At 38.4% G+C, this 144,179-nt stretch overlaps 1 pseudogene; it reads left to right on the top strand.

The window, feature by feature from the left end:
- Positions 1 to 27,869: 27,869 nt before the first annotated feature.
- Positions 27,870 to 134,254, top strand: LOC149260945 (COP9 signalosome complex subunit 5 pseudogene; annotated as a pseudogene).
- The last annotated feature ends 9,925 nt before the right edge of the window (positions 134,255 to 144,179 follow it).

The following is a 144,179-nucleotide window of genomic DNA, read 5'->3' as shown; positions in this document are numbered from 1 at the left end:
TTTCCATGATCACCCATCTCAATCCGCATCTAGAGATCCTTCTCCTCCAAGGTACTGAAAATATTCTTGTCACCTGACATATGGAATGAAGCTCCACTGTCTAGGTACCACACACATCCCACCATGGATGAAACCATGCATGCAATAAGCAAGAAATCCAGCTTAAACTGTGAGGCCAGTGCCTCACCATCAGATCCCTTCGAGGAACCCTTCTTGGATTTCTTCTATGGACAATTCGTAGCATAATGGTCCATTTCATGACAATGAAAGTATCACACTTTCAATTTGTCAATCTTCTTCCCACCATGGGAAGAAATGGATTTGGGATGGGATGCCTTCCCTCTCCCTTTCCTCACCTTACTCTCTAAGGCTAGATTTTCCTCATCATCTTGCTTCGATGAGGATCCATCTCTGGTGCTTCTTCTTATTTCCTCCTGCATTAGCTCCAACCAAATTCATTCCCAATCTGGTAGTTTTTCTCTTCCATTAACTGAGTCTCAATAGCTATGCCAGCTCTTAGGAAGATCGAGGAGTTCAAGACTCACCATGTCATCATCAACGGTCATGATCCCTACACTTCCAAGCTCATCCCTGCAGGTGGTGAGCTTGTTCAGATATGTAGAGGTCGTGTCACCCTTTTCACACTTGATTTTCTGAAGCTTTTCTTTTAGCACCAGCTTCCTTTGATCACTGCTATTCTGATATAGATCTTTCAATGTTTTCCACATCAAAAAAGGTGTCTCCTTCCCATGGAGGCTCGAGACAATGTCGTCTTGAACTCCCTCTAGGAGGATTCTCCTTGCTCTAGCCACACATTTCTTCCATTCCGCCAATTGAGTAGCATCAGTCGGCTTGGGGAATTCTTGATCAATGAAGTCCTTTAGACCATTATCCTCTAATACTACTTCCATGCGATCCTTCCAGGCTATATAATTCGAGTTTCCATCAAGGGCATACTCGAGTCTTAAACCGCTGAACGCCATTGGTGAAATTGAGATGTGATAAGAACTCGATTTCTATATTCAGGAACAACAAACTTCGAACTTCTCCCTTCTTGTATACGATTCTCTCCTTTTATCACCTTTGCTCTGATACCATGTAGAAATTCCCACTGTAAATCAACAAATTATGCAATAGACTAAAGCAAAATACAAGATCTACTTCTACAACAAACTTTGCGGAAGCTTAATTGAATTGAGTAAGATTAATGAGAACACATATAACTGAGAATGAGAAATCAATCACACATAATACAAAAGAAATAACTCGGGGAAAGCCTCAGCCTAAAACCCCAATCTCTGTATTATCATACAAGTGGAAATCTTGTTCATGTTACAAAAAGAATTAGCTGTCAAGCTATCCTGATCTCTCTACAATCAAACAATACAAATCATAGACTGAATAGACATTGTATATGTCCTCCTCAAGCCCTCCAGGCCTCCTATTTCCTTGCACAATTTTTCTTAGGGTCCAGTGATTCCACATGTGTGAATTGGCCTCATCACACTCACAAAACCTGAAGAAGTAACTGCACAATCCTCAAGGAAAGAATTCCTTCTACATGCAAGAGATATTCACAATGGAATATTCTAGCAACTGATGATACATTATCCCTCCATCTGATCTCAACTGGGTCTCTTTATAAACTGACATGCATGAGTTATTTATGAGAGAATATTTAGTTATCTGAAGTGCAACAGTTACATGCATGCATGCATTAACTAACTGAACTCACAATTAATTCAACAAACTATTTGAATTAATCTAACTGGACTTGACTCAGTTAATTGAGCCAACTAATTACAACTCATCCTTATCTCTTTAACTGATGGATAAATTCCTCAATTAATGGAGAAACTATTACATGTCCCCTCATAGACTTCATGTTTGATTTTATACAACTAATTAACTCACGGTGAATTAATTAATTATTTTACAAACAACTGCTAAGATCAAATTCAAATTTTTACTTCTTTATTTTAGTTCAGGGACTAACTAAAATAGGAAGGTATCCTGAAATGCTACAAATTTAGCACTTCTATATTTAGCATTTCTTGTTGTTATTTTCAACACTTTTTTTATTTGGTTTTTGTATCTTTTAAGGGTTTAATTTGTCATGCCAATAAGGCCCTTTTGGGTCCACATTTGACTAACTCATTTGACTAAGTAATTGTTGAAAACATGAAACTCGTCTCTTTTAATGCTTTGTTAGGACCTAGCAGGTTGAGCAATATCTTGTTATTCTAGGTGCCCCTCGATAGCCTGGGATTACCCATCCCTAAGGCAAGTTGGGGAGTGGTTGGGGATCGTAGGGTGCCTCCATTGTCCTTAACTCTACCCCAACCAAAATCAAATGTCCCTGATTCATCTCAAAGTACCTTAGGATACAAGAACCTTGGTTGCAGGTTCCTTCACTTTATAGGAGTTATTACCACTCTTATTGTATCTACTAAAAATTTTCATCAATCATCCTCCTAGCTCATAGAGCATTGCCTTCCTGGAGTATGCTTTCTAGAGTTAATTTCTCTTGAAGATTCAATTTTGAACCAATGATGTGTCATTAGGTGAACTTGAGAAGCTTTAGTTTATGTGTTAGCTATCTCAAAACTAGGATCCCTATTTCCTATTAGTTTTTGTAGCATCGGATGTGTTATAGCCACAAAATTTGGTGGAGAGGCTAGAATACATGAGATATCCAAAATCGAGAAATTGTTTATGGAAATTCCACATAGAGATGACTTAATTAGATTATTAACCAATTTTTTAATGTTTCCTAAGTTTAAACTTAGGAAAATTGATTAATTAATCAAAATTAATTAAGTCAAGGTGAGAATTCTCTAGAAAATCACATGAATCGATCCAGAAATGATTTGAACCATTGATGAAGATTTAATCTTGGTCATTAGATTCCTAAGAGAAAGATATAACAAGGGATCGATGTGGTAATAGAGAAGACACTAGAGATACTTGGAGAATTTGATTTTCTAGAGTAGCAGCAGTCAATTTCCAGGGATTTTGAGCTTTAGTGAGGAAGTAGAGACAATAAGGGGTAGGGATAGCGAGGTTGGAGGAATTTTTCTAGATCCAGTGAGTACATTTGGAAATAGGCCGAGATTTCTCTATGAGGTTGCACAAAGGTAGTGGAAAGACTCAAGAATTCAGTTTGATTTGTAGAAGAGGGTAGAAGTTTTCAATTCTAGAGGTCAGGAAGGAGTCCCAAAGTGTCAAAGAGACATTTTCCCAGCTAGCAGTAGGTTGGACGACTAGACTCGCAGTTATTTCAGGAAGAAGTTACAGTAGGCAGCATTAGGTTGACACAGAGCCTACGCAGGCCCAGTTGGATGGCTTGGTTTTTAGAAGCAGTTTAGTGCCATAATTACCTGAAGAGAGTGTAGTTTCCCTATACTATTTTAACTAGTATTTTTCTCTACAATATTGCTAGATTTCGGCATCCATATTATTGTACTCATAATTTCTCACTGTTGCATAATAATAAAAACGCTCAGTGGTTGCACTAGTTTCCCAAGTTGGGTTTTCCTGAGGAAAATTGTCCAAAAATAATTGTGTCATTTTTATTTTGTGTGTGCTAGAATTTTCTCAATTTCCAGCACTATTATTTCTGCAATATTTTATTTGTGAAGGTTGCATTGTGATTTATTTGATATTTGTCATAACAAATAAATTGTTAAAATACTTAACAAAGAGAAAAATAAATTCCATTTGCTGCAATAGGATTTTAGATTTGAAATTTTCACATGGTATCAGAGCATGATTGATTAGTTGGGAAACTCAGAAGTAGAGAAAATAATTTCACTGCGCAGAGGGAGCAACAGGCCAAAATTCTTAGAGGCAGCACAATGCTCAAACAGGTAGGCTGAATTGTTGGGGTGAAATTTGATTTTCGGTTGCAGGGTTGCAGAAAAATTGAGTAGCCCGAGATAGTGATTCTAGTAGATAGAGGGATCAACCAAAAACTCAAACTTTGCTAAGCATATTTCTGGTTGGATGCAAAAGGTTTTGCAACAATTTTTAGTTGCAAAATCAATGTCGGGTGGAAGAGAAAAACACACGCAGAGAGGGAAAAGTTCTATCAGGGGATCTCGAAATTAAGATATCTAATTCTTTTAGTTGCAAATTGGCATTAGTTGTAAGCATATATTATCACTCCATAAGGGAGTATAAGTGGCAGAAGAAACAACTGAGTAGCAGGGAAGAGGGATATTTTCGGGTTTATTTTCTCCAGTTTTGAGTTTCCTAGATTATGCAGCTTTATAGGTATGACTGTACTAGATTTCCAGGGGAGTCTGTGCGAGTTATCCAAAATGCAGATCTGGGTAGCAGATCAAATTCTAGTTGCTTGAGACACATGCTAGAGGAAGTGCGAGTTGTCTTGTGCAAGTTGAAAAGAAAAGAAAGGTCCTAGCGAGGGATAAGGATCAAAAGGAGATAGTGGGGCACCAAATCTAGTAGGAGAAGGAGTATGAGACTTTAGTGTGCCAGTGGGGCAGGGTCCATTGGAGAGTCCACCTCATGGATCATTACCTGGCTATGTGGGGGCCATAGTATTTTGTAGCAGGATGGATTAATGGAAGTTGATGCAGTAATTACCAGAGTGACAATTGCAGACTAGTAACAGTCATATGTTGAGGAGCACAGTGCAGTGTTGATAGCAGAGTAGGTGGCTCAGTGCAGAGTTAGCAACAATGCAAATTATTCAGTGACAGTGCAGAGGCTAGTAGCAGTCCGAGACTCAGGAGATAAGTGCATCATACTAAACATAGTTGATTCATTATTTTGGATGGTTCTCATTTGTAGTATTTGTAGTTTTAGTAGAAACATATGAGAGGGAGTTGCAATGTTGGTAGCAGTATGGCAGTGCCAAAAGCAACACAAATGCAACATTAGAGTTGCGTAGTGGTTGGTGGGCTGTATCACAAGACATCAACAATGTGATAGGAGGTGATACAGAGGTAGGGTGTTGTGGTAGGATGTGCAACACTAAAGAGAACAGAGTCCTCACTAAGAGGGAGTGTTATTTTTTGTAGGATCATAAGTGTTCTAGCCAAAAAATTTGGTGGAGAGACTAGAATACATGCGATCTACAAAACCCAAAAATCATTTCTAGACATTCCACCTAAATATGAATTAATTAGATTATTAAGTAATTTTTAAATTTTTCCTAAGTTTAAAGTTAGGAAAACTGGTTAATTAATCAAAGTTAATTAATTCAAGGTGAGAATTCTCTAGAAACTCACAAGGATTGATCTAGAAATGATTTGAGCCATCGATTAAGATTTAATATTTGTTGTTGGAGTCCTAACATGAAAATATAAGAAGGGATCGATGTGTTTATGGAGAATACACAAGAGATACTTGGAGAGTTAGATTTTCCAAAGTAGTAGCAGTTAGTTATCGGAGAGTTTGAGCTTTAGTGAGGAAGTAGAGGCAGTGAGGGGCAGGGACAGTGAGGCTGGAGGAATTTTTCCAGATCCAACGAGTACATTTGCAGAGAGTCTGAGATTTCTCTAGGAGGCTGCATAGAGGTAGCGTAGAGCCTCAAGAAGGTAGTTTAACTTGCTGAAGAGGGAAGATATTTTTAGTTCCAGAGGTCGAGAAGGAGTCCCAGAGTGCCGAAGAGACATTTTCCCAGCCAGCAGTAGGAAGGATGACTAGACTAGCAGTCAATTTGGGTAGTAGTTGCAGCAAGTAGCATCAGGTTGACGCAGAGTGTGCATAGGCCCAGTTGGATGAATTTCTTTTGAGAAGCAGTTCAGTGCCAAAATTACCAAGAGTGAGGGCAATTCCCCTCTAGTATTTTTTCCAGTATTTTTCTTTGCAGGATTTCTAGATTTCAGCATCCAGATTATTGTATTCAAAATTTCTCACTGTTTCATAATAATAAAAACCCTTATTTTTCAGGGACAATTGTCCAAAAATAACCGTCATTTTTATTATGTGTGTACTAGAATTTTCTTAGTTTCCAACGCTATTATTTCCGTAGTATTTTATTTGTGAAGGTTGCAGTGTGATTTATTTGATATTTTTCATAGCAGATAAATTGTTAAAATAATTAGCAATTAGAAAAATAAATTCCAGTTGCTACAATAGGATTTTAGTTTTGAAATTTTCACATTTCCTTGCATGAATTTTGGGGAGAGATCCTTGATAATATCTTGCCATATGTAATGCACTACTTGTACAAAAAAACAATGTAAGAATTACCATACTAATTGAGCAGCTTACTTAAATTCATAATTTAAAATTTAAAATATAAAAAATACACACTAACAAGGACAAAAATATATGCTTTAGGAATGACATTATTGGTGAGCCCTTAAAGTACTCATTGTAAAGGCCTATCATGCCCCTTTACCTAGGTTTTTTCACATGCTTGGGAAATTCTACCCTCTAGTCTTGTTGTTCCCTTTGTTGTTATTCATCGTCATGATGCTCTTTGAATTCTTTCATAATGGTCCAAGCCATGTATATAATGAAGTATACCTAATGGTAGAAATCTATTGGTTCTTCCATTCCTTTACATTCCCATTGTTTTCTTTTTTATTAAAGTTTAATTTTGGCTAGAGCAGTGGGTTGAACTTTATTCCATCCCATCTTGTACAAAATTTGTACCAATTTTTTATATAGTGTTTTACTAGATATAATATCTTTTAGATTACTAGGGGAATAAGGTTCTTGAACTTGAAGGCTATAAGTGAAATGTCTCCATCTTCTTTGGAAATCTAGGTTGGTCTCATCTATTAGTAGCCTAATTATATCCTTTATATGTATAAAACATATTTTCCTTCTCCAAATGGGAGCCACTACTTGATCAAAAGAACAAATATCATGAGTTTCAAAGGTTGTCTCTGATTTGGGGGGGGGTCATATCTTACCCATAGGGAGCTAAATATTTATTCTTCCCTATACTTATTTATTTCGTCAATCCTTAATTCTTCTTGCATTATCTATTTGGATAGGGCCAACACTTTTTCCTTTCCTCGGTCCTTTATTCTTAAAATTGTATCCATAAGGGAAGGGTTATCCACTACACATGTTCCATGTAAGGGTTGGTGTCATAAGTGTGTGGATGAGTAAGGATGAAGCTTTGAAGGTAAAATTCACATAGCCTTTATTTTTCCTCCACAATACTGTTATGATATGTTTGTATTAATGCTTATGGTATTTGAATAATAAGCCTTCCCTATTATGATAGGATGGAAATTTGGTTCTTGCACCATTATTCTTTGAGGAACAAGGAATAGGTCTTCATAGGTGACTTATATTCTATCGTTTCAATATCTATGATCCATTGTCCCTTGGTATGTTTCCAATGATCTAGTTCTATTATCTCTAATAACTACTTCTCTTTTATCCTCCTTTGATTCCTCCCTAAGTGTTTGATTGTCATTAAGGACTTGTTATTTTCTTCCCTGTTCTTCCAATGTCAAAGCCACCATATATTCTCTTAATTGTTTTTGTTGTTACTATAGCTTCATATAATCAACCATACCTTTGTATATGGCTAAAATTGTCCACTTATGTTCTTTAATTAAAGCTTTATTAAGTTCCAACAAAGTGTGGATTTGAAGAAATTCTAGATCAATTTTACATGGGCTTGGAATACTTATTGTTACCATTTGATCTTGGCCTATCTACGGAATTTGTTTTGGATAAGGTACTTCCTAATTTGTTGTAGGTTCTTATATAATGTGTGTGAATCCTTAATATGTACCATCGTAGTGGAGGGTGTCACTATTTCCTACATATTCCTTGGTAATTAGTCATCTTTATTTTGTATATTTGGGGACCCAACCATAAGTTCTATTTGTCTTTAGAGATGTCCTTAATGTGATCAAGGTGGTAGCTAAATACTTTTTCAAAGGCTCTATTCAATTTTTGTTCTTTTTGAATTTTACTTAGAGGGTTGTAATATTTTCAGTTTTTCCTTTCCTATTTCTATGAAATCTTTTCCTCTCATAGCCTCTTGGTTTTCTAGGAAGGTCTTATTTTCCATGTCCCTAACAATCCATGGGAATTTGTGTTGTATATTGTCTAGTGCATGGTAGACTATTAGCTAGATGATTCCATTTTGATATATATATTTTTAATTTATTTTATTTTATTTAATTAATTAATTTTATTTTATTTTTATTTATTTATTATTATTATTTTTTTTCCCTTTATTTTTGTACTCATCAAATTCAATGATTGCATATAAAATATGGTACATTGAGAGTTTCAGCAAGATCTAGGTGGGATTGGTCCCTTAGCTTGTATAGAAGCCTAAAATGATGGACATGTACCACACTGAATGTACCCTCACATAAAATATACTCTATAATATGGTAATCCACTTCATTCAACGGGGATGATCAACTATTCCGTTTTACCCCATTATTATCTTCAAGGTAGTCCTCATATTCAAGGAATAAATTGTTATTGGCAAGAGTGGCCTCTTTCTTCTTCACTTTTCCCAATGCATATCGACTATGATTTTATACACTCTGATGATAATTTCTTCATTCACAAATATTTATAGCTCTATGACAACAATGACATACTCTATAGGTTCATGAAAAATTCTTTGACCACCTCATCATTATATCCCCTCCACTTACTGAAGTAGTCACTATCTAATGGCATCTTTCAAAAATATCAACCACCTATGGGATATAGTAAACACTAGAAGGGATTGTAGGCTCCATATTATTAAACATTTCTCCTAATTCTAGAAATCTATATATTATTCTATTATATAGGAATGTTACAGTGACAAGTTATCCTATAGATGACTATAATGGAGATTTTTCTTCAAATGATTGATTTTAATTATAGACTGTTGGAAATAATACTGAGAGGGGGGGGGGGGGGTGTGAATCAGTATTATCAGATCAATCAAACTTTTAAATTTCATACTCAGAAACATATACGCTACTTCAATTAAGTGAACCCGCGTGTACACGCTACTGTGTCTAATGAAACTCGCGTATATCCAGAGATCTTATAATTCAGTTAGCTTAATCTTCAGTAAATGCATCAAATCATTATTAAGCATATTAACAGTAAACAGGTGCAGAATAATAGAACAGAACACCACACAAGAGCCACACACATGAACACAAAGATATAAGGTGGAAACCCAATGTGGGTGAAAACCACCTGCTGCAAGTCATCTCAATCTTCTTCTTAATAAGAAAATCCTTTTACAATATTTGTACTGGTGCAGTCTTATACCAGTACGGGAGCTACAACCCCCTTTGCTCTTGTACTAGCCGATCCATTTACTAGTACGCAGGCTGCTACCTGCTACAATGCTCCAAAGATCTCCTTTAGCTTTTGTACTAGCTTAGATACTAGTACGTAGGTGCTTGCCTACAATATTCTCACCTCCAGGTACCACGTTTCATCAATTTTCAGACTGGATACACTGAAGCACAACACATAATCTGTAAGGCCACTTTTCATCCAATTTTCATACTGGACCCATAACTATCATTGAAGCTCAAAACAATCATCAAACCCTGAATCACTGAAACCCTGTTAACAACAGTTACCATAACACAGAGCAGACACAGAACTCTGTAATAACCATCAGATCCATCTGCAACTTAATGTATACGCTACTTCGATGAATCAAACCCATGTGTATACGCACTTTTGCCAAAGACAACCCGCGTACAGAACTAAAAATAATTTCTCATAACTTGCAGCTGTACTAGACATCAGTCATACTCATAACACTTATAGAACAATACATGCGTCAGTATGTAGATCTAGAATAAGCATCATAAAGATAGTTCATTTCAAACCATTTGATCCCGATCTCTCCTTAGATCTTGTTCTCCATCAACCGGTGAGATCTCTCCTTAGCTCAGATCAAGCAATGCATCATCAATCCATAACCCTGCATACTAGATCTAATGCTTCATCAGATATTCAAGACATTTCAGATACACTTGCCTAATGATTTCCTTCTCCTTATATAGCCTTAGGCCTTGTTCAATACCAAAGGCCAAAACCATAGAGATCCAATACCATCAACTTCAAAACTAGGGATCAACACGTCCGTCGAGACACCAAGGTCCAAAACCATAGGCACAACTTCCAAGGACTAACCGCCATGGACCAAAGGTACGTTTTCTCATACACGCGCTTTTACTGAAGCCAACCTACATGTACACGCGACTTGGGCTTAACGAACCTGCGTGTATGAACTTTCTCTTCTTCTTATAGTCTGATCATCAATTCCTTGCTGCTGTCCTTCTACACTAAGATTTCTCATCAGTGTGGTTTGCCATCAAGGACAACACTTGTCTCATAATGCCAACAATCTCCCCCTTTGGACTTGATGGCAAAGCTAACTTGTCACACTTAGAACTATCATCTGATTCCTTTGAGTTGTCCTCCATCAGTCACATCTGATATCTCTTCTGAAGATTCATCCAGTTATACATAAGTGAGATATTCTTCTATGAGAGGGTTGCCATCAAGTACAACACATGCATCATAATGCCAACAATCTCCCCCTTTGGACTTGATGGCAACAACACCAAATCACTCTCCCCCTTTGACATCAAGGGCAAAGGGTGGACCAAGATATTCTCTTCCTTTGCTGAATCATTCCACTGTCCATACTCCCCCTGAGTACCTGCTGAAATCTCTGAATAATCTCCCCCTTTGTATATGCCAAGGTGTACCAATCTGTCCATGCTCCCTCTGAGTACATGCTGAATCTCTGTACCGCTGAAGTGTGCTGTTCATGCTCTTCCTGACTGTAGGCAAGATCTGCAAAAGATGTTCTTCAAGAAGAACATGACTCTATACATCATAAAAGACCTTCCTATCATCAAAGACTCATACATACATCCATCTCTCAACTAAGTGAGGATATACAAAAATTGACTCATCCACCCAACCAAGTGGGGATACAGCAAAAGTTTACATATGACAACCAATCATATTGCATCAATCATCCCAGGCATAGTGGGGAAACCAAAATAGGCCGTTACATGACCTTGACACCATGAAAGAGATACCATAAAAGAGATATATGACATAGAGACAAAATATCTAAAGTAAGACTTATGAATGTCACCAATAGCATCTCATAATCACCATTCAGATCAGCAACCAAGAGATCCTTCTGTTCTCCTTTCGCCTTTGTTCCACCTGAATCAACAACAATGTGAACTAGAACCAAAGGCTTTAAGATAATGCCAACAATGCATCATTGGAAGATTATCTGCTCCCCCTGAACCTGTGCCAGATAGTCTCTGTCAGACCCATATCAGAATCTTCATTCTGGGTTTGACCCACTGATTTCCTTCAAATTATCATATACGTGTCTGTATCCACATAAAAAGGCGTATATACGCGGATAGGCCTTATGAAACTCGCGTACAACCATTTTCACATCAACAACCTGTAAATGTCCTACAGCAAGGTATGTCTGAACATAGATGTCAACTTCTCCTTTTAAACATCATCATGAAATCATTCTCATTACATGTGAAACTACCATAGCCATTACATCAACGTCAAGATCTTCATGATCCAAGTATCATTACTTGGGAACATCTGCATCAATCAACATATGTAAGTATCAACCTATCATCATATGAACTCATCACCATGTCTCCAACAAAGCAACTTGAGTAGTCATCCATGTATCAGCACTATGTATCTTGAGCTCAAGCTCATTTGACAAAACTTCTTGATATCATCAACAGCAACAATCCTTATTCACAAGAGTGCCTGCATCATAACTGTATGGTCTTTATGCATATGACAACAACAGTATATAAGTGACTCATCATCAAGAGAGGAAGATGTGTATTCAAGCTTTGTACTTCTCCTTGTCCTTATGAAGATTACCATGTAAGCACCATATATGCATCATCAAAGAATCAATCATAAATCTGATCTGAACATCTTCTATGTAACTTCAAGAATCATATGAGAGTTTATCATAGACAACTCACAACCACATCATAGCAAGATATATCATTTAGCCATATAAGAATCATCACCAAGGATTATTAACCATAATGCCAACAATGAATTACTAAAGGCATATGCTCCCCCTCAACCAGTGCCATCTGTTAGATCTGATCATGCATATATCAGCAATAAGCATCAAAACATCATCATCCTCAAGTTAGGATCAAAAACACTTCTAGACATCATACAAGTAACAAAACATTTCCACACATCCTTAGCAGACTGTGACCAATAGAGCAAATAATAGACTGAATCATATCAGATCCTTTTTTTGATCCTGTCCCCACTGCTTTTCCTCAGACTGACATATACGCGACTTTGCAGTGTCTAACTCGCGTATATACGCGACTTCCCTTTAAGGAACTTGCGTATGAGATTCAGGACACTGAAGGTTTACACTTTCAGCTCCCCCTGAGTCTGATATATCTGTGCTGTGTTGTGTCTCAGTACATTGTGCTGACTGTACTTCATTCTTCCTCCATATCTTCAAGTGTGATGTGGTTTTCTCCTTTTGGTGTGATGTCCATCCTTTGTTCCTGCATTCCTTTGCTATATGTCCAAGCTTGTTACATGCATAACATCTAACATGTTTCATGTTCCTCCTGTAGCAATCAGCAGCTTTGTGACCAAACATATTGCAAGAGAAACAATATCCATTAAAGTACCTTGAATGTGATGATCTTTTAACATGATGGTCTTGAACCCTTCTTCTTCTACATCTAGCTGCAACATGTCCAAGATTATGACATACATAACATTCAACATTATTCATAGGAGGAGTAAAAGATTTTCTTTGAGGAGTCTTTTTCCTTGTTTGTTGATGGGATTGACCTTTCATCTCCTTGTTGATCATTTTGGTTTTCTCTTTAGAGTTTCTTGCCTCACCTTGTGAACTAGATTCACCTTCAACAGATTCATGGAAACCAAGACCAGTCTTTATAGCAGGGGACCTTTGACTACTAAGAATATCATCCAATACTTTAGAGCTATCTTGAAATCGTAAAAGCTTATCCTTTTCTTCTAGTGTACCTTTCAAGATATTTACCTCAACCTGAAGCTGTTCTTCCTTTTCAAGAGATTTCTTTTTCAAAACTTCTTTAGCTTTCCTTCCTTCTTCCATTTGTTCCCTTAGTTTGAGAATTTCTTTTTCTTGTTCTTCATACAGATCCTGCTGCATTTGACGAACTCGGAAGGCACATTCCAGTTGAGATTTTAAGCTGGTGACTTCGTTTTCTTGTTTTGCAACAGCTTGGAGTAGATCTGTATTCTGCTTCTTTGATTCTTCAAGATCTCCTTTTAGTGAGAGGATTGTAGCTTCAAGATTTTCATAGTAGCTGGATCTATCTTTGAGTTTCTTGATGGTTGTGCTTCTTTCGTTGACTTCTTTTCTTAATGATGTCACTTCATGCTGCAATTTTTGACATTGGTCTTCCTTGTCCTTGAGTAGCTTTCTTACCTTGTTTCCTTCTTCTAGTTGGGCCTTTAGTTTGGTAACTTCTTCTTTGAAAGCACATTCCCTTTTGTTCAATAGATCTTGTTGATCTTTAACTTTGTCTGCAAGCCTTCTAAATACTGCCTCTATTTGACACTTTTCTTGCTCACCCATACAAGCATGTTCAGTAGTTTCACTATCACTTCCATCTCTTTCACAAGGAAATATAGCTGGAACATCAGAGGATAACACATTCATACCTGATAATGATTCTGAATCCGATTCTGAATCTGAAGAGCTTCTTATACCTAATCCCCAATCGACTCTCCCACTGTCATAGATCTTCTGAGATGTCTTCTTCTTCTTATGAGCTTTCTTCTTAAGCTTCTTTCCCATTGTTCCACGAATCTCCTTCAAGCGATCAAGCTTCTACCAAAGGACCTGCTCTGATACCAATTGTTGGAAATAATACTGAGAGGGGGGGGGGGGGTTGAATCAGTATTATCAGATCAATCAAACTTTTAAATTTCATACTCAGAAACATATACGCTACTTCAATTAAGTGAACCCGCGTGTACACGCTACTGTGTCTAATGAAACTCGCGTATATCCAGAGATCTTATAATTCAGTTAGCTTAATCTTCAGTAAATGCATCAAATCATTATTAAGCATATTAACAGTAAACAGGTGCAGAATAACAGAACAGAACACCACACAAGAGCCACACACATGAACACAAAGATATAAGGTGGAAACCCAATGTGGGTGAAAACCACCTGCTACAAGTCATCTCAATCTTCTTCTTAATAAGAAAATCCTTTTACAATATTTGTACTGGTGCAGTCTTATACCAGTACGGGAGCTACAACCCCCTTTGCTCTTGTACTAGCCGATCCATTTACTAGTACGCAGGCTGCTACCTGCTACAATGCTCCAAAGATCTCCTTTAGCTTTTGTACTAGCTTAGATACTAGTACGTAGGTGCTTGCCTACAATATTCTCACCTCCAGGTACCACGTTTCATCAATTTTCAGACTGGATACACTGAAGCACAACACATAATCTGTAAGGCCACTTTTCATCCAATTTTCATACTGGACCCATAACTATCATTGAAGCTCAAAACAATCATCAAACCCTGAATCACTGAAACCCTGTTAACAACAGTTACCATAACACAGAGCAGACACAGAACTCTGTAATAACCATCAGATCCATCTGCAACTTAATGTATACGCTACTTCGATGAATCAAACCCGCGTGTATACGCGCTTTTGCCAAATACAACCCGCGTACAGATCTAAAAATAATTTCTCATAACTTGCAGCTGTACTAGACATCAATCATACTCATAACACTTATAGAACAATACATGCGTCAGTATGTAGATCTAGAATAAGCATCATAAAGATAGTTCATTTCAAACCATTTGATCCCGATCTCTCCTTAGATCTTGTTCTCCATCAACCGGTGAGATCTCTCCTTAGCTCAGATCAAGCAATGCATCATCAATCCATAACCCTGCATACTAGATCTAATGCTTCATCGGATATTCAAGACATTTCAGATACACTTGCCTAATGATTTCCTTCTCCTTATATAGCCTTAGGCCTTGTTCAATACCAAAGGCCAAAACCATAGAGATCCAATACCATCAACTTCAAAACTAGGGATCAACACGTCCGTCGAGACACCAAGGTCCAAAACCATAGGCACAACTTCCAAGGACTAACCGCCATGGACCAAAGGTATGTTTTCTCATACACGTGCTTTTACTGAAGCCAACCTGCGTGTACACGCGACTTGGGCTTAATGAACCTGCGTGTATGAACTTTCTCTTCTTCTTATAGTCTGATCATCAATTCCTTGCTGCTGTCCTTCTGCACTAAGATTTCTCATCAGTGTGGTTTGCCATCAAGGACAACACTTGTCTCATAATGCCAACATAGACATCAATAGTTTCTTTCAAAACTTTTATAGGGGATGAAAGAAAAAAGTTAATATAATTGAAGGGTTTTATCATCTAAAAGGATGGTTTAATCAAAAGAATGTAAATGCTATCTTATTGTAACATAACCTTTTGATTATATACCCTCTAGAAATTCTAGAAAGTAATATAATGCAAATCCTTTGATATAAATTCCTTGTACAAATCAATATAGATGACAAGTAGATACATAGGAAATTCAAGTTTAGTTTGAAAAAAGAGAACAACTTTTTCCCTATCAATGCCTTACAATGCTTTATGTGCCACTATTGGTTTGGTAATGATAATGTAGCACTTGATTCCTATAGAAGAGGGAAGAAGAATACTGGACATTCTCTTGCAAGCCAAAATACATTTGAGGAAGCCTATTTGGATTGAGGCTTGATTTTTCTAGATGGATCCATTCAAATTTTCTAATTAGAGTGTTAATACTAGTGTGCACAATCTCATGATCATTGTGTGAATCCAATGGCCTATTACGATGAAGGTCCCTATCATGACCTATCCTACTTTTATTTTCATGTCCCTCTATTGATATCATTGGTTGAAGTTGTGGATCCTTATTGATTTCAATCCCATGGAATTTTTTCTAACAATGTGGCTAGCAACATACTTTAGTAATAATGAGTTGATTTCTATTTATTCTTACTACCATCTTTTCTTATTTTATGTTTTGATTAGGGACTAGGGTTCTAGTTATGGCAGTGAGGTATTTCCTGCCTCTGTTTCATTCCTTGGTGTTTCTATCTAGGTCAAAAAGGACCCTAAAGAAGCAGCGAAGCTTCTATATTTCAGTCTTTATCTCAAGAAGAAGCAAAAATCAATCAAAGAAGGGCATTTGATCTTGCAACATATTGTGAAGAGAGTCATAGTAAAAGTAGGGGCCAAGCGCAACACGCATCTTTAGGTCAACAAAGTTTAAACCCTAATCTTGTAGCAAACCCTAATTCACAATAGAAGGGAATCAACGAAATTATAAGGGATTCTTCATCTCTGATAGAAGAGAGAGTTAAAGAGTTTAAGTAGACAAATCCAGGAAGAGATTCAGGTTATTGCGAGACTCAAATCAATACAAAATATAATACTAATATGCTACGAGAACAGGGTTTCCATATCAAATCTCAGGTTTGAAATTGTGATTTTCATCTGCAATTTTCGGGTTGAGTTCAAGCATGGTGCACACCAAAATTTCTTTATTGATTTACCTTTAAATAGGAAGTCAAACTAATGTATGAGTCCATGGTTGAATAGCATTATTCTAGGTCTAGTATGTGAATTGTGAACATTACTTTCATCTTGATTATCCGTTGTCATAAGAAAGTACCAAGGATCTATTGGATTGATATTGTGCATTGTACTAGATTGGAAATCATTATTCTACTTGTGATTCTAGATATCATTTGGAATAAGGATTATTAAAATGCATTATGGAGAATTGTTATTGTAGCATTATTTGTTCATTACAAATATTCAAATTGTTTTCAATCCCTAAGAGCTCTCTGAAAACCCTAGCCCTTTTTCTGAAGAAAAAAATAAGATAGAAACTAGGGAAAAATTTTATTCTCTTGTTACAACTAAGCCTATCAAAGGTTAGAGTTGGGCTATTGAATGATTGTGAGTCAAGAAACAAAAGTAGTGAATGAAAATATAACTCTAAAGGAACATCAATCCTATTACAATTTTTTTAGTCTTAGTGGCCATGGGTTTCAATCTCCAAGTGGCAAGGTTTTGATCTCCAAGTGGTTTGGTCCGTTTGGCGTGCATATTTTCTAACCTTGGTATGTCTGGTAATAGAGCGATTGAGGGGTTTGGTATGAATGGTGCCCTTGTTTTCATAGTTTCGGTACTTGTCACAGTAAACAAGAATGACACCCCCATCTTCTTGGTTCTAGTGCTTGTTGTCGTGCTAAACAAGAATGATGGAAGGAGATATTGAAGTGGACTCAGATTTTCCAATTGTAATGGCTCAACTCTAGTTATTATGGCTTAATTATAGTTATTATGGCTCAATTCTAGTTATAATGGCTCAATTATATGTTATTTAATATTATTTATATATATGTTTTTTTTAAAACATATATATAAATAATATTAAATAATGTATATAACATAAAATATATCCCCCGGATGCAGGTGACTGAAGCGGCATTCAACTTGACAGGACTGGGGTGGGGCGAGGCAGCTCGACACCTGCCCACCCAGTACGAGGTGTTAAATGTTGGTGATAGGATTAACGCCTGGCATGCGTGCAAGCAGGTTTATTACATCCACCCGTCAGGTGATTCGGGCTCATTCTCTCTGCCCACTGCAACAGATCCTCCCTCCACACGCTACTACTTGCAAGAGATGACGACGATCATCAATGCAGCAGTTATGAATGTTGTTTTTCGTGACAGGTTTGGCAAGCTTAAGGAGTGGCACTGCCTTGCGTTGAAGCTCAAACCTTGCGATTTGTTTGTTTGGGCTCATCCCATCGCCTCTGTTCGAACTTCGGTTCTTTCAGAGTTCTCTGAGCCTTTGAAAAGGAAGCTCTATTTGGCCTTCCAAAGGCAGCTCCTTTGGCTCATATCTTTCCATGGGAGGGCTCTAGGTCTAAGTCTGAAGATTCTCGGGTTGATTTATTATCTTGTTTTCTCTGTCCTGGCCGCCGGTTCTTGTGGAATGTGCCTGAGTAATCCTTTTACAGTTTTCGTCCCCCTGTTCTACTATTTTGTCTTCTGCCCGGTCTTTAAGTTGGGAGGGAGGGAGACTGGTCTAGGCAATTTAAAGGCAGCCCGCAGGCTCCTGATTGTATCTGGAATTCTAAGGCATTCTCCTGGGTCTCCGCGTAATTGTTGTTCTGAGCACCAGTCGGACTGCAACCTTCCCATTACCCCTTCTTCAATGGCTCGTCTTCGTCAGAGAATGGGGTGCCGTAGAGGACAACCCCGGCGTGCTCCAACTGGTTCTTCATTGGACTCGCTAACCCCCACCAGTGAACTTTTCACTGGTTGTTATCCTGGAACCCGAAGTGGGTGCGGGAGACATCAAGCTTCTAGCCAATCATGAGCCTCCATCCTCGACAAGCTCAGCCATTTTCACTTTCAACATCTCTCTGCATCGGCCCCAGATAACTGCCCACATTTCCGTGTTCTTCTATGAGACAACTCAGTTGGAAGGTTCAGATTCTCATCTGGGTGGCTCAAGAGCAGTTGTTGGTCCTTCCTTTATGATTCAACTCGGAATTGGAGTGGTGCCGTAGCATGTTTAGGAAGCCCCAGGATGTAGCACTCAGGATGCTGAGATGGTGCCAGCGGATCCCGGACCCTCCAATCAGATCGCCGCTCCTGTTGATGATGTGCCAGATTTCGGTTGGTGCCAAATCGTGGAAGAACCGCCTGCTGACTAGTCTGTTCTCGCTGACGTGGGTTTGTCTTTTTGGTTTTGTAATGGTTTATTTCGGGCATGTCTACTATAGTACTGTTGTAAAAAGGCGATGGTCTGCCTATGTTTTTGCTGTTTGGGTTCATGTGGTTCTCCAGAAAAGCTTCATCCCGATCCCCTGCGTGGGTTCTGCTATTGGTTCCATATCTGCTTTCTTGGGAATTTTGGCTCTTTTCAGAGCAATGCACTGACTTCGGTCCTTATGTAAATATTTTTCCTCTTTTTTAATAGAATTAACCTTACTCAAAAAAAAACATACAATATATCTATTTATATAAAATATATATGATATATTTATATTTATATATATGGTATATAAGTATATTTATATAAAAAAAATATGTGAAAAAACATATTTACAATCGTCGTCGCAATTTTGACAATAGATGTTGTTCATCTCAATTGCAACAATAAATGGGTTCATTGAACTTCTGATGAAATACGTATTTCTTCTCAAGTGCGATGCACTAAATAAAATATGTCACAATTACGACACATGAAAAATATGTCGTCGTAATTGCGATGAACACACACCAAAACTAAAAAATATGACGTTTTCCTTTACCTTTGCGACAATATGGGCTAGGTAATTAGACTACATCATCACAATTTAGTGCTATATGTATTAGCGTTAATAGGATCCAACTGGTTATTTATCAACCTATAACTTGAAAGGAGACTACAATTCCCTAAAACATACAAGACATAATACATTGTTTTACCTGGTCTATAGCTCTGCATACCTCCATCTTTGTCTTTTCTTCTCCTCCTCCTCAAATATGCTTCACATCAGTTCTATATGTGTGTCAGGTAACTAATGAACAATACATCAATCAAATCTCACATTCTATAACTCTCTAACCATTCATCCTTTCCAAAAGCTCATATTTTTATAAATAACTTTGATGGTTGTTAGTATTCCATACAAGAATATGAAGTGAAAATACTTGTCTCTTAGAATTCCACTCATTCATTTCACACCTTTTCATATTTTGAATATTAAAATAAATAAATGCTTCATAAAATATTATTTTCAATCACCTGTAATGATTAGATCGGAAATCATAGCAACCATAGCCTTTGCAACATACATTAGTAATACATCAACAACTATAACACATCACAACATAACATACATAACAACATTATTCATGCATTTTCCTTTGTCTTTTCCTTATACCTTTTCCTTTTCTTTGCATCATGTATTTTCCTACAACCTTCTGTCATTAGCAATCAACAAGCATATGTAACCAACAAGGATGTGTAACATAAGAACTCCAAGACAACCATGCCATCAATGACACCCTTTTCCATCCTACTTTGTTGCTCCTTTTCCATAACAATATATGCAACATCATCAACATGCAATCAACTCAACATGCAATAACAACATATGAAAGCAAGCTCTAACAAGTTGTTCTCCTTCACCTCCAAAGCATAACAATACCTGCATCAACACAAGCATGGCATCAATAATACATGTTCAATTGTGCATACAATATACTTTGTTTCTCCTTTACCCTGATTTCAGCAAGAAACACATCTTTATCAACATCACCTTCTCACACACATATGGTGACCACACTTGTTGTTTCTCCTTTGTTGCTCCTTTTCCTTAAATCACAATAATTCCTTGCATTCACATTGCCTTGCATTGCATCTCTGCAACACCTTTTTCACCATATTCAACATAGCCTCCACAACATAAGTGTCAATGCCTTGCACCCAAGCATACCTTACTGCTACTCCTTTACCGTCAATGACAACAAGGGAGTTTGTGCTTCCTTTTAGTTGGTGTTGATAAACAACGAGTTGGTGCTTCCTTCAGGTTAGTGCCTATAAAAATCAACAAATTGGTGCTTGTAGAGATAAAGGAGGTTGAAGCCTTTAGTAGGTTTTAGCCTACAAAAAATGATATAATATGAATTTCTACCTTTAATTTGCATCATAATTAAAAAGAGATACGGTTTTCCCAGTTGGGTTCCATGTTAATACCTTATGTCCATATTTTATGAGATTGGTGTGATATTTCTTATTATTGTGTTGCTAAGTATTTTTACTCTCGACAAGGAATTTTTGAAGTTGTTAAAATATGGATTCACCCCACTCTTAGAATTTTCCTAGTTTCTAACAATTGATATCAAAGCCAAGTTCCATAAAAAATAATCTAATAACTAGAAGGAAGTTTATGGACAATGCTTAACTATGATGGAGGACACACGAACAAGGCTCCTATGTTCACTGAAACAAACTATACATTCTGGAAGGTAAGAACGAAGACTTAATTGCAATCTCTTGGTAAATGTGTTTGGGATAAAATACAAGATGGATATGTAAAGCCACCAGTTATAATTACTAGAGATGATAAGCTTGAATTCACTTGTAATGATAAGACAATGAATTCACTCCTTGTTGGACTGCCTAAATTGGAATTGGTCGAAGTCATGGATTGTACCACTGCCAAGGCAATATGGGACAAAATGAGCAATTGCAACTGCTATGAAGGGAATAGTAAATTAAATAAGGATAAAGCTTAAGGCTAAAAAATGCAGTTTGAATCCCTAAAGATGCATGGGGATGAGTAAGTAACTAAATTAATTCTTCGAGTGTATAAAATTTGTTAATACAATATGATTAATTGATGAAAAACCAGATGAGTCAGTTGTAGTTAAAAAAGTGTTAAGGTCACTCGAAAGATTTAATCCCAAGGTATCAATTATTGAGGAAATGGCCAATCTCAACACTCTAATGTCGAATCAATTGCATGGAACATTCACTGGCTATGAAATGAGAATTGAAAAAAGGAAGACTACAGCAAGAGAGGAAACCTTAAAAGTAGACAAAAATCCCAAAGAAGATCAAGATGATTCATGCTATGAATTAGAGGAAGAGGAGGAAAATTTTGTGAAAAAATTGAAAAGAGGACTAGGTAAATACAAAATTTTCCTTTCAAGTGTTTCAATTATGGTAAAGTAGGTAATTATACTTCTAAGTGTCCACAAAATAAAAATATATATACATACATAATCAAAAACTCTACTTAATCAAAATAAAAACAAGAATGAACATGAACAAAAGGATAAATATAGAAAAATACAAAAGGATATAAAGATCATAAAGAAAAGTCTCTATACTCAAGGTGATAGCAGTTCCTTAGAAGATGAAGATGAAAAATCCTTTGATGAGGATAAGGGATTAAGGACGTACAAAAGAGTTCGTGCTCATGGATTTACATATTTTAGAAGAAGCACATTTAGATTCTGATGAAGAAGTGGTTGAAGTCTCCTTGGAAGGTGACCTAATTAATTCATTAGAATAAATTCAAAGGCTAATGAAGAAGAGTAATATATAAAAAGATTTGTTGGAAATCTTTGAAAAAGAAAAGGTTAACTCTAAAAAGTCGGCACCTCTACTTCTGAAAATTGAGGAAGCAAAGAAAATTGAAGATACTTTGCTACAACATTTGAAATAAAAATACGAGGCATGTGAAAAGACCGAGGAGGAGGTTTTCACCCTTAGAAAAGAATTAGACAAGACTAAGGCACAGTGCAGTCTAAAGAATTTTTTTATCAAGGGGAATAGTAAATTGGAGGAAATTTTGAAGTTCAAAGGTCCCCTCATATCAAAATTTGTTTGGACTATGAAGGAGGGTCAAGTTCAACATCACTTAAAGGAAAGGAACCGATCAACTTTGTTGAAGCCGTCAAGGGACCATATTGTGGTACAAATAAATAACCTGAGCACAAATAAAAGGATTAGAAAATAAAAAAAGAGAATAACAAGATGAATATCAATGCAAATAAAAAGGAGCAACAATTAAAATCAAGGAATAACCATAGAGTTAAAAAAAAATGTTGTGCCTCCAAGGATAAGACAATAAAATTTAGTTGGAAATTTGCTCCTAGGTATGAAAATATGCAAATAAAAAATCAAAGAAATATACTATATTAATAAAATAACAAATTTTCCATATTAAAGAGAAATATACCCTAGAACAACAATATGTTTTCTCTTTTGGTGGATAAGTTGAGATTATGTAACTTTCATAATTCTGGGCATAAGGGAGTTGAATGTAGAATTAGAATATTAAGACTAGATACTAAGAATAAGAAAGAAAAAGGAAAAAGGAAAACCCAAGGTATGGCAACTTAAAAAGGAAGAAAGCAGTGAAAATTGTGGCATTGTGTTGTATGCACAAAATCAAGGAATACATTGGTATATATACAATGGGTCTTCAAAGCATGTGCAAGGTGATAAGAATAAATTTATATCACTAAAGGAAGACAACAAAGATAGTGTCACTTTTGGAAATGATGCTCCAAGTAAAATAATGGGAAAAGTCATAGCCGACTTGGTAAATGGAAAAGGGGAAGCCAAGAATGTGATTTTTGTGGAAGGACTCAAGCAAAACTTGTTGAGTGTAAGCCAAATGTGCAACTAGGGATATTATATCCTTTTCTAGTCCAAATATTGTGAAATAAAGACAACATACACAAGTGAAATAGAGGCCAAAGCTACAAGAATAGACAACAATGTATACATCTTGAATGAATACAATGATAAATTTTGTTTTTAAAAGTGTGATGAAAGTTGGTTATGGAAAAAAGGGCTAGACACCTCAACTTTGATCAGATTGTGAAGCTAGGAAAAAATCAAGCTATATGGGACTTGCCAAAGATATCTAAACTAGAAAACACAATTTGCAAGTCATGCTAGAATGGTAAGAAAATATGTGTTCCCTTTAAGAGCAAAGAAAACTCGTCCACCAAGCCATTACAACTAGTTCACATGGATATATGTGGTCCTACAAGAACTCAGACTCCAAATGGTAAGCTATATTTTATGTTGATTATTATAGCAATCTTACTTGGGTGGCATTCTTAAGAGAAAATTTAGAAGTTTTTGAAAAGTTTAAAGTCGTTAAAGCTATGGTTGAAAATGAAACCAACTGCAAAATAAAGTTTATAAGATATTAAAATGGTGGACAATTTACCTCTATATAATTTGATGTTTATTGTAAGGAGAATGGAATAAAAAGTCAATTCACCATTTCAAATACTCCATAGTAGAATGGTGTAGCTGAAAGGGCCAATAGGTCAATACAACATTTGTTAAGAGCAATGATGGATGAGAGAAAGATTATGCAAAGGTTTTGGGTTGAATCTATTCATATAGCAGTTTTTATTTTAAATAAAGCTCACTTTGGTGCAGTGATAAGACTCCCTATGAACTGTGGTATGGAAAGCCAACAATATTCAAGCACTTGAAAGTCTTTGGAAATATGTGCTACATTAAAATTAATGATGAGAAGATTGGTGAGTTTGATGCTAGAGTATATGAAAATATATTTCTTGGGAAATTAAATAATATAAAGGGTTATAGGTGTTAAGATAAAAATGGAAGAAAATAGTTAATAGAATTAATGTCAAAGTGGACGAGTCTATTCCACTCAAGGACCAACAAAAATTGACTTTCTTGAATGGTGAGCTTCAAGAAGAGTTTTACGTTGATAAACCTAAAATTTTTCAGTTGTAAGGAAATTCTGATGATATATATGTTCAGTATGTGTTATATTCTTTACACAAATAGCAGTATGTGTTATTACATTGTGTCAGGCATAAAGGGAATTTCCACGCTATTGGGAGGTTTTCGAGGGGGGCAGGGTGGCATGGGGTTTAGGGTAGCACCCCGAAAATAATAAAAAAGTAAAAATAAAAAAAATTAAAATAAATAAATAATATATATATATATATATATATATATATATATATATATATATATATATATATATATGAAGACCCAAGGATAGTGGGCAAATGTATACATGGTTTTGCTTATGGTTTTAGGCATGAGGATTTTTCCCACGGTATTTTGTAGATCTGATCAAGGGAACTACAGTTATGTTTTATTTCAGGGTTAATGGATTGGGGGTTTATGAATGCTTTAGCATGTATATAATGTATTGTAACATTGAAAGGAATGTAATGAGAAATAAATATGGTTTTCTTGGTTTTGGGTTCCAAGAGAAAAATATTTGTGTATATTTTTTGTTCTCACCATTGTAAATGTTTCTGTTTTTAAGAATTTGTTTGCAGGTAATTGATATAGAGGTTTAAATCCTTAAGTATATAGGTTGAAAAATGCAGTATATGGCCTTAAACAAGCACCTATGGCTTGGTATTCCAAACTAGATAAATATCTACTACAATGTGGATTCAAAAGAGGAGCAATAGACAACAACTTCTATGTCAAATCTGTAAATGAAAATATTTTTATTGTTGTTGTTTATGTTGATGATATTATTTTTGGTGGTGATGTACATGAAATCAGACAAAATTTTTCAATTGATATGCAAGTTGAATTTGAAATGTCCATTCTTAGAGAATTTTCATTCTTCCTTGGCTTACATATTACACAATTAGTAAAAGGAATATTCATATCACAAGTACTGCAAAGAGGTGTCGAAGAAATTTGGAATGGAATAATGCTCACTATTCAGTACTCCCATGGTCATTGGATGTAAGCTCAGCAAAGATGATGAGTCACCTAAGGTAGATCAGAGAATGTATTGTTCAATGAGAGGAAACATCTTATATTTGATAGCTACAAAACTAGGCATTATGCAAGTTGGTGGTGTTGTGTTAGATTTCAATCAACCCCCAAACAAAGTCATCTCCTAGAAACCAAACGAATATTCAAATATTTGAGAGCTAAGATTTATTATGGGTTATGGTATCCACAATGTAAAAAATTCTCACAAATGCATTAATAGATGCAGATTAGGCAGGAAATGTAGATGATTGGAAAAGAAAAAGTGGAGGTGCTTTCATGGTTCTTTATTCCTTGGAGAATTCCTAGTGGATTGGTTGAGTAAGAAGTAGACATCAATCTCTCTCTCTACTGCTGAGGCATAGTACATTGCAATAGCATCTAGTTGCACTTAGATTTTGTGGATGAACAAAATCTTACAGGATATGAAGGTAACCTATGCAGATCATATTCCCTATTGAAAATTGCAACAAGAAATGTTAAAAATAACATCTAGGAATTCCAATTTAATTTGTCCTTGAATTAAATTGTAATTCCTTTCTCATAGCAACTTGTAACAATTCACTAAGTTAAGTTGACTTAGTTAGCTTAGGAAATTCGAGTTGAAAGTCTATCTAGAGTCATGTAGAGTGATCCCTAAATTTTAGGGGCCCAGGTTGAGTTCTTTTGAGTTGTAATTAGATAACTCAATCTAATTGGGCTATAGTCAGTTAAACTAGTTCTAACAATTGGAGGAACTAGTATAGGTCTAGTAGTGGAGTAGTGCAATAGTGCATCATCAGTACCACACCAGTTAACTGAAGATTCACTAATAAATAACTCATGCATGTCAGTTTAGAGGAAGACCCAGTTGAGACTAGAGTGCAAGGATAGTGTACTATCAGTTTTATAATTTTACGAGTTGTACAGATGGTGCATGAAATCAGTTGAGGGCCTAGTTTGGATTGCACAAGTATGGAGGAAGGATTTCCCAATTAAATATGGGCTAATTCTCTCAGGAATTGTGCAAGGAAGTAGGGTCTTGGCAGGAAACATAATTGGCTAAGTGTTGGATTGAGCTATCTTGTGAGGCAGAGAGTTAGATCATACTTGTGCAAGGATTGTTCTAGTGTGAACAAACATTGTATTTTCTTCTCAGGTCTTCTAGTTAATGCAATATATATAGTAAGGGTTTTGAGTAGTTTCCTTCCCCAAAGAAATATTGTGTTATGTTCGATTGATATTCTTCCTCTTTGTGCTTATTATTTTCATCAATCATTTTTGGTTTCCACTAAGAAGAGTAGAGTAGATTCTTATATTATGTTTTACTATATCACATGAATTGTTGAATCTACAGTAAAAATCTACATGGTATCAAAGTGGAAGACATTATAAAAGAGGATATTTCAAGTTTGTTGTGTAGGTGAAAACTAAAATTTCAGTTCATCCTTCAGAATAACAATATGTCTTTCTATGGGTTGCGACTTGAGTATGCCTTGGAAGGAAGATCGAATTAAGGACATGATGGAAGCATAGCTAGAAGACAATGGCCTCAAGGAATTCCTAAGCCTCCAACATCAGATGCTCAAGATCTGACTAAATGGAGAAAGTGTGTGGCAAAGGCAAGGCAGATTATCCTTGAGGGAGTTCAAGATCACATTGTCTTGAGTCTCCATGGCAAGGAAACTCCATACTCAATGTGGAAGGCATTGACGCACCTGTTTCATAATAGCTGTGGCCATATGAAGTTGGCACTGAAGGAAAAACTTAGACAAGATCAAGATGGAGAAGGGTGGCTCTATTCCAAAGTACTTGACCAAGTTCACTCATTGTCGTAATGAGCTTGGAAGTGTTGGGATTACTGTTGCTGAGGACGATATGGTGAGCCTAGCTCTTCTATGACTTTTCAAGAGTAGGCACATTTATGAGGACTCTATCAATGGGAGGGAGAAGCTTCCAAATTTGGAATGATTATGGTCATATTTGGTACAAGAAGAGATTTGGAGGAACACCAGAGATGGATCCTCATCAAAGACTGATGATGAAATTGTACCTTAGTGGGTAAAGCAAAGAAAGGGAAAGGGAAGGTGCCCCATTCCAAGTCAGATTGTTTTCATGGAGGCAAGAAGAAGGACATGTCGAAATTCAAGTTATTTCATTGTCAAGAGTTGGGAAATTTTGGTACAAATTGTCCGCTCAAGAAGTCTACAAAGAAGCCCCCATGAGGAGTGGCAGGTGAGGCTTTTTCCTCATAATTCAAACAAGAATTTACCCTCATCACATATATGGTGTCATCGATGAAGGGTAGTGTGTGGTACCTAGACAATGGAGCTTCTTTCCATATGACTGGTAACAAGGAGCTCTTCAGTAACTGGGAGGAGAAGGATATCTAGATGCAGAACATAGAGTTTGGAGATGGCGGGAGGTATAGCACTACCGGGATCAATATAGTTACCTTTCAGAGGGAGTCTGGCTCCCCTATTAGAATCACATACGTAATGTGTGTTCCAGGACTAAAGAAAAATCTTGTTTCCATCACGGTATTGGAATACCGTGGCTATTATGTGATTTTTAGTAAGGGAAAGGTTTTCCTTAAAGACATCGCCACGGGACAGGTAAATCTATAACACCCTCCTCCCAAATCTACCCAAGAAATTGGTCAATCAGGGTAAACATACGAAGAGAGGCCACTATGATATGATTTGACCTCCTAAGTCACATTAAGGAAGTGGAACTGATGGAAACACACCATACATACATTAATCATCAGCTACAGGACCCTCAAGAACCAATCCAATACTTTAAACAACTTGCCTTGGGGTCCCATTGATCTTTTGGACAACTTAAGCCTCAGTCGCTCCCATGTTATAGGCATGAGGGTGACTAGAAACCCAAATTCGCTCTCACAAGCTTTCCTGCCAGTGACTAGAGACCAAAACTATCAATGTTATGCCAACGACTCCAGGATTTGAGCCACTTTTTCAAGCCCAGAGCCCAGGTCACTGCCCAGAATTGAACCATCTCTTCAAATCAGTAAAATAACATGGAAATGACAATATTAAAGAAAATACTTGTTTAATACCTTGAATGGACCCCTACTAGCCATGACAGGCATTTCGTCAAACATATCACAAATATGTATTCTACAAGTGTAAAGAACATTTTTGAGCATAAGGGCCTCATACATAGCTGAGAATCACTAAGAACCATTGATGCCTCAATACATCAACATCCATTCCATCCATTAGGTCATAGATACATGGATCATTCAATTACAAGTAAAAACATGATGAAAGCCATACATGGATACTGTCATAAAACATATACACAATTAGCAGAATAGCAACATAAATACTCATGAAAGTACAACCATATAATATAATCCATCAAAATGCTCATATAAATACAAGGATAAATAACCCTTCATTAATGATGCCAAATCCAAACCCGGGACAGGACTTCCACGTTCCACCTGACCGTACGATGGCTGAACCAAATCTCTCTTCAATCATTCACCCCCATGCCATATTCCAAGCTTGAATGTGGGATCTCATAGAACACGTAAATCAAAACTCATCCAGGACTTCCAGAGGCCATCCAACTCAACCCATCAAACAATGATTCCACCACTCGGTCAGACATCACCAAAACCATCATCAGATTGGTCTCCATCCAAGCCTTCCAGGGCTTCCAGAGAATTTGTTCCAAGCAAGGTTTCCAGGACTAGTAACTCAACACAACTTATATAGGGCTTCCAAATCGTTTTTCCAACCAGGGATTCCAGGTCTAGTAACTCAACCCACCAAGGGATTCCAAAGCATTTTTCCAACCAAGGCTTCCAGGACTAGTAACTCAACCCAAGTTGTTATAGGGCTTCCAGAGAGTTTGTCCAACCAGGGCTTCCAGGAACTAATAACTCAACTCCAGCTAAGGAAACATGAGAATAAACCAAAACAAAACAATGAAAATAAAACCACACTCACCATGGCTATCCAGGAAATGGCAAGGCTCGGAAATCCATTATCAATCCTGACCATCCTCCATGCAAATGACAAATCACAACCAAAAATACACATGCATATGCCACGCATGCCAAAAGAAGTGAAGGAAACATACATGCAACTCGGTACCTACAAGAAAATATGATGTAGTTGTTGATCCTAATGCCTTATTGTGCTTTCCTGCTCTTCCTTTGCCTTCTTACTCTAAAAATTCAAGTATGTCACACCCTCCAAGAATGCTCCAAGAAAACTCTGTCTCCAAGAGTATAAGAGAGAGAGAGTAATGAGAGAGCTTGAAAACTGAACTGAAAAAAGTTTATGAACTGATCCTAAGAAGACTTTTTACGAATGACGCCTCTATTTTCTTCATTTTCCATTATTTTCCTTCAATTTCCTCCTTACATGCAACCTATGATCTTTCACCTCCATTTTCTCCTAATTTCCATTATTTTCATAAATAAATGTACCAAAAATGCCATTTTTCCTTTCCAAAGCCTTAGCCATTGCCTTTGACAATTTACTTAGCCATAAACAATCAAAAGTGATCCCCATCACTAGGATTCTGCCAACCATTCAGCTTGGAATAAGTATCCCATCATGTGTGGTTATTATTTTTCCTTTATTTACTTTTATTACATGGAATTTTCACTAGGCTTGTTACAGAACCCTCCCCCTTTGGGGAACACCATCCTCGGTGTTCAACAACACCTACAACCGCAAAAATTTTGCAGCAAAATATATATTGTTGATCGATGTTTACAACTTAGCTCGATGCAATATTTACAATGATCACCCTACTGAAATGAAAACCAACATAAACACATAATAACATGACATCATAACAACATACCGCATAGTGGAGCTTTATAATGTAGCTCATGGAAGTATTTACATCCATATACATATGTACATAGACCAATATCATCAAAACATATGCCAAATCATATACCAAAACACCCAACAAAAACTGTTTTTCCTCATCTAATCCTCCAAGGAAGGATACATAGCCTGCATCTAATCCCCCATCTCCCATGTAGCTTCATCGGGCCCAAAGTGCTTCCACTGCACCTTAAATTGCTCAATTTCTCGGTTCCATAGCATGAGGACCTTTTTCTGCAATATACACTAAGGATCTGGCTAGAATTCTCCATCTGGTTTCACTTGTAATACTGATAAGGCGCTCAGTATTTAGCTCAAAAATAAAAGTTCTCAAAATGGCTGGAAACATGAACGACCGCATCTGTCTCGAAAAAACAATCCTAACACAACTTGTTTTGCTGAAAACTGAGTTCGTATGTGGAATTTATTGTGTTTTGTTCACTTTGCTAAATAAGTGAAATTTGCAAAAAAAATACACAATTCACAGTCCGTACTGTTGACGTGGTAGGTGACTGTGCAGGGTCAACTTTGGTCAGCATTCAATTATAGTTTGAAAAGTGGCATATTCTTATTGGGTTTCAGGTGGTGATGTGGCATAGTTTGATTGGTCAATTTTGGACCAATGAGAGAAAGTCACGTGGCACCTCCCAATAGTCTAGGTAGACTTCGCGCAAAAGAGAAAAATTTTGGTGGAGGTCGGGGTCGAACTCATGACCTTTGACACATAGTCCATAAGTCTTAACCACCTTTGCTACCGCTTGTTCCTTACCACCATAGTTCTTCATTTATATTTAAAGTGAAATGGTTATGGAATGGGCGGTTAGGGGAGGGATGGAATGGGTGTTTAGGGGAGGGCCAGCCTACAGTCCAAACCTCCCCATGTGAACATGAAATGGATATCGCGGTTACAGTTACTGCAACTGCTGGGGCTCCAACTGTGACAGTTACTACAACAATTAATGCAACCCACATGTGAACACAATATAGTCATTGCAAACGGTTATGCAGGCGCCTCCAAAAATCCAACGATCTCCACCCATGTGAATGCATACCTGACTGTTGTGGTTATGGTTAGTTAACTTGGCGGTCATCACAATGAAAATGCAATGGATACCACATGTGACCCCACTTAATCCACCTGCCATTATGGTTAGACTAACCATGGAGTTATCACACTAATATGCAATTAACAATTGATTAACCCCACTTATATTTAATTAAATTTGAGTTTAAAATGGTGGAATTTTAGCGGACTCTAACAATTTTGGTGCCAACCCCAAATTTAGTGGCCTTAACTGGATTTTTCCAAATTTGGAGGAGCTTTTCAAGGGAAAAACCGTTAGAGGCATAACTGGAGCAATTTTCGACAAAATTGAGCTCAGGAAAAAGGTTTTCCTAGCTAATTTTGACATTCTGAACACATTGGTGTGGGTATAAGGAGCAATAGAGCTTTGTAAACAACATTTTCCATATTGAGCTGATACAGAGTTCCAAACCATGGAAGTTGGACCAAGGAGATGTAGCCCAAGAGGGGTGAACTCCTTCATCAAAACACTGTGTTAAGGTGTCCCTTTGATGGTTTTATATACTTTGAATGTCTATTGTTTAGTACTTTTTTTTGAAGCTATTTTTTTCATGTATTTCACATTAAACTTGATAAAATTTACCTGTTTCAATCACAAAACAACCGAAAGAAAACTATGCACAGGGAGCAATGGACAAGCACATGTTTATAAATCTATAGTTGAAATTAGCACAAAAAAAATAACATTCAATAATATATCAAGTTGGTATCAGAGCAAAGGTTTATTTTCTTGACTTCTTGAGTTTTTTGCAATTAGGGTTTTAATGTTTGCAAAATTGGGATGCTTACAAGGTTAAAGTTGCAGAGAGGAAAATGGAAATTGTTGGTTAAAAATCCTGAGGTTATGCCTAGAAGAAGGAGAGCCACAAGGCCACAATATTCACCACCCAAATTTCCAATTCTAGCTGCACTTGAAACACCTCAAGTTTTGCCTTCAACTGAGATTGAAGAGGTACAAGCAGTACCAGTTTTTGAGCCTGAATCCACAACCATTATGTCTGGAGAAAGAGAGCCTGAAGGTCCTTATTCAGAAGAAGAAGAATTCAAGAAAGCTTTCTACACTTTAAATGAGATGGTTAAAGGCCTCTATGAAGAGAGGAACACTAGAATGATTGGAGATAGTTCTAAACCTCCACATGGAGAAGGAAGCTCCGGAGACAAAAAAAGATGATAAGAAGGATTCCAAGGGTAATGATGGAAAGCCACCTCCATCTCCACCATCCTCGTCATCTTCCTCATCATCTTCATCATCTCACACAACATCATCTTCCACTACCACCACTGAAACTGTCCATACTCATTCAAAAACCCCAAAAGGAAAAACTCCCTTACTCAAATTGGACATTAAGTTTGAACTTCCCATGTACAATGGTGAAGTGAATGCAGAAAAGTTAGATAATTGGAGGTATACTACAGAATTCAGAACCTCCAAGAAGATGACATAAAGATCCAGTTGGCTTCATTAAGGCTAGGATGAGCAACATTAGTCTCGTGGGAAGAAAAGACTCAAGAGGAAACATGAATTCATGGTAAGATATCCATTTCTTGGGTTGAATTTGTTTTTGCAATTAAAAGACAATTTTATCCTTTAGCCTATATGCAAAAATCCATTATGAGTTTGTAGAATTTTAGGCAGCTAAAGGGCCAAACAGTCCAAGATTATACATAGGAGTTTAGAAAGAGGGCTTTATTGTTAGAAGCAAACTTGAATTCCCAAGATACAATGCTGAAATATATTGGGGGTTTACATTCCTATTTGAAACATACTATCCTTATGTTCAATCCAAGCAATTTGGATGAGGTTTGTGTGCAAGCCACACACCTTGAAGCAAGAGGAATTAACATTCAGGAAGAGGGTAGTAAGAAGAGGCCTTTTGAGGGTAAGGAGAAAGAGAAGGGAGGAAAATGGAAGGAAAAAGAAAAATGCAAGTGTGAAGAAAGAAGGGGAGAAAATCATATTCCAGCATTGTTCCAAAGCTAGGCATGATGACGCCCATTGTTGGAAATTACATCTCGAACTAAGGCCTAAGAAATAAAACAATAAGGGAAATCAAAAGACGACTGCTACCACACAACATGACCTTGGTTCAGATTCTGGTGATGAGATAAAGATTTCAACCATGGCCACAAAAGGGAAAGAAGTTGTTGCAAGCACTAGTTCCTTAAACAGTCAAAACAACACTCCAAATGAAGAATCAAGAATAGAGTTGTTTCATGTAAGGGTGATTTCAAATCATACAAATATTGTTGCATTATTCGATTATGGTTCACAATCAAACTTAATTTCAGAACACCTGGTCAAAAAGCTCAACCTTGAAATTGTACCTCATCATAAGCCATATCCATTGGGTTGGATAGTTAACAATGCAAACTTACAAGTTACAAGGAAGTGTTTTTCAAGTTCGTCATTACTAAAAAGTTCATTGATGAAGTTGAGTTAGATGTAGTTCCACTTGAAAACTCAAGAATAATTTTGGGTAGTCTATATTTGTATGATAGGAAAGAATTATTTATTCACCATGAAAACAAATACTTATTTCTCAAGAATGGGGTGGAGTACATTGTGAGAGCCCATCGCAAAAAGTTGAATATCTCTTTGGTTAATGCAGGGAAGATGAAGAGACTACTAAATGCAAGTAAAATTTTTATGCTTCTCATGATCAAGAAAAATAATGATATTGATTATGAATCTTTTGAAGGTTGTGATGACAAATTTAAATCTGATTTGTTTGATGTCGTAAGCAAGCATGGCGAGATGTTTCAGGGACCAAAGGGGTTACCTCCCAAGAGGGGAATTCAGCATGAGATTCAGTTGCAGCAGGATGTTCCACTTCCAAATATTGACATGTATCACATGTCGATTATGGAGAGCATGGAAATCGAGAAGAAAATTCAAGAATTTCTAAGCAAAGGTATCATATGCCCATCTACTTCACCATCTGGTTCGCCCATTGTTTTGGTGCCAAAGAAGGATGGGACTTGGCGCATGTGTGTGGATTTTCGTGCACTGAACAAAATCACAGTAAATAATCGTTATCCACTCCCAATAATTGATGATTTTCTTGATCAGTTGAGGTATGCAAAGTATTTCACTAAGTTAGATTTACGAAGTGGTTATCATCAAGTTAGAATAGCTGAAGAGGACATTTGGAAAACCACATTTAAAACTAAACAAGGATTGCTTGAGTGGCTTGTTATGCCTTTTAGTCTTACAAATGCTCCAGATACTTTCATGAGAGTAATGAATGATGTATTGAGATTATTTCTAGATGACTTTGTCATTCTATACTTAGATGATACACTCATATTCAGCAAATCCAGAGATGAACATGTCATGCATGTAAACAAATTGCTTGATGTCTTGAGAAAAGAACAATTTTTTTTAAAGATGTCAACGTGTGAATTTGGCAAGACTTCTTTAGTCTATTTGGGACACATTGTTGGAGGAGGTGAGATGAATATAGACCCCTCTAAATTTTAGGTCATTATGAATTGGCCCAAGCCCAATATAGTTATAGTGGTAAGAAGTTTTTTAGGGGAAGCACAATATTGGAGAAATTTTATTGCTAAATTTTCTTCCATTGTAGCTCCAATACATGCATTGACATGTGTCAAGAAAGTATTCCATTGGGGAGATGTACATCAGAAAGCATTTGATTCTTTGAAGTGAAAGATCATTTCAACACTAGTATTGGCTCTTCCAGATATTAGACAACCATTTGAGATTCAAATGGATGCTAGTGATTACGCCATGGGAGCAATTATTATGTAGCATGGTAAGCCCATTTCATTTCATTCTGAAATTTTTAATGGAGATGTAAATAAATATCCCACTTATGACAAAGAACTTTATGCATTAATACAAAGTGTCGAAAAATGGAAACACTATTTGATGGGAAAAGAGACCATTATCCATACCGACCATCAACCATTATAGTATTTACAGTCACAATCAAAGTTACAACACTCACGACATTTCAGATGGATGGGTTTTCTACAACAATTTAATTTGGTTATCAGATATAAAAAGGAAATCTACAATAAGGTCGCTGATATTCTTTCAAGGCCTATTATAATTTCATCTGTTATACTCAAGCATAGTTTTGTTTTGCATGAAAGTTACATTGAACAATATGAAAATGATAATGAATTTCAAGATGTGTATGTGAGCTTGAGTAAAGGAAACCAAATTGAAGAGTTGGATTATCATGTACATAACAATTTGTTGTATCATTTGGGAAAGTTGTGTATCCCATAGGGAGAAAGAAACAATATCATAAGGGAGGTGCACACTTCATTGTTTGCTGGACACTTTGGTGTAGGCAAGAAAGTAGCAAATATCCAAAGGTATTGTTATTGGCCACACATGTTTGATAATGTTTCTCATTTTATAAGAGGATGTCCTTTGTGTGCAACAAGTAAGCCTAACAATAGGAAACTTGGATTGTACACTCCACTTCTAGTACCTTCACGTCCATGGGAGAGTATCTCAATGGATTTTGTAGGAGGTCTTCCATTGTCAAGTAAAGGTCATGATTACTTGTATGTAGTTGTAGACATGTTCAATAAAATGTGCATATTAACACCATGTAAAAAGCAAATTACAGCTGAACAAACATCTCATCTTTTCTTCCAAAACATTTGGGTTAATTTTGGTCTTCCTACTTCTATTGTGAGTGATAGAGATTTTCGATTTGTTGGGAATTTTTGGTCAAATTTGTGGGACATGATGGACACAGAGTTGAAGAAGAGTACAATCTTTCATCGAAAAACAGATGGCAAATCGAGGTGGTCAACAGAACAATCATTCATCTTCTTAGAGGATATTGTAGCAAACATCCCAAGCTGTGGGATGAACAATTGCATTACATACAACATGCATACAACAGGGCAAAGCATTCTTCCACAAATACATCACCATTTGAGGCATGTTATGGGTACTTTCCAAGATCGCCATTGGAATTCATCTTTGAGGAAAATGTCACCATCGATGGTCATAGTGACATCGATAAGGCAAGGAATTTCATAAAGAAATTTAGTTAATACATCATACAGAGCAGGAATAGCTTGAGAAAAGTCAAAGAAACTACAAGGAAAGGCATGAAAAACACTCGGTTGATAACAGATTTCAAGTTGGTGATGAATTTTGGTTATCTATTAGCAAAGAGAGACTTCAGGGGGAAGGTAAAAAGCTTAATCCAATCTATTATGGTCCTTTTAAAATTCTGGAAAAGATTGGTACGATGCATTTAAGCTTGATTTGCCTCCTTATATGCAAATATATTCTATTGTTAATGCTGGGAATTTGAGATTTTTTAAGCTTCCTTTGATTGATGATCAAGGAGAGCATGTTCAACTGCCATCAATAGATGATTTATCACCAGAATATCTTGATGAAATTCAGCAGGATCTTATACTTGACAGAAGAAACAAGACTTTGAAAAGAGGGGATGTTGAATACCTTAGAGTGGGACTCAAGGGACAAAAGCCTTCTAAAGCTAAATGGTTGCAGATCGAGAAGGTGAGGGAGTTGTACCCTCACATGTTGAATAATTGATAGTATCTTTTGGGGTCCAAAAGGATTCTAGTGGGGAGGAATGATTAGACACTCAATATTTAGCTCAAAAATCAAAGTTCTCAGAATGGCTCGAAACCTAAACAACCACGTCTGTCTTGGAAAAATGATCCTAACACAACTTGTTTCACTGAAAGCGAGTCTGTATGAGGAATTTATTGTGTTATGTTCACTTTTCCAAATAGGCGAAATTTGCAAAAAGAAATACACAGTCAGTAGTCTGTATTGCTGACATGGCAGGTGACTGTGTAGGGTCAAATTTGGTCAACATTCAATCACAGTTTGACAAGTGGTATATTCTTATTGGGTTTCTAGTGGTGATGTGGCACAGTTTGATTGGTTAGTTTTGGACCAATGAGAGAATGCCACATGGCAAGCCTGGAGGCCGCCATGTGGCACCTCCCAACGACCTAGGTAGACTTGGCGCAAAGGAGAAAATTTTTGGTGGAGGTCGAGGTTGAACCCGCGACCTCCGGCACACAATCCACAAGTCTTAACCACCTCCTCTACTGCTTGTTCCTTACCATCATAGTTCTTCGATTATATTTAAAGTGAAATGGTTATGGAATGGGCGATTAGGGGAGGGCCAACCCTCCCCATGTGAACATAAAATGGATATCACAGTTACGGTTATCGCAACCGCCAGGGTTCCAACTATGACAGTTACCACAACAATTAATACAACCCACATGTGAACACACCATAGTCATCGCAATTGGATATGCAGGTGGCTCCAAAACTCCAACGGTTTCTGCCCATGTGAATGCATACTCGACAGTTGTGGTTACAGTTAGTTAACTTGGTAGCCAGCACAACGAAAATGCAACAGTTACTACATGTGACCTTGCTTAATCCATTGACCATTACGGTTAGAATAACCACAAAGTTATCGCACTAATACGCAGTTAACAATTAATTAACCCCACATGTATTTAATTAAACTTGAGTTTAAAATGACATAATTTTAGCGAACTTTGAAAATTTTGACACCAACCCCAAATTTAGCGGCCCTAACTGGAGTTTTCCATATTTGGAGCTTTTCAAGGGCAAAACTATCATAGGCATAACTAGACCAATGTTCGACCAAATTGAGCTCAGGAAAAAGGTGTTCCTAGCTAATTTTGACATTCTGAACACATTAGTGTAGGTATCAGGAGTAGTAGAGCTTTGTAAACAACATTTTTTCCATATTGACCTAATACAGAGGCCCAATCAATGGAATCTGAACCAAGGAGATGTAGCCAAAGAAGGGTGAACTCCATCAAAACACTGTGTTAAAGTATCTCTTTGATGGTTTGATGTACTTTGAATGTCTGTTTTTCAGTACTTGTTTTTGAAGATATTTTTTTCATGTCTATCACATTAAACTTGATAAAATTTACCTGTTTCAGTCACCAAACAACCTAAGGAAAAATATGCACAAGAAGCAATGAACAAGCACATGTTTATAAATCTGTAATTGAAATTAGCACAACAAAACTAAAATTCAATAACATATCAAATGCAAACCAGTCAAGCACATGATCAACATCTTTAACATACTTCTTAAGAAATGATACATGGAAAACATCATGGACTTTCACTATCAGAGGTAGTGTAAGTCGATAGGCTACTAGCCCAATCCTATCAATAATGCTGACAGGTCCACAAAACTATGGTTCCAGCTTGGCACATGATCCAATCCGCAAGGATCTCTTCTTTGGTTTGATGCACAAGTACACCTATTCGATAACATGGAACTCCTTGAACCTATTCCTATTTGCATAACTCTTCTACCTATCCCGTGCTGCCTTTAGATTCTTATTGATTACCTGCATTTGATGTTGCATGTCTACCAACATATCTGGTCCAATCAACACCCTGTTAACCGGATCACTCCAACTGATGGGAGTGTTACAACTCTGACCATACAATGCCTTAAAAGGACTCATCCTCAATGGCTCTTGATAATCGTTGTTGCACGCGAACTAAACCAATAGAAGGTAGTCTTCCTACTTCTGATGCTAATGCATCACATACATTCTCAACATGTCCTCCAATATTATATTGACCGTCTCTGTCTGTCCATCGGTATGTGGATGATAAGTTATGCTGAAGGCCAACTTTGTGCCCAAAGCTACAAAAAAATCCTTCCAAAACTTGGAAGTGAATGTCACATCCCTATCTAACACAATCTTCTTTGGAAAACCATGCAATCTGACCACATCTATGATGAATACTTGTGTTGCATCTCTAGCTGAGAATGTAGACTTAACCAGAATGAAGTGTGCAACATTTGTCAAAGTGATTCAAAGGGATAGTGAAGCATAGTTATCATTATTTGGTTCCAAAATTAATCATAAAAAAAACAAATGATACACCTATTAAGCTCCCAAAAATCTCTACTATGACATCTGAAGAAAAGGAAGAAATGTGACATGATATATCAAAATTATCAGACCAAGTGCAATAAATTTCGATATCACAAAGAGAAACCAAAAATGAACTGGAAGCAATGATGAATGTTAATATGGATGGTTAAAAAGTAGATATAAAAAGATACATGGAAGGTTTGAAGGAAGGTTTGACAAAGTTGCTACAAGAAATGCTTCATAGTGGTGACAAGGTATTCCATGAAATTCATGATGAGAACAAAAGGAATGTGAATCATGATTTTAGAGAGTCTAAATTTGGGAAGAAGGCCACCCACAGTCCAAATATCAATGTGAGGAAGTTTGATGGCAAGGATTTGATAATATGGATACTACATATGGAGAAATTGTTTGATTTACATGATGTGCAACACACACAAAAGGTATGTGTTGCATATTTATATTTAGAACCTAATCAGTGTATGTGGTATCGATGTCATTTTTCTCATAAATCACTTGTCACTTTGAAAATTTTTATGAAGAAATTGGTAGCATTATTATTAGGATACAAAGAGAAATTCCTTCTTTAGTCAATTGATAAACCTCAAACAAAAAGGTCTAGTTGTTGCGGAGCACATTGAGAAGTTCCAAAGATTGAATATCAAGGTAATTGATATTCTAGAGGAGAATATGACTAATGTCTTCATAGGGACTTTAAGAGATAACATCCAACATGATTTTCACCTTTGGGAACCTATGTCATTGGAGAATGCATCCAAGGTGGTGAGAAATGTTGAAAGGAAAATTATGGCAACAAGGAGTTCTACCACTCACAACTATAAAGATCATAGTGTTACCACACCTAGCCTCCAACGACCTACAAGGTTGACACCACAAAAAAAAGAGAAAAATAGATTTGTTATAGCTATGATATAAAATACACTAAAGGTCATAAGTATGTTGAGAAGAAATTATATTACATAGAATGTGAAGAAGAGGAAGAAAAGGAATAAGAAAATTCAAAAGAAGAAGATATGCACAAGGAACCAACCCTAGGGGTTGAAAAAGAAGAAACAAATATAATCATATCTTATAATGCATTGGAAATAATTACCACTCCTCAGAGTCGCAATATAGAAAGATATATCAAGAAGAAAAAGGTAACAATGTTGATTGATTCAGGTAGTACCCTTAATTTTACTCATTGTAAGATAGACAAGGATTTGAATTTCTTTATATATCCAACACCAAAGTGTCAAGTGATGGTTTCATATGGAGGAAATATAAATTTCTCATGGAAGTGTCATAATATCAATATAACTATAAGTTTTAACCCTGTACAGAAATTACCTGCAAATGAATTCTAAAATCAGAAAATAAACAATGACAATAATATTAAAAAAATACACGGATATTTCCCCTTGGATCCAAAATCCAGGACTACTAGATTAATTTTTCATTATGTTCCTTCCAATGTTACAATACATATATATACATGCTTGAAGAATTCATAAACCCAAATCCATTAACCCTGGATTAGAACATAACTGTAGTTCCCTTAACCGGATCTACAAAATATCATGGACAAAAAACCATCATGCCCATAACCATGTGCAAAACCCGTGCAAAAAACCATAGGTAGGTCCGACCACTTAATATAGGGTCCAAAAAAACATTCCCAGGGCACTGCCTCGAACCCTGACACAACCAACGGGAAGGCCATTTAGTCATAGAAAGAATATAGCACACGCCAAACACTAACCATGGGGCGATATGTAAGGAAAGGCAATTGAATTAATGGTTATCATAGGGAATCCTAGGAAGATAATCAACTCTAATTGCATGACAAATACTTTGAGTAAGGAAAAATGAGGGGTAATTGCACAATTATGCTCCCTATATGTTCAAACATCTAATTCATTCATTTATCTACATCTCCAAAGTGTCCTTGACAATCATTCCAAGGTATTTGAGACTTCTAAAGGTATCCCACCTATTCAAAAACATGATCATGATATTCACTTGATTCCAGGAAGTGTTCTTCCAAACATTAGACCTTACATATATCCTTTTCCCATAAGAGTGAAATTATACATATGGTTGCAGAAGTTCTAAAGGCATGTATAATTCAACCTAGCCAAAGTTTTTTCTCTTCTCCAATAGTATTGGTGCATAATAAGGATGGATCAAGGTGTATGTGTCCATATTATAGAGAGCTCAACAAGCTCACTATTAAAGATAAATTTCCAATTATTTTCATTAATGAATTGTTGGATGAATTACATGGAGAAATTTACTTCATCAAGCTGGATCTTCATCCAGGATATCATCAAACTTGAATGAAGACATAAGACATTCTGAAAACAACATTTAGAGCTCATGAAGGTCATTATGAATTTTTAGTCGTGCCTTTTGGCCTTACTCATGCACCTTCCACATTTTAAGGTTTGATGATATCCAATTTCAAACCCTTCCTTAGAAAATTTGTGTTAGTAATTTTTTATGATATACTAATCTACAACAAGTCTTTGAAAGATCATGTTCAACATGTTGACAGGGTGCTCAACTATTAGAGAAGAAATAATTATATGCAAAACCCTCCAAATGTTTTTTTGGGGTACAGGAGGTGGAATATTTGGGTCATAATGTGTCTCATGAGGGTTTTAAGGTATACCCTAACAAAATTGAAGTCATCAAGGAATTGAAAATCCCCACAACCTTAAGGAATATTCAAGGATTTCTCAGGTTGATTCTGTATTATAGCAAGTTTGTTAATAATTATGGGAAAACAAGAACACTTTAATATCATTACTGAAGAAGGATGCATTTTCCTAGACTCCGTAGGAAACTGAGGCCTTTGAACATCTTAAAGGGGAAATGTGTCGAGCTCCAATCTTAGTTACGCCAAACTTCACAAAAACATTTATTGTGTAATGTGATGCCTCAAGAAATGGCATTAGTGATGTTTTAATGTAAGAAGGAAGACCCATTTATTTTGAAAGACATTCAATCAAGGGAAATAATTTACACAAACCTATTTATCAGAAGGAAATATTGGAAATACTACATGCCCTAAATCAATGGCACCCTTAAGTAATGTGTTATGTCGAATTTTGCATCTACGGATAAACACAATTTCCCTAGGTGGGTAGCTACAACTAGAACAACAAATTTAAATAATTTAGCCTTTTCCTATAGAAGATAAATAAGATAAGGGACCTACTTGTTATCTTTCTCTTCCCTTTGTCTCCTTTGAATAGCTCCTGTCACTCCTTGTCGAACTAAATTCACTCGATAAGTACTTGCAATCATAAAAAGAGGACCAAAACCAATCAAAGAAAGAGATCTATCTACTATAAGAAAATGGAATCAAAATCATTTACAGATATAATCATCATACATAAAGAAAAGAATATGGGAAAAGGTGTAAACAACTTTATTAAGTAGAAGGAAGAGTTACAACCAAGAAGTATGATCCCATGTCACTCATCCAGCTTGAGTTCCATCCTTCATCACACCAAAAGCACAACACTCTGGAAGCATAAAAATACTTGCTTATAATCTCAAACCTCACACCAACAGTATCTCCTTAAAAATTCTCAAAGTCTAGCCCCTAATCACTATGATGAGTGCTCAATTTATAGGGAAATGGAGGTGGTTTTGTCATAAATTGGGCATTGAATGGCTTTCCAATTTGGGAGTTAGTTTCCATGGAGGAAGGGATGAGAGGATAGGAGGTTATTTGATTCATTCCCTATCTAATTTCGAGCTCATAGGAGAGGATAAGAGGTGGGAATCTCTATAATGATCTAGAATGAAAGAATATTCCCAGAACCCTATGAAGATTTCACTCAATCTCGCCCAACGCAGGTTAAAGTGGGCCTAGGTTCTCTATAGAGAAGGCTTGAATGGGCCTAAGTTCTCTACAATGCACTTACCCCTAACCAAGGCTATGCTGGTCCCTCAAGGAGTCATTTCAAGATGTCTTCAGGCCAGGAAACTCTCAGGAATGATGGCATTCAATGTGATGACTTGTCTAGGGCATGTAGAAACTGAATTAGGGTTTGATGAGCCCTAAAAGTATTGATCTGAATGATGGGAGTGATGTGCCCAAATAGACCTGTAACAGTTGCCCCCTAAAGCATGAAGTCGAAAATGATAATGTCGAGTGATATGCTTTACGATGTGATGAGGAGGTTCTAAAGTGGATGGTAACCTGCATCAATTACAATACATAATATCATGATATTTTGGATTTTTTCATGAATCGCTGAGGGAAGGCATACCCATGCTCAACATATAAACTTTCATTACATGTACATAGATAGTCATCTACAGATATAGACCCATGATGGGATGACCATCAGTGTAAAGCCATCGTACAGATGATTTAGTACTCTCCTAAAATCGCAGCTCGGATGGATGAAACTAGATCTGGGGTCTTCTATCTCGTTCAATCGTTCACTCAAGTACAAGTCTAACCATGTGAATATATGATTTGAAGTCGAACATGGGAAGACACCATCTAATTACCAGCCGTAAGCCATTAACAGATGTGAGAGAAATCACCGATAATGATAATGATCCTCAAGGTACTATAGTACATTTTTCATGGTGTGAATGGATGTTTTGATGTCGAACACCATACAAAGTCTTTCAGTCAAAGGCCAGTGATGTCAACCTATCGCCGAAAGTGAGAAGCTTGCCATTGATGTATGCAAGCCTCAAGGTACTGAAAGGGTGTTTCTAAGTCAATTTCTTAGATAATGTGCTAATGTCAACAAGAAGCGACTCATCGTAGGAGGGCCTTGATGTATCCCACTTCAACAACACGAAATGATTGTAATGATTTTTGAAGACGAAAAGTGACTAACGACACAAGATTTAGGAATGATAGTCATGAAAATGAAGGTTTATGAGTATTGCAAAGGATGAATTTTAACTGAGTGACTTCTCTTGAACATGTCAGTGACACTGAATGAATTGGTAGCATTGACCCAAAACCAAAGTAATGGATGGTATGATAGACCATAGGTATGATAACCATCAAGCTGATAACCCAACCCAAATAGTCACAAAGATGAAGTGAAAGTGTCATGTTCAAGAGCAACTTGCTATCATAAAGTGGTTTACCCCTTTTCCCATTTTTCCCAGTCATTTCTTACCAGTACCTCTTTATTTTTTATCAAGCTTGAGGAGGATAACATATGCTTGTTGTATAATTCCACCCTTCAGGTGAATCCATTGCTATGTGATGTTTTAACGAGTCTAGTGAAGGTGAAACTCGGCCTTGTCATGATGGACAAGTTTGTCACTATTTGATGTTTTAATGAGTTTAACGACAATGATAACTCGGTCCTTTTCATGTTTAGAGAGTTTGAAAAGGGACAAAAAGAAAACTCCACAAGTTCTTTTTCATAGATTTGTCTCTCAAGTCTGAAAAAGCGTAAAATAATACAAGAGAGAACCTATTGACCATGTTCGATCAACATATTCCCTTCTTCGTAAGTAATCTATCTTAGTCTAGAAAAGGGTTAAACTTATACTGAGTGGATTTTGTTTCCAATCCATTTACAAGTTGAAAAGGACAAGCGTTGGGCAACCTTTTCATGTTTAAAGAGTTGGAAAAGAGCTTAAAGAGGACTCTACTAGAGGAACGAGTGATGTCTAGGATAGCAACTAGCTCCAGTGATGTTGTGACTTTTCAAAACATGTTGATTTATGTCAAGAGGTTGGCTAATAAGACCACTCATCGTAACTATTCCTCAGAAAAGGGTAAAAGAAACCAAGTGAAAGCATATGATTGGCCAAAGAGATGGTGGCAATGGAAGGAGAAAAACCAAGGCTCATCTGGTGGAAGAGGCTGATATAATGGTAATCACGAGGGTTAAAATGGAGATGAGTTCATTTTTACACAAGCTTGAACCATAGGGAGCTATGTTTGGATTCAGTTTCATGTTTACACAAGCATGAAACGAAAAACGATGCTTGGATTCAGTTTCATGTTTACACAAGCTTGAAACAGAAAACTATGCTTGGATTCAGTTTCATGCTTACACAAGCTTGAAATGAAAAACTATGCTTGGATACAATTTGATGTTTACACAAGATTGAAATGAGAAAAAAATATGCTTGAGATTGGTTTACATGCCCCTAGCATGATTACTCGATCCTAGGTGCATGCCCCCCAAGATTTATTACATTCACCTAAGTAGACTACTCATGGCTATCAAGTGGATGGAATGAAGGTTCATTTACGAGATCAAGTGAAAGAATCGACTGGGATTTTACGAGATCTAATCAAAGACTCGAATTGGAATCTCCAGGGGACCTTGTTTCATTTTTTAATGAGCTTTACAAGACAAGGAACTCTGCTTAGATTTCTTGTTTCATGTTTTAACGAGCTTGAAACAAGACAATGAACTATGCTCTGGGACCTGTTTCATGTTTTTTTAATGAGGTTGACATAGTAAAAGAACTATCCTCATATTCCTTGTTTCATTTTTTTAACGAGGTTGACACAAGACAAGGAACTATCCTCATATTCCTTGTTCACGACCCATAAGTGTAGGAATATACAGGGTAAGTTCCTCAGACAGAACACCAAAGGACACCGCTCACAAACAGATCATAGATCAATACACCAATATTTTTGACGTGGTTAAAACCCTTAAAGAGGGAAACAATCCATAGCCTGAGCCAATGCGGCCACTTCAGGCAATTTATTAATAAAAGAATGAAAATTTACATAAGCTTCTCTCATGAATGGTTACCCTACAAATTACCCTCCAAGATCTTTAAATAGAGATCATGGACCAATCAAGTGTTAAGCCACAAATCAAGTGTCGGTAATATTGAGGAGAGAATGAACTGTTGGATCAGTTCATATCTAGAACATATCATGACCGTCGGATTGTAAGTTACAAAAGTACATAGTAAAGAAACACACTTTACCTAACTCTACAGTAGACCAAGTTATACTTAACTATTTCCTATGTGTCGGAATATCCTAACATCCCCCCTTAAGAACAACTTGGGATAGGATTGAAGGATGTACAAGTATGACACAATAGGAGAAGGAAGGAGGCATTAAAGCCTATCCCCCCTTAATGACAACTTCCTAAACTCCAACCATAATTTGAAGTTTAATAAACTTCGCCTTTGTGAGAGCCTTTGTAAAGATGTCTGCAACTTGATCATCTGTTGAAAAATATTGCACTTCAAGAACATGGTCATGAATGAGCTTTATGATGAAGTGCATGTGCAATTCAATGTGATTGCTGTGGTGATGTTGGACTGGATCTTTGCATAGTTGAATGGAACTTTGAGTATCACACCAAAGTTTAGTTGGATGCTACTGTTGAAAGCGAAACTCTGATAGGATTTGACGAAGCCACAAGGATTCCTTACTAACTTCTACGGCACCACAATACTCTACTTCTTCTTAAGAAAGAGAAATGGCACTTTGTTTCTTGCAAGCCCATGTAATAGGTCTTGAACTAAGAGTGAACACATAACCTGCAGTAGACTTCCGATCATCAGGGTCACCAGCCCAATCAGAATTAGTGAAACCAACCGATAGAGGAGATGCTTCTGCATTATAATGAATCCAAAACTTAACTGTACCTCAAACATAACGAAGTATTCTTTTAGCTGCTTTCCAATGACTTTCATGTGGGTTTTGCATAAATTGATAAATAAGGCCAATAGAAAAGGAAAGGTCAGGACGAGTATGGGTTAGATACAAAAGTTTTCATACAAGTTGATGGTATAAGGTAACATCAACTTCAGGGGAAGTACAAGTGACTGAAAGTTTGGCTCCATACTGAAAGGGAGAAGGGCTAGTTTACAGTCTTCCCTGTGAAAATGGCGTAGAAGATCACAAGAATACTTGGACTGAGAAAGGGAAATACCTTCCTTGGATTGCAAGACTTGAAGACCAGGAAAATAATGCAAGTGTCCTAAGTCTGTCATTTCAAACTTATTTTGAAGGTTGGGCTTCACATGGTTTATAAGGTTGGGATCACTACCAGTAAGGATAAGATCATCAACATAAAGAACAATAATGATAAGAGACTTTCCCACTTTCCTGGTGTAGACAGTTTGTCAGAATGACACCTATAAAAGCCAGTTTCTAAAATAAAGCTATCCATTTTACCATACCAAGCCCAAGGAGCTTGCTTGAGATGATAAATGGATTTCTTAAGCCGACATAGAAGGCTAGAGTTTGTTTGTATAAAGCCAGTAAGTTGTTCCATATAGATTTCTTCATGCAAGTCCCTATGCAAGAAAGTAGATTTAACATCCATCTAATGGACTTCCCATTTGAAAGAGGCAGCAAGGGAAAGAACAAGGCAGATAGAGTTCATTTTGGCAACAGGGGAGAAGGTTTCAGTATAGTTAATGCCTTCAACTTATGAAAAACCCTTAGCAACAAGACTAGATTTATGTTTATCAACTTTTCCATCTGGTCCATACTCAGTTCTATAAACCCATTTACATCTATCAAGTTTTCGTCCCTTTGGAAGAGGAACAAGATCCCATGTATCATTTGTCAATAATGAACGATATTATTCATTCATAGCTGCGTCCCAATTTGGATAGCTTGAAGCTTCTGCAAAGGTGTCAGGATCATAATTCATTGAAGCTTGACCCAGTAAAGAAGAGGCTCTATCGAATTGAGAACATGTATGTCGTTCATCTTTAGGATCACTAGCAAGAGCACCTACTACATCCCAAGTAGCACGGACCCATGTTGGAAGCCGAGGAGCTGAAGGAGGATACTGAGAAGTTGGGGGAGGATTGTCATCCTAATTGTCATCATCTGAAGAAGAAATATTTTCAGAAGTAGAAGGGATAGAGAGAGGTGGCACATCCACCAAACTAGGCTCGTAGGATGATATATTTTCAGCAAAATTTATATCTCTTCTAATGATAACATTTTTGGACTTAAGTGGAATAAGTCTATGTCCTTTGACATCTTCAAAATAAGTCTATTCTCATCTGGAATATGGGCCCACGCTTCACTTCCAAAAACACGAGAGTGACTTACATCTGGTTTAATTGAGCTCCATGCTTCTTCTGGAGTGATATTCTTTAAAACCTTAGTAGGAGTGTGATTTACTATGTAATTTGCACAGTTAATTGCTTCTGCCAAAAAAATAAGACTAAGTCCTTTAGATTGAAGCATACAATAAGGCATTTCATTTAAGGTGCAATTCTTCCTTTCAGCTACACCATTTTGTTGTGGAGTATATGGAACAGTATGTTGCATTTGAATTCCATTCTCAGTGCAAAGTTGATGAATTTGTTGTTAACATATTCTTTGCCATTATCAGATCTTAGCTTAAGAATTTGATGTCGAGATTGTTTTTCAACAAAGGCCTTAAAGGCCAAGAACATGTTAAATACTTCACTCTTAAGTTTTAAGAAGTATACCCAAGTGCGTCTGGAGAAATCATCAATTAAAGTTAAGAAATACTTGTAGCCAGAGAATGAAACAACTGGAAGTGGATCACATAAATCACTATGCACAAGCCGTAAAGGGGCTGAGGAGTGCCAAGAGGCACATTTTTCAAAACTATCCTGATGATGTTTTCCGAGTACACATCCATAACAAACATCATCTCTGCAAGATACCATTGGAAGACCTGTCACCATATTTTATTTACATAGATTCTGAAGGGAGCGATAGTTTAAGTGACCAAATCGATCATGCCAAAGTTTGATCACTTCATCATTATGAGCAACAAATACTAAGGGAATATTTGATGACCCAAAGTTGTTAAACTTATACAACCTTGTAGAATCATCAGTAATGCCAATAGCTAAAATCTGTCTAGGATCTCTTAGGTCCTTAATTACAACATCGTGAGGTGAAAATTCAACGATTTTACCTTCACCTGAATGAGTTATCTGATATACAGATAGAAGGTTGCAGGATAAGGTTGGAACACATAATACATCATTAAATTGACCATTGTCTAGATGAACAGTTCCAGTCCCTACAACATTAAGAGATCTATCGTCACCAACATATATATTTTTAGTGTTACAATCATTTAAAGAAGAAAACATGGCTTTGTTCTTGGCCATGTGATAAGAAGCTCCAGAATCAATGAGCCACTCATGAGAATGAGAAGAAGAAGATACATTTAGTGCATAACCCGACTGAGATGCTTGAAAACCACATGCAGAAAGGGTTATTCTTGAAGATGAAGTTGAAGTTGAAAAGTGCTCCAAATGGATGTTATGCTCTTCATTGCTGCTTCCAAGGCTTCCATCTTCTTAAAACATTTGGATTCTAAGTGGCCATCTCGATTACAGAAGTGGCAATGTCTATCAGTCTTCTTCCCTTTATTTTTATTTGCCTTATCATTTTGTTGAAATGATTTTTCATTTTGAGACTGAAATTGCTTAGGACCCTTGTTTGGTTTAGGACCATTATTTTTAGGATACTACTCCTTAGGATTCTTTGAATTTGGTTGTTGTTGGGTGGCTAAGGCTTTCTTAGAAGAGTTTCTAAGATTAAGAAGACCAATATATAAGATATTTTCTTGTTCTCTTATTAAAGAATCACAAAAGGCATCAAAAGAGGGGGACTTGTAGTCTTTTCCTTGAGAAATAAAGGCTTCTCTAGTAGAATGAAAGGTGGAAGAAAACACAGAGTAGGCTGGTCCCAACTTAGTAAGAATGGAATAGATAAGGCTACCATATTTTTCTTAACCTTAACACCTTCCAAGAGTAGTCTAAGGGTCTTGAACTTGGACAAAAAAAATTCAATGGAAGAAAAATTATTTGTTTCCAATGTAAGAAACTCATTTTCGAGTTGATGGGCTCTAATTTCATTTTTAATTCCAAAAACTTTAATGAGCTATTTCATTGCTTCATTAAGAGTATCAAGTTCTATGATATGGAATCTAAGGTCTAGAGAAATAGAAATCCCTATCAACCCACATGCTTGATCTTGCATATTTTCCCATTTGGTTGCCTTATCTTCATCTTGAGGTTTGGTTTCTTGGCCTGAGGCTATTCTGTAAAGACCTTTACTTCTAAGTAAATCCACAATGTAGGACCACCATTGGAAGTAGTTGGTGTTGTCAAGAATAACTTGGCATAGACTTTCCATTTTAACAGAAACTGAAGCTGTAGATGCTAAAAATAAGTGTTCCAATGGAACGATCTCGAAAAATTAGGCTGATTAAAAAAAACAGCTCTGAAAACAACTTCCGGATGAAAAAGTTATGGCTTTTTGAAGAAAAGTTGTTGAAGATGCCAATGAAGTACATGAATGTGCGGAAATGAATGATAATGTTATATTTAAGAAAATACGCCCCTCCACCCCACCCTTCCCAAACTTTAACTAATTAGCTCACTTTAAAAAAATATTTTATGTGAGTCACTTTTATAAATAAGTGAAAGTCACTTTTACAATGGTACTTTATGAGCTACCCACTAAATTGTAACTTAAATAAAAGATAAAGAGACTTTAGAATTATGAGTGACTCACTTTTTATAATGGGTGAGAACACTTTTACATAAAGTAACTTTAAAACATAAGTTATATGTGCTTTTTGAAAAAGTAATTCAACAAAAAGAAAGACTTGAACTAAAGACCTCTATTTTCATAAACTTTGGACCAAGTGAGCTAGTTTAAAAGGTTAGTAATTTTTGGAAAAGAGGAAGGATTTTTTTTTTTTAGTCACTGAAGCTTTGGGGTGCATGCTTACTTGAAAAATCTCTTTTTTGCCTACAAAAAAAAAACCAAAAAACCCAACACGGACATACACAAAAAAAAAAACAAACCTTAGGGCTTGAAGTTAGCTTTAGCTGGAGACTATATTTTCCTCAATGTTTCTGATTTTCCGAGATCACACTAAGGTGCAGCGGAAAAGAGCATACGCATGAGAAAAATACTTTCTTTTTGTTTCTGATTTGCCCAGTTCACACAGAGTCATGGGGAAAAGAGCATACACAGAAATGAAAGGTATAGATTCGGTAATAAAAAATAGAGAGCTAAATAAATCGAAATAAATTGAGAGATGAATAGGTAGAACTGCAAATAAAGACTGTATACCTCTAGATCTTAAAAATAATGTAGCTAGGGCTACCGGAAACCTTTTTTCATGAAATGAAAGGGTTTCCTCACTAGAACAGATGCTTCTAACACAATAGAGTAGCCCTCTCGACCCGAAAGCAATAAAAAATAGTAGATCTAGGAAACAACAATCGGATGCGGTTGTACCAGCTTCAGATTTGGATCACCAATGGATGCGGCCTTCAAATAGCTCTAGTACCATGTAGGAATATATAGGGTAAGTTCCTCAAACAGAACAACAAAGGACACCGCTCACAAATAGATCACAGATCAATTGTTGGCTTGTTGGGGCCTAACTCAGGTTTGGAGGTGATTTAGCCAAACAAATCCTGATACTACTGGCCCTTTCAGCAACAGTCTACAAAGCGTGGACTGAGGTCTCACCTGAAGTAGTATGGGAGGGTGCTAGAACTAGGTTTTCGCACCCTGGAGAAGTCTGATGGTTTCAAGTGGTCCACGGTTCGACCCTACACGCACGTCGCTATGCGCACTCACCCATACCTCGCAGCTTGAGATACTATCTTCGCGCAGCCCTACTCGGGGACCGAACAATGTTATTACCCAAGTCCATATACGTAGCACGATATTAGTCGATTAACTTAACTTATTTGTACGCTTCAGTTATACTTAACAATATTCACAATTCATATAAGTGCACGCATTAAATAAACAATATAATTTCCAATGATATCAAACATGTAATAACTTGAGAACATATACATGGAATTCAGATACAACTTCTCTTTATTATTTTCTTCCTTCTCTTACAGACTCAACTCTAACCCGCGCACTCAGCTGCAGGGGTCTGCGCACTCAGCTGCGGACTCTACTAGGCCTCTGCGCACTCAACTACAAAGCCTCTTCCTACTACTACAACCCAAGATACTTAGACTCTTGCTCTATGCTCGCTATCTTATTCTATCCATTAGATTCTATCATCTCCTTGGTTACTTGACAACTTAGAGCCTCACTCTATTTATACAATCCCATGGTCGGCTGACCATGGGTAGGCTGACACTACATTCAAAACTTAGGGCAGACAACCCTATGACTCTAATATACAATTCATGCTTCGCACCCATAATTCACGGAGTCTTTACAACATTAACTTCAAAACTTGGGCTTTGAGCCCCAAAACATGCTGTGTGGGGGTTCCATGCCCAACAGGCCCCCCACACAAACATTGTGACTCGCCCTCAAGTCACTTTGTAGGCGCGACGATCTTGGTGCAGAGTCCCTCCAGATGGTCCCGAATGGTCTTGATGTTTGCAATGCACTTTGTTGCTGCTTGTTGAACCTGCTGCATTCTCTCTTTTGAGACCTCTGTTTCCAGCATGCTGCCCTACATCTGTGCATGCATCCCCTGAATCTATGCGAGATTTCCTTCAATGTCTGTCGTGATTGTGAAGGCTTCATCAATCCATGGTTGGGCGCGTGCTTTAAGAACTTCTTCCTTATGGCACGCCGCATCCACCTGCTCCTTTAACACCTTGGCTTGTTGCATCCTCGCAAGCCGTTGAGTGAGGAATATAGTCTGCCTAGTCCCTCTGATGCTATTGTACTACTACTGGAGTTTGCATGCTTCTATCTCCAGCCGCTGGATATTGGGATCCTCCTGCAAAGTCGTGAGGACCTCCAGTGCTTGTTCCAACATATTTGTACATTCATGCACTGCACATCCAATATCTTCCAACCCTGCTGCAATAGCGTTGGCATGCTGTTCTTTGATTTTCAGGGGAGTGGAAGGTTGCACCTTGAACTGCAGCTCAGCGATATGGAGATTCAGCTCTAGCTACACCCTTGTCGTCTCTTCTCTTGCATTGCAGTTTCGTCAGGGACATGCGTGCTAGACCCATTGCCTATTTATCCTTCTTAGACTGTGGCGTCCGCGGTGATTTGGGGATTTCTGTGACCACCCTCATGCCCTCAGGAACATCCTGTACCATGGGGGTCTACGCGGCCTCACTGGAGGTTCGCTCTTCAACTCCCAACCCATCCTCAGTGGTCGTCATCATCTCTATACCGTATTCTGTTTCTCATGAGCTTAGGGGCTTACTTATTGCTCGACTCTCAACACTCCGTGCTTTGCTCAAATGCTCAGTTCTCAAATGACCAAGTGTTGTTCACTGGCTAGCCCTTTGATTTTTGTAGCCCCTTTCGAATTTAAATTTGACTGTTCCCCCCAAGTCTAGGCCATCGATGCTTTCTTGGTGGCAGATTTTCCCAAATCTTGCCCATAAATCGCGTCTTAAATGCCTGCCACCTGCTCCATTTGGCCTCAAATCAGACATCCTGTCATGAATAGTGACACCGACGGTCACTTCCCAGCCAACCCACGTGGTAGCGCAACCCTCCATGCGCAACTGCGAATCCTATGACGTTTTGATTCTGTGCGCATCTCCCAGAGCGTGCAGCTCCCAAGAAGAATAATTTATAGTCTTGTGCTCCCTTTCAACTGCCTGGAGCGCTAAGACTGTTCTTCCTATGGTTAGTTAGGTGGTCGCACCACCCGTGTGGGGCTCCATCCCGTCCTCCACCATGGTTTGCGGAGAATCCTCATCTTTCATTGTGGTGATCGGCATTGCGCACTCTACTATTTGCAATGTGCTACCCTGGTCACTACGTTTGGCGATATGCGGTCCAAGCCAAGGCAACAGACTAACCAATTCACGACGATAGCTTTCCAATTTGTCAGTATGACTATACGCACCTTGCCTCGCCATCCTCAGTTTTTCGACAAGAATTGCTTCCTTTATTTCATTTTCCAGCTTCTTGACCTCTGCATCCATTAAAGTGCTTTTCTCCCTTAGTCGTACCTGGTCTTTTTCAAGTTCGTGAAGTCTAAATTTTCCCCATCGGATTTCTTCCTCAAGTCTTATATGTTCTGTTTTGCGTAGCTGTGTGATTTCTTCATTCTGGCTTGCGCAAACCATCGTATCTATGGGTGTTGTTACGCACGGACTCGGCTTCACATGCTCCACAGGGACTACATCCTCTGCTTCATACTTAAACTTCGAAAGTGCTTGCACAGTCATAGTTTTGCACATGGCCCTATAATCCCATACAACCACTGGTACGCGCAGGTCCCAATCGGTGCGTCTCACATGGTGGACCCTATTCAGCACTTAGCACACCTTGTTGAAGGCTTCCCCATGTATTATTTTCAGCGTGCTAGGTCTTATCATACTTTGTCGTTTGCGCACTTGCCCTACTTGCTTCTTCTTGTTGTTCCTGTTTCCTATCGTGATAGTGGTGTGCGTTCATGTTGGCTACATACCATACGCCTATAACCATTTGGAAAGGTGAGAACGCAGGCTATTTCATCTATCATGCCCGACTTCCAACCATATCTGAGGCTTCCCAAATTGTAAACGCATCATCCTTCTGCATCCGCGCCAGTCCTCAAAGCTTCTCTGATGTGCACCCCACTATCTTGCAGGTGTAGCGTAGTGCCCATTTCAGAGCATCGAACCACTGCTGTTCTGGCACTATGCTTTCAAATTTGTTCAGGAATTCATCCATCGTTGTCAACCCATCATACATTGTCAAATCCCTTACCTTTGTTGTCACACAGCGCAGTGATCTTACCATCATGTTGCAATTGAGCGTGGTTACCTCGTGTAACCGGTTCTGCCATCATTCTGATTCCTCATCTGAATCTGATGTGTAGGAGCTTTTGCGATCCCACGAAATCCTACCATCGGCTGTAGGATTTACCCAGTCCTGTTCCTGAGCAGTTATCTTATAGATACAATCTATCTCGTCGTCGCTCTCATCATCGCGCACTATCTCTGTGTAGCACGCTCCTTCTGCAGGATCTAAAGGTATAACTACACGTAGTGACTTTTTCTCAAAAATCATTTTGCACTTCTTTAGATTTATTACTCCATTCATATCAGTGGCCCAGTCTATTCCTAGTAGTGTGGGATAGGGATTGTTGTCATTGAAAATCTCTATCACTTCGAACTCTTCCAGCACACTCGCACCTTCGATGTCTATTGTTATCCCCTGCAATCTTCCCATCGATAGGATCTTCTATTGATTCTCCATTCGCAATTGAATAGGAGACCATTGTAACATGGGTCTGCACATGTGTTCCCATGTTTGCTTTGGTAGTACATTCACGTCTGATCCAAGATCCAAAATTACTTGATCCTTCTCGTACTCTCCAATCTGGGAAGTCAATCTCATTTCCCTTCCTGTTCGCAATGCATGCTTTCCAAGTTTTCAAACTACGCGCGGTTCTCCTAACCCAATGCACCTAGTGATAAGTTCCTACAGTCCTTTTACAACCTTGCTGTCACGCAACAGTTTCATGCATGTCTCCAGAAAGGTAGTGAGCATTGAAGGATCCATCCCTGGTTCTAGCTGATCCTTATTATATGAAGTGGAGGCCTCCGTGAAGCGCTTCTTAGCTTCCATGAATGTCTCCTTCACACAATCCAAATCAAATTAAGGTTCCTTTGTAGGAGCCTAGTGAACCCACACACTTTCTTCTAGCTGCTTACCTTTTTCATCTTCGGTTGTGATACCACTTCGAAGCACTATGTTTACATTCGGGTACTCTTCGTGTGTCTCAGACCTCATCATTTGTAGGTTCTGAGTTAGGGGAGGCTGGAGTACTCTTTTATCGCGCAACCTCGTTATCTGTGTAGGGCAGTCCTCCATCTCATGATCAAATTGGGTATAGTATAAACATGATGCTCTTGTCGGATTCGTACAATCACAGGCATAGTGTCTTGGCCCTCCGAAATTGTAACAAATTAGTTGTCTGTGACCCCTTCCTGGTCCCATTCCACCTTGACCTCGTCCACGCCCTTGAAATCTAGCACGCGCCATCCTTGCATTTGGATCGAGGGCTCACGTTTCGGTTTGTACTTGATAGGCAGGTGTCCGATCCATCATTAGTTCATAGCTTCTGTAGGTGCGCTCATCATAGCCTACCGACCTGCAGAAATTACAAAACAATTGCTGAGATGCCTATGTATACTTCTATAATAGGTGACAATTATCTGTAGTGTGTTTTCCTCCTATATGACAGATCGTGCACCATAATGCAGGTGCCATGCCTGGTCCTGCTTGTGCCTCTGGTCTTAATGGCATCATCCCTCCTCCCGCCAAGTAATTCGTGAAGACTAGACAGTAGTCCTTGTCATGTCCTTGGCCTTTGCATTTTATGCACCATACCTCCCCACGTGCCTCTGGCTGAGTTGTCCTGTCTTGTTTCAAACTCAGCATTTCTAGATTCAAATTTTGCAGTTGCGCGTGGATTTGTTGGACTCCTAGACCAGGATCTTGTATTGGGGTCTCGTGCAATCTCATTGCAATCTCCAAAGCTTCAGCCTGGGTAGACAACTTTTGTTGTGACAACGCCATCCTTAAATGCGGTGTTAGTGACACTACAAACCATGTGCGGTGTTGTCCATCCATCAAGGTCATGTTGGCTTCACGAATCATACTCTTTAGTGTTTGGTCCAAATCCCATTGGGTCTCACCTGGAAGCATCGCAATTTCCTTAAACCCGATAATCGATTGTCTCCAATTTTGGCCTACCAAATTCCCTATTCAGCACAGCCTGGCTATCTGTGATTCTCGCATTTGGATGGTCATTAGGATGCTTAATGTACCACGTTAGTATGCGATCCTGCAATGTGCTTACCAACGTAGCCTTCTTTATATTGTCATCCACGACTCCTTGTGTTATAAAATTATATATTATGGAGCAATGGAACACATAAAATATTGCAGAAATATAAACACAGAAAATGCATAAAACAAGAGAGACAGATATACGTGGTTCACCTAGTTTGGGCTACCTCCACCCCGAACAACCAATCCTTCCTTTCTATTATCCAGCAAAATGAAGAGACACAACCTACAGCAGATTCGTTGTAATATCCTCTGTTTTCTCTCACAGTCCCACATCTCTGCTTCTCGCTCAGAGAATACACATATATTACACAGACTCAATACAATGCCCTCATACAAAGAGAGGGGTTGCCTTCTAGGGAAAAAAACCCTAAACTAAACATAAGTTCTACTGTCAGACCATCTGCCTAATGAACGACCCAGATTAACTAGAAATTACTATACTTTTACAAGACAATATTACATCTGTTTTTAGCTTTGGGGGCGCTGCCCTCGAGCCCCCGCCGGGGGACCACTGGCCCCCGGACCCCCCAGCCGGGGGGGATCGGCCCCCCGGATCCCCATGGGGGGGACAAGTCCCCCCCACACCCCCCCGCGTGGAGGGGTGTACAAACTTCCTAGGGTATACATCCGGCTGAAACAAAGACCTCTAAACAATCATGCTCCACACACAACAATCTCCCACTTGGAGAATGATTGTAGTAACTCCACCGCTGCTTCATTTGTTGGACAACGACTCCTCTTTGGACCTAGCTATTTATCATCTTCATCGTCATCCTTGAAGACCAATTGAAACTGAGCATATTCCCAGTTTCTCCCTGGTTACAACTTTTGTTAGCATATCTGTAGGATTCTGGCTAGTGTGTATCTTTTCTAGCTTCAACTCTCCATCTTCCAACACTGATCGTATGAAATGGTACTTGAGTTGTATGTGTTTAGTCCTGGAATGAAATGCTGATTTCTTTGCAAGATGAATAGCACTTTGGCTATCACTGTATAACGTGCCCATATCATTCTCCTTACCCAATTCACCCATAAACCTTTGTAACCAAATCATTTCTTTACTAGCCTCTGTAGTAGCAACATACTCTGCTTCTGTTGTTGAAAGTGCAACAACACTTTGGATTTTTGAAACCCAACTGACAGTTGTTCCACCTACAGTAAATAAATATCCTGTAGTGCTCCTTCTGTTATCTCTATCACCTGCCATGTCTGCATCAACATATCCCTGTAGAGAAATGTTTGAACCACCAAAGCATAATGCTTGATTTGTGGTACCTTTCAAATATCTAAGAATCCATTTCATTGCCATCCAATGTTCCTTTCCTGGATTGTTCATGTACCTACTTACAACTCCCACTACATGTGCAATATCAGGCCTTGTGGAGACCATTGCATACATTAAGCTTCCAAGTATTGATGCATATGGAAATTTAGACATATAATCCATGTCTTCTTGGGTCTTTGGGCACATTTCCTTACTAAGTTTGAAATGGCTAGCAAAAGGTGTACTAACTGGTTTTGCATTGTGCATGTTAAATATTTTCAACACCTTTTGTATGTACTCATTCTGAGATAGTGTTAATTTGTGATTTTTCCTGTCTCTAGTGATTCTCATACCAAGGATTTGTTTTGCAACTCCCAAATCCTTCATTGCAAATGAATTTGCCAATTTTATTTTGAGCACATTTATTTCCTACATGTTATACCCTGCAACAAGCATGTCATCTACATATAATAACAATATAATATAGTTGCCATCATTTTGCTTTTTCATATAAACACAATGATCATAGTGACATCTAGTATAACCTTATTCAGACATAAACTTGTCAAATTTTAGATACGATTGCCTTGGAGCCTGTTTTAAGCCATACAAGCTCTTCTTCAACCTGCACATTAGTTTCTCCTTCCCTTTTACCTCATATCCTTGTGGCTGCTACATATATATCTCTTCCTCCAAATCCCCATGGAGAAAGGTTGTCTTTACATCTAACTGCTCAAGATGCAAATCTTCAACTACTACTAGACTTAAAATAGTTTTTATTGAAGTCATTTTAACAACAGGAGAAAATATTTCATCAAAATCAATACCTTTCTTCTGTGCAAACCCCTTCACCACAAGTCTAGCTTTGTACCTCTGTTTTCCTCCATCTTATTCCTTCAGCCTATAAACCCATTTATTCTTGAATGTAGTTTTTCCTGCAGGCAACTCGACTAAGTCCCAAGTCTGGTTATGAATTAAGGAGTCCAACTCTTCTTCCGTGGCTACCTCTCACTTCTTCCTGCTTTCAACCTGCATTGCTTCTTCATAACATTCGGGTTCACCAGAATCAGTCAACAATAAATAATATAATGAAGGAGATTATCGTTCAGGGTGTCTACTTATCCTGGTAGATCTTCTAACACCACTTTCAGGTGTTTGGGGTGCTTCTTGTTGTTGTGGTGGTTGCTGTAGTTGTGGTTTTTGATTATTATTATTTTCAGGCATCTTTACTTTTTCAGTGATTTCATCAAGGACTGCGTATTCCTTGTTTTCTTTTTCCTGTTTCTTTTCCTCTAACTAATTCTTATACAAGACCTTTTCATTGAATATTACATCTCTACTCCTAATTATTTTGTGATTTTTGTAATCATATAAGAGATAACCAAAATCATTAACACCATATCCAATAAAGGTACATTTCTTTGACTTTGCCTCAAGCTTTGTTCTATTTTCTTTATCAATATGGACAAAGGCCTCACAACCAAAAGGCTTTAAAAAAGAGTAATTTACCTTTTTACCTATCCATGCTTCCTTTGGAACACCACCATCCAAGGAACTTGAAGGCCCTATGTTTATTAGATAAACAGCAGTATCTACAGCATCTGCCCAAAACTATAAAGGCAATTCTGCATGCAATCTCATGCACCTTGCACGCTCCATGATTGTTCTGTTCATCCTTTATGACACACCATTTTCTTGTGGTGTTCTTGGAACTGTCTTCTCTCTATGAATTCCATGCTCTAAACAATACCTATCAAACTCTTTGCTGCAATATTCACCTCCATTGTCTGATCTAAGACACTTCAATTTCTTTCCTATCTCAATCTCAACCAAAGCTTTCCATTTCTTGAAAATATCAAATACATCAGATTTATTCTTAATACAATAAATCCAAGTTTTTCTAGTTGCATCATCAATAAAAGTAACATAATAACGAGAGCCACCAAGAGATGATACCTTGGCAGATCCCCATACATCTATATCCACAAGCTCTAATTTTTCGCTCTTATTTTCTTTCCCAACTCTAAGAAATCTGACTCTCTTATGTTTTCCATAAATGAAATTCTCACAGAAGTCCAAATCAACATTCTTCAAACACGACAACAAATTCCTTGAGTGAAGAATCTTCATCCCCTTTTCACTTATGTGTCCGAGCCTATGATGCCATAATGCTGCATCTGCTCCTTTGGAAGTTAAAGCATTAACAGAGTTAGAGATACCATTGCATAAATACAATGTACCAACCTTTTCGCCTTTTTCTATTACCAGGGCTCCTTTGGTGACCTTCCAAGCTTTATCTGTGAAAGTTGTCACACAACCTTCACCGCCTAACTGCCCTCTTGAAATCAGATTTTTCTTTAGATATGGAACATGCCTTACCTCCTTTGGTAGCCATTGGTTTCCATTCTGCTATTTTACAAGAACCTTACCCATTCCAACAATTTTATAGGGTTTATCATCACCCAAACGAACTTGTCCAAAATCTCCTTGAACATAGTCATGAAAGTATTTCTTATCAAGTGTAGCATGGAATGAGGCCTTTGAATCTACCACCCAGGAATCAGTAATATTTTCAAAAGAAAGAATCAAAGCATCTTGTAACACCTCACCTGTCACATTTGCTTCATGATCGTTTTCTTGCTATGCATCTCCTTCTTTTCCCTTCCGAGATCTACAATCTTTCTTTAGGTGTCCTTTCTTTCCGCATTTCTAGCACACTATCCCCAATCTGGACTTGGATCTGCCTTTCCTTGATTTACTGCGATATCTTGACCTCTTTCCTCTTTCCATTTTTCTTCCCCTAGACTCTGCACTCAAAGCATTACCCGATATCTCACTGGAGCTTTTCCATCGCATTTCCTTGCTAAGGATAGCCCCGACAACATCATCAAACTTTAAAGTACTAGATCCAAAAACAGAGTTACTAATGGCCATTACTAAACCATTCCAACTTTCTGGTAATGAGCACAAGAATAATAGAGCTCTAACTTCATCATCAAATTTTACCCCTACAGAACATAACTGACTTGTAACATTATTAAAATCATTTAAATGGTTTGCAACAGATCCACCTTCCGACATCTTCATATTAAATAACCGTTTCATAAGAAATACCTTGTTTGAGGCCGAGGGTTTTTCATATAGTTTCTCCATCGCCTTAATCAAACCCTCTGTCGTTGTTTCCTTCGAAATGTTGAAGGCGACCGACGTTGCGAGGCACAACCGTATTGTTCCAAGTTCCTTTCTATCGAGACGTTTCCATTCTTCATCTGTCATACCCGTCGGCATCTTTGCTTTTCCACCCAATGGTAGGCATAGATATTTCTGATACAAATATTCTTCCATTTGCATCTTCCACAACGAGAAGTTTTGGCCGTTAAATTTCTCAACCCTAAAATTACCATCTTCCGCCATTGCTCCCACTCGAACGAGGAACCCTTCTTTCCTGCGAGTTTATCAGCCAAATAGGCCTTCAGCTCTGATACCAATTGTTATGAAATTATATATTATGGAGGAATGGAGCACATAAAATATTGCAAAAATATAAACATAGAAAACGGATAAAACAAGAGAGACACAGATATACGTGGTTCACCCAGTTTGGGCTATGTCCACCCCGAACAGCCAGTCCTTCCTTTCTATTATCTAGCAAAATGAAGAGACACAACCTACAACAGATTCGCTGTAATATCCTCTGTTTTCTCTCACAGTCTCACATATCTGCTTCTCGCTCAGAGAATACAAATATATTACACATACTCAATACAATGCCCTCATACAAAGAGAGGGGTTGCCTTCTAGGGAAAAAAACCCTAAACTAAACATAAGTTCTACCGTCAGAACATCTGCCTAATGAACGACCCAGATTGACTATAAATTACTATACTTTTACAAGGCAATATTACATCTATTTTTAGCTTCAAGGGCGCTACCCCTGAGCCCCCACCGGGGGACCGCTGGCCCCCGGACCCCCCCGCACCCCCCCACGTGGAGGGGTGTACAAACTTCCTGGGGTATACACCCGGCTGAAACAAAGACCTCTGAACAATCATGCTCCACACACAACACCTTGTGCTTCCCATACAGCCTTTACTACGAACCAAAATTGGTCTGGATCTTCATTCCCTACTCCCCTAAATACTGGAAATTTTATCACGCTCACCATATTGAACTGTGGTGGTGGCGGAGGTAGTGTGGGTGGAGATGGAGGTGAAGATGGTGAGACTGGTGGTGGTGTAGGTGGAGGTGGTATGTGCGGGATTTGCTGCCTTATTAGATTGATCGGACTCCTCGGAGAAACTTTCGCGAGCTCTTCCTCACTTTCCCATCGAGGTGAAATCAAGGGGCTATTTTCTATCTTTTTGCTACCTTTGTTTCTATAGATCTTTCCACTTTGTGTAGACCCAAACATCAATTTATTCGCATAACCCGCTTTTTACACAATAGCATCTTAATCCAAGTGTTCAAATATTTAATTTACTTACCTCGCGGTCCTTTGAGGAAGCATCATTCTGCCACACTGTAGCTGATGGTCGTATATACCACGAACTCGGTGATAAAGCCTCCGGTAATTTGATCGAGCCAATGGTCCACAGTGTGCATGATCTTATCTTTCGATGCTTCTAGTCTACGTACTAATTCTGGAGTCCACACAATTGGTTTGTTGAGCCTACACCTTCCCTGACTGTCTACTAGCTTTGCAACCCACTCATACAATTCAGAGGGGAAGGATGCAAAGAAAATTTCATGGATTTCCGTATATAAGTAGCACTCTAACCACTGTTCCTTTGATACTTGCGATTTCCTGTTTTCCTACACTGCGAACTCGTGAATCTTTCTATCTAACCACCCTTCAATTTCTTTCTTTGTTGGATTCTAGTGACCTGATATCATACATCCCTTATGCAGATCCTGGTCCTAGAAACAGAACCATTTGTTGGCTTGTTTGGGCCTGACCCAGGTTTGGAGGTGATTTAGCTAAACAAATCTCGGTACTACTGGCCCTTTCGGCAACAGTTCGCGGAGCGCATACTAAGGTTTCACTCGAAGTAGTATGGGAGGGTACTAGAACTAGGTTTCCGCACCCTGGAGATGCCTGATGGTTTCAAGTGGTCCGTGGTTCGATCCTGTGCACACGTCGCTATGCGTGCTCACCCATACCTCGCAGCCTAAGATGCTACCTTTGCGCAACCCTATTCGGGGACCGAATAGTGTTATTACCCAAGTCCTTACGCGTAGCCCGATATTAGTTGATTAACTTAACTTATTTGTATGCTTTAGTTATACTTAACAATATTCACAATTCATATAAGTGCGCGTAGTAAATAAATAGTATAATTGCCAATGATATCAAACATGTAATAACTTGAGAATAGATACACAGAATTCAGATAAAACTTCTCTTTATTATTTTCTTCCTTCTGTTACAGACTCAACTCTACCCTGCGCACTCAACTGCAGGGGTCCGCGCACTCAGTTGTGGACTCTACTAGGCCTCTGCGCACTCAGCTGCAGAGCCTCTTCCTACTACTACGACCCAAGATACTTAGACTCTTGCTTTATGCTCGCTATCTTATTCTATCCATTAGATTCTATCATCTCCTTGGTTACTTTACAACTTAGAGCCTCACTCTATTTATACAATCCCATGGTCCACGGACCATGGGTAGGTCGATACTACATTCAAAACTTAGGGCGGACAACCCTATGACTCTAACATACAATTCGCGCTCTGTGCCCGCAATTCGTGGAGTCTTTACAACAATAACAACTCAAAACTTGGGCTTTGAGCCCCAAAACATGCTGTGGGGGGGGGGGGGTTTGTGCCCAACATCAATACACCAATATTCTTGACGTGGTTAAAACCCTCAAAGAGGGAAACAGTCCACGGCCTGAGCCAACGCGGCCACTTCAGGCAATTTATTAATAAAAGAATGAGAATTTACATAAGCCTCTCTCATGAACGGTTACCCTACAAATGACCCTCCATGCTATTTAAATAGAGATCATGGTCCAAGTGGGCGTTAAGCCATGGATCAAGTGTCAGTAATACCAAGGAGAGAATGAACTGTCGGATCAATTCATGTCTAGAACATATCGTGACCGTCAGATTGTAACTTACAAAAGTACATAGTAAAGAAACACACTTTACCTAACTCTACACTAGACCAAGTTATACTTAACTATTTCCTATGTGTCAGAATATCCTAACAAGGTCATGACTTCCAAGAGGTTCTCATCAGATGGGAGAATAATGCAGAGATCTGGTTCCAATGCCCCCAGTACATAATGTACAACATCATGGAATTGATCGTCCATTGATGTAGGCATGGAACAGGTTGCCACATAATTGACCCATGGCAGGGAAAATACCATTGGGACAAAAGAAACATTTAGGGAATATGGTTGACTGGAAGCCATATTTGGACTGAGAAATGAAAGCTGGTCAACGGTGACAATTCTGCCTTCATGCGGGAAACACATCACTCGAAAGAGTGTTGAAACAATAGCTCCCATGTCATAAACATAGTCGTGCCCAAGAAGTAATTTGTAATATAAAGGGCCTGAGACTACCATCACATTGAGATAAACCATTTTTCCTCCCAAAGTAATAGGCAACTGAGGAAGGATCCCTAATGGTTGACTAGTTCCTCTGTTAAAAACCAATAGATTCTGGGTAACAAGCACAAGTGGCGGCGAACCGAGCGTTTTCCAAGCACTGGAGGAAAGGATACTCATAGGTGCACCTTCATCTATAATAATTCCAAGTACAATCATATTACAAACCTGTACTATGATGTGGAAAGGCACATAAGAAGGAACACGACATCTTGCCAGTCGATTCCAATCAAAGGAAGTGACCAGAATACTTGGAGGGGGTACCGTAAGAACAGGAGAATTACCCCCTTGAGTTACTATAACAGGAGAATTTTCCTCCTGTCTTGATGGAACGGGGGGGTTTCCTCCAAGCTCATTGGAATCTAAAGAAACAAAAAGAACCTAAGTGGTATCATACTCACTCTCTAAGGGAAAGGTATGATTAAATAAAGGTGAAATCGAGTTAACTGTTTCCTCGACCTGTGATTGGTCAGGTATAAACTCATGGGATTCACATTTAGAGAGATTGGGTTTGATCGAGGGTTGATTTGGGTCAATCACTTCATCAACTAGTGAAGGATTAAGGGAGAGTCTCCTATAACCAGATGGAAGTCACTGTGGAGAAGCAAGATGGTTATCCAACACTTACTTGGCTTCATCCAGATAGGGACAAAGGTGAATGGGGTGATTCCCTTCACATAACCTACAAGGAAACTTAACTTTACCCTTCTTTCCATGGACTTTACTACCACTATTTGATGGTGTGTCACCAACATGATATCCAAAAGTTGATGACACAAGATGATGTGAACGAGAAGACCATTCTTCTAAGATCCGAGGAATATCATGACAATTTCGAAGAAGATGGTCTCCCATACAAAGTTTGCATGGATATTGAACTTTGTGAGGCTTATCAGACAGTTTCTCATTTGAAGTTGCATTCAAAGCAATGGTTTCTTGGTTGCCCCCCTGTCGAATTTTCTTCTTCTTCCCTTTCTTCTTCTTCTTATCCACCTGGTTACTAGTGTCAATACTTTCACCATGCAAAGAGGAAGAAGGGGAGGAAGAAAAGACCGAGGAAGAAGGCAAAGGATCAACTTTAGGATCAACTGGAGGTTGATTTTGTCTAGTTGGAGGAGTACTCGATTGCAGGGAAATCACGACATTTTGAACCAAGGAGGTTGAAAAAAACCATACTGGCAAGCCAAAGGTAAATCTCGGAAGGGATAATGTAGCCATATAAGGAGCACCAATATTTCCAAAAGGAGGAAAAGGACCAAGATTCCCATCAAAAGAAATTCCTTGATCGGTGGACTCCGGAGTCATTACCATATGTCTCAACCTAAGATCAACTAAGGAGCGACATGGAGGATGTTATCCATGGTCAATTAATTTCATAACAAACAAAAGAGCGATGATCTAGGCAAAATGATTACCAAGTAACTGTGAACTATAGAATACCTCCCGACGAATCGAGAAGTATGGGCAGGCAATCTCCCCGAATGTTGTGTTCGGTGTATCACAGTGTACAAGGTGGCCGACTTAGTCACCTAAGGATGGATAACAACCTATTGTAGTCCTCCCATATATACCCAAAAGTATGTGGAAGCCCAATCCATGTTAGCGTTGTCTAATGTGAAACCGCACAGTGAGAGCATTCCTTTATACTTTACATACTGTAACAATGCCATATATACCCGAAAGTACATAGATGAGCTACAATATACTCACATACGTGGAATGAGGTATCACAGTCGGAATGTATCGTAGATAAGTTAGTGACAGCTGCTATGTTTTACGACGCCAGAACACGTCTTTAGCCTAGAACCTCTAAATGTTTTGCGTTAAGTTACAATGCTCCATTAGGTTAATTGAGATAAATTTTAAGTTGATCTTCTTAAGAATTTGCCTTTCAAGGTTCACCACGTGATGTATGTTTGAAATTCCCATAATGAAACTAATATGATAAGCATTCTTTCATTCAATTAACAATGAAAACCATAGCTAGTAAGGGATAGAGAAATCAGATCTTTGACAAAGAGCAAAGAGCACACCTAATGCAATTTCCCTAAACTATTCCTACAAGAACACACAAACTTTTCAATTCACAATGCAATTTTTTATTTTCAATTCCCTTAATGTTGAAATGAACAAAAGGAAACTAATGTAAATACAATCAACTAATCTTTTTGCAAGAACGAAGACTTTACGATAGTTCCTTTTCGAAAGAAATGAATCCTTTTACTACACTTTCTTTTAAGCAAAGATTAATCTACTATAAACTAACTTTGAAAATGAATTGCTGATGATAAAAAAAACTCTTAAGAAACACTAAACAATCAAGGTCAAATTAGGACTAGGAGAAGAGATACAAGTTGATTTCAGAACCATAGAAACATTGATCTTTAAACAAACAACTTCAGAAGAAAAATTGGAAAAATCCAAGCCAAAGATGGGTTTTTAAGCTTAAGGAGGATCAACACAGGTCAGAGTGGGAGTAACCACACTGCAGAGCACTATCTCTAAGCCAGGGGTGCTCTGGTACCAACACATTCATAGAGTAGGCATTCTAGTGCAAATTTTGACCCAAAAAAGATTTAAAAAGGCTAAAATAAGATCAATGGAGGCAAGTAAAGTCTACTAGGGTGTACTAGGATGAATATAAACTACCCAGAACAATGATCGTTCCTCATTATGGTCGCCAATTTGTTATGTGGAATTTTGCATCTACAAATAAACACAATTTCCCTAGGTGGGTAGCTACACCTGGAACAACAGATTTAAAGAGTTTAGCATGTTCCTATAGAATATAAATAAGACAAGGGATCTATTTATTATCTTTCTCTTCCCTTTGTCTTCTTTGAATAACTCCTGTCGCTCCTTGTCGAACTGAATCCGCTCGATAAGTACTTGCAATCATAAACAGAGGACAAAAACCAATCAAAGCAAGACATCTATCTACTATAAGCAAATATAATCGAAAGCATTAAATACACATATAATTATCATACATAAAGAAAAGAATATGGGAAAAGGTGTAAACAACTTTATTAAGTAGAAGGAAGAGTTACAACCAAGAAGTCTGATCCCATGTCACTCATCCAGCTTGAGTTCCATCCTTCATCACACCAAAAGCACAACACTCCGGTAGCATAACAATACTTGCTTACAATCTCAAACCTCACACCAATAGTATCTCCTTACAAATTCTCAAAGTCCAGCCCCTGATCACTATGATGAGTGCTCAATTTATAGGGAAATGGAGGTGGTTTTGTCATAAATTGGGCATTGAATGGCTTTCCAATTTGGGAGTTAGTTTCCATGGAGGAAGGGATGAGAGGGTAGGAGGTTATTTGATTCATTCCCTATCCAATTTCGAGCTCATAGGAGAGGATAAGAGGTGGGAATCTTCTAGAATGATCTAGAATGAAAGAATATTCCTAGAACCCTATGAAGATTTCGCTCAATCTCGCCCAGCGCAAGTAAAAGTGGGCCTAGTTGCTCTGCAAAGCAAGCTTGAATAGGCCTAAGTGCTCTACAACAATTACCCCTGACCAAGGCTGCCTTTGTCCCTCAAGGAGTCATTTCAGGATGTCTTCAGGCCTAGAAACTCTCAGGAATGATGGCATTCAATGTGATGACTTGTCTAGGGCATGTAACAACTGAATTAGGGTTTAATGAGCCCTAAAGTACTCATTTGAATAAGGGCAGTGATGTGCCCAAATAGACCTGTAACATAATGGGAAGACACTTCTAGGTAAAAAAATGTCATGATAGTCCTATAATTCTTGGAACAAATATTATCTTAAAAAGTGCAACAGAAATGGGTCACAAAGATGTTTAGTTATGACTTTGAAATCATCTACAAAAAAGGGAAGAGAAATTTCATTGTATATGCACTCTCAAGAAAGGATGAGGATGTGGAGGTATTCCTCTATGCCATTTATAGTATCCAACTTGATTGGATAACTAAAGCAATGGATGAATGGAAGAATGTTGAAGATGTGTGGACACTCATTCAAAAGTTGCCAAAAGTTCCTAATGCATTTGATACATTTATCTGGAAAAATGATTCATTGTGGTACAAAGATTGCTTATATATGTAACAGATTCCAACTAAAACAAAAGGTTCTTTTGGAATTGCACACCTCTCCTATAGGAGGGCACTCATGATTTTTTAAAAATTACCATAGGTTCAAGAAGGAATTTGTTTGGGATGGCCTAAAATTTGATATTCAGAAGTTTGTAGGAGAATTCCAATAAAATAAAGGTGAGACAATTAAGACCCAAGGACTTTTACAACCATTAGCGATTCCAAGTCAATGTTGGGATTAGGTCTCACTGGATTTTATCACAATTCTACTCAAGTCCAAAGGAAAGAGTGTCATCATGTGGTAGTTGATATACTTACCAAGTATGCACATTTTTTTGCACTGTCTCATCCTTTGATAGTCAATACAGTCACTACTTCATTTGTGGAAATAGTTTAAATTCTACGTAGAAATCCAAAGATTATCATAAGTGACAAAGATCCCATTTTCACTGGAAATTTTCAAATAGAATTATTTTATTGTCTTCATACTCAATTGGCTTGTAGCTCATCTTATCATCCTAAATATTATGGGAAAACTGAGATAGTGAACAAATGTTTGGAAGGATATCTTTGTTGCTTTGTATCTAATAACTAAACACAATGGGTCAAGTGGTTACCTCAACTAGAAAAATGGTGGTATAACACTTCCTTCCATACCATAACAAAAATGACCCCATTTATGGAACTTTATGGATATCATCCATCATCCATCATGATTGTATCCAAGAGACAATTCTAAGGTTCAAGTTGTGGAATATCACATCGAACATAAACAACAAAGGCTCTCCAACTCTTAAAGGATAACCTGACTCTAGCGCTGAATCAAATGAAACAAAAAGCAGATCAACATCACAGTGAAACAAGTTTTGATGGTGTGATTGGGTATTTTTACAACTACAACCATACAAACAAATTCCTCTCAAGAAAGCTAAGAAGGACAATAAAGTATCACCCAAGTGTTATTTCCCTTATAAGGTGTTTCAAAATTGGTACTATGGCATACAAATTAAATTTGCTTGCATATTCGTGAATACACCCAATTTTCCATGTTTCATGCTTAAATATTTCTATAAGTGACAAGATCTCAATTCAAACTCTATTTCCATAACTTGAAGAGGAAGGAAAAATCATATTTGATCCTGAAGCAATCATGAAAACAAGAATTTGGAAGTTATGGAATCAATCAATTTCAGAATATCTCATTAAGTGGAAGAACTTACCTATTGAAGATTCGACATGGGAGGATGAGTATTTTATACAGAATAATATAGAACTAATAAAACATTAAGGACAACACTTTTTGAAGAAGAGGGGCATGTTAGTTCCCTATAATACTAGTGTAACATCTATATTGTTAATGTTGTGTCCCATAGAAGCCCACTATTGTTATTGTTATTCACTTACATTATTATTTTTATGTAGGCCCTAATTATATTTTAACCCTTTAGACTCCTACATATACCAAGTAGACATTGGCATTTGAATCATCCAAGAATTGTTCATTTATGTGATGTAAAATGAGGTTCCCCCCTCGAAGTGGATTATTATCAAGTTAGAGATCTATCTTTCATTATGTCTATGTGTTATTTTGATGTGGATACATCACAAATTTTTGAATTCACTCATATTAAATATCAATTAGAGGCATCATGTTGGTTCAAGGGGGCTTGACCTAGGTTCAAAGTGTGTTGCGCACCAACAAAACCCTCAACCACTGGCCCTTTTGGAAATGAATTACAAGCAGATCACAGTCTCACCCGAAGCGGTTATGGGAGGTTGTAGAACCAAATTTCTACAGCCATAAGGATATCCGCATTGTGGTGCCCATGTGCTCACTTATGTCTTATATATATCTACAACTTCACATATAGGAATAACTTCACATTGATGATTAACTTAACGTATAAACATAACAAATAATAGTATAACATGTGTTGTTTCACATAATTTAGTAAAAAGCCTGCATGATGATATATATAAAACTAGAAAAGATACTCAATACTTTGCCAAGACTTCTTCTTTATTAATAAAGATCTTCAATACATACACTTCTTCAACCTACACACCCAACTGTAGGTCCTCTGCGCACTCAATTGTAGACTCTTCAAGGCCTCCACGAACTCAGCTTTGGAGCCTTTCCAAAACAAAGACTCAAGATGAAAATTATGATCAATCTATCTATTTTTTCTATGCTTATCTATCAAAAAAGTATTACATCTGCTTTATATAACTTTCCTTACTACAAGACCATGGTCCATGTACCATGGATTCAACAAAATAATGGACTAATACCTGATACATATTACAAAATAAGGGTCTTTGACCCACCCCAAATTCCCTAAACATTATGTAATGAATAGAAATTCACCAGCTCCGCTCCTCAAAATGTGGAGTCTTGGACCAATTTGGGTTACTCCCAACATGCCACCAACACTGACTCATGACTCGTTGTGAGTCACTCAACTGCGATTCCCTTGATTTTCGCTGCAATTCCATTATAGAATACATTATACTACTGGAGTGTCTATGTCATTTGTTTCTCCTCTCAACGTACCTCCTCCAACAATGCCTTTGTGGTTGGGCCAACAACCTTTTTCAGTATATCTATCTCCCTTTTCTTCAACTCTTTGAGCCTTTTGTCCACTACCTGAGAAATTTTGAGGGCATCATTCTGCCATGATTGAATCCTCACTTGCAAAACTTGCTCCTTCCTCCGAAAATCATATATCTTCTTTTAGTGGTTATTTCCTTTGGTAATACTAGAGAACCTCTATAAGACTAGTAGGGTATTCACAGCTGCCAATATCTCGTCACACTGCTTCTACTTCACTAGTAATTCCTCCACAATCTTCTAGATGTTTGGATACTCCTGTAGTGAGGTCCAAATATGCATCGTGTCAACTAGTAGTTTCCCACAATCCCCCATTGTGTCAGAGATGCCTTTCAATGTTGCTTTTATGTCTTTTTTCCTCTTCTCCTGCACTTCTGGTGGCGTTCCTAGTTGTAGCCTTATTTGTAGCTCTGATATCTACACTTCATAATTGAATTTTATCTTTTCCAATGTATTCTTTGATTCCTTGATCACGAGGGTGAGATTTGTGACCTTATCTGTTGGTGCTTCCTCCTCACCAACCTTCACATCTAGAACTATGCTGCAAGTATATTTGATGGCTTTTTCCAACTATCGTCATCACTACCATGCATCATCTCTTTCCTTAGCCACATTCTCCAACTCCTTCTTTAGCGTAGCTTTCTCCTTTTCTAGAGGCATCATGAAAGTTGAGGTTCATTGTCCCCACTCCTGCAGCTCGATTGTCAAAATTTGATGGAATTCATGCATCACCTGCATGGGTAGTGCGGTAATAGTCATGTTAACGATGTTCCATGCTTTGGCTCGTTCTTTCTCCTCCAATGTGTAAAACTGTAGTGCCCCAGCTAGCACATGCAAGATTCTAATGCCAAATTGTGTCTTTATTCTTCGCTCTACCTGTAGTGGTTGAGTTATTTTTTCTGGTTGTTTTGTTGTTTTCAGAAATGCCTTCTGCTCTGTGATGCCCTATTGTACCTCAGCCAAGATCACCTTATAGCAATAATCAATTTTATCCCAAGTCTTCGTAGTGATCTTATGAAATTTCTCGTTGATCTCATCGATATCCCCATCAGTGAGGACCAACAGTATTACACCCTTGGACTTATATGCTTTATGCTTTTCCTCTTTCCTACCACAATTGTTGGTACTCTCTTTGTGATAATAAAAGGTGATTCCTCTTATACTCATGCATCACTAAGGGGTTCCTCATGCTCCTGCTTTGTTTCCTTTGTTTCTATCTCTACATCCTTTCAACTTGCACCAGCATCCTGCGGGGTACCCTTCTCTGTTCCAACTGCTCCACTTGGTGAAGTCATCCATTCTTCTAGCAATTTTTGTACTACTACGAGCAAATCATCTTCGGTTACTAAGTATGGCAATGGGTGCCATATTGTTATCGGGAAAACTAGTGTCCCATTCAGAGCTACTAGTCCCACTAACTATCTAGAAACAAACAAACTAAAGTTACTCATGTTTTCCTTTATGAGAGATAGAAGAGAGAGAAGCAGAGAGTACCAACCTCAGTCTTTCGCTTGGCTCCTTGCTTGTTTCCTCCCTCCTTTGATAGAGCTTTGCCACTCCTTCCTTACTTGTCCCGCTTCAAAGAACACCTATAGAGTCAAAGCAACATAATACCATCAAAGCCTAGAGATCTATAACCATAAACAATATAGGATCAGATATATTAACCATACAAATGCATATATCAACACAAGATTCAGAGATATACAAGAATATGGAGGAAAACTCAAATAGATTTATTGATAGAAGTAGTAGAAGAGAGGATTACAACCCATTGGTCTAACCCAATGCCATCCTCCCAACATGAAAGCCCTCTTCACCTCATCAAAAGCTTAGATCACCCAACAATACAATGTTGCACAGAGAAACCAACAACACTTCCTTACAAAATACAAAATTCCAGCCTTTGGATCTCTAGGATGAGGGATCCATATATAGATGTTTGTAGGTGGGTGAGTCAGCTTCTGGGATTTTGATTAGTGTCATCTCTCTTATAGTTCTTGGTTCCACTTGGAGATTTCATGATCTCTTACTCATCCCTGGGCAAATTCAAAGAGGCAAGTGTCAAATGGGCAGTTTCTAGAAGATTCTCTGGGTTTCCACCTAGCCAACTGGCTTTGCCATTTTTCTGCTCTCTCTCATCGCACCCTACAGAAGGGATTTTCAGTATGCATCACACTTTTTGCATGTGGCAAGTGAGATGCATCGCACCCTTAACACTGAGTAGTCTGTATGGTCCTGTTTTGACCAGTTCTGAGTAGTTTTTCAGGGATAACTTCAGGGAGATGATGTAATCATCTGACCTTGCTCCTTTACAGTATGAAACAACACTTTTAGGGGCTTATAAGCCCTTGGTTTATGGACATATGTGATTAGGGTTGCAGTGCCCAAATATGTCTATAAAAGTTGCCCCGTAAAGCATGAGGTCGTAAATCTTCTGATGTCGGGTGAAATGCTTTATCATGAGGATCCGAGGTTTTTCGAACTGGAAGGTGACCTATAATAAGATACAATACAATACATTATCTTCATAATATTTTCATGATCTAGCTAAGGCGGGCATTCCCATGCTCAGCTTTATAAATTCATTTTCATGTACATAGGACAGACAATTGTCTGTGTGGCAGACTGATGATTCTGGTAGAGCCATCATCCCTTAGCTCAGATGATTATCTATGAAGCTATTTGATGTCTTTATTTTCCTAAATATATCGCAGCCTGGATGGATGAAACTAGATCTTGGGTCTTCAAACTCGTTCAATCATCGCTCGAAGTACAAGTCGATCCATGTGAAAAGATGTTCTGGTGTCGAACATGGAAAGACATCGCCTGATTACCAACCAATGATGTAAGCTGTTAACAGGCGCGAGAGGAATCACCGATAATGATAATGACCCTCAAGGTACTACAGTACAATTCACGTGGTGTGAATATGGGACTTGACATCAAACACCACGCAAAATCTTTTGGTCAAAGGTCATTGATGTAAACCTGTTGCCGGAAGTGAGAAACTTGCCATTGAGGCATGCAAGCTTCAAAGTACTGAAAGGGTTGTTCCTAAGTTGACTTCTTGGATAATGAGATGATGTCGATAAGAAGTGACGCGTCGTAGGAAGGCCTTAATGAATCCTACATCTACGACACAGAATGGAGCAAATGATTTTGTGGAGGTGAAAACGATCTGATGATACAAGGTTCAGGGTGGCGGTCATGAAAGAATGAAGCATGAAGGTATTGCAGCGGATGAGACATAGGCTGGGTTGGTGAATTCTCTGAGCGACTTCTCTTAAACATATCGGCGACACTGAAATGGATTGGTAGTGTTAACCACAAAAAATGGATGGTACGAGGACCAATGGTGATATCACTGGTGAACGAAATGACCCAACCCGACTCAATCATGGTGATGGAGTGAAAGTGTCATGTTCAAGAGCGACCTGCTACCAATAAAGTTTCTTCAAGTTTTCTTCCCAAATTTTCCCCAGTCATTTCTGACCAGTACCTCTTTATTTTTTTCAAGCTTTAGGAGGATAACATATGCTTGTTCTATAATTTACCCTTCGGGCAAACCTGTTGCTATGTTTTAACGAGCCTAGAGACAGTGAAACTCGCTCTTGTCTGCATGGACAAGTTCGTCGCTATTGTTTTAACGAGTTTAACGACAAAGAAAACTCAGTCCTTTTCAATTTTAGAGAGTCTGAAAAGAGACGGAAAGGAAACTCCAGTAATCCTTTTTCGTAATATAATCCCTTAAGTCCGAAAAAGTATAAAATAATACGAAAGGGATGACTTTTCGATAGTTTTAACAAGCCGAACAAGACAAGCGCTCGATCTTTTTGTGCAATGATCCCTCAGGTCCAAAAAGATTAAAATCTAGAGGAGGGATGGCACTTCCAATCACTTTAATGAGCTGGAGAGGCCAATTGCTCGGTAATCTTTTCATATTTTACGATTCAGATGAAAAGAGCTTAAAGGAGACTCGTTTTTTTAGGAATGAGTGATGTTTTCGAATAGCAGCTGATTCCAGGTAAGGTTTGGAACTTTTCAATCACGGTAGTGTAAAGAAGGTGGCTAATAGAATCACTCGTCACAGCTGTTCCTCAAAAGGTGTAAACAATCAAATGGAGGCGTATGATCGGCTAAAAAAGAGTGGAGGTGATGGTAAGAACACGACCAAGGTTCAAAAGCTGATAATTATGTGATCGCAATGGTTATTTACCGAAGGTGGGTTCATTTTTTAATGATCTTAAACTATGGTGGAATATATGCTCATTACTAGGTTTATTTTTTAACGAGCTTGAACTTCGCATAAAACTGCTCGTGCCAGTCGTATAATAAGGATGTCTCATCAGTAGGTTCATTTTTTAGGGAACTTGTCCCATGTGTAACTTTGCTCCGAAGCCTTTCATTATGCAAGCTAGGAACGACCAACCTACGAGTCTAAAGGGTTAAGAGCCTACAAACTAAGAAAATAAAAGGTTGCTTTTCACTTGCATGCAAAAAGATTTGCATGCCCCCAGGTATAAAGTAGAGTTTCCATGTCACCATATGGAAGTTCTTGCACTAGCAAGATTGTTCCATCCGCGTCACAGATAAAACACTTCCTTGGCGATGTCCATCAAAATGGACAAAGGTGAATGGTGTGTCACCTCCACTCACATAACTTTGACGAGGGAATATTATTCCAGCCTAATCCGATTTTCCTAAACGGACGGATGTGTCAGACTAGTCATATATCCTCCGTAGAAACCTACCCTATACCTAAAGTTTTCTTGCCGAAGCAAACCAGGGCGCATGCCCCCTGAGTTTCAGCCACAATCACCGAATCACTCGCAATCATCAAGTGGATGGACTGGAGATTGATGAGACATTCCTTGCGTAAAAAGACCAGTTAGGGATGGCATTTGACTAGTATCTATGTTTGAACTGGGGAATGAAAGTTGGTCTACGAGCTGGACCACTCTACCTTCATGCGGAAAACACATCACTCGAAAGAGCGAGGAAACAATAGCTCCCATGCTATAAATATAGTCACTCCCAAGGAGTAGATTGTAATCTAAAGGTCCTTGGACTACCATCACGTTTAGATGAATGGTTTTCCTTCTCAAAGTTATAGGCAAATTTGGAAGGATCCCTAATGGTCGACTAGTTCCTTTGTTGAAGCCTGTCAGATTTCGAATCTCAGGCAGAAGCGATGGCGAACCAAGCGCTTTCCAAGTAGTTGAGGAAAGGATACTCAAAGAAGCCCCTTCATCTATGATAGTACCGACCATGATCATTCTGTAAGTTTGTACTATGATTCGGAATGGTACGTTAGATGGTAGGCGGGGTCTGCCTAGTAGATTCCAATCGAAGGAAACGACTAGATTGCTTGGAGGAGGGACCGAATAAACGGTTGGGTAAATATCTGATGAACTTCCTTCCTGTGGTAAAGGAATGGTTAGATTGCCCCCATGTTCATCGAATTCTGTGTTAACAAAAATAATTTGAACGGTGTCGTCCTCATTCTCTTTGGTGACTGTATCATCTGAAGATGGACCTTCTGAAGACAAGACTGGGTCGACTACCGTCTCGACCTATTGACTTTGGTTCGGTGTGGAATCGGAAGGTTTATCTTCAACGATATGTGCTTCGACCAACAACAAAGGTGTGTCAGTCAATTTTTCAACTAGCGATGGACTAGGCAAGAGTTTCTTCTACCCAGGAGGAAGTTGTTGCGGTGAAGCAGGATGGTTGTCCAAGACTCTTTTAGCTTTGTCCAAGAAGGGACAACAACGGAGGGCATGATCGCCTTCACACAGTCTACAAGGAAATTTAGATCTCCTTTCTGTCCATTGACTTCATTTTCACTAGTTGACGGTGTACTCTCCACATGATCATCAGAGGTTGATGACACCAGATTGTGCAAGTGGGGCGACTAGTCCCTTAAGATCTTAGGGATGCAAGGACAATCTTGATGATAGTGGTCTCCTCTGCAAATGACACATGGAGATTTAGGTTTGGATGGTGCATTGTGTGGATTTTCGCTAGATGATGCATGGTTTCCCCCTTTCGCCGTCATCTTCTTCTTCTTCTTCTCCTTCCCTTTCTTCTTCTTCTTAGTTACTTGGTTTTTAGTGTTACTAGCTTCACCAAGAGAAGAGGAAGAAGGAGAGGGAGAAATAAACGAAGTAGAAGGTTGGGCGGTAACTCTAGTATCATCTAGTTGCTGATTTGATTGCTCAGGAATCACAGTGTTTTGAACGATAGAGGTCGAGAAAAGCCATACTGGCAGGCCAATTGTCAGTCCTGGAAGGGACAATGTAGCCATATGAGGTGCACCAACATCTCCCCAACAGGAGAAGGGACTAGGATTCCCCCCAAAGGGAAATCCTTGATTGGTGGACTCCATTTTCTCAACCTAAGACCAACGAGGGAACAGTGATGTTATTCTGATTAAAATAAATTTTATGACGCTTTGACACAACTTGCTTTTTCAATTTTTAAGAGTCGAGAAAAAGCTAAAGATGACTCTAATTGCCTTCGATTTTTAATGAGCCTGAAGTGACAAGTGCTTAGATGGACCTTTTCTTTTAAGGAGTCTGAAAAGGAATGAAAGTGACAACTCTGGAAACCTAGATAGAGGGATTACCAAACCAATCACAAAAATGCAGAATACTTTTTACAGTACGACATTCAATCTTCCCAAATGTTGTGTTTAGTGCATTGCGATCGATAGGGTGGCAGACACGACTTCCTAAGGATAAAGGATATAGCCTATTGTGGTCTCCCAATATATACTCGACGGTACGTGGGAGCACAATTCCGTACTGGCACTTGTCGTCTCAAAGAGGAGGAATCACCCAAGCTTTGCCACTCCTTCCTTACTTGTCCCGCTTCAAAGAACACCTGTAGAGTCAAAGCAGCATAATACCATCAAAGCATAGAGATCTATAACCATAAACAATATAGGATCAGATATATATTAACCATACAAATGCATATATCAACACAAGATTTAGAGATATACAAGAATATGGAGGAAAACTCAAATAACTTTATTTATAGAAGTAGTAGGAGAGAGGATTACAACCCATTGGTTTGACCTAGCGCCATCCTCCTAGCATGAAAGCCATCTTCACCTCATGAAAAGCTTAGATCACCCAATAATACAATGTTGCACAGAGAAACCAACAACACTTCCTTACAAAATATAAAATTCCAGCCTTTGGATCTCTAGGATGAGGGATCCATATATAGATGTTTGCAGGTGGGTGAGTCAACTTCTAGGATTTTGATTAGTGTCATCTCTCTGATAGTTCTTGGTTCCACTTGGAGATTTCATGATCTCTTACTCATCCCTGGGCGAATTCAGAGAGGCAAGTGTCAAATGGGCAGTTTCTAGAAGATTCTCTGGGTTTCCACCTAGCCAACTGCCTCTGCCATTTGTCTGCTCTCGCTCATTGCACCCTACAGAAGGGATTTTCAGTATGCATCGCACTTTTTGCATGTGGCAGGTGAGATGCATCGCACCTTTAGCACTGAGTAGTTTGTATGGTCCTGTTTTGACCAGTTCTTAGTAGTTTTTCAGGGAGAACTTCTGGGAGATGATGTAATCAGCTGACCTTGGTCCTTTATGGTATGAAACAACAATTTTAGGGGCTTAGAAGCCCTTGGTTTATGGACATATGCGATTGGGGTTGCAGTGCCCAAATATGTCTATAACACATATCCTAGTCGTCCTTCATTTCCTCCACATAGGCTCTGTGGTAGTCTGCTTTGAAATACACAACATGACAATACTTCTTATATAAACTAGGTGATAGCCTTAGATTTTTATTCACCACCATGTGTAGATCCATTGACATCACCACAAAGAAAATATTATTCTTTGTTGCGCATGTCAAATCCTTAGTAAACCATAGGGAGGCATATCTAGATGCTTCACAAACATCCACCTCAAAAGATGGAAATTACGAGTCTTATGGTTCTTTCCACACAACTATCGTGATGAGGATTATCAGCCACACATAGTGGAACGTCTTCCCCTCTTCCTGTGCTTCCTTGCAATCTATAAAAATTCCTTGCACAGATAGGAAACCCAGTTAAACTAGACCCCTGCGCTGCACTACGTAGCCAAAGATACTATAGTTGTAGGCACCTCATTGGCCCTACACTTCCTCATTATCTTACCTGCCAAGATGTGCATGGTGAAGTGCACCCCTTGGTCATCGATGGAATTGATATCATATCCATGTGATTTCTTCACTAGTCTGAATTTGTCCTTCATCATTTGTGCCATCTCCTTGTCCTTATTTTTTCCCACAAATTCTTCTGCAAGGTATTTTCCCTGATGAGGCAACATTTTGATTATTCTTATTAACATCTCATCAATCGGGATCCTCATCCCTAGCCACATGCATCCATCATGTACCAGTGTGAGGAGTTGTTTCACACATGTTGTATTTGATGGGCTTCTACCGAAGCACATTCAGCATGTTCAAGAGGCTTGCTCTCTTGAATCCTATAGCCCACTAGTACAGCTCCAACCTCATGACTCCACTTTCTGGGTACTGAACCTACTTCAGATATCTACTTGGTTTAAATTGTGGGTATTTTATCTGATCGTTAAAGTCTCAGTCTTCCATCTTTAGTTGTGGGATCTTCCCCAATGCTTCACCATCAAACGACACTTCCTCTAGCAGCAATGGAGTGTACGCAGTAAAATTTCCCTCCTTTGGCTCCTTAATCGGCTTGGCATTCGATTTTCTTGGTGGCATGTAAGGTGGAATCACAGCAGGAATCTCTTCATCCCCTGTCTCCATCCAGTGAAATTCAACCTCCTCTTCACTATCATTGATCTGTTGGGGCACCTTCTACTACACCAGCTTCTTTCCTTTCTGCACAGGCTTCTTCCCCTTATCTTCTTCATTCTTTGTGTGCACTTCCTTCTATGTTTTATTCCTCAGGGATGTTCTTAGTTCCGCCCCAGAGACCTCAGATGATCTCTTCTCCTACTTCTTCTATGGTTGTGGTTTGGTGGGTACCTACTTTCTCGACAACCTTATGTACCTTGGGGACATGGGTGCATTCACTGCTTGTGCCTCCATAATACCCGCTAATCCTATTTCTGCATATACTCTAACAAGTTCCTCAAAACTCTTCTCAGACATACAATAACTTTCCTCTCTTCACACTTAGATGTAATTTCTCAAATTATCTAGACAACAATGTGTAAAATGTGGCATGGGATATGGATTTTGTAATGAATTTGAATTCCCAACCCCATGATTGGTTTAAGATTTGCTCATTTAATGCAATTATGGGGTTAGATACATCAATTTGTGCTTCATAAATGCTCTTCTATCGCACCCCTTAATGGAAATTTCATTTTAACAGTAGCTTTTTCCTTCCAACAGTCATATTTCTAGCCAACTTCAACAAACCTTCCCTCATGGTGTAGTCACCTTTTCTTTGTCATAGTTCCTTTGGACTTCGTCATACTCATGAGTATCACATAGTAATATTCCTTCGACGAAGTCCCTTTCTGTAGAGTAGTTTATAGTCCCGCGCCCACTTTCAACTACAGGTGGCACTAAGACGTTCCTCCCTTTGTTTTTTAGTGCGAATCTCAATGGATAGAGTTGTCCCTATATATCGTCAATTTGATACCATTCACGCATCCCAGAATCAGCTAACCATTCAACTTCGCAAGCTAAACTACACCACCATCAAATATGTGCTTGATGATATATGGTCCTAACCAATGTGTTTTAAATTTTCCTGGGAACTTCACGAATTTGTTTTCATATAATAATACAATATCTCCTTCCTGGAATGTCTTCTTCTTGATATGTCTGTCATGCCAGGATTTATCCCTTTCTTTCTGTACTTGCTAATGGAAACCTCGCATGAGCCTATCTTCTTCTAGAGCTAGTATCTATGACATCCTTTCCTTCATAATGTTAGGGTCTGTCATATCTGTGACAGTTGCAATTCTCAAACTAGACATAATGTATTCCATAGGTATAATTGCCTCTTGTCCATATACCATCCTGAAAGGTGTCTACCTACCAATTTCTTGCATGTTGTTCCGTATGCCTATAACATCATTGGAATCCTTAAATCCTAGTCATCTCTATTCACATTACATACCTTGTTCAATGAATTCTCCATAATCTTATCGAAAGCTTCCACTGTTCCATTTGCATGAGGATGATAAGGAGTGCTCTTTTAGTGGTAAACCTGAAATTCATCAGTTAGTGATTCAATGGTCTTATTCAAGAAATGTGTGCCTTGGTCACTCATCAAGATCTTTGGACAACCAAACCTAGACAATATATATTCAAATATGAACTTCGTAGTAGTTTCTGCACTACAATTCTTCAATGATTGTGCATCGAACCATCTTGTCAAATAATCAGTTGTAGTGATTATATACCTTACACTTGTATTATTTCCTGCCAGACTGATAGGTCCAACAAATTCAATAGCCCCATTTTCAAAATCCTGTAAAGTTACCTGTGGTATTAGGAGCATCTCAGCTCTTCTATATGGCCTTCCTGTTCTTTGACATACATCACATGCTTGACAGAATTATTTTTCATCCTTATATACTGTGGGCCACCAGAGCCCAACTCTCAAGATTTTATGCGCAATGTCTTTTCCTGCATAGTGCCCACCTACGACTCCTTCATGAGGTTTTGTCAAAATAATCTATCTTTCATGTTCAGGGACATATCTATGCAATACGTCATCTAGTTCCATTTTGTACAAGTGTCCATCAATCAATGAGAAATTAGCTACTCGAACCACCAACTCCTTCTTTTGCTTCATAATGTACTCCATGGGCACCATTCCTATGGCCATAAACTGAATAATATCCATGAAGTGATCATCTGCAACTCTGACTATGAATAGTAGTGTGTTAGGCAGGTTATATTCAATATTTTTGGGTTCTTCTCTTGTCTCTGTTCTTGATAGATGATCAGGTCCAACATTCAATTTCCTTGGCTTCACTATAACCTTGATGGAATAATAACAACCATCGACAAATATTTCCTCCTAAAATAGGCTTATTTACAAAATATTTCAGCGTGGAGTGATGAGTGAACATTTTGAAATGCACTCCCAACAAATTTTCCCTGAACTTATATAATGCTTATACCATAGCTAATCCCTCTCTTTCAGTCTTGATATAGTTATTTAACGCCTTTGATAGTTTTCTACTTGCAAATTCTATGGTATGGTCAATTTATCCTACTCCTGGCTATGCTAGCACTACACCCAAAGCTATGCAAGATGCATCTACATGTACATGGAATTCCCTCTTCTAGTAAGGGAAAACTAAAATAGGCACGGTTACCATTTTCTCCTTTAGTACGTCCAAGCTCTTTTGGTACTCTTCACTCCATTGAAAAGTCACATCTTTCTTCAGCAATTTCTCCATCAGTGTAGTTCTCTGTGCATACCCCTTTATAAACTTTTTGTAATAGTCAGTGTGTCCCAGTGTCATGCACAATTATTTCACTATTTTCAGTGCTAGTGGTTCACAATAACTGTGATCTTCTTGGGATGCACCATTAATCCCTATTTACAAACTACATTTCCCAACAGTATAATAAATGGTGCAAAAAAGATGCACTTCTTCAATTTCAATGATATTTGGTACTGCTTACATGTATCCAACATCAATATTAAGCTTTCCACATGCTTCTTCAATAGCCCAAATATTTTTCAATCTTTGAAGTATACTTCCAGAAACTTGTGTATATATTCTTTGAAATTCGTAACTATAATTCTGGAAAAGATAGCAAGTTCATTCTTTGATCGAAAAGGCATCACCATGTACTAATAAAAGCCCCACTCTGTAGAAAAAGTTGTCTTATGTATATCTTCTACCTCAATTTTGATCTGATGGTATCGTGAAAAGCCATCTGTGAAAGAATAGGCCTCTTGTCCTCCTACATTGTCCAATACTTCATCTGTAAATGGTGTAGGGAAGGGGTCATGCAGGCATGCATCATTCAATTTCCTTAAGTCAACACAAATTATGATTTCCCCTTTTTCCTTCTTTTCCTAAACCACCATGGGACTTACCCATTCAAACTTGTCGACAAGTTTGATTATCTCAGCTGCTAACATTTTGTCTAATTCTTCTTTCACCTTCTCCTTGTATTTTGGATTTAGTCTATAAGGTCTCTGCTTGATAGGCTTTGCATCAAGCTTCAGAGGAATCCTCATAACTCCAAATCCCCTACTATGCCCTTCATATCTAAAAACTTAGTGGGGAACAACTCCCGATATTCATGCAATGGATTTGTTATCTTGCTGACTATGTCTTCATCCCAATAATATCCTAGTGTTGTGTACTTTGGTTTAGCCTCTGACCCTATATTCAACTTATTTATCTTCAATGGCTTCATTATATCAGGCGTCTCTATCTCAGGCACATTTACTTCGTGATGACCTTTTGATTCTTTGATGTCAATATTGTGAGGATCTTCATCCTCTTCTGCAGTGAGATTATAGCATTTCATTACATTACATATCTGCACAACCCAATCAAGTTGCCAGATAAATGGAACTTCATTCTCAAAAATCTTATTATTAACTATATTTAGAGCTGCATCTATATGTTTACATTCATCTTCAAATATGAATGTCATTATAAATCCATCAACCATTTCTGTCCAACTAGTAGTTCCATCTCGAAGCTATGTTTCTAGATACCAATTCTGACAAATTGCCTCCAGGGTATGGATGAATCCATGCACCCATTCTTCTCATGTAATTTCTTCCCAAGCTACCATATAGAGCTATATGTGATTTCTAGGATCAGTCTGGCCATCATACTTATCTTTGAGCTTTGTTTCTACTTGGCCAAACCTTACCAACATCAAACTTCTACATTGTTTCCGGTCTCCTATATTCTTCTTATGATTACACCACCATCTAGCAGGAGTAGCCCTTAGTGCTTGATCTAGAGCTAACAATCTCTGACCTTCGGGTACCTGTTGGGTCTTGAAAATGTCATTCATTTCCATTACACTTTCACTATTATGTCCATTATATCACCTCCATTTCACTACTATGTCACCACATTCATCCCACTTTCATTATCATTGGACCACATTTATGGTTTTCCAAACTTTATTAATTCTAAGTCCTTTTAAGTGAATTTGTGGTTGAAAATTAGAAAATAATGTGCATATTCTTATACCTAACAAGTGGGTTGATATTGTTGACATGTGTAGGTTAAAAGGAGGCTTTTAGAACACCTTTATGTGGCACTCTAAGGCCAAATTCGAATTTGAGTGGAGAGAATCATGGGATCATGAGGATATGTGTCACATCTCCTAATTGTATTGAAACTCTAAGAAGACATGTGTCTTATCAGTTCCTATTTTGATTAGGACTCTAGAGGTAGAGGGAGAGATTCATGGACTCTCATTAATGAGATGGCTTCTCATCTTTTTGTATAAATAGGAGATCTTTCTCCTTCATTTGTTAGCTTAGCTTGGCTTTTAGTTCTTTAGCTTAGAGTTTAGAGTTGGTAGCTTGGAGCTTGTAGTTCTTCTTTGATGGCTTTGGAAAGCTTTAGAGAGCTTTGTTGTACTTTGTAATTTCGAAGAATTTGAATAAAGATTTGATGTTCTCAACATGGAAGGAGATGTGAAGTAGATGTCATGGAGCATATTAGAATGTAAGGTAGAGTAGATTTCATTTTTTAATTTTGCTTTGATTTCATTCAAGTATGTCATTTTATTTCTTTCAAGTTTGATAGTTTAGATTTTCCATTCATGCAATTTTAATTCATGCAAGTGTGTTCAACCGGTTGATTGTAGATTAGTTTTTCTTTACATGTTCTTGTATTTTCTTATTAGTTTTTTCTCGAGCTTTTTAATGTAGTTTTTGCATCAAGTAGTGATCTGAGATTTGCTTCTCTGCTGAACTTTTTAGCTTTTAAATTTCAGTTGTTATGCTTTGATTCTAGTGAGATTTGTTTGCTGCTATTAGCTAGTTTAGATATCAAGTTCTTCATGTTATTTGACGTTATCTCCAGTGCCATGGCTTAACCCGAGAAGTTAATTGGTGAGCTATCAGATTATAAGTGAAGTAATTTGATTTTGCTTTCATTAATCTGCAAGTAGGTAATTTAGATATCAATTCTTCATGTTATTTGACGTTATCTCTGGTGCCATGGCTTAACCCGAGAAGTTAATTGGCGAGCTATCAAATTATAAGTGAATTAATTTTATTTTTCTTTCATTAATCTGCAAGTAGGTAATTTAGATATCAGTTCTTCATGTTATTTGACGTTATATCCGGTGCCATAGCTTAACCCGAAAAGTTAATTGGCGAGCTATCGGATTATAAGTGAAGTAATTTGATTTTGTTTTCATTAGTCTACAATTTTTGGTTTTGAATGTAGTAGTTTAGATTTTATTTTTGTAATTATACGGACAACAGAGACAGTAACCTCGTGTTCAGTACTTCATCTTTTTCTTGATTTAAGTAGCTACATATTTACACTTTTGCTCAAGTTCTGATTTTATCAATAGTATGTTTTGAGATATTTGAAGTGCTAAGTTTGGAAATCACCATAAGAGGCATAAACCTTTGTTGAGAATGCAACAAGATGATGGAGCTTAGTGGAAAGGAGTCGCCTTCACTAAGTGGGCCCGCAAGCTATTTTTGGTGCAAAGTCTATTTTTAGACTATGTCTATCTTTAGACATATGGATCATGGTCTATGAGTTGCAGGATGCTATTTGTGGATGATTGGTCATGTTGGTAAAAATATATGGACTTCTATTTTTAGACAAATGGGCAGAGTCTATTTTTAGACTGCCAGTCTAAATATAGAACAGTCGAATATTATTAGCTCATAATAATATTTGGACTATAAACATTATCTTATCCTCTTGGAGCACTTTAGTTCGAGCTACGGATGTGGCACATGCAGCTGTTAGAAGGAAATACGCTTTTCTTATGGGTCAGTTGAGCTATTGCATGATGGACTTCAGTTAGAACTCAAGTGGTTGAGTTTGGTGGAGTTGATTGAGGAGTTGATGGAGTTTTGTTCAGTTTGACTTGGTTGAACTAGTTGTATTTAGTTTAACTGCAAATACACTAGTGATGAGTGATGTGAATTAACTGTTAATTAATTCACTAATTATTAACTCATAAAGCAACTAAAGAATACATCAGTTAACTCAGTGCATGGACAGTTCAGTGGAGACAGGTGTTAGAGGTTGAGATTGCTATCAGTTGTGACTATAGTTGTGCATGAGATTTGCACAATCAATGGATTGAGTATTGCCAATGAGGATTGTGTGGTTCAACCAAGGGAAATACGAGTTTGGATCAGCCATTCTCATCTATTCTCATGCAGGATTGCACAGTGGAGGCAAGCAAGCAGTGGAGGAGATTTGAACCTGTGATTGATTCAGATCTGAGCTAGTTTGTGTGTAACAGGTGGAGATAGTACTGAGTACTTGTGAGGAGTATTGTACTATGTATTGTTACATGTTCTCAATCATTATAATATACAGATAGTGTGGGGTTTTCATCTGTATTCTTTCCCCGAGTTACATACTGTGTTGATATGTGTTATTGATGTGTTTCAATGTGCGCATGCGAATGTTTTGATTCTGCAAATTGATGATCAACGTAGAGGAGGTTATGTATTATGCATGCATTCCGCAATGGTGTATAATCGGGATAATCTCTATGAGTAAGTGTCATATTATTCAAAATTTCTACATGGTATCAGAGCAGAGTTGATCATCAGATCTATTATTCAGAAAGTGTTTACATTTTATTTCTTCAGGTAGAGTCTGTAATCGGGCCAGGTAGCCTCTGGATTCATCCTTCCTTTGGAAGGTGAGATATCCGGTAAAAGCACATACAGTCAATCTCTGTACGAGAAATACTTTGTTCTCACGAATTCTAGATTAGAAGCGGTTGAGTTTTGAGCTGGTGGAATTCGAATTTGCAGCAGTGTTTTCTTGGTGTCAAAGTTGAAATGTCTTTCAATGGATTGCGATTGGCATATGCCCTTGAGGGCAGCTCAAATTATATTGCATGGAAAGACAAGATGGAGGTGGTGTTAGATGACAATGGGTTGAAGGAGTTCATAGAGGCTGAGGTCCCAAAGCCTACTGATACTGCTCAAGTTGAGGCTTGGCAAAAGAAGACAACAAAGTGTCGAAGGATTCTGTTGGAGGGCGTGAAGGATCACATTGTGTCCAGACTGCATGGAAAGGCTTCTCCATACTTGATGTGGAAAGTGTTGATAGATCTATTCCAAAGCAAGAGTGACCAGAGGAAGTTGGCTCTCAAGGATAAACTCAGAAACATTAAGTGTGAGAAAGGAGACAGTATGCCCAAGTATCTCACGAAGTTCACTCGGTGCAAGGATGAGCTGGGAAGTGTGGGGATGACTGTCGATGATGAGGACATGGTGAGCTTGGCTCTCGTTGGTCTTCCGAAGAGTTGGCATTCCTATCAGGACTCTGTCAATGGTCGGGAGAAATTGCCAGGATGGGAGAGACTTTTTTCAGATCTTGTGCAGGAGGAGATCAAGCGGAATACCAGGGATGGATCTTCATCAAAGGCACCTGATGAAGAAAATTGCGCTTTGGCTGCCAAAGAAAAGAAGGGGAAGAACAAGAAAGCTTCTCATTCCAGTGCGAAAGTTAATAAGCAGGACATGTCCAAGGTGAAGTGCTTTCGTTGTCACCAGCACGAACATTATGCCACAAATTGTCCGCAGAAGAAGAAAAATAAGCAAGCTGCTGGATCTGCAGCAGGAGAGGCCTTAGCCTCATAGTTTGAGCTTGATTTTTCGTTGATCGCATGCTTGGTATCAAGTGTGATGGGATCGGTATGGTTCTTGGACAGTGGTGCATCTTTTCACATGACAGGAGATCAAGATTTGTTTTCTGATCTGGAGGAGAAAGATCTTGGAGTGCACATCGAGATGGGCAATGATGGTAGATAGAGTGTGACCGATATCGGTACCATTTTCTTTGAGAGGGAGTCTGGTAAACCCTTCGTATTGAAGGAAGTGATGCATGTTCCAGGATTGAAGAAGAATCTTATCTCTGTGGCGATGTTAGAAGACAAGGGATATGATGTTGTTTTCAGTGAGGGAAAGTCTTTCCTGCGCAGTAAGACAAATGGAGAAACTCAGAAGATAGGGGTTCGAGTCAGGAACCTTTATCCGTTGCATGTAGATGGCTGCGCAGCAATGGCATGCAAGGCATAAGGATTGGTGAGCCGGGATGATGGCGAGCTGTGGCATAGGAGATTGGGCCACCTTCACCATGGAGCCTTGAAGATACTGCAGCAGATTACTACTGGGCTTCCTAAAGGCACTCTTGCACAGTCAGATCAATGCAAGGGGTGTACATTGGGAAAATTTGTGAAAGCCACCTTTCACGAGAAGGATAGTCATGCCACGACAATCCTTGAGAGAATTCACACAGACGTGTGTGGACCTTTCTCAGTAGCTTCGACAGCAAAGCACAGGTACTATGTGATCTTTGTTGATGATTTCTCTCGGAAGTGTTGGATCTTCTTCATGCAGAAGAAGAGCGAGACATACTCAAAGTTCTGTGAGTTCAAAGCACTGGTTGAGAAGGAATCAAGGAAGAAGGTGAAGGCTCTTAGGAGCGACAATGGTGGTGAATTCATCTCTGGCGAGTACAAGGACTTCTGCAGCACAGAAGGGATTCGAAGAGAGCTCATAGCTCCCCATAACCCACAGCAGAACGGGGTTATTAAGTGGAAGAACAGAACGATTGTGCGTGCTGCACAGGCGATGTTGCATGATCAGGGCCTACCCCTTCACTTGTGGGTGGAAGCATGTAATACTGCAGTATATGTGCAGAACCGTTGTCCTCACAGGATACTTGGCATGAGTACACCTGAGGAGGCTTATTCTGGTAAGAGGCCTGATATTTCTCATTTGAGGATTTTTGGTTCTAACGTTTACATGCATGTGATGAAGGATGCCAAGAAGAAGCTTGAGCCGAGCGTAAAGCTTGGGATATTTGTGGGGTACACTGATATGCCCCACAACTATCATGTGTATTTACTAGATAGTCGCATGACTGTTGTTCGACGGGATATCAAATTTCAAGAAGAGAAAGCCATGAAGTGTTCCCTTGAGAGGGAGCCACACTTGCATGCAAATGAGGAGCTATTAGTTCCTAAGGATGAGCTTCAGGACGTGGATAAGCCACAAGATGAAGTTCATGGAGTGGAAGAGACCACTCATGCAGTGCCAACCATCAGAGGGCGAAAGCGCACTACAGAAGTTGAGCGACTGGCTCAAGATGCAGAGAAGATTGTAGGACCACCTACAGGACAATGCAGACAGAGACAGTCACCTGATCGGTACACTGGATACATGGCTCTTGTGAGCAAGTGTGTCGTGACTGAGCCATCCTCTTTCGAGGAAGCTGTGGAGGATCCCGCATGGGTAGATGCCATGGTGGAAGAGTATGATTCGATTGTCAGAAACAGTGCATGGGAGATTGTCCCAAGACCAGAAGGGAAATCAGTGGTGGGTTCGAGATGGATCTACAAGGTGAAGCAGGCAGCTGACGGGAGTGTGGAGAAGTACAAGGCAAGATTTGTTGCCCGAGGCTTCTCACAGATATACGGGATCGATTATGAGGAGACCTTTGCACCTGTCACAAGGTATTCTTCCATACAGACGATTCTTGCTCTTTCAGCGCAGATGGGGTGGCACATTCATTATATGGATGTGAAGATTGCGTTCCTCAACGGAGTCATTGAGGAGGAGGTGTACATAGAGTAGCCCGAAGGTTTCGAGATCTTCAGCAGCGAGTCACATGTGTGCAGGCTCAAGAGAGCGTTGTATGGGTTGAAACAAGCAAAACGTGCTTGGTACACACGGATAGACAGTTATTTCACCGGACTTGGATTCTCCAAGAGTGAGGCGGATCCTAACCTATACCAGATTGTGGTGGAGGGTAAGTTGCTTATCATTGTACTTTATGTAGATGATTTGATTCTGACATGTGATGAGCTGTTGATACTTTCATGCAAGGATGATCTTGCTAAGGAGTTTGAGATGAAGGACTTGGGCCTCCTTCATTATTTCCTGAGATTAGAAATTTGGCAGCATAGTGATGGACTATTTGTTTCTCAGGGTAAGTATTCTCGGGAGATACTGATTAGAAATTTGGCAGCGTAGTGATGGACTATTTGTTTCTCAGGGTAAGTATGCTCGGGAGATACTGGAGAAGTTCAACATGCATGGCTGTAAGCCTGTTGATACTCCTCTTCCTGGAGGTTGGAGGAAGGAGGATGCTACTTCAACAGAAGTAGTGGATGCCACTTTTTTTCAACAGTTGGTGGGGTCGCTTATGTATCTAGTCAATACATGACCCGATATATGTTATGCTGTTAACCAGCTTTCACAAGCTATGGTTAAGCCAACCAAGCTCTTCTGGAAGGCAGGCAAGCATGTATTGTGTTATCTCAGAGGAACATCGGGATATGGATTGTGGTACAGATAGGAGGATGAGGTGAAGCTATGTGGCTTCATGGATGCAGATTGGGCAGGGAGCCCAACGGATAGAAAGAGCACATCTGGAGGGATTTTCAGTATCGGGTCGACAGCAGTTTCTTGGTACAACAGGAAGCAGAGATCTGTGGCACTCAGTTCAGTAGAGGCCGAGTATATGGCAGCAAATTTGGCTGCATGCGAGGCTATATGGATGAGGAAGATCCTGGTCGGGTTGTTCTGTTCATACTTGGAGCCTACAATGATTTATTGCGATAACTAGAGTTGCATTAAACTCTCGACTAATCCAGTATTTCATGATAGATCCAAGCACATTGACATCAGGTACCATCATATCAGAGATTGTGTGTAGCGGAGAATCATGTTACTTTCATACGTTCCAACGAAGGATTAGGATGCTAATATCTTGATGAAGGCACTCACCAGGAGCAAATTCGAATACCATGGAGGCAAGATAGGGGTTGCAGATAATCCATATCTTGTTGAGAGGGAGTGTTGATAATGCAACAATATGATGGAGCTTAGTGGAAAGGAGTCGCCTTCACTAAGTGGGCCCGCAGGCTCTTTTTGGAGAAAAGTCTATTTTTAGACTATGTCTATCTTTAGACATATGGATCATGGTCTATGAGTTGCAGGATGCTATTTGTGGATGATTGGTCATGTTGGTAAAAATAGATGGACTTCTATTTTTAGACATATGGGCGGAGTCTATTTTTAAACTTCCAGTCTAAATATAGAACAGTTGAATATTATTAGCTCATAATAATATTTGGACTATAAACATTATCTTATCCTCTTGGAGCACTTTAGTTCGAGCTACGGATGTGGCACATGCAGATGTTAGAAGGAAATACACTTTTCTTATGGGTCAATTGAGCTATTGCATGATGGACTTCAGTTAGAACTCAAGTGGTTGAGTTTGGTGGAGTTGATTGAGGAGTTGATGGAGTTGTGTTCAGCTTGACTTGGTTGAACTAGTTGTATTTAGTTTAACTGCAAATACACTAGTGATGAGTGATGTGAATTAATTGTTAATTAATTCACTAATTATTAACTCATAAAGCAACTAAATAATACATCAGTTAACTCAGTGCATGGACAGTTCAGTGGAGACAGGTGTTAGAGGTTGAGATTGCTATCAGTTGTGACTATAGTTGTGCATGAGATTTGCACAATCAATGGATTGAGTATTGCCAATGAGGATTGCGTGGTTCAGCCAAGGGAAATACGAGTTTGGATCAGCCATTCTCATTCTATTCTCATGCAGGATTGCGCAGTGGAGGCAGGCAAGCAGTGGAGGATATTTGAACCTATGATTGATTCAGATCTGAGCTAGTTTGTGTGTAACAGGTGGAGATAGTACTAAGTACTTGTGAGGAGTATTGTACTACGTATTGTTACATGTTATCAATCATTATAATATACAGATAGTGTGGGGTTTCTAGTTGTATGCTTTCCCCGGGTTACATACTGTGTTGATATGTGTTATTGATGTGTTTCAATGTGCGCATGTGAATGTTTTGATTCTGCAAATTGATGATCAATGTAGAGGAGGTTATGTATTATGCATGCATTCTGCAATGGTGTATAATCGGGATCATCTCTATGAATAAGTGCCATATTATTCAAAATTTCTACAACCTTGTCTTCAATTCTACATCCATACTTGATCTTTAAAAGTATTCTTAAAACCTTAGACTAGGATTTCCATTTGCATTAAACACTTTAGGAGACCAACAAAAACAAAACCCTAAAACAACGTAAACTATAAAACAACAAAGTAAGAAAAAAGGTTAACTAAGCACATATGGTGCACCACACTTCATCAATTTACGATACCCAGATTGATAATTTATGTAAAGCAATTTAAGACATTAAATTGACTAGACAGTACCTGTCTTTCATAATATCTAAAGAAAGTATTTATATTATCCAAACCATAATACAAAGGCAAATCACATACCTCAGTTGTCATACAACGCACTGCTTTAGTGATCCTTGCACATCGCCTTGTAGACACTTCATGCAACCTATTCTACCAATTTTCCAATTCCTCTTCTAAATCTGAAGTGCAGGAACTATCTTGCTCCCAAGTCAATTTTCCATCTGCAGTAGGGTTAATCCATTCTTCTTCTTTTGATGTTATTTGATAAATGTTGTCGATTTCATCTGCACTATATTCTTCTTTGACAGGTTCAGTATACCTCGATCCCTCTAATGGATCTAAGGGAGAAATAACTCTCATATTATTTCTTCCAAATAACATTTTCCTTTTCTTCAAGTTAATTATAGCCATGTTAGAAAATTCCAATTCTAATCCAAGCAATGTGAGATATGGATTACTATCATCCACAATCTCAATCACTTCAAAGTCAATGGTAGTGAGTACTCCATCAATGTCTACTATGACACTTGACAATCTTCCTATAGGGACAATGTTTTGTTGATTTTCCATCTTCCACTAGATAGTAGACCATTTTAGCTTTAGCTTACCCATCAATTCCCAAGTTTTCTTCGACATGACATTGGAATCAGATCCTAGATCTAAGATAACCTGATCCATGTCGTATTCTCCAATCTGTGTTGTAAGCCTCATTTCCTTTCCAATCCACTTCTTGTGTCTATGTAGATTATTTACTGTGCACATCTCACTCTGGGGTACCTATTTAGAAGCACAATAGTCTATCAATTCCTGCAAGCCATCCACAACCTTCTGATTTCTCAAAAACTTCATGAAAGTATACAGAGAATACTTCAAGATATCTGGATCCACATCTTGTGTCTCAACAAGTACTATCTCACAGTTATCCTTCTGAGTCAGCTGCGCAGTAGAGGTCAAAGACCCATCATCCATAAAACTATGCCTCACCTCCATGAATAATTGCTTTTCCTTTAGGATATCAAAAGAAGGAGGTTTTTCATTATTTTTCCTGGTCCATGTAGTTCTAGCTTCCTTTTTCCCATTGGATTTCTCATTTCCAGTCGCAACTCCACTTCTTGTTACAATATTGATGCATGGTTCATCCTCCCTTGGCTTAGTGGTCATCATTTGAATATTTTTTGCAGGCTATTGGTTTTTTTCTCCCGCATCTTCGCGATAAGGATGGGGCATTCTTCTATCACATGATCAAAAGACTTACAGTAACTGCAAGTTGTTGTAGGGTTCTGACAGTCTCTTGTGAAGTGTCATGCCTGTCCATAGTTATAATAGGTAATCTGGCCACGTCCTCAACCATCTCCTCCTCCTCATCCTCATCCTTGTCCTTGAAAGCCTCTGCGACTAGTGTGTTGGCTTGGCTCTTCATGTATATGTCCTTCATCTTGTTGTCTATAAGCATCAACAGTGTGCTCCATCATCAAGTCATAACTTTAACAATTTTTCTCATCATGGCCTACTGATCTACAAAAGCTGAAAAATAGCTACTTCAGGGTCTACACATACTTTTGTAATAGGTAGAAATCTTCAGAGCAATGTTGGCCTCTCATTCTACAAATCTCACACCACAAACCTGGGTTTACTGGATTAGGTGCTCCACTTTCTAAATAATCTCTGAACACAGGGCATTGATCCTTATAATGACCCTCTGCTTTGCATTTCATACACCATACTTCTTATCTAGTTTATTTACCTTTCTTGAGATCTTGCAATTCCAAGGTCAAATTGGTTAGCTGACTTTGTATTAGTTGTACTCCTGCATGAGTATCCCCAATCGGTGAAGCTTCCAACTTCATCGCAATCTCCAATGCTTCAGCTTGAGTCACAATATTTTGTTGTGTCAAAGGTAACCTAATATGTGGCAGTAGCGTGCATATGAACCATTCATAATGTTGTTTTGGGGGTATATTAAAGCTTACTTGACCCATCAACACCTTGAATTTCTTATCCAACTCCGACACAGGTTTAGTCGTTGTCTATTTGATTTCTTTTAGCTTTGTGATGCATTGTGATTCTGATTTCGACTTCTTGAATTCTTATACCAATGCTTTCTTAATTTCATTCAACGAAGCAGTCGGGTTAGTCACAAAGTATTTCATATACCATGTTAGCGCTCTTTCTTGCAGCGACGCAATGAGCTGCACCTTATTTATATCATCACTAGTGATATGTCTTGTTGTCTATATCACATCAGCTACAAACCAGACCTGATTAAGATCCTTTGATCCCAATCCTTTAAAAATAGGTAGCTTAATGTCATCGGCCATTTTCCTTCTCAGGGGGCTAGGTGGAGGGGGAGGGGGTGAGGGTGTAGGGAAATTATGGGGGGGGGGGGGTGTAAGGGGGGTGGATGGATGAGGAATCCCAAAGGCACCCTGATTTTTCTCAACTCTTAACTTCGACATCCCTTTAGGATGGGAGGGGGAATGTCACGGGGTTTTAAGGTTACTTCTTTCTTCTTCACTCTCAGATCCTCCTAATAAGGGGCTATAGTTAGTCTTAATAAAATTCTTCAGATCTATTCTATATCATTTTCCACTTCACGTGACCCTAGTTCAGGGTTATTTCCTATTCGTCCAAATATTAATTTTACTACATTGGCAAAATCCCATTTTCACACAATAACATCTTAATCTAGAGATTAAATGATCTTAATAACTTACATCACGGTTTTTTTAAAAATCTCCATGCATATTTGCTATAGGATATGATCGCATCTATCATGAACTATGTGATAAATCCTCCCAAAATTATATTGATCCAGAAATCAACAGCTCTTGAGATACTATTATTGATGTTCTTAAGTGGTTGTATCAATTCAAAATTTCACTCCTTAAGTTCGTCATTTTTGAAACAATTCTTATGCTCGGCCAACATAGATACCCAGTCGTACAATTCAATGTGGAATGAACCAAATAAGATTTCGTATTTCTCTTCGAAGATATACTTCTGCAACCAGTCTTTAGCTTATAATCGAGTTTTTTTTGTTCTCTTTTTCTGCAAATTCTCTTTCTTTTTGTTCAACCCACTCCTCGATTTCTTTCTTCGATGGATGCCAAAACATATCCCTTAAGAATATCATGGTCCTGGCAATGGAAGCATTTGTTGGTGATCCGGGTCCGAGTGTGACGAAGGACCCTCCAAGACCTTTTACTTTCGTGACGTGTTAAATTTCATTTTTAAAAGAACATAAATGAATACATTTGCATGCTGTAAAGAAGAGGAACATGACAATCATCAACACATGAAAAAATAAGCCATTGATAACGGAGTTCGTCCAGGAGGGACTATGTCTCTGGGCCCTGTTGTCAAGATGGTGTAGGCCACTGCATTAAGTGTTGTCAATAGTGATGATGTACATAAGAGGTGATTTCGCTATCATACAAGGAAAATGCCCTCAAGCAAGAGTGGCTCCAAGGTATGTTTCGCTGCAGGAAACTCTCATTCAAAAGGGTACTCCTATCAGTATGACACAAACTCATGCATGATGAGCATCCCGCCAACATGGCATAAAAGAGATCTCAATGCAAACATACATGGCGACAACATGAGTATCCCATCAACATGAAGACAAAAGGATCTCAAACAAGACATGACGAATCATGACAACAATTACATCCCACAAATGATTTCGCATTACATCAAGCAGGAACCATGAAAACAAGAAACAAGATCCCACATCAAACATCAAGCAGGGATCTGTGCAGCACAATGCATAGCAAAAGAAGTACATGAACACACTGCATATACCTCACATCCAAGGGCCATCTGAAGAAAAAGATGTCAAGTTGTTGAAGTTTTTCGTACCATCAACCTCATTGCGTCGAATCTCATGGAATGATTGCTCGCATGCTTAATGTTGACACCTACACTCCACTTAGAAAAGTGGCCGAAAAATGAAATGAGAAAATGGAAAATCTGAACGCACCATCAAATTTGTGGCATAAAATAGTGCAAAATCGACTGTCAAATTTTTGAATTTTGAGAAAGTGGAAATCTAGGGCTTAATGAATCTTTTAGATTCCCCCTATATTCCTCAAAGATTCCCTCCTCTGGGTCCTCTGTAAATTTGCTGCTGATATCAGGAAACTGACTGCGCCATCGAGTTCGTGTCGCTGAGAGATATAAGATCGAAATAAAATTTGTCCAATTTGGACACTACAAAAATTTCACCCTCTTGGAAATTTTGCTTAGTCATGGTTCCACCTACATTAAAAATTGATTAAAAAAATATTTCCTTGAATTCTGTGCCTTCTCTTGGTTACTCCGTCTCCCCGGGCACACTGTGAAAATGAGGTTTATATAAACTATTGGGTGAATTAACCCAGAAGTTGGTTTGGCACATTGGTTAATAAAGAAATTTGTTGAGGAGGGGTCGGGTGGTCAAATCCCGCCCCTCCCATTTTAATACCTTATTGTTTTAAACAAAACAAACTAGTATGTTTGGTGGGGTCGGGTCTGCATTGGGCAGCCCACCCCATACCTTCCACAATTCAAAGTGGGCACATTAAATGTTTTGGTTGGGCACAAAAACTTTATTTGGCGCGGAGGTTACATGGTACATTAGTACCGATTTTGGCGTTCAATGTGGGGTGGTTCACATACTGTACTCATGGGGCCGGCCACGTGATCCAAGCGGGTTCGACCCCTACTGGCACCCTTACCAATTTTTTCGACAACGATAATTGGTGCGATTTTGTGGGTGTGGGCCGGGTCCACCCGAGGTGGCCCGTGCCCACGCCATATATAACGTTATGGTTAATGTGTGCAGTTGGAGGGCTAGGCAGGGTGATGGCCACCGAGCCATGTTTAATGTAATAATTTATTAAGGTTGCGGTTGGGGGCCGACGGGGGTCATGGCCCATCGGCCAATTTTTAAAAGAATTTGTTATGTTGGTTGGGGGGGTAGCAAGGTTGGTGGCCTGCCACCACAAAAATATATATTTTTTATTTTCTTTAAAAGAGGGGTAATTTTCAAATCTTTAGAAAATAAGAGATATTGGGCAAATTAACGAGGCCACAATTTCGACCACTTTAGGGAGCTAAGTTTCATGCTCTGGGGTCGGTCAAATTTTAGGACACTTAAACCTGGCCCACAGCCCAACTTTGACCAAAACTTTGATTGGCTTGTTCTCCCTAATACGACCTTGGATTGACGAACCATTTGCACCATTACGATCAGGACGACGAGATCTACGCTCTGGTCCCGGTTCAAAAGCATTCTGGTCACTTTGATTTTTGAGCTTTCATAAGCCCTCTTTGTCCTATGTGTGTCTTTAGAGCCACCTGGATCAATCCTCCCCATTGAGGAGCTTTTGGTCCTCCAAAAGAATGAAAAAATAACCTACAACTTCTTTGTACCTTTTCTGCATCACAAGCGTCCTGAAAGGTCTCGCTTCCATCTCCTTCACCTTTGTTCTTCGGAGCCTTAAGTGATGAGCCGACACCTGCAACCTCTGCAACCTATAGTACATTGTTTTGCAAATTACATGCTTGTCTTACATGACCAACTAATGACCCAAGCATCCCACACTTACCACGAGTTTATAACACATACTCGGTGGTCAAGTTTACATCAAGATGGACATAGTACCCCAGCGACGAAAACAAGGCCAACGTATCATTGTTGCTTTAACAAGTGATGGAAAACACATCATCACTGCAACACATGAATTACAACAATAAGGACAAACACTATTTTTCTTTGACAAGTGATGGAAACACGACATCACTTTCATAGTGCAAAATGCAACACAAAATAATACCAGACATCACTGCTGCTGAAAAAGTGATGGAAAACACATCATCACTTTTACATTTTAAAATGCAACAAATGATTTACAAAAGCACGACCATGACAAGCTAACACATCTAGAAACCATTTTTCATTTATCAATGTGAATGGGTCATCCCCCCGTGGTAGTTTTGCTTTTCGAACAATTGTTTCACCTGGTTCATGCATCGACGCTTTGTCTTTAAGGTGCTGCTCTAGATGGAGCCTCCAACAAGTGGCTCTTTGATGGCCACTTCTGTCGCAATGACTGCAATAGGTCTTCTTCCTTTATATCTTATTAACATGTTTCTTTACCTGCTGTTGAGAGGGTCTTTCACGCCTCATCCTTTTGTGTGCCGCCATTCTTTTCCAACACTTAGAAAATGTATGGTTATGTAATCCACAAAAGGTACATGTTTTTCGATGCCTTGATTTATGTCCATCATTAAAAACATGATTATAATCGAAATGAACATTCGAATGTTGAGAGTGATTATACCTTCCCTTGTCATCTCTAGTGTAAGTATGGCAATGAGAGCTTGCCTTAGCTCTTTCCCTGCAACGGAAACTTCCATGGGATGATGGGGATGTGTTCCCATAATTCTCTTTCCTCGATGATTTTGATGATGTCTCAGAAGCATACGACACCTTTGAGCATTCCCCTTTGGTGTATTCCATGCCTGCAAATTTAGGTCTCTACACAACCTCCAATGGTTTAGTTATGCATTAGTTATTAATACCAAGTTTCTCTTCCTTCTTGTGCCTCATCCTGGTAAGGAGCCTCATGTTTGTCCCTGTAATTGGGATCTCCAAATCTCCAACATAAATCATACTATGTGAAGATGAAACTGAAAGGAAATCAACATCTTTTACCTCCTCTGTCAATTTGGAAAGAGCTGATAAGGGTTTCTCATCATCTGTTGTTGGAGGTTCGCTAACTATCTTGGCGCATTCCCCAAATTCCTTTCTGACATACCCAAGTCCTATTCGACAGGGTAATTCTTCTACTTTGATGGGGTTGACAATGCCTTGGCCATTAATGCTCAAGCCTTTTCCTTCATACCCCATTTTCTTCAACAGTTTGGAGCCAATTTCTATGGTATGATTTTCAAAAACAGTGAAATCATCATCAGGACACATACATGAATTCAAAGAATTACATTTTACCTCACATGGGCCATGCTATATCTTTTCCAAGGCCTCGTCCTTTGCTTGCAATTGTCGTAGCAAACTTTAATTCTCCTCTTTCTCTTCATGTAGAAGCATCTTCAATTTAGCGTTATCTGTTGGAAGGCTTTGGTTGTTGTGCTTCAGTTCTTCTAGGGGCTCTTCCGTGGCTTGCAATTGAAGCTGCAATCGCTCCTTTTCCTCGGTCTCTTTCTATAGAGTTTAATACATTATTTCCACCCTTTTGGAAATTTTGAGCATGGTCTCGTACATCACTTTTTCATCTTCGGCCGCTGCACGTTCCATTGTTCACACTTGCAATTCACATCCACGCAAAGGCTGCTCTGATACCACTTGATCTGGGTTTGGGTGTGACGAAGAACCCTTCCAAGACCTTTTTCTTTCGTGATGTGTTAAATTGGATTTTTAAAAGAACATAAATGAATACATCTGCATGTTGTAAAGAATAGGAACATAACAATCATCAACACATGAAAACATAAGTCGTTGATAATGAAGTTTGTCCAGGAGGGACTACGTCTTTGGGCCCTGGTGTCAAGATGGTGTAGGTCATTGCATTAAGTGTTGTCAATAGTGATGATGTACATAAGAGGTGATGTCGCTATCATACAAGGAAAATTCCCTCACACAGGAGTGGCTCCAAGAGATGTTCCGCTACAGGAAACTCTCATTCAAAAAAGTACTCCTATCAGTATGACACAAACTCATGCATGATGAGCATCCCACCAACATGGCATAAAAGGGATCTCAATGCAAACACATATGGTAACAACATGAGTATCCCATCAACATGATGACAAAGGGATCTCAAACAAGACATGAAGAATCATGACAACAAGTACATCCCACAAATAATTCTGCATCACATCAAGCAAGAATCATGGAAACAAGTAAGAAACAAGATCCCACATCAAACATCAAGTAGGGATCTGTGTAGCACAATGCATAGCAAAAGAAGTACATGAACACACTGCATATACCTCACATCCAGGGGCCATCTAAAGAAAAGGATGTCAAGCTGCTGAAGTTGTTCATACCATCAACCTCGCTACGTCAAATCTCATGGAATGATTGCTCGCACGCTGAATGCTGACACCTGCACTCCACTTAGAAAAGTGGCCGAAAAATGAAATGAGAAAATGGAAAATCTAAACACACCATCAGATTTGTGGCGTCGAATAGTGCAAAATCAACTGTGAAATTTCTAAATTTTGAGAAAGTCTAAATTTGGGGCTTAAGGAATCTTTTAGATTCCCCCTAGATTCCTCAAATATTCCCTCCTCTGGGTCCTCTGCAAATATGCTTCTCAGATAAGGAAATTGACTGTGCCATCAGGTTCATGTCGCTAAGAGGTGTAAGATTGACATAAAATTTGTCCAATTTGGACACTGCAAAAATTTCACCCTCCTGGAAATTTTGCTCAGTCATGCCTCAACCTGCATTAAAAATTAATTAAAAAATATTGCCTCGAATTCCATGCCCGCTCATGGTTCCTCCATATCCCCAGGTACACTGTGAAAATGAGGTTTATATAAACTCTCAAGCAGATTAACCAAGAAGTTGGTTTAGCACATTGGTTAATAAGGAAATTTGTTGAGGAGGGGTTGACTGGTCAAACCTCGCCCCTCCCATTTTAATACCTTATTGTTTTAAACAAAAAAAAACTCGCATGTTTGGGGGGGTTGGGTCCACATTGGGCGGCCCGCCCCATACCTTGTGCAATTCAAAGTGGGCACATTAAACGTTTTGGTTGGGCACAAAAACTTTATTTGGCACAGAGATTACATGGTATGTTGGTACCAGTTTCGGCGTTCAATGTGGGGTGATTCATGTACTATACTCATAAGGTCGCCCGCTTGGGGGCCAACCACGTTGGCCAGGCGGGTTTGACCCCCAATGACACCCTTACCAAGTTTTATGGGCGATGATTGGTGCGATTTTTGGGGTGTGGGTTGGGTCCATTAGAGGTGGCCCATGCCCACCCCATATATAACGTTATGGTTAATGTGTGCGGTTGGAGGGCTTGGCCGGGGGATGGCCGCCAAGCCATGTTTAATGTAATAATTTTTTAAGGTTGTGGTTGGGGTTTGGGTTGGGGGCCAACAAGGGTCGTGGCCTGTCAGCCAACTTTTAAAAGAATTCGTTATGTTGGTTGGGGGGGTGGCGGGGTGGCAGGGTTGGTGGCTCGCCACCCCAAAAATATATATTTTTTTATTTTCTTTAAAAGAGGGGTAATTTTAAATTTTTTAGAAAATAAGGGATATTGGTAAAATTAACGAGGCCACAATTTCAACTACTTGGGGGAGCTAAGTTTCATGCTCCGAGGTCACTCAAATTGTAGGACACTTAAACCTAGCCCACAATCCAACTTTGACCAAAACTTTGACTGGCTCGTTCTCCCTCATACGAGCTCGGATTGACGAATTGTTTGCACCACTACGATCATGATGACGAGATATACGCTCTGGTCCTGGTTCAAAAGCATTCTGATCACTTTGATTTTCGAGCTTTCATAAGCCTTCTTTGTCCTATGTGTGTCTCTGGAGCCACCTGGATCAATTTGTTTAAGGGGGCTTGACCCAGTTTCAGAGTGTGTTGCACACTAACAAAACCCTCAACCACTAGCCATTTTGTCAATGACCTGCAAGCAGATGTCTCAGCCGAAGCAGTTATGGGAGGTTACAAAACTAGGTTTTTGCAACCAGAGGGATATCTGTGATGTGGCACCCGTGTGTTCACTTATGTCTTATATCTATCTACAAATTCGCATATAGGAATAAGTTTGCACTGATGATTAACTTCACAAATTGGTACTTAACATATAACCATAATAGAGAACAGTATAACATGTATTCTTTCGCATAATTCAGTAAAAAGCATGCATGATGATATATATAACAACAGATAATGAACACAAAATATACTTGGTACTTCACCAAAAATTCTCATTTATTAATAAACATCTTCAATGCATACACTTCTTCGACCTGCATACCCAATTGTAGGTGTTTTGTGCACTCAATTGCAGGCTCTTCAAGGCCTCTATGCACACTGAGCTATGGAGCCTTCCCAAAACACAGACTCAAGACCAAAATTATGATCAATCTATCTATTCTTTCTATGCTTAGCTATCAAAAAATTATTACATCTTCTTTATATAGCTTTCCTTACTACAAGACCATGGTTCACATACCATGGATCTGACAAAACAATGGACTAATACCTGATACCCATTACAAAGTAAGGGTCTTTGACCCACCCCAGAGACCCTAAACATTGTGCAATGAATATAACTTCGCGAACTCTACACGCTCCTCTCCTCAAAATGTGGAGTCTTTTACCAAAACTTGGACCAAGTTGGGATGCGCCCAACACATCATATCATGAGCAAGGCGAGATTCACATAGAGAAACATGAATCTATTAAATATTTTAATATGAGGTTGCTATTGATAAATTATTGGTGTTATGAAATACAAATATCTTGTAGTTAAGAGATGTCTGAATAGTAATCACTTGATATATCCATTGAAGAAGAAAAAGATCTACTATTATCATGTGAGAAAAATCAAAAAATTCAAGAGTGTTCACAATCAAATCTCCCAACCTCATATTTATCATAATATTTTATTAGTTGTAGCAAATGGAAATCCAAATCAACAAATTCAACATTAAAGGAGATAGAAAACTAGTTGTAGAAGTGTTCTTCTGATATGGAATACATAATATAGAAGGCTCTAGTTTGTGAGATATTCCTATAAAAATCCCATACCATAATGACTAACAATATCAATAAACTGTCATTCAAAAGATGAACCTTTCATTAAATTGAGATGAACACTTTGGCATAATATCTTGTTAAGTTTCTTGTATAGAGAAGAAAATACATCTCTATATTCATTAGAATTGCCTATATCAAACACTAACATCTCAAAACATTTTGAAATCCCCCATAGTATGCTTTATGACAGTCTTAATATCTTGACCTACCTATGGTGACAGCGTTTTGATATATACTACCCATATATAGTGTAGAATGTGATGTCTAAGAGGAAGAAGGAGAAAAGACTGTGAAATTTACTGTGTTTTTCATTGACAATTCCACATCACATGAAAATACCAAGCATGGGGTTTTCGATCTCCAATTGTATACATTATTCTCCAAGAAACTTAGTTCATGCTTTCAAATTGTAGCACAACAAAGGAACAGCCATGGGCTTTGGAAAATGTGTTCCTTAATCCCAAATGATTGGCCATCAAAATCAAATATGAGAATGTTTTGGACAAAGAAGTGTCCTGATAGTCAATATTGTAAACAAATCAAGAAAAAAAAAGATGATTTGAAATCAAATTTTGTCCCAACTATATCCCTTTTCTTGAAGGTTATTATGGTATCCCTTATGACCTCATTGAATATTGGATGAAATCCTTATTTTTCTTGAATGCCTTCATAAATTAGTAGGCATCTCATACTTATTTCCTTGAATTAATTATACAATATTTCAATCTCCTCAACTTTAAATTACATTTTATACTAGTCTCACATACCTACATAGTGCATTGATGCTCTTATAGGTGTCAATATCCTTCTATCAATGCATTGGCACTATACTTCATTTGATTTGTGATGTGCCAATATATTTAAGGTAAGGGTAGATCAGTAAGCTTTCATTTCATTTTTATTTTTATTTATTTTTTTCTCTTTTCCACTTTCTATCATTCACCTTATATTTGATTTCACGTAATAATTTTATTTTTTTAATATTAATGCTGGTTTGTATTGATTTATGAATTTCTTGTGGGGATTTTAGTTATATTTCCCCTAATGCAACTAGTATGTACATATTATTTTTCTTTCTCTTGTTGTTTTATTCCATATATTAATTACTTATATTCTTTTTAAATGTCATTTTTACTTCCAAATTTTGATTTCAACTTACATAAATAATAACTTGCTAGCACTTTCAACATAGTTCTTTCCTTGAATGTTGCATGGTTATGTTCATTTATTTTAGCTTCCACGCGCATCAACATTTAGTAAATAGAAGTCAAACCATACAAATTCCATATGTCCCTTTTGAGCTAAGATCTTGAAGGAAGAATGCCTAAACATGAATCACGAAGACCGTGAGGATAATTAAACAAGTGGTTGGACCTGTTAACTTCCAAGTAATTAACCCCCTAATTATTATGGTGTTGTAGCTCCAATCATTATCTAGCATGCTAAGGGAATCCATGAAGATACGTTAATTAGTTAGTCACGACAAAGGTAAAAGGTGAAAATTCCAAGGCTAACATCAAAAAGGGATTTTCTAATACCATTCACAAAAAATTTATAATGAATTCCCATAGAACATAATCAACCCTTATCAAGATTTAAATGGTTCTCTACTTCCCCTATCCATAAATTAAGAAATAAATATTTGTAGAAAAAAGATTAGGAATGGAAGTATAGATAACAATGGGGTCACGCAAATAATCTCCAATATTAGAGCTATGGACACCTTATCAGCAAGGAAATGAGGTTTGTGATACTGTAGTGACTCCATCAAGGCTATGGATGGATGCATGCATGCATGCATTAGGGAAACACCTAAGGGATATTTTATACCATGCCTAGGAAAACATTTTCACCCAAAATAAAAATAAATGCTATGATGATGGTGCTAGTTTGGATCATTACTTTACACTCTAAAGGGAACACACCTTACTATTTCTTTTAGTACTTTTAGTGAGTTTCTAATGTTATCACAAAAAATTGATCATCTAGACTTAATTTACTAGATGGATCGAAGTACACCATGTAAAGCCAATTTTACCATCCTAAAATTGCTTTCACTGTGAGAAATTACTTAATCAACCACATTTGTTAAGAAATTTATAATTAAACCCATGAAGAATAATTAAATAAATCAATATTTATCTAATTATCTTCTAGGAATAATTAATTAAACCATTGTTTAATTAATATTCCTTGTCTTATTTTTCTCTATGAATAATTAATTAATCATTAATTAATTATTATTCCTTGTCAAGTTTGACTAAATCTCGTAGGAATAATTAAATAAATAATTATTTGTTTATTATTCCTTAACCATATTTCTTGAGATGATAAATAAATCATTTATTAATTTATTATTTCTAAATAAAAGTTTAAATACTTTTTTCCTCCTAACCAAATATAATAAAATATTCCAAATGGTTATTTCTAGAATGGGGTCAATAATATTTTATTATTGTTCATTATTCGACGATAACCTAATATTTTGTTATAAATAGAAGAGTTTTCCATTCATTATTCACTTTCGATTATTTTCATTGTTGCACTCACTATTGTAACTCTAATTATTATCACTGTCGCACACCATTTTCTTTTCCATTTGAGTTCTCACTGAGCTCAAACACTTTATTTGGTGGGTTTATACATTATAGAGGAGAAAGTCTCTACAAAAGCTGAAGACATTTGAGGATAGCCAAGAACCATCCCATAGAAGGGGACTAGTAACATTTATTTGTTCTCTTCACAGGTGTTGTTTAATAAAATATATTCTTTATATATTTGGTTTACATTGGATTATTGGAGTTACCTGCATTTATTACTATTTCCTTTTGTTGTTTAAATATGATCGTGGCATAGATCAAGGCTTTGGCAGGTTCTTTTCTATCATTTGTTGTTGATCTACAATGTTTAGCATCCATTTATATTGTTGATATTGTTTGTCATCCACAGCCTTAAGTGTTTCATTTTCGTATACCTTTGAGGAGAAAACACTATAACAAAATTGGCGACTCCACTAGGTTTTTACTTCTGATCCAGAAACCTAGGTGACCTTTAGTTTTCAACTTAGGGTTTCTTCTTTTTCAGTCTTTTAATGTTGTTTACTAGCTCTCTAACCCTAGATCTTTCAAATTTCTAACTTCCGTAAGTTTTCTGGTATTTTCCGCAGGTCACAGGAACCAGCCGCGACATAGACGACAAATTTTTCTAAGGCTTGTCGATCGGGAATCAAGGAGTATAAATCACACTCTTCTACCCCAAAAGTGTGCTCTGGAGTTCCAGGGCGCACATTTTGGCCCAAAAAGTGCGATCTCCCAGGAATCAGGTCAGTACCTATGATTTTTAGGGTTTTTGGGATTTTTTCATATCTGTTTCTGGGTTTTGCTGAGAGTTGTTTGTTGGGTTGGTTGACCATTGTCCTATCCTACTTATGTATTGGTCTACTCTATTTTGCTCGTAGAAGTAGAACTTAGCCCCTTAGGGCTTCTAGTACACTTCCACCTTTATAGGAGGAATTTAGCTAAGTAAGAAGTCTGAGTTTCTACAGTGCTTTCAGCCATATTTTCTAGATATGTACCTTCCTATTTTAGATCTTCAAACATAGGTTGTTTCCATCCAAAGTTTCATCTTAAACCTTTCTTGGTCATCTACCTTATGGTCCCATTTGTTTCCCTAGGTTTTACACCCATCTCCCTATCTTTTTGCAACGATTTTCCTCTCTTGTTTTTTGTTATTGTTGCACTACTTTCCAACAACATAGTGTCATTTGATCCCAATCACACCCACACTTAGATCTCTTGACCTTTTTAGTGTGTTTTCAGTTGATTTCGCCACCAACCAGCACAGTGTTTGCAAACCTAGTTTGGGTGGGGTTTAGTTAATTGATTTTTGTTCATTTTCTATTTTTAATTTCAGTTTATTTCAGCAATATTTTTTCGTCTTTCAAACACGATCTGGGCTTAATTAATAAACACACTTGCACACACAAGCACACCTTAAGTGAAGGGAATTTGGTTTACACCGCCAAGCCAAGACTTAATTAATTTATCTCACCACACAGAGACAAAAACATATTGTTGATCTCCCTTCACCATTTATGTGTCACTTGTGTCATACCACCATTGTGCCACCAAGTCATTTGTCGTGGCGACTCTTAGGCCTTTACCCCTAGTTTCCAACTAGGAATATTACTCCTCCCTGCAAGGTTCGAGTTCATAGTCCCCCGAGTCCCCATACTGACTCTTCTTTTGGTTCATCTGATTCCTCATCTGATTTCAAGCCTCCTTCACCACATATTGTCACCATGTCTAGGCCCACTGCTCTGGACCCACTGTTGGTGCAGGAACCCAACTTGGTGTTGGCTCCAGTTCTACCCTGGTAGTCACATCTAGTGAAACCGTTCCGGCAGCTCCCATGCTACCTTTCATGGTTGGGTTAAGTCTCCTAGATTTTAGCCAGTTGATAAATGACCCTATACATCATGATGTTGGTTGGCCAACTATGTCGACTAAGATTCCCTTCAACATTCCCAAGTTTGAGGGTAATTCTGGAGAGGACCCCACCAATCATGTCCGCTCCTTCCATATGTGGTGTTCATCCAATTCCATCACCCATAACTCCATTCATCTTCGATTGTTACAATGCACGCTCACTGGAGATGCTACAAAATGGTATGTAGACCATCCGGCAGCCTCTCATTCCATTTTCGTGATGCTTGCTAAAGCGTTCCTTTCATATTTTCAATTACCTCTCTGATACGACACTGGTACGTAGCTCTTGACCACATTATGTCAGTCCTCTGCAACTTTTATTTCTAATCATGTTCAGGAATGGCATAGAAGGAGGATCACATGCCTTGCCCTACCCTTCGAAGACCGTGTCTACCACGATTGGTTTCTTAGGAGCCCTTTATCATCAATTACCAAATATGGCACGTCTCATTTTCATCAAATAGAGGAAGAAGCTCTCCAAACTGCTCTAAGATATGACTTGATTTATGCACAATCAGGTTACATCTATAGTGTCATCCCATACCTCCCCTGTCTTGGTGGTGCCAATGCACCAGGGTCATCTCACACTGACGATGGTATCATTGGAGCCATTTCACATCCTTCGCGATATACTCAACAAAGTTATGGCTATCTGCAGGGGGCACCAGTTCCTCCAACACTTATTCCCCTTTTGCTAGCAACATGTTTTCAGGGCCAGCCAATGCTCACCCTGTCCACTAATATGTTGCCCCTCCAACATCTTATCCCTATGCACAATCGAGCGCTCCAACCCCCCAAGCATTAGCATTGCAGCATCCCATGCATCCTTAGCCCCAGAATCCATCGCCCCCTTAGGGTCAAGTGTTTTCACAGCAAAGTGCAACCAATCACCAAAGTTCGAAGAAAAATAATAAGGGGAAGGGTAGCAAAGGTAACCAGGGTAATCAAGGTAATAAACCTAGTAAACCCTGGGGGAACTAGCCTAACACCAACAACCAACAACAGGGTAGACAACCCAAGCAAAACAAGGCTATTCGTACAAAAAATCCTTGTACATGTTGTGGTGTACATGGCCATTATACACATGAGTGTCCTCTCTTACCTCAGATGCACCAAATGTGGGAAGTTCAAGCAGTTTCTAGAGGTCAACTGCCCATCCATCAATCTCCTAAGAATCACGTGCCATCTCAACCGATAGTGCTTACAAATCCTTTCCCCCAGCAAGGATTTGTCACTGCTCAACCTCGGCCAAGTCAAGCAACCCATCCCCCCAACCTTCTGGTCTTAGTGACTACCAGATCCTTGTGATGAATTCTAATGAGGTCAATCCCTTTGATATCAACCTGCAAACTTGGTCGCGTCAATATAAGAATCCATCGACTTCATCTGCCACTGAGTCCAAAACCAAAGCATCTACTGAGCCTCTTACGACACTATATGGTCCGATACATATCTCTCAACCTAAAGTTGAGGCAATTCCTAAAATCCCAAAGGGACCATTATGTCGTAATGCAGCTTCTAACCGAGTTTCCCATACGTACAGTATAGTAGACAACTTGGCACAATCTCCTACTACCATGTCGATGCTGGAAGTGCTCCAGTCATGCCCATCTTAAAATAAATCTCTACTAACTTCTTTGGGCATAGTAGATCCTCCAGACAACCGTTTGATTGTCTTTCCTGTTGATACGTCAAAACATCCCCCATTACCTTCATCCATTGCTTTCCAGATACCATTCCAAGTTTGTAATGCCATCATCTCCCAATGCATTATTGACGAAGGTGCATCCACCTGTGTGATGTCCATTTTCATTTGGAAACAACTTAAGTCACCTGAAATGTCCCCATCCACCATCACTTTGCGTGCTTGGGACGGTCACTCATCCCAGCCTCTTGGCATGTATCACAATTGTCTAGGGACTCTTGCGAGCAATACTGTCAATGTAAACATTGAATTTATTGATGCCCCTCTAGATTGTAACATTCTCTTAGGTCGTAGTTACACTTATGCCATGTTAGTCGTTGGATCTATTATCACCTTGATTGAACCTCAGGTTGAAGGAAGGCAATGCCAGGGTAACCACAAACCACGCTTAGCCAAGTAGCTAGCCCTACTAGGCCAGGAGAGGGCTCTCTCTGCAAGAATCTCAGCCAAGATGACTAGATAAGGAAAATGATTTTAGGCTAGGTATAGTAGCACAAAGTTTGATTTCATTTTTGAAAGTGTTTTGTTGGATCAGGAGGAGTCGGACAGTTAGGGCTAGGATATTAGGTAAAAATTGCAGGGTGTTCGATGGGGCAAGGTAGGTATGAAGCTTAGCACTCTAGGGTTTTATGAAAGAGGTGATTCAAGATCGGTGAGAAGCTAGGAAGAGCATGTGATCATCATGGATCCTTCCTAAATGGTGGAAAACATAAACTGGTGAATATTTTCCCAAAGCATAGCATTAATGTTATGGATTCTGCCTATCAACTTGAAAACATCCACTTAGAAGCAATGAAATGATTAATGAAGTACACAAAACATTTAAAATATATGATCACAAGAGAGGAAACTGAAACTAAACACCATACCACATGGATACCAAAGAAATAGCTACAATTTCTGATTAATCTCAATCTAAACTGATACAAAATGATGTCTTTTAAAAACCTAAGCATCCAGCTGAGTCCAACCCTTTACAATGAGAAAGAAGAAGAATATATAGGAATGTTTTCAACCTCCACCCATCCTCAGGGGTCGAATCCCTAATATGAGGAGCTAATCTAACCAACATTGAACAAGAAACTGGAATCTAGGCATCCTAACAACTTGCCTCTAAAAGTGAGGAAAGTGATTCATTTGTGCTCAAAATTACTTTTAATCTAATGAATCTACCCTCTACTACTAATTATCCATCATTTTTACAATCCAAGTCATCATTTACATTATTAAAACATCCTCCATGAGAGAAAATCCAAGATCAAAGTCAAAACATAGTTAAATGGTAATTTTGTGAAAAAATTGACCTACGCGCAGCGCCACTGGTCCTACGCACAACGCCAATTTCAAGTCCCTTTTGGAGGCCTTCTGGCATCCAAATTGAGCACATGATAGATCATTGGCAATATCTTCAAGTCTAATTTCCAAAACATCTGGAATTTATTCATTTGAAGCTAATTTGACCCCTCAAAATTTGATTCTCCCAAGACTGCTTCTGTGTGTCCAAAAAGTGGCAGAAAGGTCATTTTTTGGGTGTTTTTTGACTTTTTGGTAGACCAATTCTGCCCCAAAAACTTAGAAAATGCATAGGGTGCATGTACTCATCGCTTTGAATCCAAAAATGAAAGCCATTTGTCCATTGGGTGCCCCTAGGAAAAGTACAGCGCCAGTGGCACTGCATGTAGAGCCAGATTTTCTGTGTTTAAAATTTTCAAAATTTGCTAAAAAAAAAAACTCCTCCAAACTTGGTCAAAAATGGTGAGTAGCACCATCATCAAGCATCCTGATGAGCCAAGGAAGCTTCAACAAGCAACCTAATCCTATCCTCCTCTTTTTTGCCTTTTAGAGCCCGTCTTAGCCTTGCTTTCATCTATTTAACCCTTATATTGCAAATTTTGTTCTGGGTCCTGTAGTGGTAGGCCATGTGCCTGATGATCTAGTTGTCCATATTGACCCTTTGCAATAGCTTTTCTAAGTGAAAATTGAATCTTTCAAGCCAAATTTCTCTATCACCCTCAATTTCCTTCTCAATTGGAGTCAAAGTGATCGGTGCTTCTTCCTCTTGCCTTGTTGATTTACCCTTATCACTTTGTCTTTTTGTCTTGAGAAGTTCCAGCTCCATGAGGACCTACTTATCACTCAGCTACTTGTTCTCTTCTTCCAAATATGTGATGACATACTTGGCTCTCTCCAAATTTTCCATCAATGCTTGGATTTGAGCCTCTTTCTCTTATATGATGATGTTTTCTATTGTTGCTTCATCCTGAGCCTCTAAGTCAATTGTCTCTACGCCATGATGAACATAATGTTGTTCTGGCTCATCATGCCCCGTCAAATCAAGGTCTCTTTCCTCCTCATCATCAACATCTTCCACCTGCATCTTTTCTTTCCCTTTGTGCAGCTACTGCACCTGTTCCTGTTGTGTTGATGAAGAAGGCAAAGCCCCTTCCACACCCTGTGGAGCAAGCATTTTCCTATGAGTTGATGAAGAAGGCAAGGTCCCTTCCACACCAAGTGGACAAAACACTTGCCTATTAGCTGCAAACAATTTTCTTGTGCCCCTTTGGTATGTCTTGTAGGTCTCAGGCACCTCAATGGTTCTAGTTTATTTGGCCTTCTCATCTTTCTTCACCTAAGCACTGCTAGAAGGTCCTCTTAATTCTTGAGACACTAGTGGAGGAATTTGAGGACCCCTGAAGATGTCATGAGAAATAAATGTCTCCCAGGAGATGTTGAGGAGATTAAGATGATGAAGCACAATCATCTTGATCAAGGAATAGTGGTAGAGACTACTCATCTGCTGAGGGTATGGATTTTTCTGTACAAAGTAGGCCATCTTCTCAATATTCCTGAACAAGAAATAAGGGAGGTTTAACATCCTCACCCTGGTAAAATGCATGAGAATCCTAATGTGATAGGTGTACAATCTAGAAAATATGCCCTCACAAGTGAAATATTTCATGATGATTTTCATCATGGGGGCATACTTGTCTTCAAGGAACCTGAAAGGAAAAAGCCTTTTTGCTTCATTTTTGTACCTAGGTTTGATGTAAGGCTCATAATAGTGTTCATCTAGGTCCTGTGCCTTGTACCATTTCTCTCCCACATTTGGAATCCTAGTTGCATCTGCAATGATGGAGGGTGAAACTGTGAATGTCACCCCAGCAAGAGTCACCTTGTTGTCATGAAGATTGGCCACAAAAAGCCTGGTGAGCTCAGGATGGTGTTGAACTCTCTCCACCTGCTCACAGAACTCATAGCAGCCTAGATGCCTGAAGCAAGTGACAACCAAATGAGAGGCTTGCAACTCTCTAAGGTTTGATGGCTCTTCCCTGATAATTCTACCTCCCTTGTGTGGTTTTCTCTGATGCCTAGGTCTACCTGTTGAACTGTCACTGCTAGTGTTTTCCTCCTCCTCATAGTCTCTGTCTCCTCTGTCCATGTTTGCAAATTTTGAGGTTGTGCACTCCTAGAAAAGGGATGGAGGGGGTGAGTAAGAGTGATTAGGAATAAGGGAAGGGGAGGTGATCTTGTGAGGTATTTGGTGGGCTAGGTAAACATGAAAATGAGTGGGAGGGTATGAATCATGAAAATGAGGGAGAGGGGCTTGGGTTTTTGAGGTATTTCTTTTGGGATGAAGGAAAAAGGGATGTGGAGTGTTATGGAGTGATATGGGGGAGGGGTTTATGGTTTTAGTGATAAGTGATGGGAGGAATAATATGGGTTAGGGGTTTTAGGCATAACTAGGGAGAGTCTAGGGTTTTACATTTACCATGGAAAATTATCCTCAAATGCATTAATTGCAAACCAATGATGAATTCAAGGAACAATACTTACTTGTTTGAGGGGAAGGAAGGAAAAATCTGATGTTTTTTGGGTGGCAGGAGGTCGTTTGGCCCTTGTTGGCCCTATGCGCAACACCTCCTACAAGCGCGCAGCACCCTCTTGTATGTGCAACACAATTTTTTTTCCACTAACAAAACCGGCCTACGTGTAGTGCTCAATCTCTACATGCAGCACTTTAGCCTGAATGCGCAGTGCCACCTCCAATTGCCCAAGTGCGCAGCGCCAATCTCCCTAAGTGCAGTGCCACTTCTCCTTGGCCCAAAACTTGCTCAACTTCTCCTCTCTTCTTCACTTTTTGTCTCCTTTTTTGCCAAATAAGAATGATAAGCTGGAAAATGAAATGTGACATCTTATATAGGATTGAACTTTTATTTTTCATTAGAAAACCCCACTTTCTAATGTTTTGGACCTTTTCCAAATCTCTATTTTAATGCCTTTTCTTCATAGTTCCTTTTCAGGTGAATAATGCTCAATTTGAATTGATTTTTTGCAGTGTTCATTGTCTTGTAGCAAGGAGAGATGCATTGATGCAGCAAGGATCATTTATTACATAAAGTGACTCAAATTACATAAAAATATAAATTAACCTAAAATACTCTTTTTTCACTTCAAAAACATGTAAGGATCATTTATTACATAAAGTGACTCAAATTATATAAAAATATAAATTAACCTAAAATACTCTTTTTCCACCTCAAAAACATGTTTTTGAGGTGAAAATTACATTATTTAAAGAGATAATTTTACAATGACTATAACTTACTAGCAATCACTCTTGACTTATTTATCATCCTCATACCCTTGCTGCCCTTTATTTACACTTTTAAATCATGCCTTTGACCTTGTAAATGAACCCTAAGACCTAATGAAAACATGCCCTAAGACCTAATGGAAACATGATTACATTTGACTCTGAAACTATGACTGAAGAAAACCTGGCGATGGGTCAGCAAGTGTACTTTATGAGGGAGAATTTGGGTTTTCTGAGGAGAAGACAACCATTAGTGGATTAGCTTGACATGACCTAATGAAATGATGCAAAATTTTCAGTATGAGACCCCTAAAATCAAAATGCAAAGAGAAAATTTGATCCCTCATGGAAGTATGCAAATACTGACACTAACATTGACCTTATTGGGGATGGCAGCTCCTTCGAGGTGTTAAGAACACCATAGACCATGTGCCTAGTTGATTGGTCCAATACGGTAAAATAAACAAAAGATTGAAAAGCCCCTTTTTTTTACAATTTTGAAGAATAATGACTCAATACAAACTGAAAACTGACTCATAACTGACTCAAAACAAAACCAACCAAACTCAACACAAATCATTCAAGCTTTATAGCCTTCTCTTCGGGCCCCAAGCTCAGATGACATTGTACTTGAAATCTTGCAAGGAAAAGTAAACCGGTATATACAATGATGGTGAAGCAACTTCAGGGAACAACATCAAAAGTAGTAGTGTTTCAAGAGCCTACCATTCACTGGTCCTCCTGAGCATTCTTGACCATCCATTTCCTTTAACAAAAATGCATTTTGTCCTCGATAGGCTGAGCTTTTATACGGTCCTTTCCTTTGATTGTCAAACTTACCATCTTTCCTTTTTCTTCATTTTGTGCATCCCATTAGAGCACTACATCTTCCAGCTAAAACTTTTCTACCTTGGTTTTGCGGTCATAAATCTTCTTTATCTTCTCTTGTAGCCGGAAAGTGTTTTGAGAAACTTATTCCCTTGTTTGCTGAAGGTCAATCATTTGATTAATCCTACGTTGAATATCATCCTCTTCGCTATCGGCTTCCTGTAACAATCTCATGATCAGGACTACAAGTGATGTGGGAAACACCGTATCATTACCATAAAACAACTCAAAAGGTGGCATACCTATCGATTTCTTGCTTCTCACTCTATTGGTCCACAAAGCATTAACAAGCTTTCGATGCCAATTATTTTTGTTTGCCTCCAACATTTTCTTGATAATGTTCACCAAGGATTTATTTGACGACTCAGTTAATCCATTGCCCTACGGGTAGTATGCCATGGAATAACTCAATGTGATATTGTACTTGTTGCAAAATTCAACCATCCTCTTTGACTTAAATGTCGTTGCAGTATCTATAATAATCTTGTGAGGACAACGAAAATGAGGCAAGATATTAGATTCTAGAAACTGGATAATTACCATGTCCGTGACTTGCCTTGTCGGAATGGATTCAATCCACTTGGTGAAGGAATCGGTAGCTGCCAAAATCCATCTGTGTTGTGCTCATGATGTAGGATGGATTTCTCCTATGAAATCAAGTCCACACTGCTGGAAAGGTCCATTTACTTCAACTGGCTTCAGAGGAAGAGGAAGTAACTTCCTTTTTCCCTGAAAAACTTGACATTTTAGGCAACTCATGACTGTCTTATATAAATATGAAAAGAAGGTTGGCCAATAATATCCTTCTCTCAACACCTTGTTAGCTGTTGTTTTCCAAAAAAAGTGACCACCACAATCCCCTCTATGAAAATCATTCATTACCTACTGAGCTTCATCTTCAACCAAACAATTAAGAAGAACCCCTCCCAGGTCTTTCCAATAGAGAGCACTATTTAAAATGGAAAATTTTGCAGACATTAGTTTTAGTGATCTACCTTTACTTCTTGACATTCCAGGAGGCGGCGAAAGATGTTGAAAAACATATACTATATCAGAATACCAAGGTGATTTGAGAAACATCTTTGATACCTGAATGAGTGTGCCACCATCTTCGTCATTTGACATTGTTGCAATGAGATTTATGTCTAGAGCATGCAGATTTGATTCATCCATCAATTTTGCCAAGCCTTGTCCTTTGATCAGTTTGGTAGGCTTAATCTCAAGATCGTACTCCAACATTGCTACTATCCACTTACCTCTTCTTCCCTCCAAATCATTTTGCATAAGAACATCTTTGACAGTTGCATTAGGAACATATGCTATGGTATGTGAATGCAGAATGTAGACTCGGAAATCCTTCAATGCTTTTATAAGAGCCAGAGCTTGTTTCTCAATGATATTGTAGTGAAAGCAACATCTCTAATAGGCCGACTGAAAAAAGAAATGGGTTTCTCCACCTAATCCCTCTTTTGCATCAACACCATAGCCATAGTGTGCTCAAATGCAAATGAAAATATGATAAAATCATGAGTATAATCAGGACTGATTAAAACTGGGGCTATGGTCAAAGCAAACTTTACCAAGTTGAACAATTTCATGGCATCCTCAGTCCATTTCACAGTGTTGTCCTTATTCAACATATTAGTTAACTCACGTAAATGCTCAGCCAAATTTAGTATAAATATTCGTAAGAAATTGGTCTTACCATTGAAAGCTTGAATCTCCTTTTTGTTGCGTGGAAAGTCTATTTGCTGGATTGCCTCCACTCTTGAAGGATCAAGGCGAATACCATCTTTAAAAATTATATGACCAAGGAGTTTATCTTCTTCCATGGCAAGAAGACTCTTTTTCAGATTTAAAGAAATCTTGAACTTCTTGCATTTCTGAAAAACAATACTTAGGTGGTGCAAATTCTCATCATCAAAACCAGAAATTATTATCAAATCATCTAAATAGACTACCAAGAAAACATCCTTCTCATTAGAAAAAGCTATGTCCATTGGCCGCTGAAAAGTGGCTCCGACATTCTTCAACCCAAATGGCATCCTGGCATACTGAAAAGTTCCCCATGGTGTTGTGAAGGCAGTATTGTATTGGTCTTTTTCATGCACCAAGATCTGATTATAGCCTGAGTATCCATCTAGTAGTGACATTCGTGATGCTCCAACTACTCTTTGCAGAATATGGTCCATCTTAGGAAGAGGGTAATTATCCTTCAAGGACACTTTACTGAGGTTCCGGAAATCAATGCACAACCTTATCTCTCCGGTCTTCTTTCGTACCAGGACCAAATTTGAAATCCAATAAGAAAATCTAATTGGAACAATGATACCAGCTTTAAACAATCTATTTACCTCTTTCTCGATGGATGGCAACAGCTTTGGATTGATTATTCTCAAATTTTGTCTAAAAGGTTTTTGATCCGGCTTGATAGGAATAGTATGTTGAATGATGTTCTTTTCATACACTTTCAAACCCGAATAATCCCTGTTGAGTCTTGAAAATGTCATTCATTTCCATTACACTTTCACTATTATGTCCATTATATCACCTCCATTTCACTACTATGTCACCACATTCATCCCACTTTCATTATCATTGGGCTACCTTTATGTTTTTCCAATATTTATTATTTCTAAGCCTTTTAAGTGAATTTGTGGTTAAACATTAGAAAATAATGTGCATGTGCTTATACCTAACAAATGGGTTGAGTTTGTTGACATGTGTAGGTTGAAAGGAGACTTCTAGAAGACCCTTATGTGGCACTCTAAGGCCAAATTCGAATTTGGTTGGAAAGAATCATGGGATCATGAGGATATGTGTCACATCTCCTAATTGTATTGTAACTCTAAAAGACATGTGTCTCATCAGTTCCTATTTTGATTAGGACTCTAGAGGTAGAGGGAGAGATTCATGGATTATCATTAATGAGATGGCTCTCATCTTTTTGTATAAATAGGAGATCTCTCTCCTTCATTAGTTAGTCTCTTTTTAGTCTCTCTTTAGTCTTTCCTTTAGTCTTTTCTTAGTCCTTTTAGTTTGTTAGTCCCATGGCTTTTGAAAGCTTTGGAGAGCTTTGTTGTACTTTGCACTTTTGAAGAAATTCAATAAAGCTTTGATGTTCTCAACATGGAAGGAGATGTGAAGTAGATGTCATGGAGCATATTAGGATGTAAGTAGATTAGATTTCATTTTGTAAATATTGCTTTGTAGAATGTAAGGTAGATTAGATTTTCATTCATGCAATTTTAAGTATGCTTTGATTTCATAGGTAGAAGGGGGCCCCTGCCTTGTACAGTTTGAATTATTGCATTTTATTTTCTCCCGGGATTGTGTGTGTTGTATTTGCTTTAATATCTAATGGTAGTTGCAGTTGTCTTATTCATAGTGCTGCCCTTTTTACTTTGTTTTTATAGCTGATTTTTAATCTTATTTCTCAAAGAGCTGCTAACACATGAATGATCTTCTATCATAAATTGTTATCTTTTAAGATCAGAATACCACTAACTTGCAGCTGGCTTTGAGTGCTTTTTAGACTATTCTTTCACTACTTTCTAATCATACTTTGCATAGTACATATGGCTGAAGTAGAGAGTTAGAAAGAGCAAAACGTTATCACTAGTCTTTAAAGTAGATTTTCTCATTTTTAATCACTTTTCTAATTCAACTTAAGCTACTTTCTTTCCGTGCTTTACATAGTACATGTGTTTGAAGCAGCGAGTTAGAGAGAGATAATCTTTATCTTTGGTTTTAAAAGTGATTTTCTTATTTTCTTTTATTTGCAGCAATATGAATAGAGACTAATGCCATTAGAATGTGGTCATTTACTTTCAAGTCATTTCAAGTTCTTTGCTGTCAGTTTCATTTCAAGTTATTTCTTTCAAGCTCTTTCTTTGCAAGTTTAAAGATTGATTACTTTCTAGACTTATTTCTAACTACTTCTTAATCGTGTTTAACATAGTACTATATGTTGAAGCAGGGAGTTAGGAAGAGTTGAACATTATAACTGGTCTTTAAAGTGGTTTTTATTACTTGTCACCTTAGAGCTTGATTACTTTTTGGACTTATTTCTGACTACTTCTTAATCATGCTTAACATAGTACTATATGTTGAAAGCAGAGAATTAGGAAGAGTTGAGCATAAACTATAAAACAACGAAGTAAGAAAGAGGTTAACTAAGCACATATAGTGCACCACACTTCATCAGTTTGCGATACCCGGATTGATAATTTATGTAGAGCAATTTAAGACGTTAAATTGACTAAACATTTTGGCGCCGTTGCCGGGGAAGTGTAATTAGGAGACCTTATTTCTTACATCTGGAAAAAAAAAAAATTAATAATCCTTGAGTATGCTCTCCTCTTGCACTTTGTGTGATCTGGAGGATCAGAAAAAAGATTGTTAAGTAAAAAAAGACAAAATAATAATTCTTGAGTATGCTCTCCTCCTGCACTCTGTGTGATCTGGAGGATCAGAAAAAGAATTGTTAAAAAAAAAAAAAATTAGGAGACAAAATAAACTTCATCACTTCAATTGATTCAATAAAAAAAAAATGAAAAAATAAAACTCAAGTGCTTTGATAGGTTCAAATTGTCCAAAATTGTCTGGTTATGCTTTGTAGTGGTCTTCAAAACACTGTATCTTGTTCAAATAAGGTTTTGCAACTTAGTTGCAGAAACTGCCCTGATCCCGCAGCTATCTGACAATCCCGCAGCTGTTTCAAGGTTTAACAGGTTACAGGCATCTAATGAAAAAACCGACCACATGGGCATCTCCAGAATTGTCCTGACATGGATCCTATCCTAGTCATCTAGCTCAGATCGATGAAAAACTAGCCTAGGACCTCAGTCAAAGTCTTGGTTTTAGCATGTTTTTCTTGAAGTGTTTGCTTGCCCTCTTTCTCTCTGTTACTAATGGAAACCTAGAGGGAATTAGTAACTTCTGATTGAAGAACCATTTGCTGATCGGCTTAGTAATCTGCTCCCCCAAGTCTTCTCCTAGGGTTTTAAAGTCCAGCCCCACATACTCTTCGTCTCCGTCTGTGACACTTTCCCTTTCACCATCTTCAAGCACTCCAGTGGTATCCAACACACCTTCTGCCAGCTCATCATGGTTGAAAAATACCAGAACACTGAGTAATATAAGTGGGAGTTCTGAAGCTGCAAAAGAAAAATTATACAGAGGGAATTCACACGTAGAAACTCCCTCTATGGATCTCGGCAGCAATTCTGGTACAGTAGACCAAAACAAGAATATTATACAAGAAATGTCTATGTTCTTGCAGCATTGCAGAGAATTGGATGAGAGGCAACAGTCATGGTTGGTGCACAAGAAAGAAACTTGCTAGAGACTGAAACGACTTGAGCAGCAGCTTGAAGCTGAGAAAATTCATAAACAGCCGAGTGCAGAACAGAAAATTAACTCAAAAAAAAAAACGCAAAACCTGAAAAACGTCAAACTTTACACGCTCTATTTGCCCAAATGGTAGCGACTTTCAAAAAAATAAAACATGGGTTTTTTTTCCAGGTGGGTTAATTAGATAACCCAGAAACCGTTTGGGAAACTTCATGGTGGTCTGGGAGAAATGTTCGGTTCTTTGGAGCCCGTTTTTGACTGCCGCGCGTGAAAAATTGAGTTATTAACTGGTTGTTTGAATAACTCCGCGTGCCTGAGGGAAAGAGTTCTAATAGGGATTAATTACATGCTGGCATAAACAATAAATTACATGACTTTACACCTGTTAGAGACGTGTTTCAATTAAACACGACTCTCTGTCATTAATCGCTGCCGGTTAAATGTTGGGTATCCAAAACACTAACCCTCCTACGCTCATAACACTCCATTTCACGCTGTTCCATTCTCTCATTTCCTTCATTCCGTTCCATTCACTACGTTGCCCCCATAAACCATACTCTGTTTTCTCCTCTCTGCTAATTCTGAGAAACAGTGAATACATATAACCAGTGAACGTATGTTACGGTTGTATTACGACTGCTAAGCCACCGTTCCACTGTGTTAAAGCTGTTAATCCACCTTTTCACTATGTTCAAGCCGTGAATTCACTGTGTCCAAGGCTATTGCTGAAACCATACAACCTCTTTTCCACAAAATTCTGAACAGAGCCGAGAATTTACTGTGTAAAGCCACCATTGAAGTAGTGTTTTAGAACAGAGCCGTAGAGTCAATGGGAAAACTTTTAAGGGCTGAACCAGAAGGTTCAAAATTCCTGGAAGCATATCCTCAAGTTGAGGAGGCATTGCAGAAAGCCAACTGGCTACAGTGCATCAAGAAATTTAAAGGCTACCACAAGGAGGTTACAAAAGCCTTTGCAAGGTCATTCAGAGATAAAGACAGTCAAGTGGAGGTGGAGGTTATTAAACCCCGCAGCTCTGTTTCAAACTCCACAGTTCCATTTTTCAGCCGAAGTTTGAGATGGAGAAATTGCTTAGTTTGTTCGCACACAGCCACTCCATTTCACAGTATTTTTTACACTCTGCAATCCCGCAGCCATTTAGTGATCCCGCAGCTATTTTGTTAAACTCTAGGTTGTAGGTGTCATCAGGCAAAACAGGTCACATGGGTAGCTAGGGAAATGTCAGTACATGGATGGTGTCCTATTCATTCGGTCAAATTTGATGAAAAAGACCCCGGTCAAAGGGAAGTCAAATTGGGTGTTATCATAAAGTCGCCACACTGAGTCGCCACATTAAGTCGCTGCATGTCAAGAAAAAATAATAATTTTGAATCAATGAAATGAACAAGTTATTTTCTCACTTTTCTGAAGGTATTGATTAATTTTGGACTGATAATGAAAATTGAATGGCTAACTTTTTATTCAAGATTTTTAGCTACAGAGCTGTTCCTCAATTCCGCAGCCAGAAAAACCTCATTGTTCAAATCAGCCTATCTTTCTCATACAGAATCAGATTTTGATGATTTAAGTACCATTGGAAAGATCTCAACAAGATCTATACAATGAGAAATATATCATTAGAGTTTGAAATGGCAAATAAAGAAATAAATTGCTGAAAAGAAGCAACATCAAAATGAGGCACTAATTCCAAAGCAAGTATAAATTCCTTTGATTTTTCCTTTGAGAACTTGTTTCATTAATACAAATTCTTAGTTTTGTGTGTAAATATCATAACTAGAGAGATTGATCACCTCTCTCCTTTGATAATCTTACATTCCATTGCAGAAGAAGTATTAGTTTTTTGCAGGTTCCAGGAGGAAGGACAAATGACTACAAGGGAATGATGTCTCTCTAAGAGACCAATTTGTTTCATAAGAGGATGATTAAGCAACAAAGAGGAAATATGCTGATGCAAAATCAGATCCAAACACTTGAAAAACTTTCAGATACTATTGTCTCCATCACATCCATCCATCACATCCATACTCCATAATAAACCATTCACCTCATTCCACTCCATATTTTCCATTTTCATTCACATACACTTTCCATCTCTTTTTGTCCATTCATAACCCACCAATAAAAGCAAAAGGCTCATTCACATGCTTATTGCCCATTGTCATTTTTTTTCTCCATTGCCATTTTCCATTTTCACTTTCCATTCCTTGTCATTTTCATTCCGCAAATAAGCCCTGCTTCAATGCAAATTATTGAGTCCATAGTCCTTTGAGTCTAAGTTCTTTGTAAAAACACCTTGAGACTTGCATGCCTTAATGGCAAGTCCTCATGCTGACAAAAAAGGGAATACATTAATGTCCCTTGTTCGTTAGATCTTCTAGGTGACTCGACATCAGCAAATTCATTCGTACCTAGCAAGATGTGTTTGGGCATCTTGACTCTCATTGACATCAATGGTGAGAGTACTCGTGTTGACTAGTGGCATCCATTAATGGCCACTAAGCCAACAATTTCCTACTATGTTCGACATCAGAACATCTTTTCACATAGTAGGAATTGTGCCAATGAGTTTTGAAGACATGAAGACTATTATTTTTAGCATTTTGGAGCAGATTCAGCAAGTTTTAGTAGAAGCAATAAAAAGCCATCTTATCTCTCTATCCATGACTCCTCTTGTTTAGCCACTTGAAGAAGAATATGATCAGAAGTTTTCAGCCACCACACACATACAACTCATCCATTCCAAAGGGTAAGTGAAGGTACGGCATTTTCTAACTTTTAACCATAGAATTCCATAAAAAGCTAGAATGATACTTGTTGGAAAAACGTTTCTCTTCCTCATTTCATAAAATTGCCAATACCATCAGTTGGGGGGGGAAATACATTCATATTCATATCTTTCCATGTCCATAACATATTCAAGAGCTCACATACTTCCAACATATATTAATTATTACATTGCTATTATGAGCATACAATGGCTTTTGAAAAAGTGCTTAAAGGATAAATTGGATACAAACAAAATCATGGTTGTCACACAAGAACCAACCATCATGCAATCCAATAAAGATATACTTTGCAACAATAATCAAAATATCATTATGCAAAGTTCAAAGATCAAAATAGAAGGCAACAAAAAAAAAAAAAAATGGTTGTAACACAAGAACCAACCATGTTGCAATTCAAGTAAAACACTTTGCAGAAATATGAAGTTATCAAATGATATCATGCAAAGTTAAGCCAAAGCTCAAGGATCAAAAGAGTCAATGTAATATATGTTGCATGAGGACATGCAATAGCTTTAGTTGGGGGGTATGTTGAGTCTTGAAAATGTCATTCATTTCCATTACACTTTCACTATTATGTCCATTATATCACCTCCATTTCACTACTATGTCACCACATTCATCCCACTTTCATTATCATTGGGCTACCTTTATGTTTTTCCAATATTTATTATTTCTAAGCCTTTTAAGTGAATTTGTGGTTAAACATTAGAAAATAATGTGCATGTGCTTATACCTAACAAATGGGTTGAGTTTGTTGACATGTGTAGGTTGAAAGGAGACTTCTAGAAGACCCTTATGTGGCACTCTAAGGCCAAATTCGAATTTGGTTGGAAAGAATCATGGGATCATGAGGATATGTGTCACATCTCCTAATTGTATTGTAACTCTAAAAGACATGTGTCTTATCAGTTCCTATTTTGATTAGGACTCTAGAGGTAGAGGGAGAGATTCATGGATTATCATTAATGAGATGGCTCTCATCTTTTTGTATAAATAGGAGATCTCTCTCCTTCATTAGTTAGTCTCTTTTTAGTCTATCTTTAGTCTTTCCTTTAGTCTTTTCTTAGTCCTTTTAGTTTGTTAGTCCCATGGCTTTTGAAAGCTTTGGAGAGCTTTGTTGTACTTTGCACTTTTGAAGAAATTGAATAAAGCTTTGATGTTCTCAACATGGAAGGAGATGTGAAGTAGATGTCATGGAGCATATTAGGATGTAAGTAGATTAGATTTCATTTTGTAAATATTGCTTTGTAGAATGTAAGGTAGATTAGATTTTCATTCATGCAATTTTAAGTATGCTTTGATTTCATAGGTAGAAGGGGGCCCCTGCCTTGTACAGTTTGAATTATTGCATTTTATTTTCTCCCGGGATTGTGTGTGTTGTATTTGCTTTAATATCTAATGGTAGTTGCAGTTGTCTTATTCATAGTGCTGCCCTTTTTACTTTGTTTTTATCGCTGATTTTTAATCTTATTTCTCAAAGAGCTGCTAACACATGAATGATCTTCTATCATAAATTGTTATCTTTTAAGATCAGAATACCACTAACTTGCAGTTGGCTTTGAGTGCTTTTTAGACTATTCTTTCACTACTTTCTAATCATACTTTGCATAGTACATATGGCTGAAGTAGAGAGTTAGAAAGAGCAAAACGTTATCACTAGTCTTTAAAGTAGATTTTCTCATTTTTAATCACTTTTCTAATTCAACTTAAGCTACTTTCTTTCCGTGCTTTACACAGTACATGTGTTTGAAGCAGCGAGTTAGAGAGAGATAATCTTTATCTTTGGTTTTAAAAGTGATTTTCTTATTTTCTTTTATTTGCAGCAATATGAATAGAGACTAATGCCATTAGAATGTGGTCATTTACTTTCAAGTCATTTCAAGTTCTTTGCTGTCAGTTTCATTTCAAGTTATTTCTTTCAAGCTCTTTCTTTGCAAGTTTAAAGATTGATTACTTTCTAGACTTATTTCTAACTACTTCTTAATCGTGTTTAACATAGTACTATATGTTGAAGCAGGGAGTTAGGAAGAGTTGAACATTATAACTGGTCTTTAAAGTGGTTTTTCTTACTTGTCACCTTAGAGCTTGATTACTTTTTGGACTTATTTCTGACTACTTCTTAATCATGCTTAACATAGTACTATATGTTGAAAGCAGAGAATTAGGAAGAGTTGAGCATAAACTATAAAACAACGAAGTAAGAAAGAGGTTAACTAAGCACATATAGTGCACCACACTTCATCAGTTTACGATACCCGGATTGATAATTTATGTAGAGCAATTTAAGACGTTAAATTGACTAAACAATCCCACACAAAAACATCAAAAAAATCAAAAAGCAACTTAACATACTTAGCCTTTGCTTCGGAAGACAATGTTTTTGATAACTTTACAAGCTTGTGTTGGTCTGTTGTTCCAAGATTTACATCTTCAACTCCTTTGTCCGTAGGAACCAAGGTTGGTTTTCTCGCCACATCATCTTGATCAAAGAGCTCCTCTAAAGGTATGAGACCTCTAGGAATAATATTATCCTTTAGCTGTAAAACCTCCATCTGATTTACCTCAATGTCTTGTTCATCAGAATCACAAACATCATCAATGGAAGCATTCTTAAACTTCCCTTCATTCTGCAAAAAGGAATTAATTTCATTGTCATCCCAAAAATTTTGCCAATACCTCAAATTATCAAGAACAGTAGGCCTATGTTTGACATGAATTTCAAATTTATTGCTATAATTCATTGGAATCTTCAAATTGCTTGTTGTGGTGGTGAGTGAATTAGCAATGATGTTTTGACTTCAGGGCACCGTTTTCAAGGTGTATTCTGGAAACATATTCAAAATATCCGGAACTACATTCATGTAAGCACTCATCCATGGATGCTTTGCTTGATATTCTCATTTTACTTATTTAATCACCAACTCTGAATCACCATAAACAGAAATCCTTTTCGCACCTAGTTTCTTCAAAAAAATTAGACCTGTAATCAGTGCCTCATACTCTGCTTCATTTTTAGAGCAATCAAAATCCAACTCATAGTAACATATTCTAACATTACTTGGGACTTTGTCAGGCTAGAAAGTAGGGCTTCGAATCTAAATTCCAATACCGACACCGTCTTTACCCAAATCACATCAAATTCCATGCTCCAAAGGCCGACTTCATCTTCTAGATGTTGAAATTTTGTTTTATTCTTAACCTTACCTTCGCTGATTAATTCATTTTTATACTTTTCACTGACCTTTTGCTGTTGTGTAGGCTCTCAGAAAAAATTGCTATTTTTTTTTTCTTGATTAAGAACTGCTCTAAAATTCTCAAAAATTTCTGGTACATCATCTACCTCTACAAGTTGAATATCTACATCATTCAATCCACTATCAGAGTACAAAACAAAAGACTCTATATCAGTATGTATAGCATTTATCAGATGATTCATAGGCTTCTCTTTACTGGTGATCATATACTTCATTTTATTTTCCTGGTACAACTTCCTCAATTGACCGAAAACAGGGATTGTAGCATAAGAGAAGTCAAGTTGTAAAGTGCCTTTGAGTTTGGCTCCCCATGATCTAGACAAGAGCATATCGAATCGTGGTGGTATATCAGCGACTACCACATCCATCAAGACATTTTGGCTCGGATTTTATCTAAAGAAACCACCAAATCTTTGATGAGACCAATGCAACGAACTCTACCAGAATCAAATGAGTACAAATCATGATATTTCCGGGTGATATCTAGGCCCAGCTTTTCCATAATGGCCTTGGGCATCAAATTGTGGGAAGCTTCGGAATCAAACATAGCATTATGGAGAATATACTCATGTAGTCTAAGACTCAGATAAAAGGGCGGGACTTTGCTATCTTCAGGCTAACCTTCTATGGCTGGACCAAAAATGAGTTCAGGATGATCATCCTCAACATTCACCATGTCAGACAAAGGATCGATTTGCAGTATTCTAGATACATGATGTTTATAGTTGCTATTCTTAACAAGCTCAGTCAAAGGAATGGACACTTTCAATTTAGCAATTTCACTTTCTAAATTAAAAGATGAAACTTTTTCTACCTCTTTGGCATTGATGTCCTTCTTATCTATTTTCTCTTTCATTGCACTATCCCTTTGCTGATTGTTTTTCTCATTTGCAGTTGTACTTGTTGATGGTACCTTGCTAGGATTCAGATCAACAAGCTCTTTTCCTTTCTTCTGAGTGTTTGAGGGATCATTCTTTGATTACACATCCTTCCTTTTCTGAATAGGATTGACCGGTACATCTCTATTCCCTAAAGAGTATTGCCTCTGTTTTGCAATCAAAGCATTCATGTAACCACGCTGATAATCATCAGATTCAGCCTCCAAAACAACATCATTTGCCAAGATGTAGTCCTCATCCTTTTGAATGTCGGGACCTTCTGCATACTCTTCATCTTCGGTCAGAAATATGGGCATACCATTAGCAGTGAAAAAGTGATTTGTTTCAATTACCGGATCTTCCTCATCTTCCTCTTCCATTCCTTGAACATAATTCTACTGTAAGGGAGTTCTGATCTACTATTGTTGTTGTGCTGGTTGCTCTGGTGCTTTTTGTTCTCTCTGCTTGATTCGGAATTGGGGTTGCTGCTGGCCTCTAAAATTTGGATTCTGGATCTGAGGTTCAGGTCTATCTATGATGGATAACCGGTCAACCATCCTCTGCATTGTTCAAATCAATGTATCCATTTTTACATCTGAAGTAGACGCTTCTTCTTTCATGGTCACTCTTTTCTCGGATCTCACTCTTGCTCTTTTGGCTAGAAAGTTTGCTTCTACGCTCACAGCATTCTTTTTCATGTCTTCTAGTGTTGTAGGATCACATTCCCGCAATTGTTATGCCATATCAGTATCGAATCTGTCTCGAAACTTAAGCAAATACAATCCCTCTGGTGGTTTAATGTTTGCAGGAACAACATTGTATATTGCATTAAACCTTACACAATAGTCTTGCACACTCTTTCCAACATTTCTTTTGATGTTCTCATACTTAGACAAAATCTGAAGGGGATTCTTCTTCACCTCTCATCAATCCAGGAACTGCCTATGGAGGATTGGTAAAGTAGTGATAGAAGCTACTAGTAGGGCTCTGAACCATTTCCAAACTTCACCTCCAAAACTTTGTACAAACAACCTCACCATCACATCTTCAATTTCAACTTCATGGAGGTCAAAGAAATCATTCATTTTATCTACGTGCTATTGAGCTATAATGGTTTGTGTGGCATCAAAGAAAGGTATTTTGGTTTGACAATCAGCAGGCATGGCACCAATATTTTGAGGTAAAACAAGGGGTGCATATCGGGCAGCCATAACTTTAGGTAGGGGAGGTGGTGGATTTAAAGCAAGGATTGGGGTACTCGGTATATTCAAAGGGGGATTAATGACAGATTGAGTAGTGTGAAAAATATATAAAGATGAAAGTAGTGGGTAAGGGATTGTTTGAGTTGCAGTAGATGTAAAGGAGCTATTTTGAAAATTAAAAGATGGACTATTTTTCACCCAAGTGTCTACGTTTGAAGAAAGGTTCTACAACTGATCGAGAGCATGAATAAGCTGTGACCCTGATTTACTTTGTGTAAACAAGTCTTCAACAGGGTTATCAAGAGATATAGAGGAATCAACAACTATTTGATCAATCCAACTCAAAGATTTACTGCGAAATAGACTTTGCTCAAAATGAACATCAAACTCAATATCTTGCAGAGTGTTTAACCTTTCCAGGAGTGAATGAACACGAGGAATGAAAACTTCACTTGATTGTTCTTCTACTACACTGAATTTCTTTGCAGCTTTCTTAGATTTCTGCCCAATTTTATGAGGATCACTGACAATGGTTGGAGGATTCAGATCTGGATTGGATCTGGTGTACTTTCAAGAAGCCAGTATGCTTAATTTTGAAATTTTATATATTTCTTTACAACTTTCCAATTCAGCCTAGTAAATTCTAAAACTCATCATCCACAAGCTTAAGAATTCAAATGAAATATATTAACGGGGTGATTAATCTTTCATCCCCAGTATGGTCGCCACTATGTTATCACCTAGATTGAACCTCAAGCTGAAGCAAGGCAATGCTTGGGTAACCACAAACCACGCTTAGCCAAGTATCTAGCCCTACTAGGCCAGGAGAGGGCTCTCTTCACAAGGATCTCAGCCAAGATGACTAGATCAGGAAAATGATATTAGGCTAGGTATAGTAGCATAAAGTTTTATTTGATTTTTGAAAGGGTTTTGCTGGATCAGGAGGAGCCGGATAGTTAGGGCTAGGAAATTAGGTCAAAATTGTAGGGTGTTCAATGGGGCAAGGTAGGTATGAAGCTTAGCACTCTAGGGTTTGATGGGTGAGGTGATTCAAGACCAATGAGAAGCTAGGAAGAGCATGTGATCATCATGGATCCTTCCTAAACTATAGAAAACATAAATTGGTGAATATTTTCCCAAAGCAAAGCATTAATGTTATGGATTCTACCTATCAACTTGAAAACATCCACTTAGAAGCAATGAAATGATTAATGAAGTAAAAAAAACATTTAAAACATATGATCACAAGAGAGGAAATTGAAACTAAACACCATACCACATGGATCCCAAAGAAAAAGCTGCGAATTCTAATTAATCTCCTACTAAACTGATACAAAATGATGTCTTTTCAAAACCTAAGCATCCAGCTGAGTCCAACCCTTTACAATGAGAAAGAAGAAGAAGATATAGGAATTGTTTCAACCTCCTCCCATCCTTAGGGGTCAAATCCCTAAGATGAGGAGCTAATCTAACCAACATTGAACAAGAAACTGGAATCTAGGCATCCTAACAACTTGCCTCTAAAAGTGAGGAAATTGATTCATTTGTGCTGAAAATGACTTTTAATCTAATGAATCTACCCTCTACTACTAATTATCCATCATTTTTACAAGACAATTCATAATTTACATTATTAAAACATCCTCCATGAGAGAAAATGCAAGATCGCAATCAAAAAACAGTGAAATGGCAATCCTGTGCAACTTTTGTCCTACGTGCAGCACCACTTTCAGGTCCCTTTTGGAGGCTTTCCCAGCATCCAAATTGAGCTCATGATATCTCATTGGAAATATCTACAAGTCTACTTTCCAAAACATCTAGAATTTATTCATTTGAAGTTCATTTGACCCTCAAAAGTTGATTCTCCCAAGACTTCTTCTTTGTGTCCAAAAAGTGGCAAAAAGCTCATTTTTGGGGTGTTTTTTTACTTTTTGGTAGACCCGTTCTACCCAAAAAACTTAGAAAATGCATAAGGTGCATGTACTCATTGCTCTGAATCCAAAAATGCAAGCCATTTTTCCATTGGGTGCCCCTAGGAAAAGCGCAGTGCTAGTGGCGCTGTGCGTAGAGCCAGATTTTCTATGTTTAAAATTTTCAAAATTTGTTGAAAACAAAAAATCCTCCAAACTTGGTCAAAATTGGTGAGCAGCACCATCATCAAGCATCCTGATGATCCAAGGAAGCTTCACCAAGCAAACTAAGCCTATCCTCCTCTTTTTTGCCTTTTAGAGCTCATCTTAGCCTTGCTTTCATCTGTTTGACCCTTATATTGCAAATTTTGTTTCAGGTCCTATAGTGGTAGGCCATGTGTCTGATGATCTGGTTGTCCCTATTGGCCCTTTGCAGTAGATTTTCTAAGTGCAAATTGACTCTTTCAAGCCAAATTTCTCTATCACCCTTAATTTCCTTCTCAATTGGAGTCAAAGTGACCGGTGCTTCTTCCTCTTGCCTTACTGATTTACCCTTGTCACTTTGTCTTTTTGTCTTGAGAAGTTCCAGCTCCATGAGGACATGCTTATCACTCAGATGCTTGTTCTCTTCTTCCAAATATGTGATGACATACTTGGCTCTCTCCAAATTTTCCATCAATGCTTGGATTTGAGCCTCTTTCTCTTATATGATGATGTTTTCTATTGTTGCTTCATCTTGAGCCTCTAAGTCAATTGCTCTATGCCATGATGAACATAATGTTGTTCTGGCTCATCATGCCCCGTCAAATCAAGGTCTCTTTCCTCCTCATCATCAACATCTTCCACCTGCATCTTTTGTTTCCTTTTGTGCAACTATTGCACATGTTCCTGCTGTGTTGATGTTGAAGGCAAAGCCCCTTCCACACCCTGTGGAGCAAGCATTTGCCTATGAGTTGATGAAGAAGGCAAGGTCCCTTCCACACCAAGTGGAGCAAACACTTGCCTATCAGTTGCAAACAATTTTCTTGTGCCCCTCTGGTATGTCTTGTAGGTCTCAGGCACCTCAATGGTTCTAGTTTCTTTGGCCTTCTCATCTTTCTTCACCTGAGCACTGCTAGAAGGTCCTCCTGATTCTTGAGACACTGGTGGAGGAATTTGAGGACCCCTAAAGATGTCATGAGCAATAAATGTCTCCTAGGAGATGTTGAGGAGATTAAGATGATGAAGCACAATCATCTTGATCAAGGAATAGTGGTAGAGACTACTCATCTGCTGAGGGTATGGATTTTTCTGTACAAAGTAGGCCATCTTCTCAATATTTCTGAAAAGAAAATAAGGGAGATTTAACATCCTCACCCTGGTAAAATGCATGAGAAGCCTGATGTGATAGGAGTACAATCTGGAAAATCTGCCCTCACCAGTGAAATATTTCATGATGATTTTCATCATGGGGACATACTTGTCTTCAAGGAACCTGAAAGGAAAAATCCTTTTTGCTTCATTTCTGTACCTAGGTTTGATGTAAGGCTCATAATAGTGTTCATCTAGGTCCTATGCCTTGTACCATTTCTCTCCCACATTTGGAATCCTGGTTTCATCCGTAATGATGGAGGGTGAAACTATGAATGTCACCATTGTTGGAAACCTAATCCTCAATGGGTTAGTGTGGAAGCCGAATAGACAAAAGGAGTCCAAGAGACCTTCGGATGTGGAACCCAACGGTCAAACCATGTACTATAAATTTCTATCAATTGTTAATAAAAGTGTATTCTCATGTTTTATATTTCAGATTATGTTGCTGCCCATGTGTGTTTAACATGGTATCAGAGAAGGTGTATTCCTACCCTGCATAATTACTTTGAGCCATGTGTTTTATGGTCTGTATGTGCAGGTCATTTCTGCCATCACTTATGAATATTTTCTCAACTAAATTCTAGCTGCTACCTCTATCATTTCTCCAACGCCATTTTTGGCTTCCCTCTGCTTTGTAACTCCCTATTCTGGCTATTTTCTACCTTGCATACAGAGAGCTGCCCCTCTGCTCTTCTCTGACCAGTTTTTTATAATTACCTGCATATAACGTTGCGTTGCTCCGACATAATCTTGATGCATATATAATGAGTTGCCCTGACATGATATAATCTGCTATTTTATATAATGCGTTGCCCTGACATGGTTTGCCTATTCTGCCCATATTGCAGAAACTGACATCACTGACAGCTAGAGCACAGGTTTCAAATTTAGGTTTCTGCATCATAACTCCACTGCCATTATTCTCTGTCCTCTACCTCTTTCCCTTGATAGAAAATCTATCTTGATTCTTTGTCTGCCATTTTGTTTCAGACTCATCCTTCCTCTCTACTGCTGCCTAATGGTTAATCGATCTCTTACCCTGATGAAACTCAGAGCCACAAAGAAGAAACAAGCTTCTACCAAGAAGAACGGATGTGTTCCTTGATCTCTATGATTTTCGTTTTGATTTTAGTTTATATTTGATTCCAGGAGAAAGCATCAAGATTGATTTTGCAACAATGCTCCGAGCATCTAACACAGGAGTGGCTGAGTTGAGCCTCAATTTGGTTGCTGGCTTTCTAGTACTAATATACATACACGGGTTTCTAATCAGCAGTTTCAGGAACCTTTCTTATCAGTAGTCATAGACCCCACAAGAACTGTATCTACTGGAAAAGTTGAGATTGGTGCTTTTCGAACATACCCTGATGGATACAAACCTCCTGATGAGCCTACCTCTGAGTATCAAACAATCCCTCTGAATAAAATTGAGGATTTTGGTGTTCACTGCAAGCGGTATTATGCTCTGGATATTACATACTTCAAGTCATCCCTTGATTCTCACCTCTTGGACCTCTTATGGAATAAATATTGGGTGAATACTCTTTCATCTTCGCCACTCTTAGGGAACCGAGATTATGTTGCAGGTCAAATTTCAGATCTTGCGGAGAAGCTAGAGCAAGCAGAAAGTCAATTGGCGCATTCACGTGTAAGCTCATTTCTGGCGCCTCCACAAAGGAAGAAGGAGGAGGAATCACAACTTGCAAATATTATGAAGGACAACTCAAAAATTATTGTTGATCAAGTGCATGGACTGATGTCACAGGTTATCAAGGACATCTTGTTTAATTCAGTTCACTAGTCAACAAAAAAAAACCGAAATTGCTTTTGGTGAGGGATCAAGACCTGAGCCCATGGTTGAGACCTGATGCTTGACTGAAAAGGCCTAGCTAATTGTGCAAATTCGTTTGCCAATTGATGTCTCATTTTTATCTTTCATTGATCTGCTATTTTTCCATCGCATCAGTCTCTTGTTCTGAATGTGTAAATCATTGCCATCATTTGTTGGGTGGTGGTAAAATACCATTAGCCAGGCAGCATCTAATATTTCTATTCCCATAAATGTTGCTATGCTTTTGGTGGAAGACCGTGGATGATGTTGGAGTGTTGATCACTGGTGGAATACTGAATGACCCTACATTAAATCATTTTTATTAATAACATGTGTTGACTAGGAATTGGAGTTATATTCTGGTCGATATATATTTTTGAAGATCAACCATATGATAGAGGTCGTGTGTGAAATATTTTTGTTCAACAAATTGAATATATTTTCTATCTTATCTTGCAAACACCTCAACATGATCGATATGATCAAATAGCTATAGATGTGAAAGTCTGGAGAATCAGAAGCACCGCAGAATAGCTTCGTAGTGGTGTGGAGAGCAGAGAGACTTGCACAAGAGAAGTTGTGTGTTAAAGCAACAAGCTAGTCAGTTCATCTCTATGCGTTCATACATGCATGAACATGTGGAATAATCCTTTCATTGGTGCGTAGCTCCTACAAGTGGGTCACTGTTGTGTTCATCATTCTTATTGAAATACTGGAAGTATCGTTGACTCTCTATATATTGCATTCTGGCATATGCGTTGTTAGCTCTTCATAAATTCTGTGTGATATATGAGGGAAGATTATTTCCTTTGAAGAAGTGGAAAGATCAGAGAATATTTGTTCGTACCCTAGTCAAAGCATTTATATATGAGCATTCAAGCCCTGTCCATGACATGGTGCTATAGTTGTTGAAGTTTTGATAGCCATCATTTCTGCTTTGAAAGTGAAGGAGTATTTGAAGGATCCAAGCAAGTTTGCAGTTGTTGTTGCCCTAGTGTGGCATTGTATTTAAAACTCATTATAGTTTTTGTCTACATATATATGCATTGATTCCTTGATTCGACTACTGCATAAGAGTTTGGTGGGTTGTATAAAGGCAATGATTGTTTTGACAAATAAAAGTAATCTTTTGTGGAGAAAAGTTTAGTCGGTTGTATTGTCAGAACATAGTGCTGGTCATGAGTAAACTCTTATTTTTATGTAATGGATTGTAATTGGTGCTTGCTGGTTGCACACTGATCATTTGTTGCACATTTATAAAGGATATTGCTAGTGGGTATTACTCTTCTGCATTGAGTAGTAGTTGTGATCAGTTTTTAAGGTGTAATTCTGACATTAAAGAAAAAATGGCCAGAATCAATGAAGTATTAGAGTTCCTCAAAACTCTGATATTGTCTACTAATCATGATACATTAAAAGTTAGAAAAGTTTCTCTCACAGACATTCAGGTTTGTCTACAAAATTCACAAGAGAAAATTGATTTTTTGCAGCTCGAATCTCAGCTATAGAAAGAAGAATTAAAACAAAGGAATCATTCTGAACTTGTTTTTGTTTAGAATATTGAAACAGACTTCCATAAAGCAGCAGTTGTACATGCAGATGCAGAAGTTCAATTTTCACTTCCCAAGCCCATCATCAGACCTTAGGAACAGCTTGTCCACAACAAGCATAGAACTGGTCTTGGATATGACAAGGATGTGTCCTTTCATATTCCAGACTACTCAAAGCCCATTTAGTTTCAGAGTGTTGGATTCCTTCATGACAGTTCATCTCCAACTATTCCAGATTTTGCTCCTCTTCCACAGCAACAACAACAACAACAGATTGTGAAATGCCAACACTGTGACCAAGTTGGCCATTTGAAAGATCACTGTTTTAATCTTCATCCATGTAAGCTTTGTCATAAAACCAGTCATTCCTCAAATAGATGCTTCAAAAATAAACCTCCTGCAAGAACAAAGGTTCATCTTGGATGGATCGCTTCCTGGCACTGGGCATCAACAACCAAGAATATATTCCAGTCACATGTCGGAACTTGTTCTAGAGTATTGAACAGTCTTGCAGTTGAGTTTTCTCCATCATCTCACCTTGTATCTGACAAGGGGGAAATGATGGTCATCTACGAGCTTCAAAGTTACATCAAGCGATTCTGGCCATAACCTGCCACACTAGTTTTAGAGTTGTAGCCAGAAAAAAAGATGCCCCTGAGCATGTCTTTAGTTGGTAATCTAGGACACTTCCTCTAGCAGAAGACTTAAGCTTCTTGCCAGTTTCAAAAGAATTCCAGGAACAAAACTGAGAACACTTCCTCTGGCAGAAGACTTTAGCTTCTTGCCAGTTTCAGAAGAATTCCAGGAATAAAATTGGAGACACTTCCTCTAGCAAAAGACTCCAGCTTCTTGCCAGTTTTGGAAGAGTTCTAGGAATTGCATTAAGTATTCTAGAGTTGTTGGTCATCCTTAAACCATCTCAGGTTGAGAGTTCCCTTTTCAGGTTGAAGTTCTCCCTTTTATGCAGGGTGAGACCTCCCTTTCATGGTTGAAGGTTTCCCTCTTCAAAACAATAGGAGCACTTCCCCTAGTAGAAGACTTCAGCTTCTTGCCAGTTTTAGAAGAGTTTCGAGAACTACACTAAGCATTCTAGTGTTGGTGGTCATCCTTAAACCACCGCCCTTTATACCAACATTTCAAAGAGCACATTCAGCCTACTGCTGCCATGCATTTTTGCACATTTTTTTTTACAGCTCTCTTCTTGGACTCATACATAACCCTTCGGATTAATGGGGGGAATGTTGGACACCTAATCCTCAATGGGTTAGTGTGGAAGCCGAATAGACAAAAGGAGACCAAGAGACCTTGGGATGTGGAACCCAACGGTCAAACCATGTACTATAAATGTATATCACTTGTTAATAAAAATGTATTCTCATGTTTTATCTTTCATATTATGTTGCTGCTCATGTGTTTTTAACAACCGTAGCAAGAGTCACCATGTTGTCATGAAGATTGGCCACAAAAATCTTGGTGAGCTCAAGATGGTGTTGAACTCTCTCAACCTGCTCACAGAACTCATAGCAACCTAGATGCCTAAAGCAAGTGATAGCCAAATGAGAGGCTTGCAACTCTCTAAGGTTTGATTGCTCTTACCTGATAATCCTACCTCCCTTGTGTGGTTTTCTCTGATGCCTAGGTCTACCTGCTGAATTGTCACTGCTAGTGTTTTCCTCCTCCTCATAGTCTATGTCTCCTCTATCCATGTTTGCAAATTTTGAGGTTGTGAACTCCTAGAAAAGGGATGGAGGGGGTGAGTAAGAGTGATTAGGAATAAGGGAAGGGGAGGTAAGCTTGTGAGGTATTTGGTGGGCTAGGTAAACATGAAAATGAGTGGGAGGGTATGAATCATGAAAATGAGGGAGAGGGACTCGCATTTTTGAGGTATTTCTTTTGGGATGAAGGATAAAGGGATGTGGAGTGTTATGGAGTGATAAGGGGGAGGGGTTTAGGGTTTTAGTGATAAGTGATGGGATGAATAATAGGGGTTAGGGTTTTTAGGCATAACTAAGGGAGAGTCTAGGGTATTACATTTACCATGGAAAATTATCCTCAAATGCATTAATTGAAAACCAATGATGAAGTCAAGGAACAATACTTACTTGTTTGAGGGGAAGGAAGGAAAAATATGATTATTTTAGGTGGTAGGAGGTTGTTTAGCCCTTGCTGGCCCTATGCGCAGTGCCCTCCTGTACGCATAGTGCAGTTGTTGTTTCCACTGACAAAACCAGCCTATGCACAGCGCTCAGTCTCTACACACAGCGCTTTAGCCTGAACGTGTAGCACCACCTCCAACTGCCCAGGCACACAATGCCAATCTCCCTAAGCGCAGCACCACTTCTCCTTGGCCCAAAACTTGCTCAACTTCTCCTCTCTTCTTCACTTTTTGTCTCCTTCTTTGCCAAATAAGAATGATAAGCTTGAAAATGAAATGTGACATCTTATATAGGAGTAAATTTTGATTTTTCATTAGAAAAACCCACTTTCTAATGTTTTGGACCTTTTCCAAATCTCTGTTTTAATGCCTTTTCTTCATTGTTCCTTTTCAGGTGGATGATGCTCAATTTGAACTGATTTTTTGTAGTGGTTCATTGTCTTGTAGCAAGGAGAGATGCATTGATGCAACCGGGATCATTTATTACATAAAGTGACTCAAATTACATAAAAATATAAATTAACCTAAAATACTTTGTTTTCACCTCAAAAACATGTTTTTGAGGTGAAAATTACATTAGTTAAAGAGATAATTGTACAGTGACTATGACTTACTAGCAATCATTCTTGATTTATTTATCATCCTCATACCCTTGCTGCCCTTTATTTACACTTTTAAATCATGCCTTTGACCTTGGAAATGAACCCTAAGACCTAATGAAAACATGCCCTAAGACCTAATGGAAACATGATTGCATTTGACTCTAAAACTATGACTGAATACAACCTGGAGATGGGTCAACAAGTGTACTTTATGAGGGAGAAATTGGGTTTTATGAGGAGAAGACAACCATTAGTGGATCAGCTTGACATGACCTAATCAAATGATGCAAAAATTTCAGTATGAGACCCCTAACATGAAAATGCAAAGAGAAAATTTGATCCATGATGGAAGTATGCAGATACTAACACTAACAGCATCTGTAGTTTTCCGCAAGATGTGCTTCCCCCATGAGGAGAAGATCACTACCATTGATTAGTTCACATACTACAAGTCGGCATTCGTCACCTCCCCTGAATCCATTATCTTATCGATGTTCGATAAGTATTTTTCCTCTCCTCCCACTAGTGTTTCACTTGGAGTCTACAAAGGTTCCTCATTGTTGGGTGCTTTCCCTAGTCCTACCCCTCTCATCTAAGAGCCTAGCTCTTTGAGTGTTTGCATGTTACAAGTGTCACGAGCTTCTCACAAGAAGTCGGGTACATTTGAACAACAGCTCGCTCCTTAGCACCCTATTGTTCCCACCTTAGCTTAGCCATATAGATCCACACACTCAGGACCTCCTCCATTTGTGGGTGTCTCTTCTTTGTTCCCAACAGGAACTATTCATCCAGGTCTCAACCATCCAGGAGTTGTTCTGTCAGGACATTACCCTGCAAACCAGATACCTTTCTTGTTCCCTCGTCCGGGAATATTTTTTATCCCTGTCATGGCTTCGTTGGTCCTCCCTAATATGGCTTTTTGGATCCTAGTATGGTACATTGATCTTCCTGCAATCACCCTACCCAATCAGCTAATACCATATCATGCTTTGACCCCCGTTCAACCAGTCCCTACGGCCCCTGCCATTGCTCCAGTTCCACCGCAACCTCAACAGGAACCCACTCTTGTTGTGAAAGCATCTGAACAAGGGAGAAAATCCAAGAGGAAAGAACCTAAGGACAAGGCTCCCCAAGATTTTCCAGTCCCCAAAGCCCCAAAGCCATCACCTCCTTGCACTTTGTGTAAATTTGTTAGGCACACCACCAATAATTGTCATGAGCTTCCTCATCTCAAACTTTTGGTTCATGAAACGTTCCCTGAGTCAAATATCCCTGAGGTTCAAATTACCTTACTGGGTCCAGCTAAGAAACTTAGAACGTTACGCACAAATCACCCTTGCGCCTTGTGCGATCATCATGGTAATTATTCCCATTGTTGCCCTTGTCTCAACGAATTTTACTATTTCCTAGAGGCGCTTTGCAAATACGGGACCACTCGTAGTGGAGCACCTACTCCTCTACCCGTGGATTCTAGTAGCACTAGTACACCAAAACAAGGGGAATCTGGTCCCACCATCATGACTCCTCCCCCTAATGTCAAGATGACAAACTCCACGGGTCATATCCTTTACCTATCATCATCATTGAGTTCCTCGCAAACAAACTTTTCTGAGGTTTCTACGCGCGCTTCTATCAAACCTATTTCGGCAGAACCCCAGGCCTCAACATTGGTAGATATTCCATCTACTAATTCGTCATCTACCATTCTAGATGATGCATATGTGAACCTCCTTTCTCAGGATGATGCACCAGGTACCTCCATTGCATCATGTATTCAGTTTTCCTCTTGTCCGCCCATCTTTCATTCTGATGAAGACATCATGGAAGCTAAGTCTACCCCTGATTACCCTTGCACTTAGGCAAGGGGGCATATCTTTTGGAGGATTCTGAAGGCCATTTCCTTCCTAATTCTCCCAATGAACTCTACCTCAAGAAATTTCATTCATAGAATATCCCTTTGATTTGTGTATCTTTATTTCTGCGATGAAGTTAGGTAGGTTGCAGCATCTCATCTATTGTCTTTTGCGCCTTTCAGATGGATCCATCATCCACATTGTGTATCGGTTATGCCGACGGTGCGAGTCGCTTCACCAGGAATCTAGCCTCGGTCACCTGGTCCATTTTTATCCCCTTGCATATGTTAGTCCTTTTGAACGACATGTGCATTGGATCTACCACCCATAACTAGGTCGAATATGATGCAATGATAGGTTTGATAGTCGATGTCCTCACTCATCACATCCTTCATCTTCATGTTCGTTTAGATTCCTTTCTACTTGTCATGCAATTGAATGGTGTGTATAATGTGCATAACTGTTATGAAACCAGCTCAAGAAAAGATAGAAAAGATAGATCAATGCCTTAGAATTCAGCCTCTTCGAGGGGGCAACCTCCTTTACATTACATAAATGAACAATTCTTTGATGATACAAATGAAAATACCTCCTTTCTATATATAGGAGTCTAACTGGTCCCAATACAATCAAAGCCTACATAACAATAATATTGTAGGGCACAACAGTAACAATAGTGGGCTTCTATGTGGCACAATAGTAACAATATGGGCACTACATGGGTATATCAATATAATAAGTGGGTTGTACTAATAACAATAAGGGGTTACACTAGTAGTATAGGGGCCTAACATGCCCCTCTCCTTCAAAAAGCGTTGTCCTCAACGCTTGAGTAGTTCTTGATGCTTCTGTATAAAATTCTTGTCCTCCCATGTGGAATATTCAGCAGGTAAGTTCTTCCACTTGATGAGATACTCTGAAACTGATCGATTTCGTAGCTGTCGGGTTCTTGTTTCTGTGACTGCTCCAGGTTCCAATATGATTTTTCCTTCCTCTTCAATTTCTGGCAATATTGCTTGAATCGGGATCTTTTGCAACTTTTGAATAAGTGGCCATACTTCTTCATCCTTCTTCCATTCATCCCTTGCTTCGTTTATCCAATCTGGTTGGATAATATAAATAGCACAAAACAATGCTTCCACATCCTTATCCTTGAAGAGTCTTCCCATTCGGTAAGGTCGCCATTTTTTTAGTGCAGGTAGTATTGCCAACATTTCCTTCTCATAAGTAGCTTGCTTGAGATGTAGGACTAAAGATACACAATCACCTACATCAAAACATTTTTCACTACGATGTTGATCTACCTGTTGTTTCATTTGATTTTGCACCAAAGTGGCATTATCCTTTAAAAGTTCGAGAACTCGCTGTTGATGCTCGATGTGATCTTTCTTTGCTTGAACCTTTTTCTTCTTGATATGTCCTTCTATCTTTTGAGGAGTGGTAATTTCTTCCAGTCCTTTACAAGATATGGTCGGATTTATTTCTTGATGCTCGATGTGATCTTTCACTTCTTGAACATTTTTCTTCTTTATATGTCCTTCTATCTTGATAGTTTGAGGAGTGGTAATTTCGAACAATGAATTACAAGATATGGTTGGATTCATTTCTTCTTTCTCGATGTGATCTTTCACTTCTTGCACCTTTTTCTTCTTGATATGTCCTTCTATCTTGAGAGTTTGAGGAGTGGTAATTCTTGCCAATGTTTTACAAGATATGGTCTTATTCATTTCTTCTTTCTCTGGGGTGGGGTCCTGGCGTATATCTTCTTCTTTTGTTGTTTCTTGATCCTTTTCTTCCTCCTCTTCATATTCTATGTAAAATAATTTCTTCTCAGCACACTTATGACCTTTAGTGCATTTGCTATCACAATTGTAACAAAGCCCTTTTTCTCTTTTTTCTTCCAATTGTTGTGGTGTAACCCTTGTAGGTTGTGGAAGGCTAGGAGAAACAACACTTCCATCTTTATAGTTGTGAGGGGTACACTTCCTAGTTTCCATAATTTTGCTTTCCACTATGTCACAAAGCCCTTTTACTCTTTCCAAATGTTGTGGTGTTGCTCTAAAGAAGGTGTTGCTCTTTGTATCCTCATAATGTGCTATCATTTCCTCCGTGAAAATTGACCACGTAACAAGTTTTTTACGAGAACAAAGCCCTTTGTACCATAAAAATTGATTTGGTTCTAAATATGAAGATGCAATACATACCTTTTGTAACAGTTGTACACCATGTATATCAAAATATTGCTCCATCTGAAGTATCCAATTTACCGGATCCTTGCCATCAAACTTCCTCATCTTGCTTTTTCTTGATTTTGGGAGCTCGAAATTGAAACGACTGTAACTCTGTGCTTTTGGATCTTTAAGTTCTGAAATTATGAACTATAGTAGCCCTCTGTGTCCTCTTTCTAATGCCACAAGTCTGACCCAAATTGGATTCTCCAAGAAAGAGTTATGCACAATCTCCCGCAGCGACCTGATTATAGACTAGTTCAGTAGAGAGAACTTGTACGGCGTGCCACGAGTCACTGTTTCGACCTTTGGATCTGAAGAACACCCACACGAAACAAAAGTCTGTCCTCTTTTTGTACCTTTTTACGAAACTTCAATCCGATCCCCAGAGAGAAAGTTATGACGATTTTCCCCAGGTCACCTGTTTTGAATGTAATTCAGGAGTCTGCAAAAAGACCAACTTCCTCAGATCATATCTCCGCAAATATCACGCGAAAAGTTCTGAAATTCGGACCCAAGATTCAACGCGATTTCTTCTCAAATGAGTTTTTTTTGTGACTTCTGAAACGTCACAGAAAAAAAGTTATAGCGAAAATTCCATGATGACTTGTTTGGAGCAGCGAAACCCTAGAATCCAAAGCTCTGATACCAAATGTTATGAAACCAGCTCAAGAAAAGATAGATCAACGCCTTAGAATTCAGCCTCTTCGAGGGGGCAACCTCCTTTACATTACATAAATGAACAATTCTTTGATGATACAAATGAAAATACCTCCTTTCTATATATAGGAGTCTAACTGGTCCCAATACAATCAAAGCCTACATAACAATAATATTGTAGGGCACAATAGTAACAATAGTGGGCTTCTATGTGGCACAATAGTAACAATATGGGCACTACATGGGTATATCAATATAATAAGTGGGTTGTACTAATAACAATAAGGGGTTACACTAGTAGTATAGGGGCCTAACAATAACAAAGTCCGATTTAGAAAATATCTACAAGTTAAATTGTTGGTACATGAATTTGAAACCATCACTTTTAGTCATGTTCCTAGAGTCCAAAATAACTATGTAGATACCATTGCAAACAAAATTACATATTGGCATTTATAACATATATACCATAGAAGACAACCATAAACATAACATGTGTTGAACCGTCATCATCATATAAAATGCATAGTCATATTATGTATCACATAAAACATACAAGTGTTTGGAGCCTGTAGCTCTAAATGCATCTAACATGCCCATAGCATGTTACAAAAATCAAAACCAAAGGGACCCACATGTCCCCATATCTAGTCATTGTCCGACGGATCTCTCGCCAAAGGCTCTACTCCACGTGCACGTAGATCACGTACTGCATGACCAGCGAACGCCATGCACCGCATGATCCCTCGCCACTCAAAGGAAGGCATATACACTCATCTGTGTTTCAATCATCTAACTCATTCCATCTGCGCTCATAAAATCCAGTCAAGAGTACCTCACAACTACGGTGTAGATCAGCGTGTAGCACACTATTCTCTAGACCCTAACATGCCGACAATGTTCCTTGATCTGCAGCCCCTGGCACTGCGGCTCGTCTTACATATCCTACTGGTTTTACTAGTGCTATGTCTGCATACCACATATTTTACACTAAGTACCATATACATGTGCTAAAAATATGAAATGCACCATAAATATAGCAACATAACACTTACCATCTGGTCCCCATGCT

The sequence above is a fragment of the Pinus tabuliformis genome, chromosome 6 (assembly GCF_031772625.1).
Source record: "Pinus tabuliformis cultivar Carrire ecotype Pingquan chromosome 6, CPIR1, whole genome shotgun sequence".
In the NCBI taxonomy this organism is placed as follows: domain Eukaryota; kingdom Viridiplantae; phylum Streptophyta; class Pinopsida; order Pinales; family Pinaceae; genus Pinus; species Pinus tabuliformis.
Note: the sequence above shows the minus strand (reverse complement) of the source record. Positions and strands in the feature narration are given on the sequence as shown.